The following is a 144,179-nucleotide window of genomic DNA, read 5'->3' on the forward strand; positions in this document are numbered from 1 at the left end:
TACAGTATAATGAGCCCTATATATTGCTGCCTACTATGTAATGACCCCATATATTGCTCTGTACAGTATAATGACCCCCATATATTGCTACATACATAAAAAAAAATCAGATACTGACCTATAAGTTTTCCCCATTGTTGTGGTCGCCTTAGCGTCTCCTCACTGTCTGCACTGGTCAGCAGAGGACACGCTGTAGGGATAACATTGCACCCTGCGCACTAAGCTGTCATAGGCTACGTTCACATTAGCGTCATGCGACGCAGCGTCGCCGACGCAACGCACGACGCATCGGAAACGCACGCAAAAACGCACCTTTTTTGACGCAAGCGTCGGACGGATGCGTCGTAAAACGCAGCGTTTTTGGTGCGTTTTTGTTGCGTTTTTACAAAAAAATGCAGCGTTTTACGACGCATGCGTTGTCAAACACTGATTAGATCTTTACACACAATTTAGTGTCTAGACACTAGATAACACCGCCAATGAATAGAAGAGGGTGGGTCTAGTGTCTAGACAATCGATAATGCCACCAATGGGTAAATGGGGGTGGGTATTAATGTAATAGTGGTATATATACCCCGGCATAGATTATTTCCAACCATAGAGCATCAAGATGGATCGTTCCATGGAGAGTATCTACCTCAATTTTCAGCTGGAATTAGCCCTTGCTATTGCTTATGCTATTGCCTGTCATGAACAGAGGAAAAGAGACAAACTACGGAGAAGGAGTCGTCGGCGTTTTTGGCTACACCCTATAGTGGAAGTCCGAGAGAGTCGTGGAGCCTACCATTGTCTGTTTGGCGAATTAAATGAGAACCAGGACAAATACTTTGAATACACCAGGATGTCCAAAGACAGCTTCCGATATCTGCTGCGTCTGGTGGAAGGAACCATTTCCAGGCAGGACACGCAGCTCCGTAAATCGATTTCCCCTGAGGAACGTCTGCTGGTGACTCTACGGTACGTAATGGAATGTGAAGGATTTATATGTTCTTGCCATTTTTTAAAGTAACGTGTTTTTGTTTTGTGGGGTGGGGGGATTGTTATTAAAAATGAAAAATTCTTTCATAACAATTTTATTAATTATATTTATTTATTTTTCTTCTTGTCAGTTTCCTGGCTACCGGAGAGACATTGAGATCACTGCATTTCCAGTTTCGGATTGGAGTCTCAACACTGTCGGGTATTATTGCCGACACTTGCCGCGCATTGTGGGACAACCTCCGGGAGGAATTTTTACCCATCCCTACAAGAGAAATATGGCTTGCCAACGCCCAAAAATTTGAACAAGTGTGTTCTTTCCCTAACTGTATTGGAGCCGTGGATGGGAAGCACATTAGGATTACCAAGCCTTCAAGAAGTGGATCTCTTTTTTTTAATTATAAAAAATACTTTTCCACCGTGCTGATGGCAATTGCAGGTGCGGACTGCAGGTTTCTCGCTGTGGACATTGGAGCGTTTGGTCGTGCAAATGATTCACGGACATTTGAGGAGTCTGATATGGGCCGAAGATTGTACAATAACAATTTTAATTTCCCCCATCCACGACCTCTTCCCAACACCGACGGCCCGGCCCTGCCATTTGTTGTTGTTGGTGATGAGGCTTTTCAAATGAGTGGCAACCTACTTAAACCTTACTCAAGTCGTGGGTTGGACCGCAGCAAAACTATATTTAATTATAGACTGTCCAGGGCCAGAAGAACTGTGGAGTGCGCCTTTGGCATCCTGGTCTCCAAATGGCGTATCTTAGGATCCGCCATAAATTTGAAAATTGAGACAGTGGATGAGGTGGTGAAGGCGTGTGTGGTTCTCCACAATTTTATTATTGATAAAGAGAGAGTCAACGTGGAACTCGATGAACCCATACAAAATCCATTGCCTGATTATCAAGCTCATCCTCTGCGGACAACTGTGGAGATTGCTCATATGAGGGACCAATTTGCTGCATACTTTGTTTCTGATGTTGGCCGTGTTTCATGGCAAGATCAAATGGTTTAATTCTTCGTGTTATTATGATGTCATGTAAACACTGTGTAGTCCATGTCATTTAACCATACTATGTATGGTTATTGTTAAAATGTCCCCTGATTGTATAATGCGTTGTGTTTTGAAATAAAGTTCTTGTGCCTTTCCGTTTTCACCAAACAAATCTCCCATACGTTTTTCTATAGTAATAGAATTGTAAAATCCAATTTTATTGAAAGTAATGTGTGTCACACAAAATTTGTGTGTTCCATAGTTTTGACGTATAATTACATAATCGGCTCCCACCTTGTCAACCGTTTTTAATCCTGCAGACTATTTGCATATGGAACCAGGCTAGACAGGGAGGGAGACGATCATGTTTGCAAAACTCTACAGAGTTAACACTATTGTACTCAGGATGATAGAATTTGTCCAGAGTCAAATAGTGGCGACACTGTGAACATTGCTTCCACCTCACCTGACCAATATTCTTAAGGTACCGTAATAAAACTATTAACCAACGATACCGACCAGTGATACGACTGGACCGAGATCGTTGTTTAGTTGTCGCGTGGTTGCTGGAGAGCTGTCACACAGACAGCTCTCCAGCGACCAAAAAAGAGCAAGTCCCGTGTAATCTGGGTAATGTTATGAAGCGCTTTGCCACACTCACGATGTTTACCATTGTAAATGTAATTTTAAAAAATACAAAAAACCCTTACACTCCGGTGTGTGAAACGTCCATCGCCGTCAACTTCCCGTACTGTGGCAGCCCTAAAGCACAGCACAGCGTTTATTATTAAGTCAACGGTGTGCTCAGCTTTACGGGCGGGAATCACAGTGTCAGTGCGGAAAGATGACGGCGAGGGACGTGGTAGACACCTTTTTATATTTGTGGGGTATTGTTCACTTTTTATTTGACTGTTTAAAACAGTGCGCTAGTAACCCAATATTCCCTTGTTTAAAACAAAGACATCGCTGGATCGGTCGAAACTCGCCGATCCAACAATGACAGCGTGTGATCAGTTACCCCAAAAAAAATTCAAAATCATTGGCTGACACCAAAAAACTCACAGCAGGGGCTCAATCGTTTTACGATTTCAGAAAAGATAACGTTGGTTACACACAAAAACCAACTTTATCTATACTGAAATTGTGGTGTGATGGTACATTGTAAACTTGACATATTGAGCAATGCTGTTTGTGTTTGTAACATCTGAGTACAATGAGCGACAGCCCTATAAAACAATGAAAAAAACAAATTGATAAATATTGTCAGACATTGCACATCAGGTGTTACAAAGACAAGATTTGTGTATACGGCGCAAGGTGTGATTTGGTGCAAACTTTATTTGAGACAATAAAAACTAATTTTTTTTTTTTAAAAATAACATTTATTTAGGGTACAAAAAAAAAAAAATTGGGAAATGTTATTAGGGGGTACCAACATCCGCAATTAAAGGGGATTGATATCCCACACTTTTTGGGGGTGTTGAGGAGACCGAGGAGGAGGACGAGGGGGAGGAAGCAGCATACTCTATCACACTAGACGGGATGCCGACATCAATCCAGGTAGTGGATGGTGGGGAGATTAGCAAAGCAGGAGGTGAGGGAGGAGGAGGGACGACCAGTGTCCTTGGCTGGCTACTCCGGCTCCAGGTAGACCCAGGCTGTGATGGTGTACTCCTTGTAGACCCAGGCTGGGTACTGGGTGTACTCCGTGTAGACCCAGCCTGGGTACTTGGTGTGCTCCGGGTCGACCCGGGGTGTTTTCTGGTGGTACTTTTGGGAGCAGCCATAGCCAAGGTCGTAGTACTTGTCGTCGTCGTCTTCTTCTTCTTTTTCCTCCTCTCTCCCTCTGGGTGTGGGTCGGCATCCCGTCTGTGTCCCCTTGAAGGCCTGTCAGGCTCTGAACTTTGGGGCTCTGTTCTGTGGTGGCGGTGGCGGTGGCGGTGGCCCTCGGCACGCGGAGCTCTGTGGTGGTGCTCTGCAGCAGGAGTCGGAGTCATGGCAGCCAGCGATGGTACTGCGGGCATATTTGTCGCTGACTGCATGACCCGAGCCTGCTGCAGAGCACTGACATATACATTGTTGCAGCCCTGCATGACCGAAATCTGGAGTTCCGGCGTAAGATGTTCAACCATGCCGTTGTGAATGGCAGTAAAAAAATGTTTGGCCGGCCTCGAGAGATCCGTTTCGATGTTTTCAAGACGCCGTTCGATATTGCACATTTTATCGCACAGCGCCTTGAAACCATTCTGAAATACGGTGCTCAGATGTAAAAATTCGGGCATGGGCGCCCTGTCCGAGGCCCGCTGACGCTGTCGGGAAGACCCAAAGGAAGGAGCGACAGAGGCCTCGGCCAGGGGAACATCTGATGGACCGGCTGCCGGTTCGCCAGATTGTGGTGGTGCAGACCTGCTCTCGCTGAGGGATGGCTGCGACTGTTCAGATGGCGCTTCACAAAGGACCGCTCCAGAGGGTCGGACAGTCTCGCGGGAGCTGCTGTGTGTTCTGTGAAAACATAAGGAAACCATTAGTATACTAAATATCACATTTCACATGCGTCATTAATTAACTTTACCGCCAGGTATCCATTGCCGCCATTAATATTAACCTATTTTTAATATTGACACTGCATATGCACCATCAATATTAAAAAAAAAAAGGTATTTATTTAATTCACAATAGTCACCCATGGTTGTGGTTTGCAACGCCAGACAATTATGCTTACGTTGGAACTGCCATGACGTCACGGTCATGTGACCGAGACGTCATCACAGGTCCTGCGAGCTGATCAACCATGGGAATATAACCTGCTTTGCAGTGGAATGTATGCCGTATCTATTATATTTTACTTTTTTGTGTATAAAAAAATCGGGGATACACCTGGATAGCCACTATACTACTACACTATTAAATATTGGCTGGGCATGGCCAATCTACTATCTTTCTGTGTTCTGTATACTTCAGATTTCAGTGAAATTGCTAGTAAGTCAAGCTCAACATTGTAGTAATCCCAGAAGGCTCGGAGCACAGAGCCGCTGTGTCAAGTGTGAGAAGAACAGAAATGAATAAAAAATTCTAGGTCAACGAGGCGTGAAAAGTAAAAAATAAATACTTTATTCACTTCAATCATAAGCAGAGGATGAAACATCTGCACAATACAATAAAAACACTATCTACGCGTTTCAGGTCTGATGTTCCCTGTCACCTGAAACGCGTAGATAGTGTCTATTGTATTGTACTGATGTTTCATCCTCTGCTTATGATTGAAGAGGATAAAAGTATGTATTTTTTATTTTTCACGCCTCGGTGAGCTTTCCTTTTTTTCTTCATTTCTATACTTTGTACTTGCCAAAATAAATAGCTGGGCAATAAGCTACGTGGCTGGAATGTAGTATGTGAATATGCATGTTGTAAAAACTAGGTGTGTGCATAGGTACTATACTTACTCTCTGCTTTCAAGGACCGGTCGCAGGAACTGCAGTATACGGTTATACTTGTACACTGAGGTCCTTGAAGCGGCAGCACCACTACGAGTCTGTCCCTCCTTTCTCAGGCCCCTCCGGAAGCGGTCCTTCATGGAGCGCCATCTGGTCTTCAATTGTTTAACTGTGTATAAAGATAAAAAAGGTTTTAGATAATATATTGAAAACGATTACGCAACCGTGTGCAATCCCAATAGAAGACATCACTGACGGTTGTGTAATCCTGGCATGATAGGTCACAGCAGCATTTTGTAAATACTTACGGAAACTAGTTTTGGCCTTTGGTGAAGCGCTGTCGAAGCCATCCCACAGCGATTGTGCCACCTATTTCCACAGACGCCGCAATATGCCCTGGTCCGCGTGCCGGGGGTCACGGCTGTCCCACAACGGGCCCCGTGCTTCAATGGATGCCACCATCATGTCAATATTGAGTGGTTCATCCAGGGCCCGTTGTGAAACCTAGAAAAAATGGGAAATATTAATGTTTGAAAGATAAAAACAATGGTCCCTACCTCCTCCACCGCCACCTACTACACACAACACCACAACCTCCCACCACCCCCCATAACCGCAAAAACAAAAACAAAAAAAAAAAAAAAAGAAAATGTTTGAAATAAATACTTACTCTCCGTCCTGCAGCCACAGCTTGGCCCCGTGGTCCCTGCTGCTGCTCCCTCTCTTCCTCCTGGTTCTCCTCCTCACTTGAAGAAGCCTGCAAAATAGTTGACCAAAAAGTTGAGTGACCCATCTACAAATGACAGCGAATATAGTAAGCAATAGTAGATCATGTACTCACCGGACTCCTCAGCGGTGGGGTGTGACTCGAGTCGCTGCCGCTGGCCATGACTAATGCAATTCTGAAATAAAGAACAAAATAACATTGATACAATGCTCCTATGCACAATCCAGCAATAAATAAAAATAAAAAAAATAATTTAAACCACAAAGAACATTGCACTCAAACTGAACTAACGCTGAGCAAACAACACTGCCACATTGATTAAATTAAAGAAACAATGGCAGAGACAACCCAATGCCAGAGTACAAAAGCCTAAAGATAAGAAAACTAATCTACAACAGACCCTATGTAGTAATCCCAAAAGAGTGTTTTTTTTTTTTTTTTTTAAAGTACAGTATGCATGGAGCAACCCAAAAAACACAATAGTTTTTTGAAAGTAAAAAATTAACCACCCCCAAAAATTTAGGGCAGAAACATTAATAACACACCATACTTTACAATAAAACCGACAGGGACGGAGACAATAAAAGGGCCATACAACGCCATACATCACAACCATAAACATACAACGATGTCTTTACACAACCACAGTGCTGAACATAATACACAACTTGCAATATAAATTATTACATTTAATAACAGGGCGCAGAATCATTCTATACTACCATAATTTACAATAAAACCGACAGGGACGGAGACAATAAAAGGGCCATACAACGCCATACATCGCAACCAGAAAACATACAACAATGTCTTTACACAACCACAGTGCTGAACATAATACACAACTTGCAATAAAAAATTAATAAATGTAATAAAAGGGCGCAGAATCATTCTATACTACCATACTTTACAATAAAACCGACAGGGCCGGAGACTATTAAACGCCATCATATAACGCAAGAATAAAACATCACAACTGAATACAAAAAACACCACCAAACCAAAAAATGGAAACGAAAAATCTATCCTGTAAAGAACAATAATCAAGGCCGCAGACAATGAAACGCCATCCTATACCACGCCATACATCACAACCAGACTAAAAATACCACAATATCTTTAACCACAGTGCAGAATATAATACACAACTTGCAAAAATAATTTTAAAAAACATGTACAAAATGCACAGAATCATTCTATACTTACATCTCTGGACAGCGGATGAATAGTAGAAGTCGTCTGGGGTTCTGGTGTGATGCCTCTAGATATTCTGGAGATGTGCCTCTGGTGTCTTGCCTCAAGATGCTGCAGCAGAAGTGACAAACAATCCAACATTTTCTTTATATATGGGGGATGTTTTTCTCACTGTTTGCACTGTCTAGACACTTTTTCGTTTCATTTTATCTAACGACGCATGCGTCGCACAACGCACGCACGACGCACACCCGCGACGCAAGTGCGTTGTCAATAGGTTTCAATGGGAAATTGAACGCATTGACGACGCACGAGCGACGCAAGTGCGACGCGTGCGTTTTTTGGACGCTAGAAAAATGCAACAAGGTAGCGTCTCCGACGCCACCCAGGTGCGGTGAAACGACGCATGCGTCGTGCGTTTTACCGAAAACGCACGACAACGCAACGCATGCGTCCCCAATGATAAAGATAGGGGCGCATGACGCATGCGTTGTCGTGCGTCGGCGACGCTGCGTCGCATGACGCTAATGTGAACATAGCCATAGAGAGTCAGAAGACGCTGAATAAACCGGAGCAGTGAGGAACAGGAAGAGGTGAGTTTTTGAGGGGGGGTGGGGCGATGCCAATGCAGACACCAGGCTCCCCCAACTCACAGGCCCCATAGCGTGCCGGTGTCTCTGATGGTGAATGCCCCCCACGCCCGTTCGTCCAGGGTTCCTGCAGTTGCCTGGGTGCGCTGGGTGGTGCCGCCGGACCTGCCTGTATTTTTCTCACTTCACTGCGCCAACTTAGTCTATTTAGTGCTGATGCATCAAACACAAACCGGATTACAAAAATATTCAACCACAGTTTGTAGTGTAAGGCTACTTTCACACTAGGGTCGGCGTCGGCCCATCGCAGTGGGTCGGGCCGACGTACTGACGCATCCTGTGTCAACGCAGCAAAACGGGGGCAGCGGATGCATTATTACAACGCATCCGCTGCCCCATTGTGAGTTGCGGGGAGGAGGGGGCGGAGTTCCGACCGCACATGCGCGGTCGGAAATGGCGGACACAACGCACCAAAAAACGTTACAAGCAACGTTTTTTGGTGCCGACGGTCTGCCACAACACGATGCAACCGTCGCACGACGGTTGCGACGTGTGGCAATGCGTCGCTAATACAAGCCTATGGAGAAAAAACGCATCCTGCAAACAACTTTGCAGGATGCGTTTTTTTCTGCAAAACGACGCATTGCGACGTGCGTCGTACGACGCTAGTGTGAAAGTAGCCTAACAATATAGGTCTAAAGCCGAGGGTGTGAATACTTTCAGCTATGTCTGTATACACAGTGGCCTGCAAAAGTCTTGGCGCCCTTGAAATTGTTCCCGAAAATGGCGGATATCCCCCATAGAATATTTGAGGGTGCCAACAATTAAGTTGAGGGTGTCAACAATTTTGTCCGGCCCGTTTTGAGGGTTTGGGGTGAAATTCTGTACAATTTGCCTTTTTTTTAAGTGTTGTTTTAATACACACCAAGAAAATAAACGTGTGTAACAAAACATGAGTGATTGCAATAATTTTCTGGGAGAAATACTTCATTTTCTGGAATAATTTCAAGGGTGCCAACACTTGTGCATTGCACTCATTGGTCTTTTTGGACAGCCCCATTATAGGGAGCAGCAGACATGTTTGCAAAATATCTAGGTAATAAATTAACCATTTTGCAACAATATATTAAGCGGAATTCCTTTTGGATGTCAAAATGACAATACACCAATCCAGCTCATGACTCGTGGAAATCATTCCAGGATTTGTTTAGTAACTGGGAAGCTTTTGCTAGAGTGTACAATAATAATAATAATAATAATAATAATAATATTCACACATAAGGAATAATATTGAAATGAAAAATTTGACTGCAACAATGTGACAAAGTGTGACTGCACAAGCCATCAATCCTGTGTCCTGGGTTAGGAGAACTCACTGTGGAGCAGTTAATGGTTTCATTGGAAGCAGCACACCTGTTTCCTACACATTCACTGTTACAAGGGGTATATTTTTGGAAAGCAAACTCCAGGCTCCCTATGGGAGAAACTCTTGGAGTGGAACATTTTCCCTCTCCTGGAGAAGGGTGAGGCAGGGCACTCCTCAACTGCAGACCCTCCCTGGAAAAGCTTGTCAGCAATGTGTGGGTTATAGAGTAGAGGGGGTGGGGAAGAACTAAGACCCTCTGATTAAGGGGCAGAGGAGGAGACACAGGACAGGACACAGCAAAAACGTTACATGTTCCTTCAAACTTTAGCCTGCTTGTCAAGAGAGAAGAGGAGGGGTGGAAGCAGAGACCAGAGAGGACTCAGTTACCTCAGCCCAGCAGCTCACATCCAGGAGGACTTCTGGCAGATAGCAGGGCTCAGATCAGACTCATAGGGAAACAATTAGGAGGGTGAAATGTTCAGCTGCAGGACCTGGAGGAGGATCTCTGGCCAGTCACAATGATCAGATAAGGAGCTGATCCAGGAGATCTTTGCTCCAAGGCTGAACACATAACAGGCATCAGCTTACATCAGAAAAAGTGCAAGTTTGCAGAGATCTACTCACTGTGGCCAAGAGCAGTGGGGAATATTAAGTGACCCCATATTGGTGCTGGCCAGTGACCCATCTCACACCTGGGAATGCAGCACTGAGCTAGGACATGGAGCGGATTAAAGGTCAGTGCTTTTTCATGGATGGTTCTCAATGGGGAGAAGGGTAGATCTTCATCCTGGAAATTCAATTCTCCTGTTCCAGTTTTTTAGATTTTAATCTCTTGCCATTGATTCTAGCATTTGGAAATTTGCTTGATTTTGTTGTAAGTCTTGAATGCAGGGAATCCATTTACTACCCCGATATAAACCTTATTGTAGTGTATGGACATATAAATCTAATAGGTCAGGAACCTGGTTTAATGCAGGTGTGTACTTGGAAGTCTCCCTGCAACTACTCCCCAGTGGTATGTTAGCCATTAACAGCTATCAACCACTGAAGACTCTCAAATTGTGATATCTTTCAATCTACTGGCTAACCCGATACAAAGATTTTTTTTTTCTGCACCAAGTACTCAGAACTATAGTATGACTATTATTACCTATGTAACCCCGTAAATTCTGAACGTCTAAAAAATTATTAGCATTAATATTGTGCAGTTTGTAGTATATATTGACTCGCTCAGTCAACCATGCAAAAGCCACTTTTTCTTTCCATACAGAAAATCACTTTATTCCAGACAGTACCTGCAAAATTAGGGCCGGTAACAATGTTAGTTGAATTGACATATGGTTGTGCCATGATGGACTCCGTGGACTTAGCAATTTAAACCTGAAACCGTTCTCTGTGATGTTTGCTGTGATTCATAAGCTACAACTTCTTCTTCGGGCCGACGTACCGATGCATCCTGTGTCAACGCAGCACAACCGGGGCAGCGGATGCGTTATTGCAACGCATCCGCTGCCCCATTGTGAGTTGCGGGGAGGAGGGGGCGGAGTTGCGGCCGCGCATGCGCGGTCGGAAATGGCGGACACAACGCACCAAAAAACGTTACAAGCAACTTTTTTTGGTGCCGACGGTCCACCACAACACGACGGTTGCGACGTGTTGCAATGCGTCGCTAATACAAGCCTATGGAGAAAAAACGCATCCTGCAAACAACTTTGCAGGATGCGGTTTTTTTCTGCAAAACGACGCATTGCGATGTGCGTTGTACGACGCTAGTGTGAAAGTAATCTTAATTATTCCATTTGGCAGCTAATTCATTGTACCTCCACCGCCCCCCCCCCCCCCCCCCCCCCCCCCCCGTCCTTCATTCTCCTATTTAGCTGTACTTGGGTGCCCCCAGGCATATACAATAAAAGGGCTATGCTTAGGACAAGTAGCACCATGTAAACATCTGTAGGGGGGCAGAGGATGCATAAGATTGTGTTTCCTACTTTCAAGATTTTAGTATAGAATTGGCACCAACCAATCAGTATATCTATAATTCCAGCTATATATACAATAGTATGTGACCTGGAATGTTTACATCATACTTTTCCTAAAGATACAACTATGTATCAGCATATTATAATGTGCATAGTGCAATGAAAGGGGAGTACATGTATAGCAACGTACCAGATAAATGGCTATTGCACCCTACCTGGTGTTAGTCATCTTCAAAATGTTGACCCATTGCTAGAATATGGGATCACTGTATGATTAGTGCTGAAGTTTCTCTATTCTCAGGATGGTGTGGGGTCCCAGAGATTGGACCCCCATGATCATCTAGTGAGGGCATGTTCTAATGGTATATCATTAAATTATCCAGTGGACTAGTACTTGTGTACTCTTGGGTTCTTCTAGGTTCATGATGGTTTTCTCTTATCTGCAGCTTGCTAGAGGTGGGTGCAGTTCACCTGCACAGCATTTGTCTTGGGCACCACCGTTCAGGGAATGACTATGTACAGTAGCGCAATCAAAGTCAGCATCTGTAGGGTTCCATAGGCTGGACTCCGGCAAACATTTAGTGGGGACATGTCCCCTAATATATAATTTATGAAATGGGAATACCCCTTTAAACAAATTAGCATTTAATACTTTTTATGAGAGCAGTAGTTGGCATATAAAGATCAGGACAAAGTAAAACATAGAACAATACAGTGCAGGGACCAAGGGGATGGTCCATGACACATAGATTATACATCCACCAAACACAACCTTTGTGTCTTAGTGCTTTCTCATTGAGTTCAGGCACCCATTCAGTGGCCCCGTCGGGGGTTATGGCTGAACCACCTGCAAAGCAAGATTCGGGTGTACGTGCAGACGGGGCCATATACTATAATGGTGCTGGCATTTTCTGGTGTGTACGCCTACTGGAGACAGACACACTGATGTAGTCCATGTCCCAGTGTAACTCACCCTGAATGCGTACACACCTGAAAATGATGCACAGCAGAACGCAAGTTTGCTCTGCCAACATTAGGCCACATGCACACATTGAGTATTTGGTCAGTTTTTTACCTCAGTATGTGTAAGTCAAAACCAGGAGTGGGTGATAAATACAGAAGTGATGTGTTTCTATTATACAGGGTGGGCCATTTATATGGATACACCTATATAAAATAGGAATGGTTGGTGATATCAACTTCCTGTTTGTGGCACATTAGTATATGGGAGGGGGAAAACTTCTCAAGATGGGTTGTGACCATGATGGCCATTTTGAAGTTGGCCATTTTGGATCCAACTTTATTTTTTCCAATGGAAAGAGGGTCATGTGACACATTAAAGTTATTGAGAATTTCACAAGAAAAACAATGGTGTGTTTGGTTTTAACGTAACTTTATTCTTTCATGAGTTATTTACAAGTTTGACCACTTATAAAATGTGTTCGAAGTGCTGCCCATTGTGTTGGATTGTCAATGCAACCCTCTTCTCCCCCTCTTGACACACTGATAGCAACACCGCAGAAGAAATGCTAGCACAGGCTTCCAGGATCCATTGTTTCAGATGCTGCACCCCTCGTATCTTCACAGTATAGACCGTTGCCTTCAGATGACCCCAAAGATAAGTTGAAGGGGGTCAGATCGGGAGATCTTGGTCGCCATTCAACTGGCCCACAACGACCAATCCACTTTCCAGGAAACTGTTCATGTAGCAATGCTCAGACCTGACGCCCAAGATGGTGCACCATATTTACCATACTGTGGTAAAAAAACTCTCCATATATTTAACTTGTGCACGTGGCCTTATGGTATATTGACCCATTGGCAAATGCATTTGAATCCTGGTTTGCAGGGGGTTCAGATATTCAGATGACGGGGCCACCAAACTGGTGCTTGAACGCAATGGGAAAACACTCTAAAGGTACCGTCACACTAAGCGACGCTGCAGCGATACCGACAGCGATGTCTATCTCTGAAGTGTCGCTGTTTGGTCGCTGGAGAGCTGTCACACAAACAGCTCTCCAGCGACCAACGGTCCTGAAGTCCCCGGGTAACCAGGGTAAACATCGGGTTACTAAGCACAGGGCCGCGCTTAGTAACCCGATGTTTACCCTGGTTACCGTTGTAAATGTAAAAAAAACAAACACTACATACTTACATTCCCGGTGTCTGGTCAGGTCCCTCGCCTTCAGCTTCCAGCACTGACTGAGCGTCGGCCGTAAAGTACAGCGGTGACGTCACCGCTGTGCTTTGCTTTACGGCTGGCTGGCGCTCACCAGTCAGTGCGGGAAGCTGAAGGCGAGGGACCTGACCAGACACCGGGAATGTAAGTATGTAGTGTTTGTTTTTTTTACATTTACAATGGTAACCAGGGTAAACATCGGGTTACTAAGCGCGGCCCTGCGCTTAGTAACCCGATGTTTACCCTGGTTACCAGTGACGACATCGCTGAATCGGCATCACACACGCCGATCCAGCGATGTCAGCGGGAAATTCAGCGACAAAATAAAGTGCTGGACTTTCCCCAGCGACCAACGATCTCCCAGCAGGGGCCTGATCGTTGGTCGCTGTCACACAGAACGATTTAGTTAACGAGATCGTTCAGTGTGACGGTACTTTTAGGTCCTCTAGTAGTACTTAGCATAACATTGTTTATCAGTTTTACCTACAAGTGAATTTTTGTTTTGTGCTAGAACAAAAAAATGACTTATGTTATCTACCGTAAGTGACTCCACGACCAATGGTCTATTACTTGCAGATATGCCGTGCACCAGGGAGTGGTGTTCTCCTGACCCCGTGCGGCACAAAAAAGTAAAAAGCAAGATATTCTAAAACTATAAAAGTGGTAATGTTTCCAAAATAAAAATAAAAAGCTTATAATTTGTACCTGATCATCCAGTATAGTATATGCATCTCATTCAGTGCTCTGATGTGAAATAAACCAAATTACTTAACTGCTAAGCGGATTAAGAATACTATAGAGGTAAGCTGGTGGTGTCACAGCCATTGTGTCACAGCCAGGGAAATAATCGGCTTGTCACATCCTTTGAACCCATAACAGCAGGGGCAATTACTGGTATAATTAATGACACATGCCTACATTGATGTTAATGGTCTGAACTGACAGGTTTCCCATTAGACATTGCAGGAATAATAACATTGCAATAGCCTTACTATACTAAGGCTAAACGAAAAGCCGGGCTGCACCTTACAGTAATGGCAATGCCATGATCACAGAGAGGTCACATGTAGTCTTATAGTTTTGCCAAGATCATGACCACATTTTTAGGGAAGCTGTTCTATGAGCTTAAAATTAGCGTTTTTACATGTGGTTGGAAATCAGTCGAGTTTGTTACGGACCAGAACATCCCTTTTGAAGTTTTCTGCAGTCATCTCTCCCTGGTAAATGTATTGCAGATGCCTAATAACAGCTTATAAGGGTTATAGATTTGGAGAACTTTCTGTATGCCATATAAACTGGATTCCCTATTAAAACCATTCTATCAAGTGAGCGCCACTGCAAGGAGTCACTCTCATTTTGAGGGGACACTGTAAATCTCCAATCTCTTATCCTTGCAATTTATATGGTTGAGACCAACAACTCTAGAACCTGCTCAAAGGCAATGTGTTCTCACCATGAGAAACCACTGGCATCGGCTGATCCGTTGAAACGCCTAGATGTTATCAGAGGAAACTGTAGTTGGGTATATATCTCCTGCAGAAGACACTTGGATGGCACCAAATGAATGGACATGCCATTGCAGCAGCTTTCTCCCCTGGTCACTAGAATTGGGGTCCCCAGTCAAATATAATGTCCTCATGGTATTTGGATAGGGATTATCTTAATGGATTGATCCCTTTAAATCGTCAAATTGAAGTAGGATATTTTGTAAAATAAATAAATGAAATTAAATCTCATTACATATACAAAATTTGTCTTTTAGTCCAGGTTCCATAGATTAAAAAGCAACTACACTTACCATAATTTTTGTTTTCATAAATCAACAGTACAAGCGAAGACAGGAAAGCTTTTATTATATTTTGTAGCATACGTCATTGAGTTGGAAGTTATAAAGGGCTTCAACCTACTTGGATAGATCACTCAAGATGCAGTAATGGAAGGAAGTCAAAAGGAGAATAGCTAAGGACAAATCAACAATGAAGTCACTGGACAAGGTCTTCAAATCGAGGAACATTTCACTGCCGACAGGCGCGGCTCATATATAATTTTGTCTTTTTTGGTAACCTGTGGATGGATGCGAAACCTGGACAATAAAGAAACCAGACAGAAGAAGAATCGACGCGTTCAAAATTTGGTGCTGGAAAAAGATGTTATCAATACTATATATGGCAATAAGAACAAACAAATCAATTTTGGAACAAATCAAGCCAGAGATGTCACTTGAAGTAAGGATCACCAAGCTACGACTCGCCTACTTTGGACACATCATACGAAGCCAGCAATCGCTGGGGAAGAACATCATGGTCGGAAGAATAGAAGGAACAAGGCGATGAGGAAGACCAGCAGGCCGATAGCTTGACACTATCAAGATAATGGCGTATAGGACTATGGTGGAGGTCGGTGGGCTTGCACAAGATTGATCTTCCTACAGAGTGTTCATCCATCAATTCGACATAGCTCAAGATGAAGCCTAATGCTGTTAAAAATAAAATATTATATCTTATTAGAGAAATGCTTCTTTCCCCAACCTTTCAATCACTTTTTGTCTTATATATTTATCATTCAGTTTCAAAAACTGCTCAAATGTCTACAAATCTGTCTGCAGATCAAATTACACCTGCTGTGTGTAAGTGCAGGGGAGCTACTAAAATGCATTTAATGGTCAGAAATAGTGTTATTCCCCATGTACACACACATGACAGCTTATTATGATTAATTTGGAAGTGCAGTTAAACTTTATACCATTCTTGCAATTAAATAGACTCATTTTATTAAACGAAAAAAAAATGCTTTAGCTTAGATGCCATTATATACCATAGCTGCTCATGTTCACGTATAAAACTGACAATTCCATGTGTTTCTGAGCTGTAATACAAACACTTGTCTCCTCCGTTGTCCAGTTGTGACATGTAAGAACAGAGCAGGTTATTAATACTATCACCAGCTGTGGGTGGCCTTTATCCACAGCTATGTGGTGGTTAGCTAGAAAGACAGCAGCACATAGCTTCAATTCAGGCATTAGTGTCTTGTACTGGTATTTCCTTAAAATAAACAGTCGTGATCTTAATTCTCTTTTCCTGCTGTGATGGGACTTTATGAGCTTAATTATGTTAAACCAAAGTCCCAAGCAATAAATGGAAGCTTCAGGACAGAGCTGTCTGGTTATTAGTGGATGAGAAGATGAATGTTATAACATTGGTCAATTTGAAATGTTAAGACTTCATAGACGAGGATAGATGTAGTGTTTCTTTAAATGCCTTTTAGGACTTATCTGATGCTGTTGATGGGATGCTGATCTCAGTTTTTAGTGATACAAAGGATCATTGTTGGAATCCACACAGTTAACAGAGCTCTGAACATAACAAATATGGAGCTTTGTTACAGCTTGTTGGGTTCTAGCAGTAACTAACCACACTGAGACCGCTGAAAATGCGAGACCGTTTGGTGGCAACTAAGAATCTAAAGAGTTTTTCGATTTTTTTTAGCACTGTGTATACGAAGTATATGCTCATGTTTAAATTAGAACTTTATGAAAAGCATTGTCTTCCTACGGAATGTCTCTCCAAAGAACAAGTAGTATGGGGTATACTTGGACATTGTCGCTTAGTCATTTGTGGGGGTAACTTTGTACTTTTTAAGTCAACTATTTGCGGTAAAAAAAAATCCACTTGATGACCTCTCTGTCCAAATGGATGAAAAAGTTGCCAATACACATTAGATAAGTCAAGTAAATGAAACCACCAACAATCTAAGGCTATGTTCACATAGTTCTGTAGTGGTGGTCAGTTGGAAAGTATCTAGCAGTAACCCCTTGGCAAAAAAGTTGTGCGCACACAGCTTTAGTCAGCTTTCAAATAACCAATTGTAAGCGAAAAACAGATTAGTTACAAATGAAAGAAAAACTGATTACTAACGGATCAGGTTTCCAAAGGCTTCAATGTTAGAAAAAAAAGAAAAAGATTGCTGCTGGATCCGTTCTAACTGATCATTACTGGACATGTGAACATAGCCTAATGTGTATAGGGGCCTCCTGACTCTCCACCAATAGCAATTGTCAGGGGAATAAAGGATTGGGTTGTGTTGGATTTCAGCATTGCTGATCTTTAGTCCCTACATGAGATGAGCCACTACCAGAGGTGTCTGGACATGCCTTATTGTGTGTTGGGGCCTCTTGATGCTCAGCTAAGCCGAGTTCTTGTGTATGGAGGACTCAGTCAGCTGTCAAATTGTCTAGTGTGAGGGCCTTAAGCCTTATCACCACCTCCATGTCCCTGCTTGGTAAATAGTAATCAATCTCAAGCCAGGAAAATGATATAAGCGTCAATCTGTTCATACATTTTTATTTTTTGCTGCTACCCAGCAACTTGTGTGTAAGCCGACTTGAAATTCCCTAGTGACAGTATCATAGTTAGCACTAGAAGGTGACGAGACAGATGCAGTCTGGTTATTATCTGCCATCAGCTTCTATCAATGAGTTCTTCTCATACACAATTTATGGAACGTTCACTGAGCTGGAATATTCCCACCCTCTGCATCTCCACCTCCACCCTGGTTTTTGATTCTACAGGATAGGAGCATTTCCTTGTTTTCCGGCCTTGTCTCCCCCTCCACAAACAAGGCCTGGCTTCGTCACAGGATGCCACTAGCACAGGAAACTTCTGAGTTGAAAACTCTGACCTTGGAGCTGCACCTGATCTATCCCGCCTTGTACAGCAAGGGAAGGGCAGGGCTGACTACCCACAGGAACAGCAGCTTAAGTGGGTACAGTGCGAACGTACTAAGGATATACCAAGAAAATGGCAAGATGAGTGAGGGCAACATCTAAACAACAATTCTTGTAATCAAAATGACATGTATACTTCTCGGGGAAAAAAAATGTATAAAACGGAATGAATCCGATATAGCAAATCTGGGAAAAAGTTCATTCAAATCACTTTCTTTTCTCAAGATATTTCTTTTATGAATAGATCGATAGATTTGCAATGATACATAATCTTTTATTTTCAGAAAAGCTGACAGTGACATACAATCCAAAGTTATTATGGAAGATTATAACTTTTAAATGCCATATGGGCAGCTTATACACTGCTCAAACAAATAAAGGGAACATTAAAATACCACATTCTAGATATCTCTGAATGAAATAGTTCAATTGCAAATCTTCATTACATAGTATAATGCGGTGAGAACAATAAAACATAAAAATGATCAATATAAATCAAAATGAATATCCCATGGACGACTGAATTTGGAATGATGCTCAAAATCAAAGTGGAAAAGTCAAATTACAGGCTAATCCAACTTCAGTGAAAATGCCTCAAGACAAAGAAATGATGCTTAGTAGCATGTGTGGGCTCCACGTGCCTGTATGACCTCCCTACAAAGTCTGGGCATGCTGCTTATGAGGCGGCGGATGTACTCCTGAGGGATCTGCTCCCTAACCGGGATTAAAGCATCAGTGAACTCCTGAACAGTCTGCGGTGCAACGTGGCGATGGTGGATGGAACAAAACATGATGTCCCAATGTGCCCGATTTGGATTCAGGTCTGGGGAATGGGCAGGCCAGTCTATAGCATCAATGCCTTTATGCAGGAACTGCTGACTCACTTTAGCCACATGAGGCCTAGCATTGTCATGCATCAGAAGTAATCCAGGGCTCACTGCATATGCATGTGCTCTGAAAATGGGTCTGAGGATCTCATCCTGGTACCTAATGGCAGTCAATGTACCTCTGGCTAGCACATGGAGTGCTGTGCAGTCCTCCAAATAAATGCTTCCCTACACCATTACTGACCCACTGCCAAAAAGTCATACTGGAGGATTTTGCAAACAGCAGAACATTCTCTACAGTGTTTTCAGACTCTGTCACCTGCTCAATGTGAACCTGCTTTCATGAAGCGCACAGGGCACCAATATTGAATCTGCCAATATTGGTGATCTCTGGCAGATGCCAGTCGCCCTGCACGGTGTAGTGCTGTAAGCACAACACCCACTTGTGGATGTCAGACCCTCATAGCACCCTCATGGAGTCTTTCTGACATTTCGTGCAGGCACATGGATGTTAGTGGCCTGCTGTAGGTCATTTTGCAGGTCTCTGGCACTGCTCCTTCTTGCACAAAGGAGGTAGTGGTCCTGCTGCTGGGTTGTTACCTTTTTTATGGCCCCCTCCACATCTCCGGTTGTACTGGCCTGTCTCCTGGTATCTGCTCCATGCTTTAGACACTGTGCTGACAGATACATCTACCCTCCTTTCCACCGCTTGCATTGATGTGCCATTGTGGAAGAGCTGCACCACCTGAGCAACTCCTGTGAGTTGTAGACACCGCCTTATGCTACTGTACAGTACCTTTAGGGATGAGAGCAATGATAAAATGCAAAAGTGACCAAAACAGCCAAAACTGAGAACAGAGAAATGGACTGTGGTCACCCCCTGCAGAACTACTCCTTTATAGGGGTTTTCTTGCTAATTCCCTATAATTTCTAGCTGTTGTCTGTTCCATTTGCACAACAGCAGGAGAAATTGATTCACAATCGGTGTTGCTTCATAACTAGCAAGTTGCTTTCACAGAAGTGTGAATGACTTGGAGTTACATTGTTTCCTTTTATATTATTTTTTTTAGCACTGTATTTTGTATTCTCAAAATTTTAAAGGGATTGTCCAGGACTTAGATCTGTCCTTAGAGTCCACACCAGGCATCCCCCAACAATCAGAAGTTTGCAGATCCCATGGTGGTCGGAAGTATGAAGTGTATAAAGCTTGGACACCACAGTTCTGTACAGTTTTCCACTGACCACTTCAGGACCTGCAAACAGCTGATTAGTGATGGTGCCAAGTGTCAGACCCCCCCCCCCCACACACATCTAGTATTGATGACCTAACCTCGGCTGGACTGACCATCAGGCACTTCTGGCAAATGCCAGAAGGGCTGGTGCCAGTAGTGGGCCACTCGATCTGGGCACGCTGTGGCACTGTCAGCAGCGCCAGCACCGACTCCTCCCCACCACCAGCGCCGCCGCATTCAACTATACCGGCGTCTATGACGCCGGTATAGTTGAATGCAATGATGGAGGAGAGAGCGTCTGCTGACGCTCCCTCTCCCATCATTCCCCTCTCTGCTTCTGACACTGCGGGTGCACGATAACGTCATATCATCGCGTACCTGCTGTGCCGGGCAGACTGCGGCAGGCTGTATTACATTCTATGGGGGGGACTGTATTACATTCTATGAGAGAGGATTGCATCATACTCTTTTATGGGGCTACATTATATTCTATGGGGAGGTAGAATACATTTAATATAGAGTATAATACAGCCTATGTATTACATTTATTGCATTCTATGAGGGGTGATTGCATCATACTCTGAGGTGGCTACATTATATTCTATGGGGAGCTGGATTATACTATATGATAAGGGCTGCGTTGTATTCTATGGAGGGGCTACATTAGATTCTATGGGGGGCTGTATTATGCTCTGTGAGGGGGCTACCATATATTATATATGCAGGGGCTGCATTATACTATGAGGGGGCTGCATTATACTCTGGGATGGCATCATTCTATATGTGGGCTGCATTATACTGTATCGAGGACTATGGGGAATACATTATACTATATGAAGAACTATGGGGTGCATTATACTTTGAGAAGTGAATTGCACCACATGGATGACTATGGCAGTGCATTATACTATATGGAGCACTATGAGGAGTGCATTATACTATATGGAGGACTGAGGAGTGTATTATACTATACGGGGGACTGAGGTGCACATTATATGGAGGACTATGGGGTGTATTATACTAAACAAGCAAAATGCTGCCTATTCATCTAGTGATTGGATTGTTTGTGGGAACAGAAATCCTTGTTCTCAGCAGCACATCACCAGTGTAAACTGTAGATGTGCTGCTGATAAGATGATACTGTATGGGGACAGATTGATCTAATTGTGATTGTTCTGTTCCCTTCATTCTTTCTCAGTTGGTGTAAAGAGGCTGGGAAACAAGCGAACGACTTCAGTATTGTCGATCACTCGTTTAGCGGCCTGAGATCAGTGCATGTAAATACAACAGAAATGCTTGGCAGGGAGACAAGGTAAGGATGATGACAGTTGTAGTTAGCTCCTGGTGCCTGGGAATAGCGCTAACTCTACTGCTTTTCCCAGCCGCCAGAGCATTTAATTCTGGTATGTGTAATGATTTTTAGGGTTGATGTCAGCTGCGTAATGTCAATTGCTATCAATCCCTGGTGTAAGTAATGGAGAGGTGTCTATCAGACACCCCCACTACGAGCCCAGACCTGGCGAGACCCAGTGACTCTGAAGAGTGGTGATGGTAGAAACAGTACCGCTCTTCAGTCGCCGAGCTCAGCGCAAGACCCGAAATATCTGAAGAGTGGTGATGACGTTACTGATGTCACCGCTCTTCAGAGTCACCGGGTCCCTTGCTGCGCAGCGGAACCAAAAGTGGCTGTAGGCAACGTTTATGGAGCATCAGAATGAGGTTCCATAGCTTTTGGTCGTCTCAATCCCTTCATTTTCTACGAGATCCAGTTATGTAGGTAAAGCAGCGGCTTTTCTTGGTACTGCAACTAAAAGCAATAAATAGGACTGAGTTGTAATGCTGGATACAGCTGTGATTATATGTTACATAGTCGTGTTACACTCCCCTCACTTCTTGTAACCTACAAGTGTACAAAGATATTATACAGTCACCATGTGACAAGTGAGCCTGTGTAACTTCAAATGCCAGGGCTGAATGTTGGTCCCAGTCCGGCCCTGCCTAATCTATACATAGCTGATCAATATCTAATTACCCTTTACATTTTTAATAAAAACTGCATTACTTTTCTTCCACTTATCTTAAGGTACAGCGGTTATGATGATACAGCGCTGTATCCACAACTCTGCAGCTTCCTATCAAACACAGTAAAGAAGCCTATCCAGCCACATACCAAACCGTTTAGTTAAACCTATAAAATTAAACTATTAAAGCTAAATTTCTTAGAATACAAATTACTGAGACCAAGAACAAGCAAGAAATGTGAGGTTTCAGCTATGTAGCCAGCAGAATTGTGAATGCAGCTCTGGGCTACAATGCGGGTCAAGTATGGACTAGGACCAGATTTTGAACTTTTCTGTATTCAAAGGTGAATCTATACTATAAAATTGTGAATGTATACCCTATTTAAAATTGTCGTTCTACTGATTGTTAAAATATTGGTGGCCACAGTAGAAAGTCTAGATATCCCAGATTAATTCTGTTTTAAGCTTTAAGCTCTGCTCTTGACAAAGTGTACTCTAAGGTATAACTTATTGCTTGCCAGCCATGTAATTGCTATATGAATAACCCCCACATTCAGGCTGATGGGTGCTTCCTTCTCTTTGCTCCTACTGGGAGCCCTTCCAGTGGTTCACAATGGCACATTTATTGATCTACTACCATCTCCCAGATGTATCGCATGTCCAAAGCTTTGGCTGACATTTAGCAGGTGTGAACACTGTCTCTTTCTGAAAACTGTTAAAACTCTGAATATAGTTTCTTCAGCTCTTTAAGTTCTGGGTTCCACTGTTACTTTTAGTTCTTCTGACCTAACAGTAACAGTAACTCTACTACATCATAAAGTGTTTGTATCTAATAAAAAAAGGAGGGAATATAATTGAGCTCCAAGTGTAGAGAATAAAGTTTTACCTTTATTGAAAAAAAAAAAGTTAGAACCCAGAATCAATGTCTCTAAATAGGAGAAAGGTAAAGTTTTGTTATTTTACCATAATAGTCTGTATAGTTAATTAAGCGGGTGTTGTCTATTTTTTTTTTTTTTTTTTTAATTATGTATACCTTCCCGTGTTCCACTCTATTGTTTTGTGAGTATATTTGTATGTTTTTATTTTTTTTCACCCTGTCTGTCTACCTCTGTCAGTCTAGTTAGTGTAATTCTATACACTTCAGCCTCACACCTCCTCTGCAAGGGGAGAGAACAGATAAGGTTTAAGATGGGAGCATAGCAAGGTACATGACCCTGGCAACTCCACCTTCTGGAGGACAGGGATAGACTAGGGCGCTCCCTAGCTCAAGGGATCAGGTAGGTGCCCACAGTCCCTAGTCACTATTTGAAACCCTATTGATTTTTATGTACTATTGCTTTAACTTATTTACTTATAGCAAGGTATATGTTCATTTTGTTTCTGTCTTAGTCTAGTCTAATGGTCAATGTGAATGCTCCTATTTTGCATGCCTACCAACTTTTATTTTCAGTTAATTTTTTTTTCGATTTGGAGTTTTTCAGATTGCACATTGAGTTAACTGATAATTTGTCAGTCAGCCCTCTATCACATTATTATACCGATTGTCTTTACCTAAACAGCTCCAGTATCCTAAGCGGTTTTCCTATCCAGAACTCCAAATTCTCTGATTTTTTTATGTAGTCATGCAGTCCACTACTCCAGTGTTGCCACTCTGTTGAGTCCCCTGGTCTTGTGGTAGTGACCTCCTGATAACCACCAAATGACCACTGAAGCTAATTAGTGGCCTCAGCAATAGCATGCTCACTACCCTACCATCACCACAGAGGCCAGAGATTGGCTGCAGTGGTCATATGAGCGTGGATGGACCATAATCAAGTAACAAAGACTAGCAGAAACACCAGATAAATCCCAATAACTATGGGTGATTCAGGTGATATAGGGCACTTTGACAAGACCTTGGACGTCCAACCCAACACAGAATATAAGAAGAAACGTAGCATACATTAGCCTCCACTATATGGAGCACTAATACTTAACAAGATATTTTTCAGGAGTAGTACTAGTAAACATGACGTGACCCTTCCTTCTTCTGTAGATCCTATGCTATCTCAGAAGGTACCATTGTAATTTCACATAAAGGCTTGCAAAATGACACTATGGTACCAACGATGTGCACCTACCATAAGTACATGATCTCCCAGAAGTAGCCATAAAACTTCAGAGACCCCAATGATGCTTTTCAGGATTTACTTTTGGGCAACTTATGCAATACGAAGTATTCAACATTGCCGTTAAATAATACTGTAAGTTAGTTTGATGCTGAAGAACATCTTGTTTGCCCTTGACCTAATCACCTAATACTCTGCCATCCAGCACTATATATAAGCTTTCCTCATCTTTGTGACATTTTTTTCCTGGAGATATCTTTATTTCCAGATTAATTTCCAATAGTCCTGGGCTTGTTGAATTACCGGATACAGTCGGCAAAGAGCAAGGCTTTGAGATGGGCAGAATGGCATGTGCATTGCCTGCAGCTGTTTCTCTGTAACTTATATGGGGCCGATAATGTATTTTCTATCTCATACAAAACCCACTTGTGGATATTTCTGTAATACAGGATATCTTAGAACTTTCTAGCTATATCTGTACATTAAGCAACTGGATAGTGTTTCGACTATTTACCTAAAATTACTTGTATTGGAGAAAGCCTGAAGAATAAGACTAATGAATTTTTTCTCATCATGGACTGATTATTAAATCAATTCACTGGTAAAGCCTATCCAGTGAAGACTATTTCTAATCATTGAGGAATTAGATTACAGTTGCTGCTTATAACAGTCTACGGAGGGGAAGGAGAATGGAGGAGCTAGAGGCAGACATTCTGCTGCAAGTAGACTCTGCCTGAGGCTTCCATATTGCTGATACATCTCATTAAAGGTGTTGTCTACCACTACTGACAACTCCTTCTCAAATGTCATATTATCAGTTATAAAATAGCAGCAGCCTACACTCGCCTACGGTGCCAACAATGACAGCACAGGCTCTTCTGGGGCTTACATAATGCCACGTGAACCCTGCATGCTCACTTTCTTCGGACTTCAGATGCAACTTGCATTTGAAGGAAATTGGAGAACACCAACACCTGACTCCTTCCGGATGTCAGTTTGGTCCAAGGGAGAGCCAATGCCATCATTGCTGGAACAGCAAGGCTGTTGTTGTTTTATAAGGAGATATAGCAATTTAGGAAGGGTTCTCCAAGTATTGGACAACTCTTTTTAATTGCATATTTTGCATCCAAGAAGATATGACAAGTGGCACTTAACAGATGTGATTAAAAATCCTTTACTCCTTACTTCATGGAACAAATACAAGCAAAGCAGAGGGTAGGGAGTGTGTGGGAGAGAGGAAGAGGATGGCAGCTGTTTTGCGCTGGACCCATAGAAGCGCAGGTGTAGGGCGAAACGGTCATCGTCCTCTTCCTCTTCTCCCACACATTCCTTGCCCTCCGCTTTGTTGTATTGTTCCACGGACTAAGGAATTAAGATTTAAAGGGAACCTGTCACCTGAATTTGGCGGGACTGGTTTTGGGTCATATGGGCGGAGTTTTCGGGTGTTTGATTCACCCTTTCCTTACCCGTTGGCTGCATGCTGGCTGCAATATTGGATTGATGTTCATTCTCTGTCCTCCATAGTACACGCCTGCGCAAGGCAAGATTGCTTTGCGCAGGCGTGTACTATGGAGGACAGAGAATGAACTTCAATCCTATATTGCAGCCAGCATGCAGCCAGCGGGTAAGGAAAGGGTGAATCAAACACCCGAAAACTCCGCCCATATGACCCAAAACCAGTCCCGCCAAATTCAGGTGACAGAGTCCCTTTAACCACTCGCCTGGTGAGTGCCACTTGTCATATCATCTTGGATGCAAAATTTGGTACCACCAATGTGATACACAGCAAACTACTCTAAAAGAGAAAAACTTAGACTCCAAGTTGAGGAAAAGTATCTCCTCTGAAAACTTGAGAGAAAAAGATCTGTCAACATTCTGCCTCTTGGAGTCAGTTAGCACACATTGGGAAGTTTATTTGCCAAAGTAAACTGACCCTTAGGGTACCGTCACACAGTGCAATTTTCATCGCTACGACGGCACGATTCGTGACGTTCGAGCGATATAGTTACGATATCGCAGTGTCTGACACGCTCCTGCGATCAGGGACCCCGCTGAGAATCGTACGTCGTAGCAGATCGTTTGAAACTTTCTTTCGTCGTCTAGTGTCCCGCTGTGGCGGCATGATTGAATGGTGTAACATATATCGTATACGATGTGCGCATAGTAACCAACGGCTTCTACATCGCACATACGTCATGAAATTATCGCTCCAGCGTCGTACATTGCAAAGTGTGACAGCAGTCTACGACGCTGGAGCGATATTGTTACGATGCTGGAGCGTCACGAATCGTGCCGTCGTAGCGATGAAAATTGCACTGTGTGACGGTACCCTTAGTTCAATTTCATGGATATCTAATTTTGATCTGTCCCTGCTGGTCCACTGTTACAGCAATTTTCTCTGCTCATCTGCTAACCCCTATGTTGACCTGAGTGCTTATATAGGTTTATATAGGTAGATAGAATAACTAATGGTGACTCTGCAGCCTTATTCTAGAACCGTGAGAAGGTGACCATGATATGGCTGCATCGCTGCTCTCTACTACAAAGACAGTAATAAAGGACTAGGTTTTCAAACGCATTCACTTGAAAAGCAAAGAATGCAAAATGGGCTTCAATTACAGTAGACCTAGTTACTTTCCCAATGTTTTAAAGTCAGGCAAATGTACAATTGTGCCTTGCCCTTGCTCCACAACGGCCAAACCAGATGTTTAGCCTTGTGCTAAGAAACTGGATCAGTATAAGATATGTGCTCATCTGTGGGTGGCCACCGGACAGTAGTCTATTTCCAGTAATGGTCAACAGATTTACATGTTTTATCTGTATTTATCCCTGGTCGGTAACATACCTCTAGGCTCATCTGTCATTTATATAGTACATTGCAACAATCTAGAAAATAATCCTACATTGTCTTGTGCCTCATAATTGTAGGAGTGTATTTCAAAAACATACTCCGAAAGGGTTTTCCAGCGTATACCTGCATTGCATGTTTCCAACACTTGCTGTTAAGGCTGATGTTGGAAGCATCCATTGGCTTCAGTGTTAAAATTTTTAAAGATATTTTTTGTTGTCTTTTTTATGATGTATACAATGGCATAGTCAACTATACTATTCCGCACCAATGCATACTGGTCATAATGCTAATTTGGCCTTTTGGCTGGTTTGGGCCGATTGATTTATTTAATTCATATTCCATCAGTTTTCAGTCGTTCACTTCTTACATGTCCTAGCGCTTGTGTTGGCCCTTGACGCTGTGAAGAGTCCGCTTCTGTTTTCCTGGTTACACTGACAGCCCTATCCCTGTTTCTCCCTCGGCCTGTCCCCTGGGTTGAATTCACATTGACCGGCAATACAATGACCTCAGAGCTTTTCCTTCCTCTGAAATAACATTTCCTCCTCCTTACAGGTGAAGACTCTGAGCCGGGCTTTCTGTCATATGCATGCACTGAAGGCCATTGATGCCCTTGGTTATGTTTATCTGTTCCTATGTTTGTCTGCCTGTTTGTTCTTTTCTTGATCATTTGTCAAAATGCAAAAAGAAAAACATATGCTAAACAAATACCATTTGCTTCTATTTTGCGTAGGGTCTATATAAAACTTTTTTCCACTTTAAGTATATTTTGTATCCAGGAAGCAACATATCAATAAACAAAGGTGTATATATGTGTATGTATATATATAATGTGGCCCGATTCTAACGCATCGGGTGTTCTAGAATATGCGTGTCTACGTAGTATATTGCACAGCGACGTAGTATACAGACTTAAGATAGAAAATAAACATACTCACCCTCCGTTGAACTCCTGGCCCTGTGTGTGGTGCACGCGGCAGCTTCCGGTCCCAGGGTTGGTATGGGCGCAGGACCTGTGGTGACGTCGCGGTCACATGACCGTGACGTCATGGCAGGTCCTTGTCGCATACCATCCTTGCCACCGGAACCTGCCGCTTGCATGAAGAGGTCACCGGAGCGTCACGAGGCGCTGGAATGTGAGTATATGATGATTTTTTTTTTTTTTCAATTCTTTTTAACATTAGATCTTTATACTATTGAGGCTGCATAGGCAGCATCAATAGTAAAAAAGTTGGTCACACAGGGTTAATAACAGCGTTAATGGAGTGCGCTACACCACGGCATAACGCGGTCCATTAGCGCTGCCATTAACCCTGTGTGAGCGCTGACTGGAGGGGAGTACGGAGCGGGCACTGACTGCGGGGAGGAAGAAGCGGCCATGTTGCCGCCAGACTGCGCCCGTCGCTGATTGGTAGTGGCAATGGGCGTTCTGCCACGACCAATCAGCGACTTGGATTCCATGACAGACAGAGGCCACGACCAATGAATATCCGTGACAGACAGAAGGACAGACAGAAAGACGGAAGTGACCCTTAGACAATTATATAGTAGATGCTTAGCACTTGTTGGCCCTTTTGCCTTCACTCTGCGGTCCAGCTCACCCCAAACCATCTCGATTGGGTTCAGGTCTGGAGACTGTGGAGGCCAGGTCATCTTGCATAGCACCCCATCACTCTCCTTCTTGGTCAAATAGCCCTTACACAGCCTGGAGATGTGTTTGGGGTCATTGTCCTGTTGAAAAATAAATTATGGTCCAACTAAACGCAAACCGGATGGAATAGAATGTCGCTGCAAGATTCTGTGGTAGCCACGCTGGTTCAGTATGACTTCAATTTTGAATAAATCTCCAACAGTGTCACCAGCAAAGCACCCCCACACCATCACACCTCCTCCTCCTCCATGCTTCACAGTGGGAACCAGGCATGTAGAGTCCATCCGTTCACCTTTTCTGTGTCGCACAAAGACACTGTGGTTGGAACCCAAAATCTCAAATTTGGACTCATCAGACCAAAGCACAGATTTCCACTGGTCTAATGTCCATTCCTTGTGTTCTTTAGCCCAAACAAGTCTCTTCTGCTTGTTGCCTGTCCTTAGCAGCGGTTTCCTAGCAGCTATTTTACCATGAAAGCCTGCTGCACAAAGTCTCCTCTTAACAGTTGTTGTAGAGATGTGTCTACTGCTAGAACTCTGTGTGGCATTGACCTGGTCTCTAATCTGAGCTGCTCTTAACCTGCGATTTCTGAGGCTGGTGACTCGGATAACCTTATCCTCAGAATCAGAGGTGACTCTTCGTCTTCCTTTCCTGGGGCGGTCCTCATGTGAGCCAGTTTCTTTGTAGCGCTTGATGGTTTTTGCCACTGCACTTGGGGACACTTTCAAAGATTTCCCAATTTTTCGGACTGACTGACCATCATTTCTTAAAGTAATGATGGCCACTCATTTGTCTTTACTTAGCTGCTTTTTTCTTGCCATAATGCAAATTCTAACAATCTATTCAGTAGGACTATCAGCTGTGTATCCACCAGACTTCTGCACAGCACAACTGATAGTTCCAACCCCATTTATAAGGCAAGAAATCCCACTTATTAAACCTGACAGAGCACACCGGTGAAGTGAAAACCATTCCCGGTGACTACCTCTTGAAGCTCATCAAGAGAATGCCAAGTGTGTGCAGAGCAGTCATCAAGGCAAAAGGTGGCTACTTTGAAGAACCTAGAATATAAGACATATTTGCAGTTGTTTCACACTCTTTTGTTAAGTATATAATTCTACATGTGTTAATTCATAGTTTTGTTGCCTTCAGTGTGAATGTACAATTTTCATAGTCATGAAAATACAGAAAAATCTTTAAATGAGGTGTGTCCAAACTTTTGGTCTGTACTGTATATGCAAGAACTTGCAATATTGGCTATAGCAAATGATTATATTTAATTTTTCATATTATTTGGCACTAGAATTTTAAAAATGCGGTACTTATTTTAAAGCTATCTAAATAAAATGCCTAAGAAGCATAGTCTAATGTATTATTATGTTGTTTTTTGTACCTTTCCTCCAATGATTAAAGGGAACCTGTCACATCAAATTGGCAGGATATATAAATGAGTTTTTACCGGTCCAATGGGCGGCGTTTCATCTTCCTTTCTCTACCCCGTCCGTCCCTGTTGTCCGCAATATGTTAGTGAATTAGAGTACGTGTGCGCAATGCAATCTTCGGTCACACACGCGCAGTATGCTTTACCCAATTGCGGGCAAAGCCGAAAAGCATGACTGCGCATGCGCCTGAGCACTATGTCCCGGAAGTATTTAGCTGTGTTGTGGGACATAGTGCGCGGGTGCATGCGCAGTAATGCTTTTCGGCTTTGCCCGCAGTTGGGCAAAGCATACTGCTGTTGTGAATTCTGTGGCTGAGTTCACTTCTGTGGTCACAAGTGGTATTGCAGTCTCTGGGCTTCCTCCCTCAGGTGTTTTGGTGAGCTCGTTGGCTGCCTTGCTATTTAGCTCCACCTGAGTCTGTCTTCCTTGCTCCTTGTCAATGTTCCAGTGTTGGATCTGAGCTACTGCATCTTTCCTTGGGCCTGCTGCTCTGCTAGATAAGTGCTTCTAGTTTGTTTTCTGTTTTTTCTGTCCAGCTTGCTATTAACTTTTGCTGGAAGCTCTGAGAAGCAAAGGAGTGCACCGCCGTGCTGTTAGTTCGGCACGGTGGGTCTTTTTGCCCCTTTGCGTGGTTTTCGTTTTAGGGTTTTTTGTAGACTGCATAGTTCTCTTTGCTATCCTCGCTCTGTCTAGAATATCGGGCCTCACTTTGCTGAATCTATTTCATTCCTACGTTTGTCTTTTCATCTTGCTAACAGTCATTATATGTGGGGGGCTGCCTATTCCTTTGGGGTATTTCTCTGAGGTAAGTCAGGCTTGTATTTCTATCTTCAGGCTAGTCAGCTCCTCAGGCAGTGCCGAGTTGCATAGGTAGTGATAGGCGCAATCCACTGCTGCTTATAGTTGTGTGAGGATAGATCAGGTACTGCAGTCTACAGAGATTCCACGTCTCAGAGCTCGTCCTATTGTTTTTGGTTATTGCCAGATCTCTGTATGTGCGCTGATTACTGCACGCTGTGTTGCCTGATTGCCAGCCATAACAGTACAAGGAGCCACACCAATGATTCCCAATAGAGGGAAAAAAGAAATCCTGACATCATTTTTTTTTTTCTTAGCTCTGTCTTCAGTCTTTTTTTTCCCCTAGACATTAGAGTGCTTCAGGACACAGCTGTGGACATGGATATTCAGGCTCTGTGCTCCTCAATGGATAATCTCGTTGTAAATGTACAAAAGATTCAAGATACTATTGATCAGAAATCGATGCTAGAACCAAGAATTCCGATTCCTGACTTGTTTTTTGGTGACAGAACTAAGTTCCTGAGCTTCAGAAATAATTGTAAGCTATTTTTGGCCTTGAAACCTCATTCTTCTGGTAATCCTATTCAACAGGTTTTGATTTTTATTTCTTTTTTGCGCGGCGACCCACAGGACTGGGCGTTTTCTCTTGCACCAGGAGATTCTGCATTGAGTAATGTTGATGCATTTTTCCAGGCGCTGGGATTGCTTTACGATGAGCCTAATTCAGTGGATCAGGCTGAGAAAAATCTGCTGGCTTTATGCCAGGGTCAGGATGATGTAGAAGTATATTGTCAGAAATTTAGGAAGTGGTCAGTACTCACTCTGTGGAATGAATCTGCACTAGCGGCTTTGTTCAGAAAGGGTCTCTCTGAGGCTCTTAAGGATGTAATGGTGGGATTTCCTATGCCTGCTGGTTTGAATGAGTCTATGTCCTTGGCCATTCAGATCGGTCGTCGCTTGCGCGAGCGTAAATCTGTGCACCATCTGGCGGTATTGTCTGAGAGTAAACCTGAGCCTATGCAGTGCGACAGGACTATGACTAAAGTAGAACGGCAAGAACACAGACGTCTGAACAGACTGTGTTTCTATTGTGGTGATTCTACTCATGCTATTTCTAATTGTCCTAAACGCACTAGGCGGTTCGATAGCTCTGCCGTTATTGGTACTGTACAGTCCAAATTCCTTTTGTCCATTACCTTAATGTGCTCTTTGTCATCGTATTCTGTCATGGCGTTTGTGGATTCAGGCGCTGCCCTGAATCTGATGGATTTGGATTATGCTAAACGTTGTGGATTTTTCTTGGAGCCTTTGCGGTGTCCTATTCCGTTGAGAGGAATTGATGCTACACCTTTGGCCAAGAATAAGCCTCAGTACTGGGCCCAGCTGACCATGTGCATGGCTCCTGCACATCAGGAAGTTATTCGCTTTCTGGTACTGCATAATTTGCATGATGTGGTCGTGTTGGGGTTGCCATGGCTACAAACCCATAATCCAGTGTTGGATTGGAACTCTATGTCGGTAACCAGCTGGGGTTGTCAGGGAGTACATGGTGATGTTCCATTTTTGTCTATTTCGTCATCCATTCCTTCTGACATCCCAGAGTTCTTGTCGGACTTTCAGGATGTATTTGAAGAGTCCAAGTCTGATGCCCTACCTCCGCATAGGAATTGTGATTGTGCTATCGATTTGATTCCTGGTAGTAAATTCCCTAAGGGTTGTTTATTTAATTTGTCCGTACCTGAACACACCGCTATGCGCAGTTATGTGAAGGAGTCCCTGGAGAAGGGACATATTCGCCCATCGTCGTCACCATTGGGAGCAGGGTTCTTTTTTGTAGCCAAGAAGGATGGTTCGCTAAGACCGTGTATTGATTACCGCCTTCTTAATAAGATCACTGTTAAGTTTCAGTATCCCTTGCCATTGATTTCTGACTTGTTTGCTCGGATTAAGGGGGCTAGTTGGTTTACTAAGATTGATCTTCGTGGTGCGTATGATCTGGTGAGAATCAGGCAGGGAGATGAATGGAAAACGGCATTTAATACGCCCGAGGGTCATTTTGAGTATCTGGTGATGCCGTTCGGACTTGCCAATGCTCCATCTGTTTTTCAGTCTTTTATGCATGACATTTTCCGTGAGTATCTGGATAAATTCTTGATTGTTTACTTGGATGACATTTTGATCTTCTCGGATGATTGGGAGTCTCATGTGAAGCAAGTCAGAATGGTTTTCCAGGTACTGCGTGCTAATTCCTTGTTCGTGAAGGGATCAAAGTGTCTCTTCGGTGTGCAGAAAGTTTCATTTTTGGGGTTCATCTTTTCCCCTTCTACTATCGAGATGGATCCGGTTAAGGTTCAGGCCATCCAGGATTGGACTCAGCCGACATCTCTAAAAAGTCTGCAGAAATTCCTGGGCTTTGCTAATTTTTATCGTCGCATTGACCGATTTGACCAAGAAGGGTGCTGATTTGGTTAATTGGTCTTCTGCTGCCGTGGAAGCTTTTCAGGAGTTGAAGCGTCGTTTTTGCTGTGCCTCTGTGTTGTCAACCTGATGTTTCTCTTCCGTTCCAGGTCGAGGTTGATGCTTCTGAGATTGGTGCAGGGGCGGTTTTGTCACAGAGAGGTTCTGGTTGCTCAGTGTTCAAACCATGTGCTTTCTTTTCCAGGAAATTTTCTGCTGCTGAGCGTAATTATGATGTGGGCAACCGAGAGTTGCTGGCCATGAAGTGGGCATTCGAGGAGTGGCGTCATTGGCTTGAGGGTGCTAAGCATTGCGTGGTGGTTTTGACTGATCATAAGAACCTTACTTATCTTGAGTCTGCCAAGCGCTTGAATCCTAGACAGGCCCGTTGGTCGTTATTTTTTGCTCGTTTTGATTTTGTGATTTCATACCTTCCGGGCTCTAAAAATGTGAAGGCGGATGCTCTGTCTAGGAGTTTTGTGCCCGACTCTCCGGGGTTATCTGAGCCGGCGAGTATCCTCAAGGAAGGAGTCATTGTGTCTGCCATCTCCCCTGATTTGCGGAGAGTGTTGCAGAAATTTCAGGCTAATAAACCTGATCATTGTCCGGCCGAGAAACTGTTCGTCCCTGATAGGTGGACTAGTAAAGTTATCTCTGAACTTCATTGTTCGGTGCTGGCCGGTCATCCAGGAATCTTTGGTACCAGGGAGTTGGTTGCTAGATCCTTCTGGTGGCCGTCTCTGTCACGGGATGTGCGTGCTTTTGTGCAGTCCTGTGGAATTTGTGCTAGGGCTAAGCCCTGCTGTTCACGTGCCAGTGGGTTGCTTTTGCCCTTGCCGGTCCCGAAGAGGCCTTGGACACATATTTCGATGGATTTCATTTCTGACCTGCCCGTTTCTCAAAAAATGTCGGTCATTTGGGTGGTCTGTGATCGCTTTTCTAAAATGGTCCATCTGGTGCCCTTGGTTAAATTGCCTTCCTCCTCTGATTTGGTGCCTTTGTTCTTCCAGCATGTGGTTCGTTTACATGGCATTCCTGAGAATATTGTTTCTGACAGAGGTTCCCAGTTTGTCTCGAGGTTCTGGCGAGCCTTTTGTGGTAGGATGGGCATTGACCATCTTTCTCCTCGGCCTTCCATCCTCAGACTATTGGCCAGACCGAACGAACCAATCAGACCTTGGAAACATATCTGAGATGTTTTGTTTCCGCTGACCAGGATGATTGGGTGTCATTTTTGCCGTTGGCTGAGTTCGCCCTTAATAATCGGGCCAGCTCGGCTACCTTGGTCTCTCCATTTTTCTGCAATTCTGGGTTCCATCCTCGTTTCTCTTCAGGACAGGTTGAGTCTTCGGACTGTCCTGGTGTGGATTCTGTGGTGGACAGGTTGCAGCAGATCTGGACTCAGGTAGTGGACAATTTGACCTTGTCCCAGGAGAAGGCTCAGCTTTTCGCTAATCGCAGACGCCGTGTGGGACCCCGACTTCGTGTTGGGGATCTGGTTTGGTTATCTTCTCGTCATATTCCTACGAAGGTTTTCTCTCCTAAATTTAAACCTCGTTTTATTGGTCCGTATAGGATTTCTGAGATTCTCAATCCGGTGTCTTTTCGTCTGACCCTCCCAGACTCCTTTTCCATACATAATGTATTCCATAGGTCGTTGTTGAGGAGATACGTGGCACCTATGGTTCCATCTGTGGAGCCTCCTGCCCCTGTTTTGGTGGAGGGGGAATTGGAGTATATTGTGGAGAAGATTTTGGATTCTCGTGTCTCTAGACAGAAACTCCAGTATCTGGTCAAATGGAAGGGTTATGCTCAGGAAGATAATTCCTGGGTTTTTGCTTCTGATGTCCATGCCCCAGATCTTGTTCGTGCCTTTCATGTGGCTCATCCTGGTCGGCCTGGGGGTTCTGGTGAGGGTTCGGTGACCCCTCCTCAAGGGGGGGGTACTGTTGTGAATTCTGTGGCTGAGTTCACTTCTGTGGTCACAAGTGGTATTGCAGTCTCTGGGCTTCCTCCCTCAGGTGTTTTGGTGAGCTCGTTGGCTGCCTTGCTATTTAGCTCCACCTGAGTCTGTCTTCCTTGCTCCTTGTCAATGTTCCAGTGTTGGATCTGAGCTACTGCATCTTTCCTTGGGCCTGCTGCTCTGCTAGATAAGTGCTTCTAGTTTGTTTTCTGTTTTTTCTGTCCAGCTTGCTATTAACTTTTGCTTGAAGCTCTGAGAAGCAAAGGGGTGCACCGCCGTGCTGTTAGTTCGGCACGGTGGGTCTTTTTGCCCCTTTGCGTGGTTTTCGTTTTAGGGTTTTTTGTAGACTGCATAGTTCTCTTTGCTATCCTCGCTCTGTCTAGAATATCGGGCCTCACTTTGCTGAATCTATTTCATTCCTACGTTTGTCTTTTCATCTTGCTAACAGTCATTATATGTGGGGGGCTGCCTATTCCTTTGGGGTATTTCTCTGAGGTAAGTCAGGCTTGTATTTCTATCTTCAGGCTAGTCAGCTCCTCAGGCAGTGCCGAGTTGCATAGGTAGTGATAGGCGCAATCCACTGCTGCTTATAGTTGTGTGAGGATAGATCAGGTACTGCAGTCTACAGAGATTCCACGTCTCAGAGCTCGTCCTATTGTTTTTGGTTATTGCCAGATCTCTGTATGTGCGCTGATTACTGCACGCTGTGTTGCCTGATTGCCAGCCATAACATACTGCACATGCGTGACCGAAGATTGCATTGCGCATGCTGTTGTGAATTCCGCTCTTGGGCTCCCTCCGGTGGTTGTAAGTGGCGCTTTTGTGACTTCTGCTCTTGGGCTCCCTCTTGTGGTTTCAAGTGGTATGGCTGCTCCTTGGAGTTAGCTTTCAGCAGCTGCCTCCACTGATCGTCTCTTCTGCTCGGCTATTTAGGCCTGGCTCTTTCCTTCAGCCAGTGCCACTTGTAAATGGTTCCTGGTTGGATTCACATCTCTTTGGATTTCCCTGTTATCCTGACCAGTTCAGCAAAGCTAAAGGTACCTTCACACTAAACGATATCGCTAGCGATCCGTGACGTTGCAGCGTCCTGGCTAGCGATATCGTTCAGTTTGACACGCAGCAGCGATCAGAATCCTGCTGTGATGTCGTTGGTCGGAGCTAGAAGGCCAGAACTTTATTTGGTCGCTGGCTCTCCCGCTGACATCGCTGAATCGGCGTGTGTGACACCGATTCAGCGATGTCTTCACTGGTAACCAGGGTAAACATCGGGTTACTAAGCGCAGGGCCGTGCTTAGTAACCCGATGTTTACCCTGGTTACCATCCTAAAAGTAAAAAAAACAAACGCTTCATACTTACCTTCCGCTGTCTGTCCCCGGCGCTGTGCTTTCCTGCACTCACTGTGAGCACAGCGTCCGGAAAGCAGAGCGGTGACGTCACCGCTCTGCTTTCCGGCCGCTGTGCTCACAGCCAGTACAGAGAAGCAGAGCGCCGGGGACAGACAGCGGAAGGTAAGTATGAAGCGTTTGTTTTTTTAACTTTTAGGATGGTAACCAGGGTAAACATCGGGTTACTAAGCGCGGCCCTGCGCTTAGTAACCCGATGTTTACCCTGGTTACCGGCATCGTTGGTCGCTGGAGAGCTGTCTGTGTGACAGCTCTCCAGTGACCAAACAGCGACGCTGCAGCGATCCGGATCATTGTCTGGATCGCTGCAGCGTCGTTTAGTGTGAAGGTACCTTAAGTTTTTGCTTGCTCTTTTCTGTCCATAGATTGTGGACTTATCCGTTCTGTGCTTTCTGTGTTTGCCCAGCTTATCAGTATGAATTAATTCTGTCTTGCTGGAAGCTCTGGGAAGCAGATTTACCCTCCACACCTTTAGTCAGGTGTGGAGATTTTTTGTAAACTCTGCGTGGATTTTTTGTAGTGTTTTATACTGACCGCACAGTATTCCATCCTGTCCTATCTATTTAGCTAGACTGGCCTCCTTTGCTCATCCTGGTTTCATTCTGTGTATGTCTTTTCCCTCTCCACTCAGTCATTATTTGTGGGGGGCTAATCTATCCTTTGGGGATTTTATCTGAGGCAAGATAGCTTTCCTGCTTCTATCTTTAGGGGTAGTTAGCTCTTAGTCTGTGACGAGGTGCCTCGGGAGAGTTAAGGTACCGTCACACTAGACGATATCGCTAGCGATCCGTGACGTTGCAGCGTCCTCGCTAGCGATATCGTCCAGTGTGACAGGCAGCAGCGATCAGGCCCCTGCTGTGCTGTCGCTGGTCGGGGAAGAAAGTCCAGAACTTTATTTGGTCGCTGGACTCCCCGCAGACATCGCTGAATCGGCGTGTGTGACACCGATTCAGCGATGTCTTCACTGGTAACCAGGGTAAACATCGGGTAACTAAGCGCAGGGCTGCGCTTAGTAACTCGATGTTTACCCTGGTTACCATCCTAAAAGTAAAAAAAAACAAACAGTACATACTTACCTACCGCTGTCTGTCCTCCAGCGCTGTGCTCTGCTCTCCTCCTGCACTGGCTGTGAGCGTCGGTCAGCCGGAAAGCAGAGCGGTGACGTCACCGCTCTGCTTTCCGGCCGCTGTGCTCACAGCCAGTACAGGAGGAGTGCAGAGCACAGCGCTGGAGAACAGACAGCTGTAGGTAAGTATGTACTGTTTGTTTTTTTTTACTTTTAGGATGGTAACCAGGGTAAACATCGGGTTACTAAGCGCGGCCCTGCGCTTAGTTACCCGATGTTTACCCTGGTTACCGGCATCGTTGGTCGCTGGAGAGCTATCTGTGTGACAGCTCTCCAGCGACCAAACAGCGACGCTGCAGCGATCCGGATCGTTGTCGGTATCGCTGCAGCGTCGCTAAGTGTGACGGTACCTTTAGGAGCATCCCACGGCTACTTCTAGTGTTGTGTTGAGCTTAGGGACTGCGGTCAGTACAGTTACCACTTCCTTTAGAGCTCGTTCCATGTTGCTCCTAGACCACCGTATCATAATAGCATGCGCCAACTATGGCACACATGTACTCTAATTCACTAACATATTGCGGACAACAGGGATGGACAGGGTGGAGAAATGAAGATGAAATGAAGATGAAACTCCGCCAATCGGATCCGTAAACTCATTTAAATATCCCGCCAATTTGAGTTGACAGCCAAAAATACCAATGTTAACCATTTATAAAGGGTTTTTTTTTGGTTTTTTTGTTTTTTTTTTAGGAACTAAGGAAGAATGGCTGTGCACTGCCAGTGTTATGTGCCCTTAAAAAGTATCATACAACTTTTGTTTTGTTGTTTTCAACTGTTTTGTCATCTCTCGAAAGAGGAAACTGTACTATTTCGCAAAAAGCAGATATGTAAAATGTACTTGATTGTTGGCAAGTGTAGAGTCAGGAGATAAACTAAAGTCTGGGACAGAATAAAAGAAACATCTGATCCTTAAAAAGTTTTAAAGTTCGGCACATGCAGCCTCAGATGAACAACATATGAAAAATGAAACCTTGTCATTATTTATTTTCCAAAAAAAGCCTAAAGCACAAAAGCTATGTGAGGAGAAAAAATAAGTACACCATTACAGCTTCCTTAGGCTAGGGTCACATTGCGTTAGCGCAACCCGCTAGCGCTAAACGGGTTGCACTAACGCAATGTTTTTAATGGGGCCGCGTCCTGGGGTCGCGGTAACGTCCCCGCTCTCGCAGATCCCCGATCTGCGAGAGCGGGGAACGGACCGCGGGCGCGCCTCGGACGCTGCGAGCAGCGTCCGCGGCGCGCCAGGAAACACCGGCGCGTCGCTAGCGCGTGCCGAACATGGCACGCGCTAGTGCTGCGCGTTCCCATTGCCGTGAATGGGCGCGCTAACGGACGCGTTGCACGGTGTTAATTTCGCCGTGCAACGCTGTCCGTTAAGCGCGTTCCCATAACGCAATGGGAACCCAGCCTTAGAAATTAAGAGGGTATGTAGCAGATAATGTGCTGCTATTGAAATGCCATTGGATTAATTAATCATTTTCAAGTTCTGGAGCATTCAAGGAGCATGCCAAGGAGGAAAGATATCGGCAATGAGTTGAAGAAGCTGCCCATCAATTTGGGAAGTTATGGTAAATGCTTCAGTTCAAGACCTTACAATTAGAATAAGAGTGAACCAGTATGGTTTGTTTGGAAGGGTTGCCAGGAGAAACTTTTCCTTGTAAAAAAGAACATGGTGGCAAGACAAAACTTTTCTGCTTCATTATTTTTACTTTTTAGTTAGAGGTAACTATAGTTACTGAAGTACAATTTTTGTATTTGACAAATACATCAAGTACAAAGACTCCATATTTAGAGTGCTGCTGACCCTTAATTTTCAAGAATTTTGCAATTCGTCCTTTCATGTGGCTATCAACTTCTGGACGAAATCCTGACGGACAGCCCATTCTTGTCTACTTGGTGCTTGGAGATTATTACAATTTCTTTGTATCTTTGTTCACCATCTTTTTGCGGATTGACCACAGGTTCTCAATGTGATTGAGATCTGGAGAGTTTCCTGGGCTCAATTTCAATGTACGGTATTCTTCATCATGCCACTTGGCTATCAGTTTTGTCTTGTGACATGATGCTCCATCATGCTGAAAGTGTTGTTCATCACCAAATTGCTCTAGGATCGTTGGTAGAAGCTGCTCTTGGAGGATGTTTAGATACCATTCTTAATTAATGGCAGTGTTCTTAGACAAAATTGTGAGTGAACATTTGGTTGAAAAAGCAACTCCACACACGAATGGTCTCAAGATGCTTTATTAATGGCATGACACAGGACTCGTGTAGCACTCATCTTTTCTTCTCCAGACAATAATCCATCCAAATGTCACAAGCAGTCTGGGCTTCATCAGAGAAAATAACTTTTGCAGTAAGTACAAGGATTGGCCAAAAATGACGTATTTTCTCTGCTGAAGCCTCCTCCAAGAACAACTTCTCTTAATGATCCAGGAGTAATTTGATGAACAATGCTTGTTCCAGCATGAAGTACCATGACACAAGGAATAAGTGATAACTAGGTGGCTCGGTGAACAAAAATTGACATTTTGGGTTCATGGCCAAGAAACTTCCAGGTTCTCAATCCCAGTGAGAACCTGTGGTCAATCCTCAAAAAGTGGACAAACAAATAACCCAGTCATTATGATAAACTCCAAGCACAGTTTAGGCAAAAACAAGCTGCCATCAGTCTGGATTTGGCCCACAAGCTGATGTCCAGCATGGCAACTTGCAGAAATCTTGAAAAATAAGCGTCAGCACTGTAAACATTGAGTCTTGGCATCCGCTTGATGTATTTGCCAATACAAGTGTGAGATATATAGACTGTATATAGCCATTCTTGAAATCCCCAGATAGTTTCTTATTCAGTAAATCTGGGGACCCTTGACTTTCTCCTGTCTGTGACCTCATCCTTTCGTTTGTTAGTTTCATTCCTTTTGATGTTTTTGCATTTAGCAGCTTGTCTCCATTCCAGTGTCTGTGCCCATCTGAGAGGAAATCTGACAATCCCAGTGTTTCTAGATAAAAATAAACGTTGCTTTGCTCTTTGCCTGCTCTTGAGATCTTCTTCAAACCAACATATTTCACATTGCAGGGTTCATCAGTGTTGTGCCTGGAACATGGCTGAATAATTTACATATCATACAGACCTAAAGATAAAGTATTGGATTTTCTGCACCAATCCAATACTTTTCTTTCTTGGCACTGGATAGTCACATGCTGTCATACTTCATCTATATATTGAATTAAAGATATTATTTATTATACTCAGTGACACTTGATCAACAATCACGAGATGAGCTGTGAATAGAGGTGAAATTGAATTTTTCAAAAATCCATATTCCCTAGAATGTGACTTTTTTTTTTTTGTAAGCCACTCTTGAATAAATATCAAGATGGTGTCCATGTGATCTCCTGGCCACCTCCACTGCATGCTCTCCCCCATATCGTTCTTGCCGCATCTTCTTAACCCCATGGCGTCCTGAAAGCCTGGGCCTCTTCACACTAGACTTTGTCACGACAAGGACCTGGACTTCTCCACGCTAGCACGTGGTAATTTCGCGCCAATGTTGTGAAGTCACTACATGTGGCAACCTTATGAGCATGAACTCTAGGCTGGGACTTATGGCCATTATGTCATGTCTCTCCAACAAATGCCACAAAAAAAAGAAGAGAACTTTAAGCACGTCAACTAGTTGTGTAGTATAAATGGAAGATATTTAGACAGGATTTTCAATGTGTGGCAGTCGCATGTGGACGTTGCCGTAACTGCATGCTATAGTGGTACAATTTTGAAGATAAACGTGTTTGCCTACAGAATTATGAGGACATTGGCCAGCACCTAACCTAGCCATAGGAGAACTCTGTATGTATGTCCTTCCTTACTACTATGAATATCTGATATTATCCTAAAAATGGTCTGACTGCTCCATCTCCATGACTGCAAGATGAACTGTGTTCCTGGAATGGATTTTTTTTTTCCTTCTAAGTGCCAAGATTTTTTTGGGAACTTGAGTGGGAAGCATGTCTGTAAAGTCAGTGTGAAGGAAGGTGAACCAGGTCCCAGGATAAGAATCTTCTGCTGCTTTGTAAGGGAGGATTCCTATGTTTTGTGTTCATGTTTCTACACCACAAACATAGAATAAATCTCCACATTAGTGAAACCTAAAAGTTTGACCTCTACAGCCTAGTACAATTCTCCTTTATGCCTGAAGGAGAGATATCACTTATCAGCGCCTGAGGGAAACAAGTGAGGACTGAGCACTCCATTAATCCCCCTACTCGCCCTCAATTAACTCCCTCCCCCACAGTATGAGCTAAGCAAAATTGCTCGCCCCCTTTACTTCCTTGCACAATTAGTTGATTAATTGTGAAGAATCCATGTGGAGATTATGCTGGACAGCTGATCTGGCCAATAGTGTGGTTATACCTCTAATGTGGTGCTTTGGTACCAGTGAGGACCAGTCAGATATCCGTGCGGCATTAATATGTGGAATTTAGGCTGGGATATGCAAAGTTTTACATTTTACCACTACTCATGCAGATGAGTCACTTTGGGCTGTGTAACACCTTGTGTGCTGTCAGGTACTGCGGCTTATAAAATACAGAATAATGATAATCTATTTTTATATAGCGCTTGATTGTCAAACATTCAGCACGAATATGGCAAATTCAGATTCGGTGACCGATTCCAAACAAATTTGCTCAACTCTACTTATAACCACTATAACTTTCATGTTCTTATTTGACCTACATTATATATAAATTTTCCTCAAGAAGTAAAATCCTATTCGTAGTTAATGTTTTACTTGGAAAAGAGTGTGTCGATAGCAAACATCAAAAAGAGGCCCCTGTTTGGTAACGGGTTTTGCAAATTGCGAAATGTTTGGTGTTGGCTCCCTTCTCCAGCACATATCTGTAATCCATATGCCAATTCCACAACCCATGTTTGGCAGGAATACTGTTCCTTTGGAGCGTAATGGCTTACATAGGCTATTGCTATCCAATAACAAAAAGGTTAGCAGCGGCTGAAGCTGGGCCGCTTTTTAAAATCCGGTATAAGCTACAAGTCTTGACTGCAGCCTTGTGAACCTTCACATTGCATGCACTACGCACTATGAGGATTCTTTAGTGCCAGGAGCGGGCAGTCGTGTGATGGCAAGTATATGATATTCCTACTTCTGGCCACAATCCGACTAGACTTTCTGGCCTCCTCAATACACTTGCATTCAGCATGGCTGGGCCCATCTAGCCGGAGTGTGACCGGGAGTATGTATATCATATTCTTGCTATCACATAACCTCCCACTCCTGGAGAATCCTCATGGCATGCAATTCGCATGATGTGAGGATTCACAAGTCTGCAGTAATATAAACCGGACAACCCCTTTAAGGGTCTCGCAGCACCTGCATGGTTAACCTTTAACCTCACCCTGCTCAGTCTTAACAGACCTACTGTATACTCATTATTGAAATTATATGTTACATTATATATCTTTGACCTTCTAGTCAGGGCATCCAAACATGTTGGCCACCTCTGGTTCAGCCTGTGTAAGGCAACTTGGGCTGAAGTGAACACTCCAAAACCAGGAGTGGAACAATCAGAGGAAAAGTATAATAGAAACACGTCACCACTTCTGTATTTATCACCCACTCCTGGTTTTTGCTTACACATACTGAGGTAAAATACTGACCAAATACTGCTAGTGTGACGACAGCCTTAGGCTGGTACTGTAAACTGCCACATTTTATGCACCAAAAAAGGCTGCACAAAAACCGCATACCCGAAGGTTCCTGTAGGCCCGATTCACTAGAAACATAGGTTGTTGGTTTTTTTTTTTTTGTTTTGGCTTCAAGCTGGCTGGTACTGTTGTTTACATGTAAGAAAGTGTAGCAGACTTTGCCTAGTTATACAAAAAGCCACTGCAAAAAAATCTCAGTACACTTCTTCTTTTTTTTTTTTTTTAAATCTCCCTACTGTCGCAGGCATGTACAGTCGACAGTGGTGACAAACAGTATGTGCTGAGCCTAAAGGTACCTTCACACATAACGATATCGTTGCTTTTGGTGACGTTGCAACGATATCGTTAAGGAAATCGCTATGTGTGACAGCGACCAATGATCAGGCCCCTGCTGGGCCATCGTTGGTCGCTGAACAAAAGTCCAGAACTTTATTTCGTCGCTGGATCTCCCGTGGACATCACTGGATCGGCGTGTGTGACACCGATTCAGCGATGTCTTCACTGGTAACAAGGGTAAACATCGGGTAACTAAGCGCAGGGCCGCGCTTAGTAACCCGATGTTTACCTTGGTTACCATCCTAAAAGTAAAAAAAACAAACAGCACATACTTACCTACCGATGTCTGCCCGGCCCCGGCGCTATGCTCTGCACTCCTCCTGTACTGGCTGTGAGCGTCGGGCAGCCGGAAAGCAGAGCGGTGACGTCACCGCTCTGCTTTCCGGCCGCTGTGCTCACAGCCAGTACAGGAGGAGTGCAGAGAAGCTGAGCGCCGGGGACAGACAGCGGTAGCTAAGTATGTACTGTTTGTTTTTTTTACTTTTAGGATGGTAACCAGGGTAAACATCGGGTTACTAAGCGCGGCCCTGCGCTTAGTTACCCGATGTTTACCCTGGTTACCGGCATCGTTGGTCGCTGGAGAGCTGTCTGTGTGACAGCTCTCCAGCGACCAAACAGCGACGCTGCAGCGATCCGGATCGTTGTCGGTATCGCTGCAGCGTCGCTTAATGTGAAGGGGCCTTTAGACTATTCTTCTACCACTTTAAAACTCTAAGGCCTCTTTTCCACTTGTGAGAAACACATCCGTGTCTCGCATGTGAAAACCAAGCTGTGGTGCCGGCACTCCAGAGCGGAGTGTGCGGCCGCATAGCAACACATGGAGCCGCATGCTCCGCTCCCAAGTGCCAGCGCCAGAGCTTGGTTTTCACAAGCGAGACACGGACGTGTTTCTCACAAGTGGAAAAGAGGTCTTACATCCCTATTTTTACATTAAAAGGGTTGTCTGACCTTAAGCTACAAGACTGCAGTCATTCTATGTGACTGCAGACTTGGAAATCCTCACATTGTGCGCACTGCACTCTGTGAGGATTCTCTGGTGCCAAGAGTCAGGCGCGTGACCGCAAGTATGTGACATGCATGTGCAAACTAGAGAAGTGATCACGCTGCTGAAATTGCCCTGACCCGGCTGTCCATTTCAGTTGGCGAGTACAATTGATAACTGGGAATCAGTGGGCTGCACCTTCTCTGAGCCGGCTGTCCGCTTGACAGCCGGTTCAAAGGATGGCAGAACAGCCGACTCCCAGTCCGGGGGTGGCAAAATGCGCCCGGGAGACACCTCTGACTGCTGCATCAGGTGGCCTGATGGTGCCCCCATAGAGGTGATGGGGTCACAATGGGCTCGTGCAGAGGCTGTTCTGCTAATTTTAGTAGTGCCTAAAGAGACACACATACTCTGGTATGAGCTCAGATGTCTACAATGTCTGTCTGTGATGGTGAAGGATGCACATCCTCTTCAGGAAGACTGGACCTTTTGTTCTGAACTAGTCCCTTTCAACTGTGACATGGTAAAACTATGCACTGCCACTTAGGAGTCAAACTTAAGTGCTTCTACTTGACCACAACCTCCTAGACGTTAGTCTTGGTCTAAACTTTACCAGGCAAAAAAAACATGCTTAACATCAGTACTGCTAATAATTTCTTGTTTATCTTTGTCAAATTTAATTCCGTGCTTTATAATGAGTTTAAGGCCGTGTTCACATGCTCTGTATTTGAGTATTTTTACCTCTGTATTTTTAAGTCAAAATAGGGTGAAAATACAGAAGTGGTGACGTGTTTCTATTAGACTTTTCCTCTAATTGTTCCACTCCTGGTTTTGGCTTGCATATACTGAGGTAAAATACTGACCAAATACTGCTAGTGTGTGCATGTGGCCTTAGTCTTGCAGTTGTATGGTGACCTCTCTTGATGTCTGTGGTTACTTGTTAATTTACTGTGATCAAAATATGTTTTGAAGCACTACTCCACTTTTTTCTTAATTTACCCCTGGAGTGGGGTCCCTAATCTAAGCTCCCTGCTCCTCTTAATAAACTCATCAGCCGCCATCTTCTGTTTCAGTGCCCCTCTGGCCGTCTTCTGCTGGTTGTGACCTGCCAGATCTTTCCAGTGCTTGCAGGATGAGCTGGAAGACACTTCTCAATGTCTGAGAGCCGGTGGTAGGCTCATGGATGGCCACTGAGCTTGCTTTACCAGAGATGGCTTCCTGCTGACTGGATCAGTCGATTGTCACACCAGCTTCTTTTTCAAGTGGTTATCTTCCTGAGGCTAGGGTCACATCACTGTATCTTTGTGTTTTTTTTGTTAGTTTTTTTTCTTGTCCGAGGGAATCGGGCTAATTATGCTAATCATACTCTGATAGTAGTAGTTTGTAGATCTAGTTATATCAGAGTCTGATCATAGAGATGGGGATGGAATGGGTGCAGCTAGTGAAAGCCCAAACATGACAGAAGTTTGAAATTAGTAGGTAGGGAAAGAGTTAATTGTAGTTATTGCAGGTAGGCATTAAGAGTGGGGGGAATAATGGGGTGGGTGGGTAAAAGGACAAGTCGCACAAGGGGCTGTAGGCTTCATTTGGTGAAAGTTTATAGGGGGAGGAGTAGTGTAGGGTACAGGTACGGACTGGGGATGAAATTCAGTCCTGGCATTTGATATCACACAGGCCCATGTTGTCCCCGTCCCCAATAACTAGATGGGATATATTACTAATATTACCCTGGATGGAGGAATTACTACAAGACCAATATTTCTAATTATACCCACGGCATGCTGAGGTAAGTGATGGAGTGACCGGCTGTGCGCTCTCACAACTGTTGACAGTATTGGTGTCTTGAGAACATTGATTCTGTTAACAAAGTAGCACACAAGGCAGCCCATGACCAGAACGGCCCTTCTGGCATTTGCCAGAAATGCCAAATGGCCAGTCCGGCCTTGGTAGGGTACCTTTTATAAAGAAGAGGAGGACCCCGGACCAACTGCTTCTTCAAGGATTCAGGACCAGTGAACCCTTGCTTTATCAGCAGGAAACTATCAATACATGACTAGTAAACCGGTTGCCATTGCCGTGTAGTCCTCGATAATCATGAACTGTGTAACTCCACCCACACCAGCAATTGGCAGCTTTCTGCCTATGCACAGTTAACACAGAAAGCTGTGGTGTGGAGGGGGTTATTCAGAGACCTGGCAAATAAAATCTGTTTTATATGCTGATGATTTAGCAAAACTGGAGTAACAGACACATACAGTGGGGCAAAAAAGTATTTAGTCAGTCAGCAATAGTGCAAGTTCCACCACTTAAAAAGATGAGAGGCGTCTGTAATTTACATCATAGGTAGACCTCAACTAAGGGAGACAAACTGAGAAAAAAAAATCCAGAAAATCACATTGTCTGTTTTTTTAACATTTTATTTGCATATTATGGTGGAAAATAAGTATTTGGTCAGAAACAAAATTTCATCTCAATACTTTGTAATATATCCTTTGTTGGCAATGACAGAGGTCAAACGTTTTCTGTAAGTCTTCACAAGGTTGCCACACACTGTTGTTGGTATGTTGGCCCATTCCTCCATGCAGATCTCCTCTAGAGCAGTGATGTTTTTGGCTTTTCACTTGGCAACACGGACTTTCAACTCCCTCCAAAGGTTTTCTATAGAGTTGAGATCTGGAGACTGGCTAGGCCACTCCAGGACCTTGAAATGCTTCTTACGAAGCCACTCCTTCGTTGCCCTGGCGGTGTGCTTTGGATCATTGTCATGTTGAAAGACCCAGCCACGTTTCATCTTCAATGCCCCTGCTGATGGAAGGAGGTTTGCACTCAAAATCTCACGATACATGGCCCCATTCATTCTTTCATGTACCCGGATCAGTCATCCTGGCCCCTTTGCAGAGAAACAGCCCCAAAGCATGATGTTTCCACCACCATGCTTTACAGTAGGTATGGTGTTTGATGGATGCAACTCAGTATTCTTTTTCCTCCAAACACGACAAGTTGTGTTTCTACCAAACAGTTCCAGTTTGGTTTCATCAGACCATAGGACATTCTCCCAAAACTCCTCTGGATCATCCAAATGCTCTCTAGCAAACTTCAGACGGGCCCGGACATGTACTGGCTTAAGCAGTGGGACACGTCTGGCACTGCAGGATCTGAGTCCATGGTGGCGTAGTGTGTTACTTATGGTAGGCCTTGTTACATTGGTCCCAGCTCTCTGCAGTTCATTCACTAGGTCCCCCCGCATGGTTCTGGGATTTTTGCTCACCGTTCTTGTGATCATTCTGACCCCACGGGGTGGGATTTTGCGTGGAGCCCCAGATCGAGGGAGATTATCAGTGGTCTTGTATGTCTTCCATTTTCTAATTATTGCTCCCACTGTTGATTTCTTCACTCCAAGCTGGTTGGCTATTGCAGATTCAGTCTTCCCAGGCTGGTGCAGGGCTACAATTTTGTTTCTGGTGTCCTTTGACAGCTCTTTGGTCTTCACCATAGTGGAGTTTGGAGTCAGACTGTTTGAGGGTGTGCACAGGTGTCTTTTTATACTGATAACAAGTTTAAACAGGTGCCATTACTACAGGTAATGAGTGGAGGAAAGAGGAGACTCTTAAAGAAGAAGTTACAGGTCTGTGAGAGCCAGAAATCTTGATTGTTTGTTTCTGACCAAATACTTATTTTCCACCATAAAATGCAAATAAAATGTTAAAAAAACAGACAATGTGATTTTCAGGATTTTTTTTTCTCAGTTTGTCTCCCATAGTTGAGGTCTACCTATGATGTAAATTACAGAGGCCTCTCATCTTTTTAAGTGGTGGAACTTGCACTATTGCTGACTGACTAAATACTTTTTTGCCCCACTGTAACTGGAATGAGGGTCTCTGTTCTACATTAAGCATGGGGTACAAAAACCTAGTGACATTCTCTTTAAACTTGTCTCTAGAGTTCACTGCATTATTTCTTTATGTATTTATTATGCTTGCTTACATTCCACATACATTCACTTGTATACTATTTGGCAATGTTTCAAAGAATGTTTTTAATTCCAAATGTCCTCCCTTATAAAACAATGAGACAATTCCATCATTCTAAGACATCAATCAGTTAAAATGGAGAAATAAACTGGATATTTTGTAGAAAAGTTAACCAAAAAGCCTTTCCACGGTGTCATGTTAGCATCTACTAGCGCTTGATCGCTGCTAAGTCGGTGACATCTGGGCACTATTAGGGCGTGCGCGTAGCTGCCATTTATTTGAGCTGTGCCTATTCATCACCAGTTTCTGTAAATTCAACAATTAAAGTATGCAGGAAGGACTCCGGACTCTATCGTGGCCCATATTTCAGGAAAGGGGACACCCTGTGTCTAAAAATAAGATGATATAAATATAAGCCGGATTTCCTATTTGACAGAGGAAAACTATTGTGAAAACAAGATTGTTTGTGACCGCGAAGCATTCAGCTAGAAAGGAATATTACATGACTATGGTTTTTTAGTAGCCGTTACATTATCCATATTCAGAGTTGATGCTTGGTTGTGGCTGGGTAATAGGAGAAAATGTCTACATACTTTCTATGAACCCATCCCCCACTTGCTCCACTCTCTGAAGAGAGGATCTAAGGGCTTGCTCACATGACCGTAGAGGGAGAATTGGGTCGATTACTCTGATCATAGCGTCAGCGCAGTCTGATCAGATTCTCTTGCATACTGTAAAGAAGATGGAGAACAAAATTTCTCCATCTTCTCCATTGTATGAATCCACGGAAAACTCAATGAAGTGAGTGCAGTCCGATGTTTTCCACGCACCATATACTTGAATTAGGTGAGTGGCTTCTGATTTCAGAGTGAAATCGCAGCATGATGACATTTTTTTCCACTAAGTTTAGCAGTGAAAATAGTCAGGCATCAGCACTGCCCCAATGAATAACATTGGCCGAGTGCGATCAGATAAAACATTGGATAGCGCTCATCCGATGTATACACCTGTGTGAAAACCATAAAACGAAGTATGCAGTGCTTAGCATTTTATCAATCTGTTAGGTGGAGGTCCGAGTGCAGAGACCCCATCAATGGTCTGAGAAGTCAGTATAAACTGTCAAATATTTTTTTAACCTAAATTATTGGTATTCTTTTAAATGGCTTTCTCAGAGAAAAAAAAAATGCTATGGAATAACAAGACGATTCGCTGCTTACCGGAGTTTTCCTGCAAAACTGACTGAACTTTCTTACGCTTCCTATTGCTGGCAGCAGATGGTAAAACTAGTAATGACATTATTAGTTTGGTCATTAAAGGGGTATTCTGGTTGGAAAAAAAATCACCTGTCTTCTGGATATGTGATAACTATTAAATCAGTGAGGATCTGACTTCTGTGATGCCCACTATGGCCACATTCACACGTTCAGTATTTCAGTCAGAGGAAAAGTACTCGTATAATAGAAACACATCACCACTTCTGTATTTATCACCCACTCCTGGTTTTGGCTTACACATACTGAACATGTGACTGTGGCCTAGTTGCCAAAATGGAGCCCTTTCAAGGCAGGTGCAGACAACTGTAGATTCTTGCATCTGAGGGAATGGAGTGATTATGCTAATCAGACTCTGAGTCTGATCAATTTCTCATCTGAGAGAATCAGGTGAAAGTCTCCATCTTCTCCATTGTTAGTCCATGGAAATCAGGCTGCACTCTGATGTCATCAGAGTTCAATCCGCTGGCTTCCATTGACTTGCATGGCTAAGTGTGATCCGACTAGCAGATCATACTTGGGCACGGAGCAATTTTTTTTTTTTTTTAACAGACTGAGGTGGTCCAAGCAAAAAATCATTGGTAGGAGTGAGGTCTGATGTTTAGTTGACTGTCACACGGACAGTCATCTGCTCATCATGCATGTACTCAACTACCACTCCGTTTATTTTATACGGGACTGTCGGAGCACAGTACTTGGGTTTTCTCCAGCAGTCCGATAGAATGTTACAGCAGTCGCATGTGAATTTCCACTTTGTTTTAACTCTGATCTAGGTGCTGCACTTTGGCCATCGGTGGAGGAACCAGAGGTTGGAAGTTGTCACCGTCCCATGGATACCTATTCCGTTTGGCAGGAGTTATCGGTTCCCATGGTCTTCAGTTCTCCTGGACAGACTTGGGACTGTGCTGCTGGATCTTGGGAGGCCTGTGATCTTGTAGAAAATTGGTCCATATAACTAGTTGGGTAGAAACACCACTCCGACTTCGGAGGTTGAATTTCAACAAAATGTCCAGAATTCGGGTTTTTTTGCAGTGGGAAAGCTATTTGGTATCACGAGAAGCCTTTAGTGTGACGGTTACTCTTTGAACCAGATTGATGTAATGTATAGTATATAGTTATGTTAGCCGGTGGTGTAAATCCTCCGTACTCATGATGGCAGGTTCTGCTCTGAAGCACCAGAACATAACCCTGTGAGCTGTTATCTTCTGCTATCTCTGCCTATTAATCTGCTTCTCTGCAAACAAAGGACTTCAAAGGCCGCCTGTTTCCCTGCAGGGTAACTTGATCTGGCAGTAAAGTTAAGGCCCCTTCACATTAAGCGACGCTGCAGCGATACCGACAACGATCCGGATCGCTGCAGCGTCGCTGTTTGGTCGCTGGAGAGCTGTCACACAGACCGCTCTCCAGCGACCAACGATGCCGGTAACCAGGGTAAACATCGGGTAACTAAGCGCAGGGCCGCGCTTAGTAACCCGATGTTTACCCTGGATACCATCCTAAAAGTAAAAAAAACAAACAGTACATACTTACCTAACGCTGTCTGTCCTCCAGCGCTGTGCTCTGCACTCCTCCTGTACTGTCTGTGTGAGCACAGCGGCTGGAAAGCAGAGCGGTGACGTCACCGCTCTGCTTTCCGGCTGACCGACGCTCACAGACAGTACAGGAGGAGAGCAGAGCACAGCGCTGGAGGACAGACAGCGGTAGGTAAGTATGTAGTGTTTGTTTTTTTACTTTAACGATGGTAACCAGGGTAAACATCGGGTTACTAAGCGCGGCCCTGCGCTTAGTTACCCGATGTTTACCCTGGTTACCAGCGAAGACATCGCTGGATCGGTGTCACACACGCCGATCCAGCGATGTCTCCAGGGAGATCCAGCGACGAAATAAAGTTCTGGACTTTCTTCAGCGACCAACGATCTCCCAGCAGGGGCATGATCGTTGGTCGCTGTCACACAGAACGATTTTATTAACGATATCGTTGCTACGTCACAAAAAGCAACGATATCGTTAACAATATCGTTATGTGTGAAGGTACCTTTAGTGAACTCCACTCCAGCAGGAAATATTCAATCCCTCCAGTGACTGCTGAGGCACCATGCTGCTGGCGGGGCCCCACGTGGCTGGTGGGCTCCAAGTCCTCCATCTTTCTAACATTGTCATATTGTACTTTATAGTTGCAGCATGGGTGATGATTGGAAAATCAAAGCGATGTCTTTTACATATGGTGGTGGTGGTTCACACCCTTCCCTTTGAATGTGAAATGTAAGCTTCGTTAATGTATGTTTTCTTGGCGGCCGGCAGTGAGGGGGTCCTATGATTAGTTTGGGATTTTTGTGTTTTATCTGTGACTCTGGTGGCAGAAACTCTTACGTTTGCAGGTGTTTAGTTCTATGTATCGGGCTGGCAATACAACATGGTGTGGAAAGACACTGGGGAATACCAATATATGGAATTCCTCCTGACTACGTTTCTATACTGTGCTGATTTATTTTTATTTCTTTATTTTACTCACTTTTATAGCACCATCATATTCCACAGCACTTTACAGGCATTATCATTGCTGTCCCCAATGGGGCTCACAATCTAAAGCAGTAGTAGTTTAATTAATTCCATGGTGCTGTACATGAGAAGGGGTTACATACAAATTTCAGAGAACAAACTAACCATGACAGACTGATACAGAGGGGAGAGGACCCTGCCCTTGCGGGCTTACATTTTGCAGCAGGGGTGGGGAATCTTTTTTTTCTGCCTAGGGCCATTTGGATATTTATACCATCCTTCGAGGGCCGTATAAACTCCGGCCACAAAGTACATCCTGACTCTGGCACTGGTTTCAGGACGTAATCTTTCATTGCATGCCCTTCAGTGTCCAGTAGTGAACACTGCGTGTGTGCTAACAGAGCAAGAAGAAATTAATGAGCTGGTGGCAATCAAAATACAGTTCCCTGCCCAAGAATGTGGTCCCTGAGAATCTGCTCTGGGGCCTGATAAAAGGTCGAGGGCCATAAATGGCCCTGGGGCCTGAGGTTTCCCACCCCTATTCTATGGGATGGTGGGAAAGGAGACAGTAGGTTGAGGGGTTGCAGCAGGCTGTAGGCTCTCTTGAAGAAATGGGTTTTCAGGTTCTGTCTGAAGGATCGTTGGATGTGTTTGGGCAAAGAATTTCAGAGGATGGGGGATATTCTGGAGAAGTCTTGGAGGCGGTTGGGTGAGGAGTGAATAAGTGTGGAGGAGAGAAGGAGGTCTTGGGAGGACCGGAGATTATGTGAGGGAAGGTATCGGGAGATTAGTTCAGAGATATATGGAGGAGACAGGTTGTGGATGGCTTTGTAGGTCAGTATTAGTAATTTGAACTGGATACGCTGAGGAAATGGGAGCCAGTGAAGAGATTTGCAGAGGGGGGGGGAAGCAGAGGAGTAGCGAGGAGAGAGATGAATTAGTCGGGCAGCAGAGTTAAGGATGGACTGGAGAGGTGCAAGGGTGTTAGCAGGGAGGCCACAGAAAAGGATGTTGCAGTAGTCGAGGCGGGAGATGAGGGCGTGTCTATGCACATCTTGGGTCAACTAGAGATGGTGAACAGACAAGGTTTGTTTTTTGTTTTTTTTTGTCTTTTTACAGATTGAGGCCAGTTCCACTTTTCAAAATAATAATTTGTATATCGCCAACAAATGTAGCAGCATGTGTTTTTAAAACGCGCTTAAAATTTTTTTTTTTTTTAAAAAGGGGGTTGGGTATTAATCGGATTGTCCGGGGTAGTGTATTCCAGAAAACTTGTGCAGCAGAAGTTTATATATAATATTATATATTATATTATAGTTTATATATAGTATAATATAATAATTTTTTTAAATGGCACTAATCACATGGGTTATGGTACAGTTTTATATAGCTTTGGTCGCTACGGATATGGTGATAACAAATGTGCACTTTTTTGCTTTTTTGTCGACTTTAGTTTCTACATAAAACAACTTTTTTAGTGGCAATTTTTTTTTACTTTTTTGTCCCCCAATTGGTATCATACAGTAATATTGTCTTTTAGCACCCTATAGTAATTCTGGCCAATATCTTGCAATAATGGTCCCACAGCCCGATCCCCATATTGAAGTAATGGTCCCCTTTGTGCTGCTCTTCATACATGCGTTAAAAAGAAACAAAAAAAGCACAACAAAAACCCCTTCTCACCTGTCCTCCGCTCCCTCAGTGAACAGCGTCCTGTTCTACTCCATAGCCGGGGCGGCGCATGCCAGTGACATCTCAGAAAAAAGAGAAGTCTTTGTTCCAGCTCCTTAGATAAAACCTTCAAAATTTATTTCATTAATTAAAAATAACAAAAGGTGTGCTCCAAGACCGCACCATGTGCACACACACCAGGCGATGCGTTTCGATCGCAAGAGCCATCTTTATCAAAGCTTTGACGGAGTTCTCGTGCACCTGGAAGGTGGTGAGCTGGCTTTATTTTTCTTGACTTCAGTGACATCTCACACTGCCTGCGCCAGCACTCCGTCAGCTTCCAGCGTGTGATTGGCCATTGGTAGTTATTGGTTATTGGTATTGTATACCTCCTCTCCACAATACATTTCAACTTCCTGTGTTGAAGGACGCATATTGAAAAGAAGTGCTGGCATCGGCGGACCCCTGGACTGGGCAACATCATTACGGGATCTCTCATGATCCTGAGGGCCGCATGAAGCAACCTGAGGGGCCGTGTGTTTGAGACCCCTGCTGTAGTGGATGGCTAACCAGTGCAATCACTGGCACAAGCGGCTGGACAGAAATATAACTTATCTGAAAAATGACTCTATATTGGGGTCTTTATAAAGGGCTTGCAGGAGCAAATCTTCCTAGTGCAATAGTGTGTCTGATAAGCAGAGCTGTAATACCACACAATGGCCATGGACGACAGTGGCACTGTTTCCGTACAAAGTGTTTTTTGTTTAATCTTGTACAGTTGTTTGAAGTTGTGAATGTTTTTTGTTTTCTTCCTTCAAGCATCTGCCTGAACTGCACGTGCAACATGCCATAGGGGTCATATTAAAAGAAGTTGGAACTGTTCTCTACCCTCTGAGGACATGTAAAATTCAGTTTCCTTTTCCAGAGAAAGTATTTAGAATATGAAAACTTGTCATTTGCAGACACATTGCTAGATGTGACTTTTCCACATTCTTGAGTATAAAGGGGCTATCCCAGCATATAATATTGGTGGTTGCAATCCTGGCTCCCCCATCAACGTTAAAGGGGAACGGTCTTTAAAGGGGAAAATGTTCAAAGTCTGTCGTGACGCCACCTGTGGTGTTTGGTCAGTAGTGGGACCGATGCTGCGTTGAAGGGGTCTCCTGGGGGATGTTGTGGCAGCATGGGTGTTACACTTCCCACAGGTGAAGCCGGGTCCCCAGGGGTCCTATGGTGTGTAGCCAAGATGGTGGTATATGCTGATGAATAAATGGAGGAGACAAGTTATAAGTCTTTACCTGTTTTACTGTAGTTGGCTGGCCACAGTCCAGGGCACCAGGCACGGGTGATGGTGGTCCGGCCAGCTCGGAGGCAACGGAGTCCCCTTCTCCGGGTGCGGTCTGTGAGCCTTTCCTCTAGCATCGTTAAAGGTGAAGTCCCTGCTGCCTGAAGCTTCCTACAGGGTCCTCCAGTTTCTCCCTGTCCTGGGTCAGGTACCTGCACAACGGGCAGCTTGAGCCGTTTTACAGGGACTCTAACATGCCCTGGGCTCCTTAGTTGCTGTGTCTCAGGCCTGGGGTGGGCTAATTACATACAGTTCCTAGCCCTCCAGTTCTGCTCTGTATCCTAGAGTCTCACAAAAGCCTTGGGCTCCTGGTACCTGGTCCTGCGCTTCAGCTTTGAGGGTGCCCGGTCACAGTTCCCCTCTGAGCCTTGTTCCTCTCCTTTGCTCCTTTCTTATCCAAGGTACTCCATATCCAACCCTCCAGGTTGTTTCTCCTTTCCCAGAGGCAGCAGCTCCCTCGTGGCTGCCATGCCTCACGTCTACTTCAGACGTCCTTCCCCTTCAGTGTCTCTCTCTAACTATCTGAACTCCTCCTCCAGACCAGGACATATATCTGGAGCGCCCCCAGACACAGGGCCACGCGTTCTCGGTTCCGGGCCCCTCTGGTTCGGTTCTGAAGCTGTCACGGTGGCTATACCCAGTCTGTGACCCTAAGGGGCGTCCAATAAAGGTGGTACAGTCTATCAGGGATTCGTGATGCCACCTGTGGTGTTCGGTCAGGGTGACCGACGCTGCTGTGGGGTCTGCTGGGGTGATGGAATGGCAGCTGGATGGTATACCTTCCCACAGGTGAAGTGTGTCCCCAGGGCTTCCCAGTAAGGTGGATGGTGATGGTGCGAGGTGCAGTCAATAACGAGGACACAAGGTTGCAGTCTCTTTACCTCTTTACTGAAGACTTCAGGATCCGCAATCCAGAGCACGCTTAACAGGGCTATCTGAGACCGGCCGGTCCGATGGGTACTTCCAGAATTCCCTTTGCAGGTGGAAATCGTTGCCTACCAATAGCGCCTGTGTTGTAGTGCTACCCTGCTGAGCATTCGGAATAGTCCTCACAACTTCTGTTCTCGTTCGTTCTTTCTAATGTGTTCCAGATGTTTCTAGTTCAACGTCCCCCAGGTATGTTATGGCTAGGACGCACCCGTATGACATGAAGGCCTGGAGGTCTTCCGGGACCCTAGAGACGCCGCTCTCCCACTGTTGCCCCCTATGTCTTCGTAGGTGTTTAGGTGAGACAGCGAACCTATAATTAACTGTCCTGTGGAGTTTGAAGTAAGGCGTAGAGTCAGTTACTCCCTCAGTGTTCCGGCTACGTGCCTCAGTAGGATGTTGCCTCGGTCTCACGGCACGACTCCTACTGGCTCTCCTTTGTGCTTGATCTCGTTTCTCACTGTCTCACAATATGCTTCGCTTCGTGTCTCTTTCTTAGGATACCACCGTGGGGTGTGCAGGCGCAGTTCCGTAACGTTCTGTTCTGGTCGCTAGGTGCCTGCCAGGTTCCCACGCCTGACAGGGACCCCCCTGTGTCTTCTCCTGCAACACCCCCTGCCACGGGATGTTGCCTGAATCCAACCTAGTCAGCTTCTGACTAACTTTCTATCCAACCCCTAGTTTTACCAGTGTGAGGAGGGGCCCAATAAAGCCTTTTGCTCCCCCTAGTGGCCGGAGTGTGAAGTGTAATGTGTGCTGGTGATACCTGGTCAGTGGAATTCCTTCAGTGCCATCAGACGTACCATCACTCCCCTTAGTGGCAAAGTGTCATACTGCAACGACCAGATCTCTGGGGTGCTGCATATCCATATTTGAGGGAAACTCCCCTGAATCCGGGTCCTGAGCTCCCCCCTCCTGGCCTGGATTCAGAATGTGTTGCATGTGTGTGCCTTACGTGGTGAAGAGAACTCCATTGCCTCTGATTATGACATTACCTTCACTGAAGGAAAAGCAACATCACTGTAGCAACCATTTACCTGGGGTGCTACACACACATCATCGCTGTCCCCAATGGGGCTCACAATTCAAATTCCCTATAAGTATGTCTTTGGAATGTGGGAGGAAACCGGAGAACCCAGAGGAAACCCAAACAAACAGGGGGAGAACATACAAACTCCTTGGAGATGTTGTCCTTGGTGGGATTTGAACCCAGGACTCCAGTGTTGGTGCTATATTGTCTCCAATACACAGCACAGTAGACAAGGATGGATTCCTATTGTATTTTCTACAATACAGGCAAAAGCAGCAGCATGGAGGAAATTATACAAAGTAATGAGCTGTGGAGATGTGAATCCAGGTTGAGGGGTGAGGTAAACGACTTGAAGAGCACAGCACAAGTTTTCGGTCTTCCTCTACCGGTTTCCTCACTTTTCCCCTCTCTAGGTGTAACCTGAAACCTCACTATACTGGCAGAAAGACAGTCTTTGTATTTGAATGGTAAGTTTAGGAGGAAGGGGGAATGGGAAGAAGTGGCACATATGTAAGTGGGTAAGCAGTAGAAGATGTGGTTCCTCAACGTTGTGTAGCACTCGTGACGAAATGTTTTTCAAACAGACTAAGACGGAACTGAAAGATGGAAGGAGTATTTTTGGAGGATGGATCTAAAGAGAACACTGGGTCAGGTGGTATCTGCGGCACAGTTATCCAATATAAAAGGCTGGCGTGACAAAGCGAGAAGGCAGTTAGTGCAAACCAAGGGGACATGACTGGAGGGATGCAGAGGCTGAGTTACTGGGGTGTGCTTGGGGACCAAGATGGGTGAAACATCGTGAGGAAAGCAAAGAGGTCCACTCTACGCTGGCCAAGTCTTGGGATCCATACTCCGATCAGCACCCGAAACCCAGCCTTCATCAGTGGAGTCCAACGTCTCTGTTCAAGCACCAAAGTCGGAATATGGATCATTATCTGGAGGCGCAACTTCCAACACTGACGTGTGGTACAGGGTTCGGGCTGGGACTGTTTTGGCAAAAGGGACAGGGCCTGAAGTGAGAAGGGCCCATAGAACATTATGTGACTTTGTGCTGAGGCCTTGCGGCCCATTAGGAAATACCAGTGACCTCTGTTACCACTGCAATTGGTAAATTGTTTATTGCCATTATTGCTAATATTGTATGACCTAATATCTTATATCGAAATAACTGACAGTTGCACATTTAACCCCTTCTCCCCGTGTTAAGAAAATAGTTTAATTGGTTACCTCCGCCTCATAGTTGCCTGCCTAGTAACCTATTCACACATACATGAGGAATGAGGCAGATTTCTCTTGAGGTTTATTACAAAGTTGCTTATCTTACTTACTCTTAATTTATGCAAAGTTTGATGAAAGTACAGTTCCCATTTAGGGACCATAAAAGTAACTGGGTCACCTGATGTCTAACTTTTCGGGGTGTAAAAACGATGGAATTTCTCACCATGTGTTTGGCAGACTATATCGGCTGGCAGCCCTGACCAGCTGTGTTTCTCTTGCAACCACTTTTCCTGTTTTAATAGGAGGAAACCTTTTCATTGATAAATCTGGATATCTGTCAGGCCAAGTCTGGAGTAAATTTTGGTGACTCCCCTCAGTGAAAAGTGCTGAATGCGGCTCTAGTCAGTGTTTCACTTGGCTGGAGAGAGCTGGAAGGAAACAGAAGGGCTGCATAGATAGATATACATTAGCTGCTGATATGTTTACAGCAGGAGGTGGCAGGAAGGGCAGTGGTTGGAAGGTGGGGGTGACATGTCCAATTTACATCCAGCACAGTAGCAAATGTGGAGAGTGACCCAACTCAGGTCATCCATGGTTATTTCGTATTCTGCTAAATTATCAAATGGAATATTAAAAGCAATCAAGCACGTCTGGCCTACATCACCAGGCGTGGACGTGCGTCTGCCCATTGTTTTACAGGGAGATAAGACCTATAACTAGAATATACTTTTTAGTATGTTCTCCTTGTTTGTATGAGTTTCCTCTAGGTACACCAGTTTTGTTCCACATACTAAGATGACTTGCTTTTTATAACATGGATCTTGGTGCGTCTCGGCTATAGATTGCGTGATCCCAACTAGAGACGGAGTTGCGTGTATAACTGCTATAGCTCCAGACCCCCTCCACGCCAAGGGTGCTTTCACAGTGAGCTTGCGCTCCCGGTCCGTAGGGTCTTGCATCTGAACCTCCCGCAAAACTGGATTGGACGTATCAGCTGACAGTTCCATGGACTACAATGATGTCGTAGAGCAAGGGGGACACTCGGACATGGCAGAGAGCATGTTCTCTTTCCTGGCATCATTCTAGTCTGTCCCCATCGGCGCATACATCCCAATTCAATTTTGCGAGGGATTTGGACGTAAACCTCGACTGGGCCAATGAATGGGTGCCTGAATGCAATGTGAAAGCACCTTGGTGCATATGATTGCTCGAATCGCCGAACATTCCTTTTTTTTTCCCCTTTTACATTGGGATCGATGAAAAATTGATATTAGACTTCCTTGCCAACAGCTTTTTTACTATATAATACAATATTTTATGTATATTTATTTTCCTAGATTATAGAAGACTATGAAATTCCAACAATCAGATCAGTCTCTTCCCTCAATATTTGTTAGGGAGGGAAAAGTCAGTAGGCTCCCATAATTATTAGATTGGTGGGGTTTGTCTCACCATCACCAGGTTAGTCAGACTTTCAACTAATTTGTATGGTATGAGGCCTATAACTGTAGAAACTTGATTCATTCTATTTTTATGACCTAGTTGCACAAGAATATTTTCTGATCATAGCTATATCTACAATTTTGTAATTGGTGTTGGTTCAAGTAGCATGAAACCACAATGATCACACAAATGATGAGACTATGCTGCTCCACCAAGCCTTGTATCTGGAGGGTATTCCAGCTAACAGATCTACACTACTGAGCACCTAAGGATCACCCTCCAAACCAGAAAGTACAGCATACCTTTATCCAAAAAGAAATGGTAAATCTTCTGACCCCTCATGTCTGGTTTAGCAGGATAATTCTCATTTTGTGCTCATATTTTCTGCTAATAAATGTAAAATCCACATTGTAACCTTAAAACAAAAACATGCTGTGACTACAAATGGAGGAAACTGCACTCTGGAGAATGGCTGCGTAAGGAAGTAGCCATGGGACACACAGCGGGAATGAATGACTGCACATTCTCTATATTCAAAGAAAGAATGAAGGAATTATAGAAAGATTGGCTAATACACAATCATGAGAATTTTGGAAGGAAGTGGAGATAGGAGGAATAAACGAGGGAGTGGTAAGGGAAGGAAAAAGCCAAATTCCTACTGCTATCTGCAGGTGCCTACCCCACTTATTGCCGATTTGCTTATTGACTCTGGGACCCTCTTGGACCTTTCTTGTTTCCCAGTATTGTTTGTGTGATCCTGTGGATTGATTGCACATGAGGAGGGTCATTTGTTGATAACCAACCTTCATCACTCTAATGTCTGGAATGTGATCTTGACAGACTGATATTGACCACTTATTGGCGGGAGGCCATTGTTTCCAATAAATATATTTATTTATAATTTTTGATGTTGACACTACTTGTTACAATTAAGCATTTAGTTGTGTGTTGCAACTCTAAGGATTGTTCTGCTTTACGATCTGAATTTGTGGATGGGAAATCTGGAGAGTATAATAGTAACAGAAAAGTGTGAGATTTTACCAAATGTCATTCACGCACAGTGGAAAAAATTGCAGTGGAAATTGACATACGATGTGGCGTTAACTCAATATACACTGGTATACATACTATATGGAAAAGCTCCATGACAGTGAGTGCTACAGTCGTAATCGTTTTTGCAATATTGCTGTTCTGAAAAGAGGAAATCTAAAAATCATTTTAAAAGATTGCATGCCCCATGTGATCAGATGTCAAACACGCCATGAATAAAACACATGGCCCTTTTGTTATGCTTGCTTACATGGCACCAACCTATTCCGCAGCGCTTTACAATGCACCACTGTTCCCATTGGGGTTCAACATCTAGTTTCCCTATCAGTACATCTTTGGAGAACCCAGAGGAAACCCACGCAAACATGGGGAGAACATACAATCTCCTTGCAGATGTTGTCCTTGGGATTTGTGGATGGGAAGCCAGCAAAGAAGTACAGTAACATCAAAGTATAAAAGGTTTTACTACTTTAGTGATCCTCATCATTCATTGGTGTGATCTGTCATCACTAACAGACTTCTAGCTGGTGGCTACCTCTTCTAATTTGCATCTAAACACCTTAAAAATAAGTGGGCATCTTCAGATGCTCCTTTTAGGGAATGTCCCGTGAAAAAACATTGTTCACCTCCAGATAAGGGATTAATCTGCAGGTTACTAGCGTTCTGAACCTGCCAGACTGCCGCACTTTGAAAATTAACTTTTTCCCCTCTGGCAGTGGTTGCGGTTTCAGTCACAGGGGTAGCACCATTGTGGGTTCAGTCACCGCTCTGTGATTAGAGAGCAGTCCCTGAAACAGCTTCTCTGGCACTGACTGAGAGCAGCTCCGCATTAGGGCTGCTGTCAGTCAGGACTGTTGGTGCATTTACAGTAGCTCCTCTATACATAGTGACTGAACCAGTGCTGTTGTCACCCCCGTGACTGAAACCCAGGGAGCATTAACATCCTCCTGTCTTAAAGTGCCTTTACACTACTAAATTATCATGAACGTGTACCTAGGAATGCTTGCTTCCCAATCATGCAGTGTAATCAGGCTGCCAACCACCCAAAGAACTAGCAAATGGTTTGTTGTGTGAAATGTCCTTTTGGTTTGCCCAAAAGATCATTGTTCTCTGTAGCAAGAGACAGGACTTGCACTGCCGAGAACAATGGCGATCAAACTGCCTACTACTGATTGTTCACTGCGCATCAGGAACAGGACCACATTGGCAGGTGGAAATGCACCTTCAAGAGGGTAAAACAAGTGCCCCTACAGTCAGGTGCAATTTTGCCATATATATGGGCTCCACATATTCTTTATAGTCCTAACCTAGACAGTCTAATGACAGTTCCTAGTGATAGTTGTGTGCGGAGTATTGGCAAACCTGTGACGGGTTAAGAAGGAACAACTCTCTTGACAGGACACAGATTTATGGTTGCCATCTTTCCCAGCAGTGTCCACCACAGGTATTTGCAGCTGATAACATATAGTAGAAATCGAATCTTGACATATGTAGAAATGTGCAGACAGTTACCGCTTTGTACCTGGATTGTGTGTGAGCCGTCACCGCCTGTCTTGGTATTACTCATATTAATGCCTTCAGCCTTGATGTTCTGCCATTGTACACAGCCCAGATAACGCATTTCTCCTCACATGCCTTTGTATTAGTCTCATTGTTCACATTCCACCTGCCTCTTCCACTCCTCACATACTGGAGGCTGAGATCTCACAAGTGCTCTTCATGTTCTCTCCATACTGTGAATGTCAGCTATTTCTAGGAAATCACAAGTGATTTTCACATCACAAGCATTTACTGTAAAGTATTTGACATTTGGGAAAAATGCAGACTTTACCTTAAGTTCACTCATGCAAAGTACCGATTCTGGAGTACACTCTTGGCGTTTGGAGTAGTGTTCCTCTGTTAATGCATGACTAACTTAGAGGAGCTATCACTTGCCATAACATATTTTTTACCTGATGTAAATGCTAGTGTTCTCTTGAATATGGCGTTATTTTTTTGTTACTGAAACATGACCCCCCCTCTTCCTTGTATTTAAATTTTGTAATTTTCGCCAACTCTGTGTGACCCGAAAGAAGACTCCCAAGAAGAGTTGATGCCCCCTTCGCTGCCGAGACTAGATTTCTGTAGGAAAAGGCTATATCTTAGAAACTGAGAAAAATGCCAGTGACAGGCCTTCTTTAAAGGGGTTATCCGGCCTTAGGGTACAAGTCTGCAGTCAGTCTGTGACTGCAGACTTTTGAATCCTCACATTGCGTGCTGTGCGGGTTTTCTGGTGCCGGGAGTTGGTGGTCAATGTGACTGCAAGTATGCGATTGGCATTGAGCGAGGCCATGCACGTCTAGTCGGCACATGACTGACTGCATGTATACAAATGTCAGACTTGCAGAGACTACTCACAACATTCAATGTGTTTGATGTAAGGATTCAAAATCTGCAGTCACGAAGACTTGTACCCTAAGGCTGAACAACCCTCTAACTACTAGTTATTTCTATTGCCCTTATTAAAGGGGTGTGTGCCTACTTAATCAGGTACTTTCCTACCAGTGTTAACATTGATTTTATTCACACAACACATAGATGCAACATAGATATGTTTGCTGTCCATTTTTTTTTTTTTTTTTTTTTTTTTACTGCTGATCCATTGGGTGAGTTTGTTCTGTAAATTTGACCAAAGTATGGCATGTCTCTATTTGGACTTGTGAAAAGTACCAAAGACTAGCACATGTGCGATAAAAATGAACATGTGAATAGATCCCTAGCCTGGGTATGTATTAATTTAAGCCTGGTCACAAGGTGCATGGCAATATATTTATACATTTCAGGTGGAGTGACTCTTATGCACTTGATTTAGGTTATATTGCATTTAGGAGTGCTTTGTTCCTGTACGTACCCCTCACCTAAATCTGTATGGGGCAACAAGGCGAGGTGTTGAGACATGAAATCTCCGTATCACATTGCGACATCTACTGCTTGACCGTTGTACTGCAACCCACAACCAGCTCCAGCCATAAAGTTGAGGTTGTAAAGAATCCAACGCAGACTGATTTTCAGTTGCTTGTTGCACGGGACTTTGGTACCATAGACTTCAGGTCACATGTGGGTGAAGGCCCAAATACTGTACATATAGGACAGTTATCTATTGTATATGGGAGCCCTTATTGTAAGGGAAGATATCGATCCACCATGTCCGCTTCTGGACTGCCCATCTTTTTGTTCTCCCATAGATCAGCAGTCATCAGACATGTCTGGCATTGGAGCTCTTGCAAAGAACACCTGGCCAAATTAATACTTCTGTGTATGTGAGAGACTGTCGAGATGACCACTGGCCGAGCAATTGCCCACGTCACTGTTTGGCCGACAGCTATGTCATAAGTTAGTCACTGTGATAGGATTTTTTTTTCTTAACAGCCAAATCACAACTATAAAATGGTCACACAACGTGGCACTGACAAGTTGCACAAATGTGTTTGATGGCACAACCTGTCGAATTGCCGTCACACCACACTGCACCATTTAGCCCTATTGAAATCAATAGAAATCAGATAGCTGGAAATATATAGCCCCTTTATCGAAATCAGAAAAAGGAACATGTTCCCAGCACCATGAAAAATATTAGGCAAACGTTTAGAATCCACAATTTGCCAGTTTTCCGGTCACTGGGTTATTGCACTTGTACCTCCAGTTGTACGTCTGACACTCGAAACTATGGGATTAATTTATCTTATGCTTTCCTAATATAGTAATCTGAATGTGTATTTTTATCTATCCTAGTTCTAGACCAGCTGTTGCCAGAACTGAATGTGTTACTGAAGCTTTTGGACCACGAATTCCTGAGCGCCACCACTAGGGAGAAGCAAAGTGCAGTATGTAATATCCTGCGCCAACTGCAGCCATCTCCGGGTAGGAATCCAATCCCTCATTGAGGATGTGACTAATGCAGGGAATCGGTGATTACTAAATACCCTGGTATCTCTTCATTGTCTCCTTTTACTAACTGGGCTTGACAACTGATATCTCATTTTTACAACTTGCTCCATGAGCATCCTTCATTATAAAAAAAAAAAAAATTTCTTCTATATGTATATTGGTTTTCGATTGTGTTTTTCTTCCTTTATTTTTCTTTAACTTGCTTTGTTATTTGGATAAGATAAAAACATTTTTATTAAAGCTAGAAAGCATTTGGTTATAGCTGTTTGACTTCAATGGGAGACATAAGCATAGAGTACTCCTAAACGGGCACAATACTTTGAGGGCTATTCCAAGCAAATAACACCTATCCACTGGATAACTGGTGAGAACTGTAAGTACCACTGTTGGGAACCCCACTACACATTGGTATCTTGTGTCCACCATTTCACCCTGGTACTCGCCTGTATTCAAGAGCACAGCCAGGAGCAGTTGAATGAAGCAGAAGGTCACTCTTGTGCCCAGCCGTTGCTTTCAAGGTTGTAGGATTGACAGATAGTCAAGTGATGCAGTCGTCTATCTTACAATCTTTAGACTTTGATTATAGAGGAATTGCTCATGAGCGATCTGTTGCTCCATTCAACTGATCTACTAGTTATAACCTATCCAGTGGTAGCTGAATGGATGATAACTTTGAGACCCCCAATGCCTCTTTAGGCCTTTAATCGGAACAGTGCAACTTATATCTGTACTGGTGAGGTTCCCTTTAAGGCCAATACTGTGATATATTCTAGTTTAGCAGAGTTATTATTATTATGCCTTAACCTCATCTACTGGTCCCAGAGCTGCCAGGACCTGAACCTCGTCCCCTGGTCCTGGACTGGCCAGGCCTGTTCCCAAAAGATCCCTGGTCCCAGTGCATGAACACTATTTCCTGGTCCATCGGTGGCCCAGATACAGCATCCTAGACTAGCGTGTCAGAACTAAGCCCTAAATAGTCAGCGTACGGGATCCCTGGGGCCAGCAACTGCAGTACTGGGTTCTGACCAGGAGTGGAATCTGGCTACCTGACACCTAAGTGTGACCTCACCAATAAAGGCTCCAGTGAACACCAATATATATAATTTTGAACTTGCTGCCTCAGGGGGTATAATACAGCAGGGTTACCATAGACCTATATTCCCCAAAGTGCGTTTTGCATATATTGATCTCGCTTCCTCAGGGGCTATTATACTCCCTAAGGAAGTAAGATCAATTTACATGAAACATACATCGTGGATATATATCTATGGTAACCCTGCTCGTTTGCTATTATATAAATTATTATAAAAAATATATATTTATTATTATTATATATATAAAATTCTTCTGGAGTAGCTGATGGTCGCCATTTAAATTATGTGCCTTTTACTGGATTAAATGGCCAAATGTATAAGTTAAATATGCACCTGGTGGATTTCTGTGGTTTAACTGTATTAATGCAGTATCTATAATATAACGCTGGGAGCGTCACTCTGTCCGAAGCCTTTATAGACTGCGCAGGCGCAAGCGCCGGCGCAGTCTGGGCCTCACAGTGACGCTCCCGGGAGATCGCGGTATACGTTCACACTGAACGCACACTGCGATCTCCACCGGAGAGTCAGGGACCGCCAGGAGAGTGAGTATCGGCCATATTCACCTGTCCTGCGTTCCACCGCTGCGCGCCGCCATCTTCCCGGTCTTCGGCCTGTGACCTTCAGTTCAGAGGGCGCGATGACGCGCTTAATGCGCGCCGGCGCCGCCCTCTGACTGAACAGTCACAGCCAGGAGACCGGGAAGATGGCGGCGCGCAGCACTGGAACGGGACAGACAGGTGAGTATAGTAAGTGCTGGGGGGCCTGAGCTGGCGGCGATACCGGCACCTGACCCCCACAGCGCGCCGGTGTCCCCGCCTGCTCAGGCCCCCCAGCACTCGGCGCCGAGCGGGTCAGAGGTAGTATGGGGACGCAGGATGGAGCAGCACATAACGATGGGGACGCAGGATGGAGCAGCACATAAGGATGGGGACGCAGGATGGAGCAGCGCATGACAGGATGGGGACGCAGGATGGAGCAGCGCATGACAGGATGGGGACGCAGGATGGGAGCAGCGCATGACAGGATGGGGACGCAGGATGGGAGCAGCGCATGACAGGATGGGGACGCAGGATGGGAGCAGTGCATGACAGGATGGGGACGCAGGATGGAGCAGCACATAACGATGGGGACGCAGGATGGAGCAGCACATAACGATGAGGACGCAGGATGGAGCAGCACATAAGGATGGGGACGCAGGATGGAGCAGCGCATGACAGGATGGGGACGCAGGATGGAGCAGCGCATGACAGGATGGGGACGCAGGATGGAGCAGCGCATGACAGGATGGGGACGCAGGATGGGAGCAGCGCATCACAGGATGGGAGCAGCGCATCACAGGATGGGGACGCAGGATGGGAGCAGCGCATGACAGGATGGGGACGCAGGATGGAGCAGCGCATGACAGGATGGGGACGCAGGATGGAGCAGCACATAAGGATGGGGACGCAGGATGGAGCAGCACATGAGGATGGGGACGCAGGATGGAGCAGCACATGAGGATGGGGACGCAGGATGGAGCAGCACATAAGGATGGGGACGCATGATGGAGCAGCACATGAGGATGGGGACGCAGGATGGGAGCAGCACATAACAGGATGGGGACGCAGGATGGGAGCAGCACATAACAGGATGGGGACGCAGGATGGAGCAGCGCATGACAGGATGGGGACGCAGGATGGAGCAGCGCATGACAGGATGGGGATGCAGGATGGGAGCAGCGCATCACAGGATGGGGACGCAGGATGGGAGCAGCGCATGACAGGATGGGGACGCAGGATGGAGCAGCGCATGACAGGATGGGGACGCAGGATGGGAGCAGCGCATCACAGGATGGGGACGCAGGATGGAGCAGCACATGACAGGATGGGGACGCAGGATGGAGCAGCGCATGACAGGATGGGGACGCAGGATGGAGCAGCACATGACAGGATGGGGACACAGGATGGAGCAGCACATACCAGGATGGAGACCATATGCCAATATAAATGCTCGCCACCCGGACGTAGAACGGGTTCAATAGCTAGTATATGTATACTCATACATTTTTCTACCAAGTGAAAGTCCATAGTGTTTTTGGAAACCCATTACTTATAGGATAGTCCTCCGCTGGTGGAAGGAAGTGTGACTATTCCATTTCCAGTCCTAATTCGTATATTGTATGTGATCTCTCTAGGAGAGGACTTTCAGTACATGAACACTGCAGCGTACCACAATGGCACCAGCTTCGTGGAGTCCCTCTTTGAGGAATTTGGTAAGTTATTGCTTTATAGACTAGGTCAAGATTGTGGTGAAGATTTTCACTATGTAGAGCAAGTATAGAGAGGGGACAAAGGCTTAGGACTAGAGCACATTTTTTTTTTTTCTTTAAATTATGTACAACCCCTTTAGGTTACTTGTATCTGATCAGTGGAGGGGTCTGACATCAGGCGCTTCTACCGATCAGCTGATAGTCATCACATTCTGAAAATGACAAGGCCCGGCACATTGTGTAGTGGCTGATTTGGTTCTGAGAGAGCTTGGAGTCCTATCCACAGGTATTGCACAGTGTACGGAAGGGTCACTTCCAGGGCTCCCCTCTTTTAATCTTTCTGACCGGTGTAGGTGTCCAATGTTGGACCTCACCGATCTGACATTGATGACCTAGTTTAAGGACAGGTTTTCAATAGCAAACCACTTTAACATCCCCACTGTGTCATAGCATCATGATCACTATGACAAACCGAAATGTTAGCTAAGATGGCCATTGTGATATCCCATTACTGCTCGTCAGCACTGGTGGAAACAATGTACCCGTAAACAGAGCCATTTAGTAGCTTTACTATCGGACCACCCTAATACCCCCATCCGCACGGTTACTGTGTGAGTCATTCTTGTAAAACTTCTCACTACTTTGTCCTCCACTAAATGTAACACTTGTTTGGGAAACTATGTGCGTAGTTCCTCAGTCTCCCATGTTAACTACATTACTACATTACTGGAAATGATCCGCTTTGAATGCTGGGCTCTATAAAGGAAATGTGGATGTTGCTGAGATAAGTGGTTAACGACCTGTGTTCTTTTTTTCTTTTTTCTAGACTGTGACCTGCAGGAATTACGGGATATGCAGGATGACTACAGAGAAACCGAAGGCCAGTGCTCCCCACCTCCTCCTCCGCCTTGTATCCCTCCACCACCATTGCCCACTACTCCACCACCAGAAGATTATTATGAAGAAGCGGCGCCATTGGGACCAGGAAAGTCCACAGAATATATTACCTCTCGCAGTAAGTCATTTCCATCTTTTCGTACCTGCCATAGTCTAGTGCTACTGATATGTTCTGTGTACCCTATGCCACTGATGGGTGCGTTCATTGGCACCTGGATGCCAACAGTTTTATGCAGTCTGGTCTATGGCCTTTTTGATCCAAGAGAATACAGCAAGGTAAATATAATCATTTGTGATGTTTTGGAAAACGGTTGTTGTCCAAGTAGAGCTTCCCTTCAAAGAGGTTGTCCGGCACGCTGTAAGGATTCTTGGGTGAAATGTCGGCAATGGTCCATCATGCGATTTGTATACTTCTGGCCACATTCTGACTAAACGGTGTCCGGCCCTGATCAATACACTTTCATTGAGCAAGGCTGCACCCATCAAGTTGTCACATGACCGCATGTATGCAAATCACATACTTGTGGCCACATGACCACCGCTCTCGACGCCAGCATCGGAGAATCCTCACCATGTGTAGTGCGTGCAGTGTGAAGATTCACATGTCATAGTGGCTGCAGACTTGTAGCCTAAGGCCGGTTAACCCCTTTAAGCGCAATACAAAGTTATATTTACCATTATATAGTGTTACATTGTGACCTTAAACAGTACGATATTATTATGTTATGTTCCTAGTGATTGTCTCTCTGTTTTGTAGATAGCTCCAGTCCTCCAAATTCCATAGAAGACGGATATTACGAAGAAGCAGATAATAATTATCCCCTGACGCAGATCAATGGAGAACAGAAACACTCCTGTAAGTGGCATTAAAAACTTCTAGACATAAAGTGGAAAGCGGTAACATTACATTGTAGTGCAGGGTTATTTCACTCTGTCCCCGTCAGCCAGAACATTGGGCCTCACCAGTGGTTAGAGGTTGTCCAGAACCTGACAATTGAATAATGACCTATTAGAGAAGAATGAAAGAAGTGTGGGTCCAACACCTGACACCCCATCTCTCAGCCGATATCTGATTCTGAAGTTGCCAGATACAAGCAATGTGTGAGGCAAAACCTTTAATGCGAACCTGTCAACAGGTAAACTACAGGCATTGTCAGGTTCCGACTCTGATTACACAAGAACCACAAGACAGATTTCTTCTCCCCATTTTAATCAGTATAACAGCACCAACCTGACAATGCCTGTAGTTTACTTCGCAAAATCCTGCTGACTGGTTCACTTTAACTTACCGGAGCTGATTCATCAAGTACTTTTCAACTGAACACTGGCATACAAAAGTTGCTAATTACAAATTGTTGGGACTTTTGGTGTTTTTCTGCCAGTTGTTACAACCTTTTAAGAATTGGTGCAGCTTGGTGGGATTGTGTGGCCTAGTGCAGTCTGACCGATTCACTATAATTTAAGCTAAAAGTTGCACTGATTATAGCAGAAATGTACTCATGCATGGGCTGCTGAGAAATGCACCACTTAATACTCCAGAGAACCCTGGATGAAAACAAAAGTCTTGATAATACCTCCCATGGTCCTTTTATAGTGCTCATATGGAAACAATGAAGCCAATTCATCAATGCTGACATTTTGTATGCTAGTCTTGATCCAGGATGCGTTGAAGTTGCGCAAAATTAATTTAGAGGAGCACACCTCTTGAACTTGGCACATCTTTCTGCTGCCCATGTCCCATTGTCATAAGTGTTCTCCAGTCATGTGTCCCTTTTGTGGTGTAAATTATAATGAGCTTGTAGGGCTGTGCTTGCCCATGCCCCTGTCGTTAAGCGTTGTCCACATTGATGGAGCCAGAATTTGCTGAATTTTTGTGCAAGTTAGTGTTGCACAAAAAAATATGGTGGCATCTGCGAAAGTTTTACTTACCCCAGTATTCTGTCTAAACTGGTGAATTAGGGCCATAGCATGTGTTTACTTATGATTTTTTTACAATTTTTAAAAAAGTCAACAAGGATATACCATACTAAAGTACATAACAAATCAAGAATGTGGCATTATAGACTCATGTTAATTAATTTCTAAAGAGAGAATTTGGTCCGAGCTGATGCAAGGCTGGGTGGTAAAATTGTTCTCCTCATACCCTCTAGTGGTGAAAATTGGTGTAGGTACAGCAAAAACAAGCCTGCCTTTTGTCCACGCAATTTCATACATAACTTGAATAACTACAGCGATATAATATTTTGTCACCCGATATCAATTTACTCCTCACTGAATTTTAGATTTTTGGCAATTTTTCACAACTACAAAGGTCCTTTTCCTATATTGAGCCATAAACCCAACGACTGATACCCTCTGAATTTAATGATATTCAAAAAAAGAATATTCAGTCCTGAGTCAGTTGTAATTGCTTATAAATCTAATAAAAATTGGATACTGTCTCGCTAAACAGTCAGTGGATGGACCTGGAAGGAAACAGATGTGCAATGATAACTCAGTAAGAATTGCATGTGTAAAGTAATGGAAACAGGAACACATGGGCTACTTGCACAGTGAACAAGTCTGTATGATCATGTTCACACACCACCAAGAAACCTGAAGACACAAAAGAGAATCGTAAAACCAAAAACACTCAGTTTGAAAAAATGTTGCAGTAATCCGCAAGTGCTAGTAAAAGATGTAAAAAACAGGGTATTTGGTTGATACGTTTTTTGCAAAAAATGTATACTAAGCTGCTCTACCAATCTTCACGGTATACCCATATCAGAGCAGTCCTAACTAATGTATGCAATCCCTATCTGATGTATTTAAAAACCTGATCATCTGTATATAACCTGTGTGAACAGGGTTCAGAGAGGAAAAATCCATGTGTGCATACAGGGTAGAACAGCTTTTGTGCAGATAGCCCAAGAGGAGTGGTGGAACTCCCCAGTCTTGTAGACACAAGAGAACAATTATGGAAACAGGAACACATGGGCTACTTGCACAGTGAACAAGTCTGTATGATCATGTTCACACACCACAGGTTATATACAGATGATCAGGTTTTTAAATACATCAGATAGGGATTGCATACATTAGTTAGGACTGCTCTGATAAGGGTATACCGTGAAGATTGGTAGAGCAGCTTAGTATACATTTTTTGCAAAAAACGTATCAACCAAATACCCTGTTTTTTACATCTTTTACTAGCACTTGCGGATTACTGCAACATTTTTTCAAACTGAGTGTTTTTGGTTTTACTATTCTCTTTTGTGTCTTCATGTGTAAAGTAATGTTCAGAAAATCCTTTCAAAAATCATGGTAATTCAATTTACACACAGTTATTGATGATCAATGCCTCGCCATAAATGGCAGAAATAACGATTTGTGGTGTTTCTGCTAACACCGCAAAGTTAGTGTTTGAGCTATAGATCTTACCTATAGACTATGAATAATTCACTAATCTCTTCCTGTTAAAGTGTCAGTTTATTATGCTACAAATAGTTACTGTGTAAGTTTGAAATACCATGATTTCTGAAGGGATTGTCTGAGCATTACTTTATACATATAATTCTTATTGATATATTTATCATTGCACGTCCTCCCTTTTTTTTTCGTGTCTATCTACTAGCTGTTAGCAGTATCCAATTTTTATCTGATCACCTTTCTCCATGGTTTGCCCCACAGGACCCATTTTTCTTTCAGCAGTACCTATCCCCTTGGGCGCTAGTGTCTTAATTTGCTTATAAATCTACTTAAAAAATAAAACTAAATGGATGTGCTCATTATCATGTGTGCACTCCTTATGGTGTATGGCACTGCTCTGATTATCATGTGTGCACTCCTTATGGTGTATGGCACTGCTCTGATTATCATGTGAGCACTCCTTATGGTGTATGGCACTGCTCTGATTATCATGTGAGCACTCCTTATGGTGTATGGCACTGCTCTGATTATCATGTGAGCACTCCTTATGGTGTATGGCACTGCTCTGATTATCATGTGAGCACTCCTTATGGTATGTGGCACTGCTCTGATTATCATGTGTGCACTCCTTATGGTGTATGGCACTGCTCTGATTATCATGTGTGCACTCCTTATGGTGTATGGCACTGCTCTGATTATCATGTGTGCACTCCTTATGGTGTATGGCACTGCTCTGATTATCATGTGTGCACTCCTTATGGTGTATGGCACTGCTCTGATTATCATGTGAGCACTCCTTATGGTGTATGGCACTGCTCTGATTATCATGTGAGCACTCCTTATGGTGTATGGCACTGCTCTGATTATCATGTGAGCACTCCTTATGGTGTATGGCACTGCTCTGATTATCATGTGAGCACTCCTTACGGTGTATGGCACATACTGGTAGACTATACTTTTCCTGCCTGGTGTACAGAGCAAAGCAACGTATCAGGTATATCAGTGTTTCCCACTTTCGAAACTAATCTTGGATTCTAAACTGACCGTAGGTATAATATGTACAGTTAGGGCCAGAAATATTTGGACAGTGACACAAGTTTTGTTATTTTAGCTGTTTACAAAAACATGTTCAGAAATAGCATTATATATATAATATGGGCTGAAAGTGCACACTCCCAGCTGCAATATGATAGTTTCCACATCCAAATCGGAGAAAGGGTTTAGGAATCATAGCTCTGTAATGCATAGCGTCCTCTTTTTCAAGGGACCAAAAGTAATTGGACAATGGACTCTAAGGGCTGCAATTAACTCTGAAGGCGTCTCCCTCATTAACCTGTAATCAATGAAGTAGTTAAAAGGTCAGGGGTGGATTCCAGGTGTGTGGTTTTGCATTTGGAAGCTGTTGCTGTGAGCAGACAACATGCGGTCAAAGGAACTCTCAATTGAGGTGAAGCAGAACATCCTGAGGCTGAAAAAAAAGAAAAAATCCATCAGAGAGATAGCAGACATGCTTGGAGTAGCAAAATCAACAGTTGGGTACATTCTGAGAAAAAAGGAATTGACTGGTGAGCTTGGGAACTCAAAAAGGCCTGGGCGTCCACGGATGACAACAGTGGTGGATGATCGCTGCATACTTAATTTGGTGAAGAAGAACCCGTTCACAACATCAACTGAAGTCCAGAACACTCTCAGTGAAGTAGGTGTATCTGTCTCTAAGTCAACAGTAAAGAGAAGACTCCATGACAGTAAATACAAAGGGTTCACATCTAGATGCAAACCATTCATCAATACCAAAAATAGACAGGCCAGAGTTAAATTTGCAGAAAAACACCTCAAGAAGCCAGCTCAGTTCTGGAAAAGTATTCTATGGACAGATGAGACAAAGATCAACCTGTACCAGAATGATGGGAAGAAAAAAGTTTGGAGAAGAAAGGGAACGGCACATGATCCAAGGCACACCACATCCTCTGTAAAACATGGTGGAGGCAACGTGATGGCATGGGCATGCATGGCTTTCAATGGCACTGGATCACTTGTGTTTATTGATGACATAAGAGCAGACAAGAGTAGCCGGATGAATTCTGAAGTGTACCGGGATATACTTTCAGCCCAGATTCAGCCAAATGCTGCAAAGTTGATTGGACGGCGCTTCATAGTACAGATGGACAATGACCCCAAGCATACATCCAAAGCTACCCAGGAGTTCATGAGTGCCAAAAAGTGGAACATTCTGCAATGGCCAAGTCAATCTCCAGATCTAAACCCAATTGAGCATGCATTTCACTTGCTCAAATCCAGACTTAAGACGGAAAGACCCACAAACAAGCAAGACCTGAAGGCTGCGGCTGTAAAGGCCTGGCAAAGCATTAAGAAGGAGGAAACCCAGCGTTTGGTGATGTCCATGGGTTCCAGACTTAAGGCAGTGATTGCCTCCAAAGGATTTACAACAAAATATTGAAAATAAAAATATTTTGTTTGGGTTATGTTTATTTGTCCAATTACTTTTGACCTCCTAAAATGTGGAGTGTTTGTAAATGTAAGTGTTAGAAATGTGTACAATTCCTACATTTTCTATCAGATATTTTTGTTCAACCCTTCAAATTAAGCGTTACAATCTGCACTTGAATTCTGTTGTAGAGGTTTCATTTCAAATCCAATGTGGTGGCATGCAGAGCCCAACTCGCGAAAATTGTGTCACTGTCCAAATATTTCTGGCCCTAACTGTATGTATGTATATATGTGTATATATATGTATTTGGATTGTGTTCCCTCCCAACCTTTCCATGGCGTTCTTCCCACACTTATCAATAGGTTCTTTGATGTTAGAGACCCATTGGGATTGCTGTGAATGATGTCAACCTCTGTATGTAGAATATGCAGGAGAAAATCCAGCAGTCACTATATCAAAACAAAAATAGAACATTTCATTTATTTGGTTTAATATTAAAAATGGGGGGAAAAAATTAAAGTCATGGCAGTAAGCGTCCAGATGTCTTGTCTACGCGTTTCAAGCTCTTAATCATAACTAAAAGCTTTCTGCTCAAAACGCGTAGACCAGAAGTCTGGATGCCTACTGCCATGCTTTGTTTTTAACAGGTTTTAATGTTAATCTAAACAAATATGAAGGCATTTTTCGTTCTATGGTGACCTGATGATTCAGTTTTTCTGCGCACCAATTTTGATGGTGATTTTGGTAATTTAATGCTGTGCAATAAAATCCGCACGAAGAATTGACACGCCTGCAGAGCTTGTCAATTTATGTGCGCAAAGTTCCTGCAACGTGTAGTTGAGATTTTCAGTCTCAATAATATTGTTGGTAAAGTATTATGCTGTGTTTCTTCGCATGGAAACATCCGCAATGTACGCGGTACGTACAGGTAAACCCATATGAACCCTGCTCCTGTAATATGTGAAGGTGATCACCAGCGAATCAAGAGTTCTGCTTCTTTGTACATAGATAATGAATCGGATGGCCTTAGCAGTTCCTATGAGTCTTATGATGAGGAAGATGAAGAGGGGAAAGCTCAGCGACAAATGCACCAATGGCCTTCACAGGAGGCCTCCTTAGATCTGGTCCGAGACAGCAGAATCTGCGCTTTCCTCCTGCGGAAGAAACGATTTGGCCAGTGGGCCAAGCAGCTAACGCTCATCAGAGACAACAAGCTGTTGGTAAGAGAAACCGAGCGTCCACGTCAACGTTACAAAGTCAGGAACAAATTAGATAAATAGGCTGATGTTGTAAGAGTAGGAAGGAAGAAGGATATTCTCCATTCCATCCCTCAATATCACAAGATTGTGGCAGCCAGAAAGGATTTCCTGTATCCACATTTCACTGGCCACTTTAATGGAAATCAACTAGAAGAGTCAGATTGGGAACTAGTTGTTTTGGGGAGGTCACTGAACAGCCCTGGGAATCGACATCTCCTGTAATCTGTGGAGTCAGGGATTCTGTCTGACACCTGATACATCAGTTCTTCAAAAAGCTATGACTTCTTAGCATACGCCTCGACGATGACTTAAGTCAGTAACGTAGGCATTTACCATAGCACGAACTGAAAATCGGAAGGTGCGGCCATATCACTGGGGCCCGGGGGATAAGGGGTCCCTTTACAACCTTCAAAGCAGGTGGAATTGTGCGTTTTGATGAGTTATTGCCCAGAGGCCTTCTTCTGTCTGTGTCCACCACTGAGCTGACCACTACTGACCTGCTTAGAAACCCCAGAACTCAACCTGTAGTCACACATGACAAATTAGGTGCAAACATTTTTATGGCCGAAAATCAACTCAATACAACTGTATGGATTTCCACAAACCCTATTTAGATGAATGGGAAAGTCGTAGACATTTCAGGTGTGAATTTAGCCTTAGGGTGGTTTCATATTCTATTTTTTTTTTTTTTTTTTGCAACTTTTTTTTTTCCAAACTTTAAGATCTGCAACAATCAAACATTTATGGCATAATAACCATATTGTTCCTGTCATTTCAACAAGATTTGTATAAATAAATACAGGCACATCTAAGAAACTTTGAAATATATCTAATCAGAGAACTGTTTTATTCTCCACTTATGAGCTATTCCTTCCTCTGCCACTTGAATTCACCATCCACATAGTGAGGCGTCAGGTTACATCTCCTATTATACTCTATAAAGCAGTGTTTCTCCACTCCAGTCCTCAAGACCCACCAACAGGCCATGTTTTCAGGTTTTCCATAGGTGATGGAGTTAATGCTGGAGCAGATGATGAAATTATCACCTGTGCAATACTAAGAGATCCTTAAAACTTGACCTGTTGGTGGGTCTTGAGGACCGGAGTTGAAAAGCACTGCTATAGAGAGAGGCAGGAGTAGTGAGGAGTGCTAATCACAATGAGAGACCAGGAAGCCTGAGGCAGGTTAAGCTGCAGCTTCTAGCCAATGTATTTGACTTTAATGCTGGATTCACAGCCACACAGCTCAGTACTGCTGTTTCATGTTCTGTACTACTGTACAGCTTCTGTCTGTGTGCTCCAGAGAACAGGAATCCATCTATCTGTGTACGGTCCTAGCAGCTGGTCTCTACCCACTAGCTCAGATGGATAAAATTCCTGAGTTCATTGTATGAAACAATAAGACGATTTATTTACCCAACTTATACAAACCTGAAACATGTATGTAGCTAAATCAATTTTTGGCTAATATTTAGCTCTAATTTCTCAGATCATTAATGGAAGCAGTACGATCCCAATAATTGTATAGTACCCAGAATTGACAATATTTTGGTTTATTTCTGACTGTACATGCACGTCCTTATATTTCAGTTCTGGTAATAAGTGTTTCTACCTACAGTCCTGGTGATAAGTGTTTCTACCTACAGTGTTACAAGAGCTCCAAAGACCAGCATCCTCACTTAGAGATGCCCTTGCCCCTGTGTGGTGTCACTTATGTTCCCAAGGACGGGAGACGGAAGAAGCACGAGCTGCGATTCTGTCTGCCTAATTCTGAGCTGCTTGTGTTGGCGGTCCAAAGTCGGGAACAGGCTGAAGAATGGATGAGGGTAATGGCGCTGATACATAGCTGTCACACTGTATACACAGTATAGAAGGATGCATTAACAATATACAGCACTAGTCTCTTACAGGGCTCACAATGTCATTGCCCAACTTCAAGATAGAATCCGATAAGTGGCTCTTTCAGAATGAGTTGACGAAGGGTTTGTAGGAGATTCCTACCCGCTCGCTACTTTAACGGTGGACATACGCAGGCAAATATGTCGCCCGAATGCTCGTCTGGCCGACAGCTATCCTTCCTGACCTCCCCAAACACACGTGTCCTTGGTCGTTTTCTTTTATGAGAACATAGGATCAGGAATATTGAAGATCGACATGCCCGATCCTTTCTGTCCCTATACCTGCACAATTAATTCACACTAGATGGTTGGAGGGTTCAACCAGGGTTTGTATAATGTATATGGCCACCTTTAGTCCATCATAAACATTCTGTGGATAAAGCGGGAAGCAGTGATTTAGACGGATAGCACTCGTACCCATGTTGTTCTATGGGGCTGTGCACATGTCTGATCATTTTTTTTTCCTCTGATCGAGTGGTTCGAGACAAAAAAAAATCAGTGATATGTCTGATTATTGTCATCGGAGTGTTGGATCGAAATCTGCATTTCAAGTCTGAGTCTGTAGAAAACATCAGACTGCACTCGGATGACATGAATTTTTCCTTCTCTCTCCATCTGTGAGAAAAGCGGATCCCAACTCTGATCAGTCTCATTAGAATAATTGGACTGATTTTCTCGAATGGAGAATAAATGGATGTGACCCTACCCATAGTGTATAGGAATAATATGTATGTATGTGTATAATAATGATACAATGGAACTATAGAAGAACCTTTATTAACTTTCTTCTTGCATTACCACATGTCTATGGCACGCGATACTCAGCACTCTATAACGGACACCTGTACTGCTCTCTTCTATAGGTGATCAGAGAGGTCAGCAGCCCACACACACTGCAGCCTCTGACCTCCCCAGCACTGAGGCACAAGCTAGACCTGGATAAGGTAAATCCTCACTTCTGTTATGTTTCAGTCTATACCTGCCGGAGGACCGGTTTTGTCCGCAGGGCTCTGAACTTGACAACCTCATAGATGTTGGGCAATTGACTGCAGCACATGTGACCCCTGCCACCAATCACTCAGCACAGCAGGGATACCGAGACCGCTGAATACTGATGAACTGCAGAGGTCCTGTGCACTGTACTCATCAAAGACTAGGAACAGTTTTGGAGAGCCGGAGCAGGGTTGGGAATTCAGCAGATTTTAATAATTATATTTATAGCAAGACCTTTTTGGGTTACAAAATAAAAATGTATTAATTGAAAATCCCAACTTCGCAGCATGCATGGACTCTAGATAAAAAGCAAAGTTCCTAAAAAGCCATATTACAAGCCTGCAGGCCCTCCATGTGCTGCTGCTACCTCTTAGGCACTATTATTTGTCACAGATTCAGTACTTTTAAAGGAGAATATCACCTTTTAAAGGGGTTTTCCAAGATTACAAAAACATGGCTGCTTTAGAGAAAAAAACAGAGGCACCTTCCTGACCATTGGTTGTGTGTAGTATTGCAGCTCAGCTTTATCCACTTTAATGAAGCTCCACTGCAATCTCAAACCCAACCCAAGGTCAGGTGGAACGCCCGCCAGGGCTAAGGGGTACTCTGTACCGGCTCCAGTACTTAAAGGGATGTGTCACAGTGGCAATGAACCGTTCCATGGCCGTGGGCGCCCATGTAAAAGGGGAACGTCTTAAAAGGGGTCTTGAGAATAAAGTTTGTGTTTGTGACGCCACCTGTGTTATTCGGTCAGAGGGGACAGACGCTGCTTAAAGGGGTCCGCTGCGGTGATGGTATGGCAGCTAGATGGTATAACCTCCCACAGGTGAAGCTGGGTCCCCAGGGTTCCCGGTGTGTAGATAAAGATGGTGGGTGGTGTAGTAATAAACGGAGGACACAGGTGTGCAGTCTTTTTACCTGGTTTACTGAAGACTTCAGGCAGCCACAGTCGAGGGTACCAGATCACAGGATAAGCAGGGTCCAGCCGGCTTGGAAGCGAATCCAGAGTCCCGTTTACCAGGTGAAGTTAGAAGCCTTCCTACTAGCGCTGTGGTGTAGTCCCTTGCTGCCTATGGCTTCTATCAAGGTCCTCACAGTTCTTCTCTGTCCTCCTTAAAGGTGGGACACTAACCCATATGACAGGTGGCTCGAGCCTTTTTACAGGGTCTCTATCACGACCTGGGCTGTATGCACCACTGTGTCTCCAGTTGTTAGGGCGGACAGGTGACGTGTAGTCCAGCTGTCCTGCCGGTTTCTGTTGTGAGTCTGAGTCTCTCACAACCTCGGTCTTCCAGCTACCGGTGTCTGCGCTCTGCAGGGAGGTAGCTCAGTCGCAGCTCTTCTCCACAGTTCTCACACTTCTGTGCTTCACTTCTCCTCCAACACGCTCTCTACAATCTGTTTGTCTTTCTTTCTCTAGGAGATGCAGCACCCCTTGGCTGCACTGCCCCTTTGCTTCCTTCTCCTCTGTCTATCTGACAGGAACTCTCTCTGACTGGCTGACTTTCCCTCCACACCAGAATATATATAGGGAAGCCACCCACAAGCTGGATCAGAGCTCCCCCTTCTGGCCTGGAGTGTGAACATGTTGCATGCTTGTGTGTACCTGATAAAGAAGATCCTTAAGGTACTGTCACACTAGACGATATCGCTAGCGATCCGTGACGTTGCAGCGTCCTCGCTAGCGATATCGTCCAGTGTGACAGGCAGCAGCGATCAGGCCCCTGCTGGGAGATCGCTGGTCGGGGAAGAAAGTCCAGAACTTTATTTCGTCGCTGGACTCCCCGTAGACATCGCTGAATCGGCGTGTGTGACACCGATTCAGCGATGTCTTTGCTGGTAACCAGGGTAAACATCGGGTAACTAAGCGCAGGGCCGCGCTTAGTAACCCGATGTTTACCCTGGTTACCATCCTAAAAAGTAAAAAAACAAACGCTACATACTTACCTACAGCCGTCTGTCCTCCAGCGCTGTGCTCTGCTCTCCTCCTGCTCTGGCTGTGAGCGTCGGTCAGCCGGAAAGCAGAGCGGTGATGTCACCGCTCTGCTTTCTGGCTGCCCGGCGCTCACAGCCAGACCAGAGAAGCAGAGCGCCGAGGACAGACAGCGATAGGTAAGTATGTAGCGTTTGTTTTTTTACTTTTTAGGATGGTAACCAGGGTAAACATCGGGTTACTAAGCGCGGCCCTGCGCTTAGTTACCCGATGTTTACCCTGGTTACCGGGGACCTCGGGATCGTTGGTCGCTGGAGAGCTGTCTGTGTGACAGCTCTCCAGCGACCAAACAGCGACGCTGCAGCGATCCGGATCGTTGTCGGTATCGCTGCAGCGTCGCTATGTGTGACGGTACCTTTACTCACTTCCAAGCGTGACATCACTCTCCCCGTGAGGAAAGCATTGCCACTAACCACCAGGGCCCTGGGGTGTTACACAGGGATGGTGTATTACTGACAGAGCTGACAAGGTTTTCTAATCCTGGACAAGCCCTTTAATGAATAATGCAATAGACTATGTAAGGCCAGAAGCCTAGCAGGGGCCCAGCGAATACTATACTGTTCCCCACAGCACAGCTCTGTAAGAAAGCCACATACATAGGCTTATGTCATCATGTCACTGAGGATCCATCATACATTTATAGTAAATGATCAGCAGTGACAAGAATTAGACTGTGCAGGTTTTCAGTCCCGAGATGCAAACAAGCATCCATAGCCAGCAAGTAGCGATGTTACATGTTATTACACAATGATTACCAGCAGGGAAGTACATTCATATAGTGAGTGATTTTATAGATTAGTGTCTCCTTATTAACTGTCTGCAGAGACTATCCCATGACAAAACCTCTGATTCGGACAGCGCTGCCAATGGAGAGAACGGCTCCCCAAGTGGAAAGGAGAACCGGGACAATGGTGAGTTCTCCTAGGGATACAGAGCCTATAACCTGGAGCCTGCAAAAGCTATAGATATAGATCCCTTTTTCCCCCCTCCCTTTCCCCCCTCCCCTCGGTAAATGTTTTGAGACGATTGATAATGCCAAATATCTCCTATGGGAACCAATATATTACCAAGTGTTTATGCTACTCTAGCGAAGTGTCGGAAGACTGGTCTGGCCGAACTGAAGGGTTCTATGAGCCGAGCTGCAGGGAAGAAAATTACTAGGATAATTAGTTTTTCTAAAAAGAAGCAGTCAGCTGAAGAGCAGCACACCTCCTCTACTGATGAAGATGTGCCCTGCTGTGGTAAGTGGCAACAGGCCAATGCTGGCTTCTACACACTCTAGATCAGGGGTCTCAAACTCGGCTGGGTATATGGGCCGCACATAAAAAAAAAAAAAAAATTTGGGGGGCCGCATTCTTTGTAGGACAAAGTGGCATTTTTAGTGATACCATTTTCTACACTCTTTGGACATTTTTGCCAAATTTAGTTTTGTAAATGGCATTCATTGTATATGTTATGGTAGTTTCATCAGCTCTTTTTGTACTTTGACGGGTAGCAAACATTTCACTAACACCAGCATACACAAGCAATTGTACACATTAACTGAAATTGCATTACTTTGTCCAGTGTTGCGATTATATTGTTTCGTTTTCCATGGTCTTTCAGTGTATATATGTCATCACATCATCTTCCTCTGTGCTATCTGTTCTAGGCTTCCTGAACGTGCTTGTAAATCAGTGTTGGAAAGAACGCTGGTGCCGGTTAAGGGGACAGACTCTCTACTTCCACAAAGACCGCAATGATCTCCGGACTCATGTGAATTCGATTTGTCTTCGTGGTTGTGAAGTGTCACCAGGATTTGGGCCTCAGCATCCATTTGGTTTCCGGATACTACGGCAAAATCAAGAAATCTCTGTGTTGGAGGTATAGTCCTATTTTGTACTCTATTTTATTGTCAATATAATATTGTCAAGAAGTCCTACTTCTGTACTGATTAGAGCACTTCCCCTTCATATTAAATGGTGTAAATTTCTTTTGGCAGTGCAGCGGTAAATCTGCTCAGTTGAGCTGCTGGAGCTTTAGTCTCTCAGCTGTTCAATGTTAGCCACTCCTGTTGTGAATTCTGCTCTTGGGCTCCCTCCGGTGGTTATGATTGGTAGTGCTGCTGTCTTTGGATCGCAGCATTTATCAGGTGTGTCCACTTATTGCAATTTGGACTGGGCTATGTAGTCTGGCTTGATCCTTTAGTCAGTGCCAGTTGTCCATTGTTTTTGGAGGATTCACATCCCTACCTGGTCTCTCCTGTTTTGCTGTTCTTTTCAACAAAGATAAGTTCTGGCTTTGTTTTTGCTGTCCACATGCTGTGGGCCTTATAGTTCAGTGCATTTTCATGTTTTGTCTTGTCCAGCTTGGTCTGTAGGGATTTTTTGCAGCCAAGCTGTATCTCTGGAGATGCAGATATACCCTCCATGTCTTTAGTCAGATGTGGAGATTTGTATTTTCTGTGGTGGATATTTTCTAGTGTTTTAATACTGACCGCATAGTACTCTGTCCTATTCTTTCTTTTTAGCTAGAAAGGCCTCCTTTGCTAAATCCTGATTTCAGTCTGCGTATGTCATTTCCCTCTCCTCTCACAGTCAATATTTGTGGGGGGCTGTCTATCCTTTGGGGATTTTCTCTGAGGCAAGATAGTCTTCCCGTTTCTATCTTTAGGGGAAGTTAGTTCTTAGGCTGTGTCGAGGTGTCTAGGGAGTGTTAGGTACATCCCACGGCTACTTCTAGTTGCGGTGCTAGGTTCAGGGTTTGCGGTCAGTAAAGGTACCACCTTCTTCAGAGTACGTCTCATGCTGCTCCTAGGCCACCAGATCAGAACACACTCCCATCTCATATATATAATCTGGGCCCTGGCTAGCACTCATTGTCAGAGATAGCTTTTGCTGCATGGCTGGAGATTGTTGGTTTGATTTATGTGTGACTGTTGCTAGGTTTTGAGTGTGTTAAATCCCTTTCTTCTCCTACTTTGGTTTAACCCCATCCTCCACTTCCCTGTGTATACCTCTGTTGTTTGTATGTATATTTGTATGGTATTTTCCTTTTTCGCTGCTCATATTAGCTTGATAGTTTGGTTGGTGTATTAGGGTACACTACTACTTGCTGCTTTCCTGAGTGGGGGAAGGGTACAGACTGAGGGCGGATTCAGGAGCTAAGGAAACGACGTCTTCACCTTCAGAAGTGATCTGGGGAACAGGGCGAGTTAGGGTGCCCCTAGCGTTGAGGACTGGGAAGGAGCCCCTAGTCCTGGGACACCCGACAACAGATTTGTGACACAATATTTATAGTTAACATAAAGACATAAAATAATACATAATGTCTTTGTCATGTCATATTTATAAACTCCTAACAGAAGCTATTTGTATATACAGTGTTTTAACTCTCTAAACCGATTTTCCACCGTTTCCCAGATATGTAAATTTGTGAGAATTGGAACAATTGCATACTGTGCCCCACCATGAAATAATTCAGTATTTGTTAGAATTAAGTTATCATTAAGCTATACATAATACAATGGTCTTGTGTCTTATTATTCATGCTCTTACAGTCCAGCAGCTCTGAAGAAATGGGTCGATGGTTGGGTCTTCTACTTGCTCAAACAGGCTCCAAAACGAAGCCCGAGGCCTTGCACTATGACTATGTAGATGTGGAAACCATTGCCAATATAGTGACTGCAGTTCGCCATTCTTTCATGTGAGTTTACTAGGAGATAAATGCAAATAAAAAAGTAACTAAAGGTGTGCGTACACGATCTGACCGGCGGCATGATACGGCCATCGATCTGTAAATCTTTACCTATCGGTGATCACGTAATATCCTGTTTGCATAGGCAGACCAATGTAAACAATGGGCATTAAGGTACCGTCACACTCAGCAACTTTGCAAAGAGAACGACAACAACGACGTTGCAGCGTCCTGGATAGCGATCTCGTTGTGTTTGACACGCAGCAGCGATCTGGATCCTGCTGTGCCATCGCTGGTCGGAGCTAGAAGTCCAGAACTATATTTCGTCGCGAGGTCGGCGTGTATCGTCATGTTTGACATCAAAAGCAACGACGCCAGCAACGAGCATAGGGCCCCTAGATGTGTGTCGGATCGGTACACTCCGGCTGTTTGACATGGAGCTAACAACCAGGGAGAACGAGAAGTGAGTCGCCGTTACGTCACTGGATCGCTCCTGCATCGTTCTGGAGTTGCTGTGTTTGACGTCTCTACAGCGACCTAAACAGTGACGCTCCAGCGATCTAGTTTAGGTCGGCTCGTTGTCTATATCGCTGCAGCGTCACTGAGTGTGACGGTACCTTTAAGCGATCTGTAATAGACGCGTAAACTATCATAGTTCTCTGTAGTGCCAATCTTGTTTATACAAGACCATTCGTCCCCAAGAACAATGTTTTTGGGGATTTTTGGACCGCACAAAAGACCATTTCAAGCATTTTGCTTGATCATGGGATTTGCAGCCTATTCACAATGCAAGATAATCGTGAAATGGGCGATTTTAAGAACGCTCGTTCACAATTATCTTTCAATATACATGTAGTTTTAGATATTTGCTGTTCTAACAGCATATTTTAATCCTCATTTACAGGTGGGCAAAAACTTCACACAGTGGAAGTACTGACGCTCAAGTCTACGATGATGTGGCCTATGAAAAGGTATGGACTGAACTGTTAAGTTGTCATAGAGTGAATATGGTGTTTCATAAAAATGAGTACACCACTCACGTTTTGGTAAATATTTTATCTTTTCATGGGACAACACTGAGCATATGACACTTTGATATATTGTAAAGTAGTCAGTGTTAACCCCTTAACCCCCTGGGCCATGTTCCGTTTTCGTTTTTTTGTTTCCAGAGCCATAACTTTTTTTATTTTTCGGTCAATATGGCCATGTGAGGGCTTGTTTTTTTGCTAGACAATTGTACTTTTGAATGACACCATTGGTTCTAACATACTGTGCACTGAAAATGGGGAAACAAAATTCCAATTGCAGTTAAATTGCAAAGAAAAGTGCAAATCCACAGTTGTGTTTTTTGGGTTTTTTTTGTGTAATTTTTCATGATCTGGGGCTTGGTTAGAGCTTAATTTTTGCACGCTGAGTTGACTTTTTTTTATTGATCCCATTTTGGTGTAGATTCAATGCTTTGATCGCTCGTTATTGCAATGTAGTGGTGACCAAAAAAAAGTAATTCTGCCGTTTTGAACTTTTTTTTTTTCTCATTAAGCCATTTAGTGATCAGGTTAATTCATTTTTTTTCTTTTTTTATACATTGGGCAATTTTGAACGTGGCGATGCCAAATGTGTATGTTTTTTTTTGTTTATGTTTTTTTTTAATGGGGTGAAAATGGGGTGGTCTGAACTTCTTTTTTTTTTTTTTTTTAAATATGTATTTTACTCATTAGTCATTGGAGACTAGAAGTTGCAGTACTCTGATCGCCTCTGCTTCACACAGGCGATGATCAGATCGCCTGTGTGTAGCAGAAACGCTCACTTGCTATGAGCGCTGACCACGGGGCGGCACTCATAGCAGTCTTGCAATGAACACCACACAGGTCTGCTGCAGACCTCTGGTTATCATGCCGACCCATCGGTGACCTGCGATCATGTGGCTGCGTCACTGATGGGTGGAGCCATTGAAGTGCTTCCTGTAAGCGTAAGTTAAATGCCGCTGTCCGAAATTGATAGCGGTACTTAACTAGTTAACAGCCGCGGGTGGATTGCGATTCCACATGCGGTTGTTGCAGGCACATGTGAGCTGTATAGATCGTCTGTCATGTGCATGGAAAGGTGTGGGCTCTGGCACTGAGGGAAATCCGTGTGCATATTACTGCACGTGTCGGAAGGGGGTGGTGATCTTGGAGGTATGTTTGGGGTCGTTATCGTGTTGGAATACTGCCTCCGAAGGGAGGGGATCATGCTCTGCTACAGTATGTCACATTACATGTTGGCATTCATGGTTCCCTCAATGAACTGTAGCTGCCCACAGCCACCAGCACTTATAGAGTCCCAAACCATGACACTCCTACCACCATGCTTAACTGTTGGCAAGACACACTTGTCTTTGTACTCCTCACTTGGTTGCCGCCACACACGCTTGACACGATCTGAACCAAATAAGTTTTATCTTGGTCTCATCAGACCACAGCACATAGTTCCAGTTCTCCATGTCTTTAGTCTGCTTGTCTTCCGCAGAGTGTTTGTGGGCTTTTTTGTGCATCATCTTTAGAAGAGGCTTCCTTCTGGTATGACAGCCATGCCGACCATTCTGATGCAGTTGAGGGGCGTACGGTCTGAGCACTGACAGGCTGACCCACCCCACCCCACCCCTTTAACTTTTGCAGCAATGCTGGCAGCTCTCATACGTCTGTTTTGAAAATGCAACCCCTGGAGGACATGACGCTGAGCATATACAGTCAACATCTTTGGTTGACCATGGCAAGGCCTGTTCTGAGTGGAACCTGTCTTGTTAAACTGCTGTATGGTCTTAGCCACCATGCTGCAGCTCAATTTCAGGGTGTTGGCAATCTTCTTGTAGCTACTCACAGATATCCACCCTATATTAAAAATATAACCTTTATTACATCTATAATAAATATCACACCAAACACCACAAGAAAGAAAAATAACCAGGGGTGTGCCTACCCCTACACTGGCCTAACTGAACCTGCCTATTTGCGGAGGTTGGCACCCTAAAAACCTGCGCTTGTGGCGCCCCCGCTCCTCGAAGGCTCTCCCTGCTCACCCTATAGGGCCCTATAGTGGCAGGGGGTGAGGAAGGTAATGAATAGGCTGGTGAGAAAGAAGAAGAATGTATATGTAGTATAAATGTCTAGAATGATCTTCTTTTATTATGATAACTTGACTGATGTCCTGAAAAGACTGCTGTGGTTTATGATTGTCCTCAGTTATTATGACTCATATAACTAGATGAAAACAGCTAAACTGGTATTCTAATAATACTGCTATACTAGAGGCCCATAGATAAAATATTATCAGTCCTTATCTATAATAAACTGTCTCTACAGAGGCATCTATATGCTAACAGATGTGATCGGACATATGATAGAATAGTTTTGATTCACTACACCCTTGCAAATCTACTATATAAAGAGGTGTATTCAGACTGTACTGAGAGAAAATACTCTCTATGTCCTATAGCATGCTAAACAGGAGCAAGGAGATCTAGACCCTATCAATCTAGATATATGCAGGTAGATGTGAAATTGTTATATATATGTATAGGCCAGGAAAAACACAATATATACAAAAAAGAAAAAAACAACACCTAACACCTCTAAAACAATCTTAGATAATATCGGTCAAATGGCAACCCAAGATATCATGTAGCCATTACGCCCCTTTTGTTTAAGTCAACACACGATTTCCAAGGCATATTGCCCGTATGTAATGTGTACCCAGTTATAATGAATTACTCGACGCATTTCTCCTCTTAGCCGAGGTTCATCAGGAGGAAGATATAAACGAGGTACTTATCTACAACACTGCAGATGTCGGTCTAAGGTGAGTCAATTCGATGCAGTGGTCGGGACAATCCCCTGTCTCGGTATGATGCCATAGAGCTGAACCGCCCGTAATTACCTCTTATATAGATACACTAACCTTAGTATAGTGTGCGTTGCCATCTGCACAACCACACTTCCGGATTCAAACAGCGCCTGGTAATGACGTCAAAAGTTGGCGTGCGTGCCAGACCGGCAAGTCTGAAGGATATGCGGTCCACCCCTCGCTATGCTTTGTCATCACCGCCCAGATGAAACGTAGGTAACCGCCCCCTCATATTCAACATACGAACAAGGGGCGTGAACCTAACAAAGGCTGCATATCGGGCCACAGTAGCAGAGAATGCATGCAGCACCACCCCCTCATGTATAATAAGCAAACGAGGGGCGTGAACCTAGCGGAGGCTGTATGCCAGGCCACAATAGTAAGAAATGTACCGCATTATTTGCTATGCTGACTGTGCTGTATCACCCAAATAATGCGTGGGCAACCGCCCCTAATAAGCATAGACGGGGCTAATACACGGACGGTATAAATGGAACCATACTAATAGAAGAGTATACAATCTACAAAATAATATATGGTCCACTCAGAGCTGCAATACACCGCCCTTAAGAGGCGCAGAACCACGCCCCCCATAGCCCCAAAGGGGTGGAGGATGCATTTATAAGAGCAACAAATTATTTATTTAAATATTTTTATATGTGGCTTAGATGTAGATATTGATAAACAAGACACACATTCGCTGTATAGACGAAAAGAAAAGAGAACATGCCGGCCATATATATATATATCTCTCATGCATCAGCCGATTTATAGAGAATAAGTGACGCTGATGCCGTTGGGATTGTGTGTATCCATAGTAGCATTATATATATATATGTGGTCATTGCTCATTCTGTAGATACATCAAAGTTGGCAAAAATTTCTGCAATACTATCACTAGGAAGTCTATGAAAATAGACATTTTGCCAACTGCAAAACCTGTGGTGTAGTATACTTATTTCAATGCACATGTCCAATGAGCTATGTGGGGAAGACAAAGAGAGAACTAAGGAGGCGGATTGGTGACCACATAGGGGACATTCGCCACGCGAGAGACACACCAATCTCCAGACATGTTAGAGAGACACATGGGGGCGATTTGGACTGTATATCGTTCTCTGTTATTGAGGTGATAGTACCATCAGTACGCCGTGGCGATTGGAACAAAAGAATTCTCCAAAAAGAATTAAAATGGATTTATAGATTGGATACTACTTCCCCCATGGGGCTCAATGAGCAGACACAGTTTGGCTGCTTTCTGTAATACGGTTTTGTTTGGGTACGCACCCGGCGATATCTCTTCATGTGTCTATGATGGGTCCCTTTTATTTATAGCCTTAGCCCTATATCGGTCGGAAAGACTAAAAATTAATATACATCTACTCTTATTATAGAGCATACCTATCCAATTCTTCTTCCTTTTAAGATCTAAATGGGAAGATATCTAATCTAGCCATGTGTGAAACCCCCGTTATTCCCACTGTGAAATAAAAAAAATAAATAAATAAATAGAAGTCTGATGGATATTTATCATCCAAATACAGCATATATAAATGCTACTATGGATACACACAATCCCAACGGCATCAGCGTCACTTATTCTCTATAAATCGGCTGATGCATGAGAGATATATATATATGGCCGGCATGTTCTCTTTTCTTTTCGTCTATATAGCGAATGTGTGTCTTGTTTATCAATATCTACATCTAAGCCACATATAAAAATATTTAAATAAATAATTTGTTGCTCTTATAAATGCATCCTCCACTCCTTTGGGGCTATGGGGGGCGTGGTTCTGCGCCTCTTAAGGGCGGTGTATTGCAGCTCTGAGTGGACCATATATTATTTTGTAGATTGTATACTCCTCTATTAGTATGGTTCCATTTATACCGTCCGTGTATTAGCCCCGTCTATGCTTATTAGGGGCGGTTGCCCACGCATTATTTGGGTGATACAGCACAGTCAGCATAGCAAATAATGCGGTACATTTCTTACTATTGTGGCCTGGCATACAGCCTCCGCTAGGTTCACGCCCCTCGTTTGCTTATTATACATGAGGGGGTGGTGCTGCATGCATTCTCTGCTACTGTGGCCCGATATGCAGCCTTTGTTAGGTTCACGCCCCTTGTTCGTATGTTGAATATGAGGGGGCGGTTACCTACGTTTCATCTGGGCGGTGATGACAAAGCATAGCGAGGGGTGGACCGCATATCCTTCAGACTTGCCGGTCTGGCACGCACGCCAACTTTTGACGTCATTACCAGGCGCTGTTTGAATCCGGAAGTGTGGTGGTGCAGATGGCAACGCACACTATACTAAGGTTAGTGTATCTATATAAGAGGTAATTACGGGTGGTTCAGCTCTATGGCATCATACCGAGACAGGGGATTGTCCCGACCACTGCATCGAATTGACTCACCTTAGACCGACATCTGCAGTGTTGTAGATAAGTACCTCGTTTATATCTTCCTCCTGATGAACCTCGGCTAAGAGGAGAAACGCGTCGAGTAATTCATTATAACTGGGTACACATTACATACGGGCAATATGCCTTGGAAATCGTGTGTTGACTTAAACAAAAGGGGCGTAATGGCTACATGATATCTTGGGTTGCCATTTGACCGATATTATCTAAGATTGTTTTAGAGGTGTTAGGTGTTGTTTTTTTCTTTTTTGTATATATTGTGTTTTTCCTGGCCTATACATACATATAACAATTTCACATCTACCTGCATATATCTAGATTGATAGGGTCTAGATCTCCTTGCTCCTGTTTAGCATGCTATAGGACATAGAGAGTATTTTCTCTCAGTACAGTCTGAATACACCTCTTTATATTGGGACTAGCTGAAGAGCCCGGCGTTGCCTGGGCATAGTAAATATCTGTGGTTAGTTATAGCACGTCACTTCTCTTATTTTCCCATCACTCCTCTCATTTTCCCCCTCACATCTCTCATTTTCTCCCTCACACCTCTCATTTTCTCCCTCACACCTCTCATTTTCTCCCTCATTCCTCATTCCCGCCTAACACTTGTCATTTCGACCTCACATCTGTCATTTTCTGATCACTACACTTTTCCCTCACTCCTCTCATTTTGCACTCGCACCTTTTCATTTTCACCTCACACCTCTCATTTTCACCTCAGTATATACATGTTTGTCATCTCTTATATATAGTATACACCTGTATGTCATCTCCTGTATATAGTATATACCTGTATGTCATCTCCCCTGTATATAGTATATACCTGCTGTGTGTCATCTCCCCTGTATATACCTGTATGTCATCTCCTCCTATATATAGTAAATACCTGTATGTCATCTCCTCCTATATATAGTATATCCTCTCCTATAGTATATCCTAGTATGTCCTCTCTTCCTATATATAGTATATACCTGTATGTCATCTCCTTCTATATATAGTATATACCTGTATGTCATCTCCTCCTGTATATAGTATATACTTGTGTCATCTCCCCTGTATATAGTATATATCTGTGTGTCATCTCCTCCTGTATATAGTATATACCTGTATGTCATCTTCTATATATAGCATATACCTGTATGTCATCTCCTCCTGTATATAGTATATACCTGTAGGTAATCTGCTCCTGTATATAGTATATACGTGTGTCATCTCCTCCTGTATATAGTATATACCTGTATGTCATATCCTCCTCTATATAGTATATACCTGTGTCATCTCTCCTGTATATAGTATATATCTGTGTGATCTCCTGTATTAGACCTCGTTAACACGTTATTTGCTCAGTATTTTTACCTCAGTATTTGTAAGATAAATTGGCAGCCTGATAAATCCCCAGCCAACAGGAAGCCCTCCCCCTGGCAGTATATATTAGCTCACACATACACATAATAGACAGGTCATGTGACTGACAGCTGCCGTATTTCCTATATGGTACATTTGTTGCTCTTGTAGTTTGTCTGCTTATTAATCAGATTTTTATTTTTGAAGGCTAATACCAGACTTGTGTGTGTTTTAGGGCGAGTTTCGTTTGTCAAGTTGTGTGTGTTGAGTTTTGTGTGGCAACATGCGTGTAGCAACTTTTTGTGTGTCGAGTTGCATGTGACAGGTTAGTGTAGCAAGTTGTGTGCAGCAAGTTTTGCGCATGGCGAGTTTTGCACGTGGTGAGTTTTATGTCTGGTGCCTTTTGAGTATGTGCAAGTTTTGTGTGAGGCAACTTTTGCATGTGTTGCAAATTTTGTGCATGTGGCAATTTTTCTGCGTGTGCAAGTTTTGCGTGTGGCGAGTTTTCCATGAGGTGAGTTTTGCACTTGTGGCGAGTTTTGCGTGAGCCTAGTTTTTGCATGTGGCGAGTTCTGCGCGTGGTGAGTTTTGAGCAGCGACTTTTGTGTTTCGACTTTTATGTGGCGAGGTTGGTGTATGTGTGGTGAAATGTGTGCTGAGGGTGGTATATGTGTTCAAGCACGTGGTAGTGTGTGGCGCATTTTGTGTGTGTGTTCATATCCCCATGTGTGGTGAGTATCCCATGTCGGGGCCCCACCTTAGCAACTGATCGGTATATACTCTTTGGCGCCATCGCTCTCATTCTTTAAGTCCCCCTTGTTCACATCTGGCAGCTGTCAATTTGCCTCCAACACTTTTCCTTTCACTTTTTTCCCCATTATGTAGATAGGGGCAAAATTGTTTGGTGAATTGGAAAGCGCGGGGTTAAAATTTCACCTCACAACATAGCCTATGACGCTCTCGGGGTCCAGACGTGACTGTGCAAAATTTTGTGGCTGTAGCTGCGACGGTGCAGATGCCAATCCCGGACATACACATACACACACACACATACACACATACAGACACACACACATACACACATTCCGCTTTATATAGTAGATTTGCAAGGGTGTAGTGAATCAAAACTATTCTATCATATGTCCGATCACATCTGTTAGCATATAGATGCCTCTGTAGAGACAGTTTATTATAGATAAGGACTGATAATATTTTATCTATGGGCCTCTAGTATAGCAGTATTATTAGAATACCAGTTTAGCTGTTTTCATCTAGTTATGAGTCATAATAACTGAGGACAATCATAAACCACAGCAGTCTTTTCAGGACATCAGTCAAGTTATCAAAATAAAAGATCATTCTAGACATTTATACTACATATACATTCTTCTTCTTTCTCACCAGCCTATTCATTACCTTCCTCACCCCCTGCCACTATAGGGCCCTATAGGGTGAGCAGGGAGAGCCGTCGAGGAGCGGGGGCGCCACTGCGCAGGTTTTTAGGGTGCCAACCTCCGCAAATAGGCAGGTTCAGTTAGGCCAGTGTAGGGGTAGGCACACCCCTGGTTATTTTTCTTTCTTGTGGTGTTTGGTGTGATATTTATTATAGATGTAATAAAGGTTATATTTTTAATATAGGGTGGATATCTGTGAGTAGCTTATATATTATCCCTCTAACAGATTACGTAGGAGTTGTTTACATTGACAATCTTCTTGTAGCCTAGGCCATCTTTATGTAGAGCAACAATTCATTTTTAAGTTATTTGCCATGATGTGCCATGTTGAACTTCCAGTGACCAGTAGGAAAGCACGTGAGGGCGATAACACCAAATTTAACACACCTGCTCCTCATTCACATCTTAGATCTTGTAACATTGGGTCACATGACCCCGGGGAGGGAAATGGCTAATTGGGCCATTTTCACTTAGGGGTGTACTCACTTTGTTGCCACTTTGAGGACTGTGTTGTTGTTTAGGGAGCGCATCAAATTTACACCGTTACACAAGCTGTACACGGTCTACTTTACATTGTATCAAAATATCATATCTTCAGTGTTGTCCCATGAAAAGTTAGAATAAAATATTTACAAAAATGAGGGGTGTACTCAATATTGTGATATACCAGAATACTATAATACTTAATTGCATTCTCTATAGTGACCAGTAGTAGGAGCCAAAATTGGTTTTTTTTCATGCACAAATATTTTTAGATTGAAGACCCAAAACGCTCACAAGGAGGAACACAAGTGAAGCGTCATGCCTCGTCTTGTAGTGAAAAATCCCGCAGATTAGACCCTGAAGTGAAAGTCAAGCGTCATGCCTCAAGTAAGTGCTACACATTAAGAGCTACAATATCAATATTTAAAGCCTTAAGGCCCCTACACACATTAGATTAATACACCAAACCAGTCGATATCTGAAAATTGGTAAGTTTAGTGTAGCACCTCACCACAAATAAATTGATATGTAGCTAGTGGTTGCAAGCATGCCAAAAAGATGATCCCATCCTCCATAAGATCCACAGGTGAAGACTATGACGACAGCATCCATGACAGCAAAAAGTTATCTTCATCTTTATTAATAAATCAAATACATGGAGATGGCAACATTTCAACCTCACAAAATGGATAGGTTTTTTATCAAGCTGTATAAAACACATCCACATTTATATCCGCACTCCCCAAATAAAAGCACTATATGATCAGCCAATTGAAATGGCAGAGACAAAAACAGATTTAAAACATATAAAATATACTTAGACAGAATGCACATATGCATCACCCGCTATGGCCATGGGGTACTCGGAACCGGGTAGCACGGCTCTTAAAGGGGTGGTCACGGCAGTGGTGACCCAGTCCGTGGCCCTGGGTGCAGGTAAAGGGATGGAGAATAGAAAATGGATGATGGAAATGGGAATAAAGTTTGTATAGGGAAAGGGGGGATTGTACGTGACGCCACCTGGTGTTCGGCTATAAATGGCCGATGCTGCTTAAGGAGACAGCTGGGGCCGATGGTGATGCAGCTGGGATGGTTCTGCTCCCCACAGGTGGAGAGGATGCGGGATTAACTAGAGGACACAAGGGTTGCAGTTTCTTTACCTTTTGATCCCAGGTTGAAGGTGCAGTCCGGGGCACAAGTCACAGCTGGTGATGGAGATCCGGGCAGCCTGGAAGCAATTCAGTGTCCCTAGCTAGGTGGGGTTGGAGACCTTCCTACTGCGCTGTTCTCTGGGTGCTTGGTGCTTAGTTCTCCTTAAGTCCCTCTGTCTGTCCACTAAGTGAAACACTACCCGCATGGCAGGCAGCTTGAGACTGTTCCAGGTGTCACTCCCTCGTGGTGACTCCAGGCTTTCGTATGCTGCTGTGCCTTCGGGTGTCAGCTGGTGCCAGGAGACCTGCAATCTCCTGTTCTCGAGATTTGGTTGCGGGGCCTGAAGTTCCCTCACAAACATGGACTCCGGTGTTCAGTCTTCGGCGCTTAGTCCTGGGGTGAGCTCAGTTGCAGCTCCTATCCCCCAGATTCTCCTCACGTCTTGCCTCTTCCTACTTCACTGTCTGCTCTCTGACTGAAACTAACTAACCCTGCCTCCAGGCCAGAATTTATAGGGAAATTCCCCTAAAACAGGTGTTAGAGCTCCCCCTTCTGGTCTGTAGTCAGGAAAGGTATTGTATTACCTGCTAAGGGGATCCCTCTTGCTTCCAGGCATGGCATCACCCCCCGCCCGAGGAAGGCAATGCCACTGTGGCAACCGGACTCCACGGGTGCCACACATCATTGCTCACGTCATTTAAATGCACAACTATATGAGCAACACTACAAAACAATACAAATAATGGATTAACAGATGGTTCACCGAACACCATTAACCCCTTCACGACCAATGACTTGTATATACGTTATCGGTCATCTCCATGCCTTTGATGTGGGTTCTGGCGTTGAGCCTGCATCTTTACCAGCACATGACAGCTCATTTGATCAGCTGTCATGTGCATCTAACAGCCACGGTTGGAATTTCAATCCACTCGCGGATGTTAGCACGAATTAAATGTCGTATTAACTTAACAGGAAGTTTGTCAAAAGACACTCCCATTGGCGCACCTGTCAAGTGATCGCGGGGCGTCGATTGATGACGGCCGCCAGGGGTCAGCAGAAGACCTCCGTACCGGTCATTGTGAACCTCCTATGAACACCGGAAACTATTGAAGCAAGTAAAAAGTTTAAAAAAACAAAACTCAAATATGGCATATCGATGGCACTTATCTGATTTTGCACTGGCGACCAAGGTTCTTCAAGAAATAAGTTGCTGGCCAATGGATCAGTCAGCAGCTTTCCTATAGACAACACAGGAGTGATCTGCCGGCTGACTGCTCCTATGTATGGGCATGTCAGCTGAGAAGGCTGTCATTTGAATGATCAGCCGAAGCATTGTGTATAGCCAGCCTTAGTATGCTAGCGACTACAAATACATATGCATTTCAGTACATATATTTTGACATTTTTCCAGATAGTGATTTGAATTCACATTGACATCCACTGAACCTCATAGAAATGAAAACTTTTCATCATTTTGTCAGGGGCAGCCTCGGGCTTTTCACTTGGAAGGCCTTCACATGCTAGTTTTTCAGTCGAGTGCTAGCTGTTTTTTTTTTTTTGGTTTTTTTTCTTGTACTTCAAAAAACTGGAGTCTGAATGAGGCCTAACTTATAGCAATCATATAGCTAATGTACCAGTTAGCATTTTGCTGACACTTTTACATGCATTTTGTTTTTCTACCCAAAACTAGGAAACGGATCCACAAGACAACGTGCTGAGATTTAATTTGTATGTAAATTGTACTGCTCCCATTGGCCACAAATCGTGTTTTTGGCTCAATAAAGACAAAACTTCAATATAGAAGTGAGATTTGAAAAACCATTCTTCTGGAAGGTCTTGTTCAATTGTAGTAATTTGGATAGGAATAGGCAGAAAAATGAACAAGTACACAAAGAAAATAATTTTGCCATTTTCCCATGTGTCTATTGTGCCTCTAAGGTAAATACAGTCCTATAAAAGTCTTATTTGTTTCAGGTGCCAACCAGTACAAATATGGTAAAACCAGAGCAGAGGAAGATGCTCGTAAGTTTGTGAAGGAGAAAGAACGTCTGGAAAAGGAGAAAGAAGTGATCAGAAACAAGCTAGTAGCACTAAGGAAAGAAAGAAGAGAGCTGAAGGAGATGTTGAAGAATAGCACAGGTGAGATAAGTAATGTGGCAAAAAGCTTCAGGAGTGTTCACACATGGCAGATTCTGCTGCAGAATTGTCAGGATGGAGAAAATGGAGAACTTCATGTCAAAATAGCCTTATTCCGATATGATTGATTCACACGAAGAAATTTCTGCTATGGCTAATCTACCTGTAAGGCCTCCAATACACATTAGCTTAAAGGGGTTATCCAGGACTGTATGTTTTGGGTTTTTTTTCTTTTTTTTTTTTCTTTAACGAACGGGCAATTAGTTAAAGGACAACTTCCTGATTGTTCTATCTGATGCCCGCTCAGAGTGGTCACTGATTCTGCAGGCGATTCAGCTACTCCACGTCAACAGAGCGGCTCTTCTTCTTCCAGGCTGCCCTGTCAACAGGGCATGACTGCCAAAGTCATGGTTGACAGCCAGCTCCCCACAGTTAGGCAGCAGAGAGACCCGGCTGTCAACCAGCATGACATTAGCAGTCACACCCCATCAACAAAGCAAAGCGGAAGAGAAACCGCTGTTCTGTAGACTTGACATCAGCAGAAACCTTTGAATCGCTGGCAGAAGAGGTCTGTGACATATTTGTGCCAGCAGCGATCTACCTGCCTGTTCTTGGGCCAGTAGTAAAAAAAATAAAAAATTATGTAGTCCTGGAATATGAATTTCAATATCCATCAAATAAGTAAAGGGGTAGTACCCGAATATCCCGATGGGCTGCTACCAATGGAAATTGGCAGTGGGTTAGATCTCATTAATAAAAACAAACGTTAGACCAATCCGTACATTCTTGTTCATGGAGGAGTCAAGAAAGACAACTTTTGGCTACATGATCATTCGCCTGATGGCTATCTAAAGTGTATGATGGGCACCTTTATATGTATTACGATTATATTTATTAGAGAAGCTCCAAAACGAATTAAAAAAACCTTGATAATTGTGAAATATCGCTTTAGAAATTTAAAGAAAACTGGTAATGTGTTAGAAGTCAAATTACCACGCAATATATTTTGGCCCTGTAATCGTATTACGCCAATATCATTAGCCTAAGGGTACCGTCACACAGTGGCATTTTGATCGCTACGACGGCACGATTTGTGACGTTCCAGCGATATATCCGTGACGTTCCAGCGATCTCGTTGTGTCTGACACGCTCCTGCGATCAGGGACCCCGCTGAGAATCGTACGTCGTAGCAGATCGTTTGAAACTTTCTTTCGTCGTCTAGTGTCCCGCTGTGGCGGCATGATCGCATGGTGTAACAAAGGTGTGCACGATATTGTATACGATGTGCGCATAGTAACCAACGGCTTCTACATCGCACATATGTCATGAAATTATCGCTCCAGCGTCGTACATTGCAAAGTGTGACAGCAGTCTACGACGCTGGAGCGATATTGTTACGATGCTGGAGCGTCACGGATCGTGCCGTCGTAGCGATCAAAATGCCACTGTGTGACGGTACCCTAAGGCCGGTGTCCCACTTGCAACTGCAATGCGAGAAACTCGCGAGTCTCTCGTATCAATACCCGGCACTGCCACCAGCGGTTCGGACTGGAGTGTTCAGCTGCATAGAAATACAGTCCCAAGTGCCGGCGTCTGTGCCAGGTATTGAGGTGCGAGACTCGTGCGAGTTTCTCGCATTGCAGTTGCAAGTGGAACACCGGCCTAAGACTGTTTATCTGCTCAGGATCTAGTCAGGATATTGGCACTGGTACCACACCTAATTTATGACAGCCTTCACATTCATATTCTTGGGGGAAAAAATCTGTGCAGAATAATAAATGCGCTGATTACTGACATTCTGCATTAGCTAAGCAAAATTACAATGGAGTGTTTGGACATATGGGACAATCCATGGTAGAAATTCTACGTTCCGCTGCAGGTTTCCCTGCAAATTCCACAGCTGGTTTGCATATGGCAAACCAATGACATGTCTTCATGCCCTACCTTTAGCCCTTTTCCTACATGGCCATTGTTTTTAAAGATTTTTTTTTTTTACATTTTTTCTTCATTTATTATACTTGGCAGAACTTAAACCTGCTATTATCTGATCGCTTGTGCTATACATTGATGCCACTGTACTGCTGTATATAGGAAAAATAAGTCTCCTTTGAAGCCCAGCCTCAGGTTGAGTTTCAACATAGCTCTTTGATAGCAGGCACGAAGTCTTCAACAGAACATGGCTCCAATAGCAACACATCAGCTGACCATACAGTAGCTGAAGGGCGTGTGAGGAGCACAAGGCCTTAGTCATGGGCGAGGGGCTTCGGTGTTCCATCACCTTGGCACCCCACAAATAATGTCCCATCTTCCTTGTGCATTGTGTAAATTGTATTCCACTCACGGTTTGGCTGGAAGCCTTCACTGACTCTGGATCCAGGATCAGCCACACATTGAACAGGAGACTGTGGAACCTTTTCAAAACTGCTTCTGGATCATTGGAGGAATTTTGTTGTTGGATGATGTTTAGGTACCATTCTTTATTCGTGGCAGTGAATTGAACTTCCTATGACCTGTATGCCCATGTAGACTACTTAGGAAGATTGATCCTACTGCCAGATTCCCTTTAAATATTTTTGCCATAACTGTACATGTGGCCTCCTCATTAATGTCTGAGAAATCATGGACATTTGCATTTCTGGTTCAGCAGTAAGAAAACAACAATGCTAGGCCATTCAGATCCTAGGTCCACTTGTGGGTACAGAAGCCTTGAATCACCATGTCACTTTTCAATACATACATATTTCACACTTACTTTCTCATTTGTGTTCAGGAAAGCAACAGCAAGATCTAGAGGCAAGGTTAGCCTCTTTGGAAGAGCAGTGCAAGGACAATGAGAAGAGCCGTGTAGATTTGGAGCTACAACTTACAGAAGTGAAGGAGAATCTGAAGAAGTCACTTGCTGGAGGTCCATCGCTTGGATTAGCGGTGACAGGAAAAGCAGAGAACCCCGTACGTATTTCAGATATTAATTTTCATATATGATCTTATTAATCGTAGATGCGTACAATATCAAACACTATACAGGCACAGTATTAGGACACAATTATGATTATGTATTCCATATCATTGTCACAAGTGTATAAAATCCAGCCCCTAAACATGCACTTTTGCAGCTTGCCTTTGCAAACATTTCTTTAAGAATCAGTCATTCTAAGCCGCTCATTAAATTTGAGTGTCAGCCAGTTCATGAAGTTTCTTTCCTCTTATATATTCCACGAACAACTGTGAGTTGTATTTTTTTAAACATCGAGAGTTTCAACTTCCCAATTTTAACAATATAAAAGTCTTTCCGATGTAATTTTGGCTGCTAAGCAAACATTTGCTGAGGTATGTCAGAAACTTGTTCCATTTTATGAAGTGAAACCCAGACTGGATGGATGTTTAATCAAAGAAAAGCTAACCAGTATAATTGAGATACCCATGGCAAATTCACCAAAAATCTGGTCGCCATGGATCACATACAGTTGTGTGAAATTGCCCCTTCCTAATTTCCTATTTTGCATGTTTGTCACACTTAAATGTTTCAGATCACAAAACAAATTTAAATATAAGACAAATATAACACCAGTAAACACAAAATGCTGCTTTTTAATGAAGGTCTTATTAAGGGAAAAAGAAATCCAAACCTTCAAGGCCCTGTGTGAAAGTGATTGCTCGATCCTCTTAAAACATAAATTACCGTAACTGTGGCTTATCACATTTTTGGGAAACGGAGTTAAAATTCCCTAGCCACATGCAGGACTGATTATTGCCACACCTGTTCTCAATGAAGAAATCACTTAAATAGGAACTGCCTGACAAAGTGAAGTAGACCAAAAGTCCTCAAAAGCTAGATATCATCATGCCGCTATCCAAAGAAATTCTGGAACAAATGAGAAACAAAATAATTGAGATCTCTGTCTGGAAAAAGGTTGTAAAGCCATTTCTCAAGCTTTGGGACTCCAGTGAACCACAGTGAGAGCCATGATCTACAAATCGCGAAAACCTGGAACAGTGGCAAACCTTCCCAGAAGTGGTCGGCCAACCAAAAGTAACCCAAGAGCGCAGCGATGACTCATCCAAGAGGTCACAAAAGACTCTACAACAAAACATTCAAAGACCCGCAGGCCTCACTTGCCTCAGTTAAGGTCTTTGTTCATGACTTCGCAATAAAAAAGAGACTGGGCAAAAATGGCCTGCATGGCAGAGTTCCAAGACGAAAACTACTGCTGAGCAATAAGCAAATTAAAGGCTCGACTCAGCTTTGCCAGAAAACATCTTGATAAACCCCAAGACTTTTGGGAAAAATAATCTGCGCACGTACAAGACAAAACTTGATCTTTTTTTTTTTTTTTTTAAGGTGTATGTCTCATTACAAATGACATAGAAGTAACACAGCATTTCAGAAAAGGACTTTCATAACCATAAAATGTTATGGTCTAGGGTTGTTTTGCTCCTTCAGGACCTTGAAAACTTGCTGTGGTAAATGGAACCATCAATTCTGCGGTCTGCCAAAAAATCCTGAAGGAGAATGTCCAGCCATCTGTTCGTGACCTCAAGCTGAAACGCTCTTGGGTTATGCAGCAGAACAATGATCCAAAACATTAGCAAGTCCAGCTCTGAATGGTTTAAAAAAAAGAAACACCAAAATTTAAGACTTTGGAGTGACCTTTAATACGATTGAGATGCTGAGGCATGACCTGAAACAATTTTACAAACATGAATGGCCCAAAATTCCTCGAGCATTGTAAAAGACTCATTGCCAGTTATTGCAAACGCTTGATTGCAGTTGTTGCTGCGAAGGATAACCCAACCAGTTATTCGGTTTACGGGGCAATCACTTTTTCACAGAATCCTGTAGATTTGGATTTTTTTCCCCTTAATAATAAAGACCTTCATTTAAAAATGGCATTTTTATGTTTACTGGTGTTATCGTTGCACCCCTTTCTGATTTCCTATTCTTTTAAATAAGACAAACCATTTCACACAACTGTATGCTCATCCACAACTTCCATCTGAGGCCTTGGTTTTATAAGGTTATACCACAGGCCGCCTTCACAATTCTTATTTTCAAAATGCCCTTTTTTTTTCTATTTTTATTTCTGGCATACTCTTACCAGTTACTGGTCATGACCTTCCTTGCTCTATATTGGTAAAGTAGCCTATGATGACATTTTGCCATTTTCATTGTACATGGACATAAAACCTTGTACTTTTTGCTACACAGATTTTGCATTGTAACTGTATGGCTTTCTTTTGATGTTCAAGACCAATACAAATTTTAAGTGGAAGCATTTAGGAAATACAGCAAGCCAGTCACGAGATACAGGGTGGAGTCACTGACTGCTGTTGCGCATGGTGCATAGACGTCACTAATGCTCTGCTGACTACATAACTGCAGAGATTCAGAAGATGCATGCGCAGTGCACCGCTCTGAAGCTGGCATGTGTACACCCGGCTTCAGAGGACCAATGAAGTAATTGAAAGAGGCTGCATTTTTTGTATGCGTGAGGTATGTATAGCGCTAGCGATGACGTCTGCGCTTGTAAACCATGTTAAGTGGGCTGACTAATCTGGGGACACTAACACCCCATCGACTAGTCAAACGACTCATTTGCATATCATAAATGTGCAGCGCCCCAGAGATCTGGCCGTTGCAGTATGACACTATGCCACTGAGGGGAGTGATGGTACGTCTGATGGCACTGAAGGAATTCTACTGACCAGGTATCACCAGCACACATTACCCTTCACACTCCGGCCACTAGGGGGAGAAAAAGGCTTTATTTATTGGGCCACTCCTCACACTGGTAAAACTAGGGGTTGGATAGGAAGTTAGTCAGAAGCTGACTGAGTTGGATTCAGGCAACATCTCGTGGCAGGGGGTGTTGCAGGGAGAAGATTCAGGGGGGTGCCTGTCAGGCGTGGGAACCTGGCAGGTACCTAGCGAACAGAACGTTACGGAACCGCGCCTGCACTACCTTGCGGCGGTATACTAAGAAAGAGAGACGAAACGAAGGATATTGTGGAACAGTGAGAAACGAGATCAAGCACAAAGGAGAGCCAGTAGGAGTCGTGCCCCGAGAACGGCAACATCCTACTGAGGCGCGTAGCCGGTGGCCGGAACACCGAGGAAGTAACTGACTCTATGCCTTACTTCAAACTCCGCAGGACAGTTAATTATAGGTTGGCTGTCTACCTTAAATTTCCTACGAAGACATGAGGGGCGTCTCTAGGGTCCCGGAAGAGCTCCGAGCCTTCCCGTCATACGGGTGCGTCCTAGCCATAACATACCTGGGGGACGAGAAACTAGTAACATCTGGAACGAAATAGAAAGAAAGAGAGAACTAGAAAGAACGAACGAACTAGAACAGAAGTTGTGAAGACTATACCGAATGCTCAGCAGGGTAGGACTACAACACACAGGCGCTATTGGTAGGCAACGATTTCCACCTGTAAAGGGAACTCTGGATGTGCCATCGGACCGGCCGGTCTCAGACAGCCCTGTTAACTGTGCTCTGGATTGCGGATCTTGAAGTCTTCAGTAAAAGGGTAAAGAGACTGCAACCTTGTGTCCTCGTTATTGTCCGCACCTCACACCATCGCCATCTACATCACTGGGAAGCCCTGGGGACATATTTCACCTGTGGGAAGGTATACCATCTAGCTGCCATTCCATCACCCCAGCGGGCCCCAAGCAGCGTCGGTCATCCTGACCGAACACCACAGGTGGCGTCACGAAACCTTGACAGACTCCTATCACCTTTTATTGGACGCCCCTTAGCAGGGTCACGGACCGGGTCCAGCCACCGTGACAACCCCAGAACTGAGACAGAAAGGACCGGTACCAAGTAACCTGTGGCCCTGTGTCTGGGGGCGCTCCAAATGGACTTTAGAAATACTTTTTTTCTAAAGATCTGTTTATGTATAATGTAATACAGTGACTGTTAGGCAGACACAACTGCTGGTGGTTCTGGGGTCACGGGGGACCCGACAAGTACCCTTTAAACATGAAAGCACATTTTGGACAATTGTATGTTTCTAACTTTGTGGGAAAAGTTTGGGTTTCTTTTCTATTCTAGCATGATTATGGACTTTGCTTTGAGTAGGGTTGGGTTAGGTTGACTTTAATGTGGAACATGAATGTCCCACACAGAGCCCTGACCTCATCTCCGATCACACATCTTTGAGAAGAACTAGAATAGAGATTGTGAGACAAGCCCTCTTATCCAACATCTATGACTGACCTCACAAAGGCTCATCTGGATGAATGAGCAAAAATTTCCACAGACCCATAATCTGATACTCTAATGCAAAAACTCTGCTCAGAAGAGTGGATGATGATTTTTTTTTTAATGCATCCATTGGGTAGGAGACCTGTTACTTGCTTAAAGTGGTTGTCCCAAAGTGACAACTTAAAATCTGTCTACCTTGTAGGTGATAAATAACACAGCTGGGAACCCCTCTAATCACTACAAGAATCCTATGTTTGCCTGTTATTTCAGGTTATGTTTCAGAGTTATCTGCCCTGAGTCTGTATGTGACAAATACCACTATTCCTGGCAACTATGACTTGAACTATGCATTTTTCAACAGTTTTACTCTCTGCAGGCTCAATATGATTTTCTGTTTCATAGTGTGCCAAGGTAAGCAGGCTTATTCGCCATGCAGTGATCCTCTGGGACATTTAATATGTAAATTGCCTCTTCAGAGAGGTGCAGGACCTGAAATCTGTAGCGCCACCTGTTGGAAACTGTAATCCTACAAGTCACTATTGACCCTTTACCGAGTCTTGCAATGTGACTTAGGATAAAAGCCAAATCAGAATCTCAATTTGCAAACATGGTGTTTCGGGCTATTGGCCCTCGTCAGTGCAAAGTACGAGAATTGATTTTGCTAGGTGAGAGGCTCTGGACTGAGGTCTAAAGGGTATTGTTTCTCCTTGTTACTCTCTCCACAAGTGCCAATAGCCACTGCTCTTCAGACGTTCTTGGTCAAACTGCGCACTGGACTACGCCAGATTCGGTGGACTTGGGTGGGAACTCTGGGGCAGCTGCAGGCTGGTATTTTTAGACTGGAAAGGGCCCAATAACCATGGACCTTCCCAATCTGATAATGGCTGACTGCTTTACCTTTGCTGGTTACAAAAAGTGAGGGCAGACCCCACATAATTTTTAAAATTTATTTAATCATAAAAAGCTGTCCAATAAACTCAACAGGGTTCAGTTTTTATAATATATTTGGGTGTTGTGCAACTATATTTCTATAGGTCTGTCTATATTATCTCTACAGCATTCATTGCTGTCCAACAACATGGAGTATTTGGATGTAGAAATTTCTGCCATGTGTGGATATATTCTTACTGTAAAGAAAACTTATACTTACCTTAAGGTTTTATGAAAATTTAATTCAGTTATTCCTTCCGCAGACATCAAAAACTCAACAAGAAAATGAGCGACCTGTGCCGGTCAACAGTGCCGCAGAGTTGAGACACAGAGCCCCATCCATAGTGACTACCAATAAAGGGAAGGTGCTCCAAAAGGCCAAGGTATGTTCCACCTACAATGAGTCGAGAGGGGCAGTCACTGAGAGATCTTTAGTGTCCTTCGGCAGCCCCTGGATATATTCTGTGCATAAAGAAAATGATACTATCGTTGTTCATTCATCAGTAATCCTAATGTGCTACTGTTGTATTTCAGGAGTGGGAAATGAAGAAATCCTAAAGCGCCAACATCTATGTGGAAACCCGTTCTGAGGAACATGAAGTGTTTGTGTATTCGTCTCTGCAGTTTTTCTGTGAGAAGGTACATAAAGGCAAAGGCTGAACACTGGACTAATATGATGACAAGCGGATCTGGCTTTATCACATACATTCTGAAAGATGTACAATATCAGACAAAAGATTTCATTTCAAGAAATACATGGATCATCAGCTCCTCATAAGAGTCCAGTAGTGAAAGTTGTGGCTTGGAAGTATAAGCCCCTAGTGATCAAAGCAAGTGAATGAATTTGGATTTTTAAGCAGAACGAGAGATGGTAACTGAAAGTCTATATTATAAACTGTATTAAATATTGTTGGGTCTATGCTGTTCATACAGGACATAGCCTCTCTACTGTGAATGTCTAACCGTTTTCTCAGCACCTACACTAAATATAAGACTGGTCACAAAAGGATAAGAGTTGTATACTGGGTAGTTTCTTATAGATTTTCTACATAAAGTACTAAAAAGAATATAATTGCAAGACCAGCCCCGCTAGAGGTAAAGAAGGCTGTCGGCCATTCTACATGGCATTTACTTACTGAGCCAATCCTCATTTGCATCCTGAACACTGGCAGTGGTATTAGTCTGACTTGGTGAGATCACTCATCAACATATTCATTTCCTCACACCCACCCCAACTAAAGAACACTCTAAAACACTAGGTGCTATGTATAAAACATGAACATTTCTGTTTTCCGCTTTTGATTGTGCACATTAAATGCCCTTGAAAATGTATTGGAAGAGATTTGTAAAAACGAATGTAAAAATGTTGTGTTCATTTTCCAGGATGCCTTAATAAAATGGCAGTTGTATAACAAGAGGTCAACAATTGACACCGTTGTGTAGTGTCTCACTAGGATATGCCATAAATGGACCCAGATGCAATAAATATCTGATTGTTCGACCGGCGGCTATCTCTCCCGAATCCTCCATGCCTAGCGCTGCCGAACTGCCCTGGTGGCGGATTATGTCCCAGAGAACAAAAGGATTAGCAGTCCGAAATTGGACACGCCAGATCCATATTTCCCCAGACAATACTTGTAGGGGGAAAGTTGAGTCCTCCATATATAATTTACTGTTGGTCAATATCAGTGGGTTCCGATTACTTATATTTAATATTTATCTAATGTGTATGGTGACTTTTACAGCCTATGGATGAGGATCAACCCCTCGGAATAGAAAACTATAGGATCTAGTTCTGCTTCCGCATTGTAACACTCCCGACTGTCCGTCATACAGTGAACTGCAACATGGCACCACAATGAGTTCCCTTTACAAGGTGTGGCTAGAAGTGTCGCGGTGTAGGTAAAACATGCAAGGGGACACAGTGTTTAACAAGTACTGTGGCCCTTTAATTTAGTTGGGATCACAACAGACTCCAAGTTCTAAGTCAGTGATGGCATATCCTACAGATTTAGGCATGTAGTGTCGGTGTGCTGCTGGAATTTTTTTTCTTTTTGGAGAACATAGAGACCCGTTGAGTGCCATATTGAAGGTCAAAATTGGATCAGCAGAAGACCTGCTCTGAGTTTCCCTGATCTCATTGTCAGATTCATTATTTTAACGAATGTCTGAATAGATCTTTTTAACTCAATTGGTTTGTGTGCTAGCCGATTAAATGACCTGGCAGCACTCCCGACACTTCACATGGATCTGTGAATGGAGCCTAGACAACACTTTCTGTGGTAATAAACCTCTTGAATTTGTACTTTGATTTTAGAAAGATCATGGCATGGTATATACATTGTTTTGCAAGTTGATTCTCACTCAATTGATTTTGATTCATGTTAAAATCTGAAAAGACAGCTATTGATTTGTGATTTCAGCCTAGGAAAGTGCTATGATTTCTCTTCCTAAGGTATAGTGAGAAGGAAATCCCCTTTGTCTGCATATTGTGCCACTGTTGTACAAAGAGCTTTATGCACTTTATAAGTCTACCAAGTGTTTTTCAATAAAAGGGACAATGTACAGAATTACTCTGGGCTTTTTATTTTCTAACTTTATTTTTATACACCAGTTAATAATAACCATTACATGCTCTGCTATGAATACACAAGTCGTATATTGGATTGCTGATTTTTAGAGAATAAGCAATATATTTATGTGATTAATATATATTTGGGATAAGAATTTCTTACGGTAGTTGTTTTGCCAAATTCATTGGCTTTAGTTAGGCAACAGGTGCCCAAGGAGTATGGCCACCTCAAGGGTACAAACACAAGGGCTGCTATATGGCCACTTTAGAGAGGAATACCACGTGGCCTTCCAAGCTGTTGTAGTTTAATAGCTCTTCAAAAATTGAATGCATTTGTTAATGGCCACAATCAACTTCAATGCATTAGAAAACCACAGTGGAGTCCAGAGAAAGCCTCTGTTAAATGGCTCTGGCAGCAGCTTATTTCCTGAAGAACTAAAGGGTTGTGCATTAAATTTAAACTGCCTGACACTTATCACCCTCAAGATTATCAGTGCACTGTTGACCAATCCCGCCTTACGGGAGATCTACACAAGATTTTTGTTTTCTCAGTCCCCCATGACCGCACCACAGAGAGAGGGGATCTGCCATTCAGGGACAGGAAACCTATAGGATAAAAGGGCGGTACCTCTCCCCTGCATCAGTTTGGTTTCCTGTTCCTGACTGGGAACCTAGTAGGATAATCTCTGCAATTCTCCCTGTGGTGCTGTCATGGGGGACTGAGAAAAGCATAGTTACTTACCAATAACTGTATTTCTCAGAGCCCATGACAGCACCCGCTTATTTCCCCCCTCATCACGTGTGCAGTGAGCACTTTTTATATTATACGAAGTGTATTTTTTTAATATAGACACGGTGTACACCTGTTAAACAATATGTTAAAAGTGTATATTTATTCAGTCGCCATGACAGCACCACGAGAGATAGGATCCACCCTTCAGGGACAGGAAACCTGCAGACATAAAAGGGTGGCACCTCTCTCCCGCATCAGTTGGTTTCCTGTCCCTGGCAAGGGAACCTCTTCAGACAGGCCTTATGAAGGTCGAAGAAATGAAGATAACCCAGTCCTAGCAGGCCGATTCAGGTAGCGGGGTCCCCTACCTCAGTCTGTCCAGCACGCCGGAAGCATCACACGGCAGGGGAACTGCTGGTGTCGGTGTCAGCAGAGAGGGGCAGCTTTTATTTAAATGCTTGCCTCTTAAGTGGGTCATCACCGTCCGGTACCAGGTGAATATATGGGGTGTTCTGCTGTGGCCCCGCCCGGGGGTCCTCCTAGGGTCTGTCTGCAGCCTGACTATGTGCACGTTGGTCTGGGCGGTGCTGGCTTCCCTGACCACGCGTCGGCTCGCTCACCGCGGTCGTGACCGGAAGGGGTGTCCGGATGACACGGCTGGCTGCATGGCCTGATGATGCGGCAGGGCAAGTGCAGTGGGACCGTGCCGGCCGGTGACCTCACTATAGCGTCCGCACCTGATCCAGGTACCCGGCAATTATGCGGGGGGGGGGGGGGGAGGAGGCCTGTTTACAGTCGGTCTGGGGTGCAGCCCTGGGGGAGGCACTCCAACAGTTAAACAAGGTACCGGGCAGATCACCTGGCGGTACCTTGGGGGTACTTAGTGAGGAGTCTGACGACTGCTGAGTGCTTCTGACTCATTGTGGTGATAGTCGCCGGTGAAGGGAGCACCACTGCCTGACAAGCAGCAGCAGATTCAGCCCATTGAGGAGCCTCGAGTTATATCCCAGCGGCGATCTAGTGGCAGTAGTCGCGCTGGTGGAGACAAGAATATCCAAAAATCGATGCAGAGCAAGTCCTCAAGCCATAAAATATCACCGGCTAGGAAGGACCCCCCACTGATTATGGTACCAATCACTGCACGTTTGGGTAAGTGATCTACGTGAAAGTTCACTTAGTGATTCCTGTTCCTTCTTATATTCCCTCTCCTTGTTAGGGGAGAAAATGTTCCGCCAAAACCAAACATAGGGAGTGCGCCGAATGTGGGGAACCACTTCCAGAAGGCCATGACAGAAAGCTATGTAAACCCTGCATAAAACGCTTAATTGAGGAAGAAGCCCCTGACCTTACTTCCACTCTAAGGGATATGGTTAGACAGGAGGTTAAAGGTTCTATTAAATCCATGTCCCAGAAAACGGATGTCAGGAGAAGCAAACATATTAGGTCCCCAGTTTCGGATTTGGGTTCGGACTCGGGTGAACTGAGCTCTGATTCCTTTCCGTCATCCTCTTCATCCATAGAGACCGACTCCGGTCACTCCTGTTTGCCGCTAGACAGAGTTAACCATCTTGTTAAAAAGGTAAACAACACAATGGGGATCGAGGAGACCCAGTCGGAAGGCTCCATGCAGGACATTGTTTAAAGGCCTAGATCGAAAATCCCGAAGGTCTTTTCCGGTGGTGGATAAGATAAATACGTTGATTAAAAGGGAGTGGAAAAAAACGGAAGGGAAAGGATTGCTTCCACTGGCATTTAAGAGGAGATACCCATCGAGGAGGAAGCTTCGTCCTCATGGGACAAGGCTCCGAAACTGGACGCAGCAGTGGGCAAGGCGTGTAAAAGGACCTCTCTTCCGTTTAAAGATCTAGGAAATCTAAAAGATCCTCTAGAAAGAAAGGCTGACATTTTCCTGAAAGGGGCTTGGGAAACATCAGCAGGATCCTGAAGACCAGCAATTGCAGCCACTTGCACAGCATGGTCACTGATGGTGTGGCTTATATGAAATGAAACCTGGCACTCAACTTGTACGTGAAATCGGTTTTATTTACCAGCAACAAAAAAACGTTTCGGTCGTTAATCTGACCTTCGTCACTTACGTATAGTGTTGTTTATAGTGAATGTACGCTCCTGTGAGCGAAGGGCTATGTTTTCCCTGTTATGAGAAGAGACCGGGTATGTGACCGGTAACCGCTGGCTTGTGATAGTGTCCACCGTGTCTCGTCACATCACAAGCCAGCGGTTACCGGTCACATACCCGGTCTCTTCTCATAACAGGGAAAACATAGCCCTTCGCTCACAGGAGAGTACATTCACTATAAACAACACTATCTATACGTAACTGACGAAGGTCAGATTAACGACCGAAACATTTTTTGTTGCTGGTAAATAAAACCGCTTTCACGTACAAGTTGAGTGCCAGGTTTCATTTCATATTACTAAGGTGTTGGAACCTACCTGGGCACCACACTCCACAAGCTGTGCACACGTTTATCTATTTAATGATGGTGTGGCTTGACCGCTTAGAGGATCAACTCAAAAATAAGGCTCCCAGGAATGAGATCCTATCCTCCCTACCTATAATTCAGGAGGCAGCAGCTTTTCTGTCAGACGCATCGGCAGATTCTGTTAAATTAGCCGCCAGATCTTCAGCCATTTCTAATGCAGCCCGTAGAGCTCTATGGATTAAATGTTGGCCAGGAGAATTGCAAGCCAGATCAAAACTGTGTAGCATTCCATGTGAAGGGGCACATTTATTTGGACAAGTTCTTGAGGGCGGGTGATAATAAGAAACGGTTCCCTTACCTAGGAAGACCCTCTTATAGACGGGATTACAATAAAGGATGGTTTAGCCACAGAAGGTCGAATAGAGAGAGACCCAGATATGATAATGAAAGGTAGAGGATATATGTTTAATACCTCTCGGGACTATAAAAAACCTTAATGACTGCCGGACCAGGTAGGGGGTAGGCTTTCAGCCTTCTATCCTGCCTGGTTACAAATTTCCAACAGTCCATGAATACTTAGCGTTATTGAAACTGTCCTAAAGTTTGAGTTCCAACGGATACCTCATGATAAATTTACTTTAACACCCATTTGTTGATCTTCTGCAGAACAATTGGCACTAGAGTCGGAAGTTCAGGAAAAAAGGGGTTCTGATTAAAGTGCCCGCGGTACAAAGAGGTAAACGGTTCTACTCCCCTCTCTTTCTGGTCAAAAAACCTGACGGATCTTTTCGTACCATCATTAATTTGAAAGGCCTGAATAAATTTTTGCTGGTCCCATCTTTTAAAATGGAATCTGTAAAGACAGCAATAAAACTTCTTTAACAATTGCTTCATGGTTGTCCTAGATCTGAAAGACGCCTATTATCACGTCCCGATACTCGTAGATCACCAACAGTTCCTTAGGGTGGCGGTTTCACTAAACGGCTCAGTACAGCACTTACAATATCGTGCACTACCCTTCGGAGTCGTGGTTGCACCCCAGATTTTTACTAAAGTCATGGTAGAAGTTATGGCACACCTTCACGAACAGGACATATTAATAGTTCCCTACCTAGATGACTTATTGATTGTGGGACATTCAGAGTCACATTACAAAATCAATTGGAGAAGGTGACATCCGTGTTACACAAATTGGGGTGGATTATAAATTTAAAAAAATCTCGTTTACAGCCGTTAAAAGTTCAGGAGTTTCTGGGTCTTACCATAGACAACAGTCGGCAGGAGTGTTGTCTGCCGGGTTCAAAAGTGGATGGTATCCAGCGACTAGCGACCAGAATGATTAATAATCCATCAGTCTCTGTAAGAGGGGCGATGTCACTATTGGGTTCACTCACATCGTATATTCCAGCGGTTCTCTGGGCTCAATATCATACCAGAACACTACAGAGGGACGTTTTACAGAAATCCCATCGCCTAAAAGCTCATCTTGAAAGTAAATTTTTGTTGCCTGTTGAATCCATTCAATTATTATTTATTTACATAGCACCATTAATTCCGCGGTGCTGTACATGAGAAAGGGGTTACATACAGAGTTATAGATATCGTTTACAGTAAACAAATTTACAGTGACCGACTGGTACAGAGGGGAGAGGACCCTGTCCTTGCGGACTTACATTCTATGGGATAGTGGAGAAGAGGCAGAAGGTAGGGGTGAGGCAGCGGCTCTGGTGATGGAAAGGCGGCAGAATGGTTATTGCAGGCTGTAGGCTTTCTTGAAGAGATGGGTTTTCAGGTTCCGTCTGAAGGAGCCGAGGGTGCTCGATAGTCGGACGTGTTGAGGCATGGAATTCCAGAGGATGGGGGATATTCGGGAGAAATCTTGGAGGCGGTTGTGTGAGGAACGAATAAGTGTGGAGGAGAGTAGGTCTTGGGAGGATCGGAGATTACGTGAGGGAAGATATTGGGAGATTAGTTCAGAGATATAGGGAGGGGACTGGTTGTGGATGGCTTTGTCGATCAGTGTTAGTAGTTTGAACTGGATTTGTTGGGGAATTGGGAGCCAGTGGAGGGATTCGCAGTGGGGGGAGGCAGGGGAGTAGCGAGGAGAGAGGTGGATTAGCCGGGCAGCAGAGTTGAGGACAGACTGGAATGGTGCAAGAGAGTTAGCGGGGAGGCCACAGAGGAGGGTGTTGCAGTAGTCGAGGCGGGAGATGAAGTTTTGGTAGATTGTGGGCTGAGGAAGGAACGGATTCTGGCAATATTTTTGAGTTGGAGGCGACAGGAGGTGGCAAGAGTTTGGACGTGCGGTTTGAAGGACTGGGCAGTCGAGAGTTAACCCGAGGCAGCGGATTTCAGGTGCGTGAGCGAGCGTGATGCCGTTTACCATAATAGATAGGTCAGGTGGGGGGGATACGTGAGATGGGGGAAAGATGAGGAGTTCGGTTTTGTGTACATTGAGTTTTAGGAAGCGAGAGGTGAAGGAGGATATGGCTGACACACTTCAGGATTCTGGACAGCAGCGAGGTGACATCTGGGCCAGAGAGGTAGATCTGAGTGTCGTCTGCATACAGGTGGTACTGGAAGCCGTGGGACTTTGAGTTGTCCTAGGCCAAGATTATAGATGGAAAAAAGTAGGGGCCCTAGGACAGAGCCTTGAGGGTCTCCAACAGAGAGAGGGCGGGATGAGGAGGTGGTGTGGGAGTGGGAAACGCTAAATGTGCAGTCGGAAAGGTGTGAGGCAATCCAGGACAGGGCAAGGTCTTTGATGCCAAGGGAAGAAAGAATCTGTAGCAGTAGGCAGTGATCGACTGTGTCGAAAGCAGAGGACCGGTCAAGACGGAGGAGGATGGAGAACTGTCTGTTAGCTTTGGCTGTAAGTCATTAGTAATTTTTGTCAGGGCAGTTTCAGTGGAGTGGTGGGGCGGAAGCCAGATTGGAGGTTGTCAAGGAGAAAGTTAGATGAGAGGTGGGAGGAAATTTGAGCATGGACATGCTGCTCAAGGAGTTTTGAAGCAAACTGGAGCAGTGATATGGGGCGGTAGCTGGGCATAGCAGTTGTGTCAAGGTTAGTTTTTTGAGGATGGGTGTGATGGTGGCATGTTTGAAGGTCGAGGGGAAGGTACCAGAAGATAGTGATAGGTTGAAGAGATGGGTTAGGGCTGGAATGAGCATGTTAGTGAGGTTGGGGAGCAGGTGGGAGGGGATGGGGTCAAGTGCACAGGTGGTGAGGTGCGATTTGGAAAGGAGGCGAGTAAGCTCTCCTTCAGTGATGTTGGAGAGGGAGGTTATTAGGGAAGGGCAGAGGTCTGGTATATGGAGTGGTTGGGGTGATGGAACAGTAAACGTTTGCCTTGTTTGGTCGATCTTGTTTTTATAAGTAGGTGGCAAAGTCCTCGGAGGAGATGAGGGGAGTTGGAGGTGGCAGTGGTGGGCGGAGGAGGGAGGTAAATGTGCTGAATAGTTGTTTTGGGTTGTAGGATATTGAAGATACAAGGTTAGTGAAATAGGTCTGTTTAGCGGAGGTGAGGGCTAATTTGAAGTCAAATGCAGTTTGTTTGAAAGCAGTCAAGTTGCCTGGCAGGCGTGTTTTCTTCCAACGCCGCTCCGCAACCCTGGATGCTTGTCGAAGTTTTTTTGTGAGATTGTTATGCCAAGGTTGCCTATTGGTTCGTCGCACTGTGCCATGCATGAGAGGGGCGACTGAGTCTATGGTGATGTGAGGGTGGAGTTATAGAAAGCGGTGGCGCTGTCCGTGTCGTGGAGTGAAGATATGGAGGACAGGGTTAGGAGAGAGTCTGTGAATGTCTAGATGTGCGAGGATATGGTAATGGCTGGACATGGGGGGCAGGTGAGGAGGACAAGGATGAGAAGGTGAGTAGATGGTGGTCAGATGGGGGAAGGGAGAGGTTGTGAGATGAGATAAGGAACAGAGGCGGGTGAAGATGAGGTCTAGTGTATGTCCGTCTGTGTGGGTGGCTGTGGAGGACCACTGAGTGAGTCCAAAGGATGAAGTAAGGGCCAGTAGCTTGGAGGCTGCTGGCTGGTGTCAGTAGGGATATTAAAGTCACCCATGATGATGGTGGGGATGTCAGCAGAGAGAAAGTGAAGGAGACAGGTGGAGAATTGGTCGATGAAGGCAGTGGCTGAGCCCGGTGGTCGGTATATGACAGCCATTTGGAGATTGGAGGGAGCGTAGATACGGACAGAGTGAACCTCGAAAGAAGGGAGGATAAGGGAAGGTGGGGGTTGGATAGGGTTGAAGGAACAGTTTTTATAAAGAAGGATACCCAATTCAATCACTACATTGGTGGACACACGTACCAAATTTACGTAGGGGGGTTCCCTGGACAAATCATATAACTCTGATAATAACTACAGATGCTAGCCCCAGGGGATGGGGGGGCACATTTGGAAAGTTGTTGGGTCCAAGGTCTGTGGTCTCAGTCCGAACAGAGTTTGTCATCCAATCTAAAGGAGTTATTATAAGTAGTTTTCTTATACCCCTTCACGGTCGGCACGTCAGACTTTTCTCCGACAACCAGGTAACCGTAGCCTACATTAATCAAGGAGGTACTCTGTCCAGTTCATTAATGGAAGTCGTGGATCGTATTTTTCAGATGGATGAAAATCGTCTATTATCACTCACGGTCTTCACATAAAAGGGAAGTACAATATCATGGCCGGCTATCTAAGCCGCAACCAACTCAGACAGGGAGATTGGACACTAAACTCATCCATTTTCAATCAGATCATACATTTGTGGGGATGTCCACCTCTTCCGACAAGCCTACAATCAGCAGTAACCACCGATCAACCAAACTGCTGCATGACCCTCGCCTACTGTATTCTCACCCATCCCTTGTAGATTGTGAGCCTTCGCTGGCAGGGTCCTCACTCCTCCTGTACCAGTTATGACTTGTATTGTTTAAGATTATTGTACTTGTTTTTATTATGTATACTCCTCCTTACATGTAAAGCGCCATGGAATAAATGGCGCTATAACAATAAATAATAATAATAATGTCCAGACATAGATCTCTTTGCTAATCGAGAAAACGGAAAGCTACATCAATTCTGCTCCTTAAACCCCAGAGACAGTCCGTATGCGGTAGACGCTCTTCTAATTCCATGGCACTTCAATCTCGCCTATGCGTTTTCCCCTCTGAACTTAATCCCAATAGTTCTAAGGAAAATACGGGAAGACAGGGCCAGAATCATCCTGATAGCCCCATTCTGGCCCAGAAGATCATGGTTTCCTTGGCTGAGGAAGATGTCCATTTCCTAGCCATGGATTCTTCCAGAAATACCAAATCTCCTCTCCCAGGGGCCAATCCTCCATCCACGAGTGGCCAATTTACATCTAGCGGCATGGAATTTGAAAGGTCGTTACTAAGGGGGAGGGGGTTTTCGCGGGACCTGGTAAATACATTACTTAAAAGTAGAAAAGACAATACAACAAACATCTACGTCAGGATTTGGAAGAAATTCTTATCAGTTTCAGAAAAACGGATTGGTCAGAAACCCTGTATTAACCAAATTTTAGAATTCCTGCAAAAAGGATTCGATATGGGCCTAGCCACAAGTACGCTTAGGGTTCAAGTTTCGGCTCTAAGGGCACTATTGAATAGAAATTTAGCCAGCAATCGTTGGATAGTCAGGTTCTTCAAGGCGGTTACGAGATCTAGACCAATTATTAAACCAAAAGTAGTTCCATGGGACCTAAATCTTGTTCTCTCAGCTTTAACACAAGCTCCATTTGAGCCTATTGATGAGGCCCCGATTAAAATCCTATTCTTGAAAACAGCTCTCTTGGTTGCACTTACATCCGCGAGAAGGATTAGTGATATACAAGCTTTGTCCAGACAGCCTCCGTACATGCAGTTTAGAGAAGATAGTTATGAGACCCGATCCTCTTTATCTTCCAAAGGTAGCTTCAAAATTTCATAGGTTACAAGAGGTTGTTCTTCCCTCATTTTGTCCTAATCCCACTAATGATAAGGAACATAAATTTCATATTTTGGATGTTAAAAGGTGTCGTCTTAAATATATTTCAGCTACAAACGCTTGGAAAAAAGATAATTCCCTATTTGCATCCTTCCAGGAAGTTAGAAAGGGACTTAAAGTATCTAAAAACACACTAGCTAGACCGCTCTGCTTTCCGGCCGCTGTGCTCACACAGCCGGAGCAGGAGGAGTGCAGAGCACAGCGCTGGAGGACAGACAGCGGTAGGTAAGTATGTAGTGTTTGTTTTTTTTTACTTTTAGCATGGTAACCAGGGTAAACATCGGGTTACTAAGCGCGGCCCTGCGCTTAGTTACCCGATGTTTACCCTGGTTACCGGCATCGTTGGTCGCTGGAGAGCTGTCTGTGTGACAGCTCTCCAGCGACCAAACAGCGACGCTGCAGCGATCCGGATCGTTGTCGGTATCGTTGCAGCGTCGCTAAGTGTGACGGTACCTTAAGGCGGCCACATGGTCTTCTCCATCTACTTTCTTTAGACACTATAGACTAGATCTCTGTAGCTTCTCTGATCACACCTTTGGGAGAAAGGTGCTTGAAGCAGTTATCCGTCCCTAGTCCTTTTTACTTCTCTGAAAGTCTCTCGTGGTGCTGTCATGGCGACTGAATAAATACATAAGCTACTTACCCGTAGCGGTGTTTTTCAGGAGCCCATGACCGCACCCTTATATTTCCTACCCTATTTTCTCCTATGAGTCAACACTTTCTTTTCTTTTTAAATGCTAAGTTTATTCACATGGTGAATTGTACCATATTTTAAAATGATTATGTGCTACTAACCAGGGAGGTCCTCTCATGCTCTGTAAACCAACTGATGCGGGAGAGGGGTGCCTCCCTTTTATGTCTGTAGGTTTCCTGTCCCTGAAGGGCGGATCCCCTTTCTCGTTGTGCGGTCATGGGCTCCTGAGAAACACCGCTACCGGTAAGTAGCTTACGTATTTTTTATTGTCACTAACCTGGAGGACCTCCAATGCTCTGTAAACCAAACTGATGCAGGGAGAGGTACCGCCCTTTTATCCTATAGGTTTCCTGTCCCTGAAGGGCGGATCCCCTCTCGGTCATGGGCTCTGAGAAATGCCATTATCGGTAAGTAACTATGCTTTTTCCATAGATGATTTGATCAACTATGTTTTGAGAAAAAAACTGCTTTAATGCAAAGCTTGAATTTTGAATATGGATAGACTCCATGCACTCACAAAAGAAAATTTTATGGAAGGTTAGTCAGTATTTTTTAATGATGCCCCAGATCCATCTATATACATTGACCTTTATGATTGAGAACATGCATCAATGTAAACAATTTAGATATAATTTATAATATTATTTTATCTATTTTTAAGGAATGTACACTGCTCAAACAAAATAATGGGAACACTAAAACAAAATATAACTTCAAGTAAATCAAACTGTGAAATCAAACTGTCCACTTAGGAAACAACACTGATTGACAATCAATTTCACATGCTGTTGTGCAAATGGAATAGACAACAGATGGAAATTGTTGGCAATTATCAAGACACCCTCAATAAAGGAGTGGTTCTACAGGTGGGGACCACAGACCACATCTCGGTACCAATGCTTTCTGGCTGATGTTTTGGTCACTTTTGAATGTTGGTTGTGCTTTCACATTCGTGGTAGTATGAAACTGACTCTACAACCCACACCAGTGGCTCAGGTAGTGCAGCTTATCCAGGATGGCACATCAATGCGAGCTGTGGCAAGAAGGTTTGCTGTGTCTGTCAGCGTAGTTTCCAAAGGCTGGAGGAGCTACCAGGAGACAGGCCAGTACACCAGGAGACATGGAGGGGGCCATAGGAGGGCAACAACCCAGCAACAGGACCGCTACCTTGGCCTTTGTGCAAGGAGGAACAGGAGGAGCACTGCCAGAGCCCTGCAAAATGACATCCAGCAGGCCACAAATGTGCATGTGTCTGCACAAATGGTTAGAAACCGACTCCATGACGATGGTCTGAGTGCCCGACGTCCGCAGATGGGGGTTGTGCTCACAGCGCAACACCGTGCAGGATGCTTGGCATTTGCCACAGAACACCAAGATTGGCAAATTCACCACTGGCTCCCTGTGCTCTTCACAGATGAAAGCAGGTTCACACTGAGCACATGTGACAGTCTGGAGATTCCATGGAGAGCAATTTGCTACCTCTAACATCCTTCAGCATGACCCGTTTGGCAGTGGGTCAGTAATGGTGTGGGGTGGCATTTCTTTGGCGGGCCGCACAGCCCTCCATGTGCTCGCCAGAAGTAGCTTGACTGCCATTAGGTACCAAGATGAGATCCTCAGACCCCTTGTGAGACCATATGCTGGTGTAATTGGCCCTGGGTTCCTCCTAATGCAAGACAATGCCAGACCTCATGTGGCTGGAATGTGTCAGCAGTTCCTGCAAGATGAAGGACGAAGCCGGTAGCCCGGCGAAACGCGCGTCGAGGTGCGCTCCAGGTTGTGTGTCCCCTCTCTTCTGGGTCTGACCAACATGACTACAGGTATTATCACCGCGTTTACTTCACCATATATGCAGCCTTTGCCACGCACCTAGTACTCTATCAACTTGTATGAGCTATTATATTTAGATTAGGTTTAGGCGTTACATGTGGTGTATGTATTTAGCTGCGCCATTGCACCAGTGACTCGTTATGACAGTATGCTACTAGTGTGCAGCTGGACTAGTTATACCTTAACCTGTAGTCACTCTATTTGGAGAGAGGGGATGTCAGCCTTTGGCTCTGTGAAGACTCCGTTTGTGTGACCGTTTCTCACTTTGTTATTGTAAGTGTTATGTCATGTTGTTTTTATATTTTTGTAATTAATAAATAGATGGTTTTTATAGTTTAAATTACTTATGATCCAGTCTCTTCATTTTTTCTCTATTTATGCCCAAGATGAAGGCATTGAAGCTATGGACTGGCCCGCCCGTTCCCCAGATGTGAATCCAATTGAGCACATCTGGGTCATCATGTCTCGCTCCATCCACCACTGTCACCTTGCACTACAGACTGTCCAGGAGTTGGTGGATGCTTTAGTCCAAGTCTGGGAGGAGATCCTTCAGGAGACCATCCGCCACCTCATCAGGACCATGCCTAGGCATTGTACAATAGAGAGGTCATACAGGCACGTGGAGCCCACACACAATACTGAGCATCTTTTCCTTGTCATGAGGCATTTCCACTGAAGTTGGATCAGCCGGTAATTTGATTTTCCACTTTGATTTTGAGCATCATTCCAAATCCAGACCTCCATGGGATATTCATTTTGATTTTTATTGTTCTAAACACATTCTACTATGCAAAGAATAAAAATTTGCAACTGGAATATTTCATTCAGAGATATCTAGGATGTGGTATTTTAGTGTTCCCTTTATTTTTTTGAGCATTGTATTAAAAATTATTTGGCATAATCTATGATTTTAATCCTCTTTTTTTTTCTGGGATTTTGGATCCAGTGGGCGATCCGATCAGTGACTGACAGCTTTCTTTTAAGAGTGCATACAGATATTTATTTATATAGCACCATTGATTCCGTGCTGTACATGAGAATGGGTTACATACAAGTTACAGATATCACTTACAGTAAACAAACTATCAATGACAGACTGATACAGAGGGGCGAGGACCCTGCCCTTGCGAGCTTACATTCTACAGGATTATGGGGAAGGAGACAGTAGGTTGAGGGTTGCAGGAGCTCCGCTGTTGGTGAGGCAGTAGCTTCGGTAGTGATGAGGAGGCAGTGGGGTCAGTGCAGGCTGTAGGCTTTCCTGAAGAGATGGGTGTTAAGGTTCAGTCTGAAGAATCCGAATGTGGTTGATAGTCGGACGTGTTGGGGCAGAGAATTCCAGAGGATGGGGGATATTCGGGAGAAGTCTTGGAGGCGATTGGATGAGGAGCGAATAAGCGTGGAGGAGAGAAGGAGGTCTTGGGAGGACCGGAGATTACGTGAGGGAAGATATCGGGAGATTAGTTCAGAGATATATGGAGGAGACTGGTTATGGATGGCTTTGTAGGTCAGTATTAGTAATTTGGACTGGATTCGCTGAGGGAATGGGAGCCAGTGAAGAGATTTGCAGAGGGGGGAAGCGGAGGAGTAACGAGGAGAGAGATTAGTCGGGCAGCAGAGTTAAGGATGGACTGGAGAGGTGCAAGGGTGTTAGCAGGGAGGCCGCAGAAAAGGATGTTGCAGTAGTCGAGGCAGGAGATGATGAGGGCACACACAAGCATTTTACTAGATTGACTGTTGAGGAAAGGACGGATTCTGGAGATATTTTTGAGCTGGAGGCGACAGGAGGTGGACAGAGCTTGGATGTGCGGTTTGAAGGACAGGGCAGAGTCTAAGGTTACTCCGAGGCAGCGGACTTCCGGTACGGGGGAAAGCATGATGTCATTGATTGCGATAGATGGGTCAGGTAAGCAAGATCTATGAGATGGAGGAAAGATGAGAAGTTCATATTTGTCCACATTGAGTTTGAGGAAGCGAGAGGAGAAGGAGGATATGACTGATAGACACTCTAGGATTCTGGACAGCAGAGCGGTGACATCTGGGCCAGAGAGGTAGATCTGAGTGTCATCAGCATAGAGGTGGTACTGGAATCCATGGGACTTTGAGTTGTCCCAAGCCAAGTGTATAGATTGAGAAGAGTAAGGGTCCTAGAACAGAGCCTTGGGGGACTCCAACAGAGAAGGTGTGGGAGTGGGAGACACTGAATGCGGTTGGAAAGGTACGAGGGGATTCAGGATAGGGCGAGGTCTTTGATGCCAAAGGAGAGGATCTGTAGTAGGAGGCAGTGGTCAACTGTGTCGAAAGCAGAGGACCGGTCTAGAAGGAGGCGTACAGAGTATTGTCCATTAACGTTGGTGTAGGTAGGTCGTTAATGATTTTGGTCAGGGCTGTCTCGGTTGCGTGATGGGGCGGAAACCAGATTGTAGATTGTGAAAGAGCAAGTTAGATGAGAGGTGGGAGGAAAGTTCAGCATGGACGTGCTGCTCCAGGAGTTTGGAAGCGAATGGGAGCAGTGATATTGGGCGATAGCTGGACATAGCAGTTGGATCGAGGGTTGGCTTTTTAAGGATAAGCGTGATTGTGGCATGTTTGAAAGCAGAAGGGAAGGTGCCAGAAGTTAGTGATGGGTTGAAGATGGTGGTTATTGATGGGGTGAGTGAGGTGGTGAGGTTGGGGAGGAGGTGGGATGGGGTCGAGCGCACAGGTGGTGAGGTGCGATTTAGAGAGGAGACAATTAAGCCCCCCTTCAGTGATGTTGGATAGGGAGGTTATGGGGTTTGGGCATTGGTCTGGTATACAAAGGGATTGTGGTGGTTGAACAATGAAGACTTGTCTGGTCGATCTTATTTTTAAAGTGAGTGGCAAAGTCCTCAGCAGAGATGAGGGAGGTTGGAGGGGGGGGGGCGGGGGCGGAGGAGGGAGTTAAAGGTTTTGAATAACTGTTTGGGGTTGTAGGATAGGGAAGATATGAGGGTTGTGAAGTAGGCCTGTTTAGCAGAGGTGAGAGCAGATTTAAAACGCGTGTTGCTTGGTTGAATACAGTGAAGTCATCTTGCGAGTGTGTTTTCTTCCAACGCCGCTCCGCAACCCTGGACACTTGCCGGAGCTTTTTAGTGGTGTTATTGTGCCATGGTTGTCTATTGATACGTCGCACTCTGCCATGGACGACACGGGCAACCGTGTCAATAGCTGATGCCAGAGTGGCATTGTAGAAAGCAGGGACACTGTCTGTGTCGTGGAGTGAGGATATGGATGCCAGTGGTAGGATGGAGTCATAGAGTGTGTGGGTGTCTAGGTGTGCAAGGTTTCTGTGTGGGGTGCGCATGTTGCTGGACATGGGTGACGGGTGAGGAAGACAGGGATGAGCAGGTGAGCAGATGGTGGTCGTATAGAGGGAGAGGGGAGGTGGTGAAGTTGGATAGAGAGCAGAGACGGGTGAAGACCAGGTCTAGTGTATGTCCGTCTGTGTGGGTGGCTGCGGAGGACCACTGAGTATGTCCAAAGGATGAGGTAAGGGACAGAAGTTTGGAGGCTCTTGACTGAAGGGTATCAATGGGGATGCTGAAGTCACCCATGATGATGGTGGGAATGTCAGCAGAGAGAAAGTGAAGAAGCCAGGTGAAGAATTGGTCAATAAAGGCAGTGGCCGGGCCTAGAGGTTGATATATGATGGCCACTTGGAGGTTGGAGGGAGAGTAGATGCGGACAGAATGGACGTCAAAAGATGGGAGGATAAGGGAGGGAAGAGGTGGGATTGTGTTAAAGGTGCAGTTTGAAGAAAGGAAAAGACCCACTCCTCCACCATGTCTGTTGCCAGGGCGAGGGTTGTGGGTGAAGTGGAGGCCTCCATAACACAGCGCAGCAGGGGAGGCGTTGCCAGAGGGTGTTAGCCATGCTTTTGTACATGGGCGAAAATATTTGCTTCTTCTAGACTTTAGACTCCATTATCTATTACGTAATGATTGCAGTGTGTGGTAAACGAGATCTAGTCCATCTGCTCTAACCCACGCAAACATGCCTAAAGGGTTTTATCGTTTACTGCCCTTTGTAGATCATAGTTGCCATCTAATGTGAATTGTTTGTTGCTAAGCCCTGTGAGATCAGTATCTTGTCGGCTACTTGCGAGATAAGTATAAGGTACTATTGTGTCATACTGTTTCCAGACCAGTCCACTTCCAGATAACAAGCAGAAAAAGGACATTCGTTTTGTAAATCAAACATGTAAAATTGTAACTAAATTTTATATTTTGCAAGTACTTTTAATGCCTGTAGATCAACATGGGTCCACGTCCTTGGACCCTCACTAATCACTCAAAAGAAGTATGCAGATTGGGGGGAAGGAGCTCCCACCTCCTCAAAATGAGCATAGAGTACGGATTGAATATAATGCCTATGCTCGCATATGTATTCAGTGGGTAAGTTTACCCCAATCTAGAATTTATAGAATAATCTAATATTTTTGCCATTAAAGTTGTCTCTGTAAGACCGTTCAACAGCTATAGGAGAACCACAAAGAACACCTTTCCCACTGACAGTCCTGTCAGTCGATCTAATCCCAGCCAGAATGGATGATGGCCCAAGGATTTCCTGTGGCCAAATATTCATAGGCATCAACAGAAAATGCTCAGACATTACCAAACATTATATTTTCTGTGTTTAATTCTAGAAGGCAAATTTACATGAAATATACTGTCCCAAAACAGCAACTATAGTATTACACATGATAGTAATAACAGCTCTCTACTAGAACAAAGAGATAAAAAATAAAATGATAAAAGTAGCGCACGGTAACTGTAAAGAGTCAAGGGGTGGTCCAGGTTTACACCTTCATACAGACCTGGCATTGCAAGGCAGCTCCTGTGACATCTGGCACATGAGTAATATGTAGGTGAAGCCTGCCCACCTTGCTTTATCACTCATGCATTGGATGTTGCTATAGCTGCCTAGACGTTGAGTATTTGGTGAGTTTTTTTTACCTCAGTATGTGTAAGTGAAAACCAGGAGTGGGTGATAAATACAGAAGTGGTGACGTGTTTCTATTATACTTTTCCTCTGATTGTTCCGTTCCTGGTTTTGGCTTACACATACTGAGGTAAAATACTGACCAAACGCGAGCACATGGCCTTATAATGGCAGAAATGCATGACTTTATAGGTAGTGACTTTATTTTTTCTTTATACTGTAAGAATACCTTTCAGAAGGGGATGCTGTTAAAAAGCTATTCTTATTACGTATAACACTCTAGTGTGGTTTAGGAATGGTAGCTTTGATGAGGAAAAAGGAGGGTGGTTAGGAAATCGCCATGTCTGTAGAACAATTCCACTGAATGACTCCCGGAGGGTGCCTGGACTCATCTGGCAGAACACAGCCAAGGAGCAACGAAGAATAGGAGGAGTATATGGGACATCCATCCATTATAAAGCAATCTTTATTGAGTGTGCATTAAAACCAGGATCCGAAAGGGGAATCTGACATGTTTCTGGCACACAGGAGCATCCTTAATCATAAGACACAAGAAAATTAATTGTGGGGAAACATATAGAACCTTGACTGTTAGGTTACTTTTACACATCAGGTATTCGCCATCAGGCTAAATCCGGCAAATTTAAAAAAAACTGATCCGTCGCAAATTGTGAAAAACTGATGCGACAAATCCGTTTTTTTTGCCGGATCCGACTAGCTGATCTTGGGAGGAGAGAGAGAGAACATCATTATGGGAAACGTTTAAAACCTGCTCCGTGTAAAAAAAAAAAAAAAAATCTGAATCCATTGCCTGATTCAATCATTTTACAGATCCACCGCCATAGGCTTCCATTATATCAAACTCCGGACACCGATGGAACAGTTGCTGCACATTTTTTTGCCAGACACAAAAAACGCTACTATGTCTGTTTTCTCCGGCCGCCAGAAAACGGATCAGGCAAAAAACGTTTGAAACATAAGGCAATCCGTCGCTAATACAAGTCTATGAGAAAAAAACGGATCCGGCGGCAAGTTTTGCCGGATCCGTTTTTTTCAAAATTCGCCGGATTTAGCCTGATGGCAAAAACCTGATGTGTGAAAGTAGCCTTACAAAGAACCAATAGAGAAACAGGATACATGTCAAGAAGATAACAGAATGTATCTCAAATATACACATGTAAATCAATGTAATCATACAGAAAAATATGAATTCCAGGATGGAATTAAAAAAAAAAAAACAATAAATGAAAAATAAATCATTGCTAAAGTTCATGCCATGGGGAAATTAAATGCTTAACCCCCTAGTTCATGTTCCGTTTTCTGCTGTCCTTCTTCCCAGAGCCATAACCTTATTATTTTCCGTCAATATGGATGTGATAGGGTTTGTTTTTCATGGGATGATTTGTACTTTTGAACACCATTTTACTATATAGTGTATTTGAAAACGGGAAAAAAATTCCAAGTGCGGTGAAATTGCAAAAAAAGTGCAATTGCACAATTGTTGTTTTTTTTTTTTTTTTTTTTTTTTAACCATGTTCACTAAATGCTGAAACTGACCTGCAATTATGAATCTCCAGGTCATTATGAGTTCACAGCACCAAACGTGTAGGTTCTTTGAATTTTTTCCCCCCACTTAAATAAAAAAGAATGATAAAAAAATGGTGCCATATTTCGAGACCCGTGGCGTCTCCATTTTTCGAGATTGATATAATTGATCAAATCTAGAATAGTCGATATGCCACTAGACCACACAATTATGAGGTCATCCACATATCGGCTGTACCATAGCAAATTAGCAAAAAGGGATTGTTGGTATTGAAAATGGGGATCTCCTTCCACCATGCCATGAAGAAGATAGCCTAAGACTTGGAGAATTTCTAAACCATCGTGCACCTTTTATTTGTATTTATTAAAAAAAAAAATCCAAATTGAAAATAAAAAAAATTGTGACCTGGTAAGTACTGTAACACAGAATCGGAGTGAACTCGTGTATGCTGCATTTTTTTAATTTTGATAGTAAGGAGTGAGGAGCTCTAAATAATATTAATAATAATTATATTTATACTAGATGGTGGCCCGATTCTAACGCATCGGGTATTCTAGAATATGCATGTCCACGTAGTATATTGCACAACCCACGTAGTATATTGCCCAGCCATGTAGTATATTGCCCAGCCACGTAGTATATTGCCCAGCCACGTAGTATATTGCCCAGCCACATAGTATATTGCCTAGTCGCATAGTATATTGCCCAGTCGCATAGTATATTGCCCAGTCACGTACTATATTGCCCAGCCACATAGTTTATTGCCCAGTCACGTAGTATATTGCCCAACCACGTAGTATATTGCCCAGCCACATAGTATATTGCCCAGCCACGTAGTATATTGCCCAGCTCGCGTAGTATATTGCACAGCCCGCGTAGTATATTGCCCAGCGCTCGTAGTATATTGCACAGTCCGCGTAGTATATAGGAATGTGGGCATCATATCCCTGTTAAAAAAAATAAATAAATAAATAAAATAAAATAAAAAATAGTTATATACTCACCTTCCGTTGGCCCCTGGATCCAGGAAGCGTTTACCGATGCTCCTCGCGCGCTCCGGTCTCAAGAGTGCATTGCGGTCTCGCCAGATGATGATGTAGCGGTCTCGCGAGATCGGAATGCATGGACCGGTCACCGGAGCGTCGCGAGGAGCAGGAAAGGCGCCGGAAGGTGAGTATATGATGATTTTTATTTTTTAAATTATTTTTAACATTAGACTGCTAGGTCTTCTGGGTAATTTCGCAAAGCATCGCAGGGAAAGGAAGATGGCGGCAGGCGCGAGCGCCTCAGCGGACAACGGAGGGTGAGTATAGCAGGTTTTTTGTTTTCAAACTTTTTTTAAAATTTTTTTAGTGGTGATAACAGCCAAGCATAAAAAGCATATAAATCTGGTATCGCTCTAATCGCACCGTCCCAAAGAATAAAGTCATTTAATCACTTATACCGCACGTCGTAAAAGGTAAATAAAACCAATTCTTCACCTGCTGTGATTTGTATACTCTGCCTCCCTAAGATCACAGTAAGGCTCGGCTCACACTTATCCTGTGCTCTACGATGAGCGCTTACACAGGGAATCATCATCGGTCAACGGAAATATAGGTGGCATCCACATTACTGGTAATACAAAGGCTCTGTAAAAGCGGTATGACTCCTCACTCCCAAAAAGAAATCCAACAAATTCTGCACTCCCAAATCCCTCTGAGCCGCATTGTGCCTAATCCACATTTAGCGTCCACATGTATGGCATTTCTGCAGTGATGGGAGCATGCTTAATTTCTGGGGTGTGTATCTCCACAAGCACGAGCTAGACACAATGCATGTACACCACAGTGTACTGGGCACTAGAATCTTACAACCTATGGAAACAACACTGGCGGATTTGTAATTTTCACTTGGCAACATCCATTGCTGCTTGTTTCTGGAAAACACTCATGGAGTCAAAATCATCACTACACCTGTAGATAAGTTCCCAGAGGGGTGTAATCTCCCAAACCAGATAATTTTAGGTGGGATTCTGCTCTTCTGGTACTTACCGGCTCTGTATATGCAGTCTGCAAACTATTCTACGATAATTTGTTCTCTGAGAGTCAAATAGCGCTCCGTCCCTCCCAATTCTTGTCGTGTGGCTAAGCAGTAATGTACAGACACATATGGGGTATTGCCATGTTCAGAAGAAATTGTAAGGCAAATTTAGTGTTATTTTTACTAATTTTCCAGTGTGAAAATGTAAAATCTGGGGCTAAAACACATTTTTTTGTGGTAATAATGTAATTAATTTTTTCACTGCTAAATGGTATAAAATTCTGGGACACACCTGGGATATCAATATGATCACTGCAACCCTAGATGAATTCATTGAGAGGTGTCGTAGGGGTAAAATGAGGTCACTTATGGGGGCTTCTGCTGTTCTGGCACCTCAGAGGCTCTGCCAATGTGACATGGCACTCTCAAACCATTGGCAATCTTGCCTTCTGAGCTTTTGCGTTGTGGCTCAAAAGTATTTTTGACCACACATGGGGTATCTGTGTACTCAGGAGAAATTGTAACAAATTGTACAATTCAATTTTCTCCTATTATGCCTTCTGAAAATTGAAAACTTGGGGACAAAGGAACATTTTATTTGAAAAAAAATGTACATTTTCCAAAGACTCAGCTCAATCTTATACACTTCTATGAATCACCTGAGGGTTAAAAATGCTGACTACACCCATAGATAAATTCCTCAAGAAGTATAGTTTCCAAAATGGGGTCACTTTGTGGGTATTTGGCATCCGCAATCTATTCCAACCAAAATTGGGCTCTAAAATTCAATTGGTGCTTCTTCACTTCCGAGCCCTGCCGTGTGTCAAAACAGTAGTTTTCCACCACATATAGGGCACTCAGGAGAAATTGCACAACAAATTGTACAGTCCATTTACTACTGTTACCCTTTTGAAAATATAAAATGTATGCCTAACCCCTTAATGACCATTGGTATTTTTGGTTTTGCATTTTCATTTTTTGCTCCCCTTCTTCCCAGAGCCATAACTTTTTTTATTTTTTGGTCAAAATGGCCATGTGAGGGCTTGTTTTTTGCGGGACTAGTTGTACTTTTGAAATACACCATGTTGTGTAATAGAAAATGGGGAAAAAAAGTGTGGTGAAATTGCAAAAAAAAGTGCAATCCCATAATTGTTTTTTGTTTGGCATTTTTGCTAGGTTCACTAAATGGAAAAAACTGACCTGCCATTATGATTTTCCAGGTCATTACGAGTTCATAGACCCCAAACATGCCTTGCTTCTTTTTTGTTTAAGTGGTGAAAAAAAATTCCAAAGTTTGCAAAATAAAAAAGTTGCCATTTTCCGAGACCATGGCTTTCGAACACGCCCAGGATGGTGGCTAGGAGATCCCGTAATTTGAAGGATGAACTAGTGTACAGCCACTTCAAACGGGCAACCACAAAAACCAGGACGGGCAGTAGAACTCGTAGAACTCATGGATCATACCCTTGTGGTAAGTGTAATGTGTGTAGCTACATGATTGTGGATTATCTCTCCCACATGTACCGGAAAGGATCCAGGTGTCTGGATACTTTAATTGTCGGACTAGAAATCTTGTTGACGCTTTGATCTGCAACTGCCCTAAATTGTATATTGGCTATACTACTCAGAAACTGAGACGTCGGGTACAGCAGCATCTTTCCAGTGTAAATACGGCTCGGAAGGATTCAGATAAAGGTAAGAAGCTTACATTGGTAGCTGCACATTTTTTACCGGATCATGGGGGCTCACCAAGAGGGATGAGGGTCATTGGCCTGGAAGGGTCAAAGCTGATATTAGGGGTGGTGATATTGCACTGGAGTTGCTGAGGATGGAGTCAAGGTGGATTTATAATCTCAACAGCTTGGCTCCGGAGGGGATCAATGAGGAACTGCTATACACTGGCTTCTATAGGCAAACATGATGAATTACTAGCGTGAACGTTGGCTTTTCTGCTTATCCATGTATACAGGTCCTTCTCAAAAAATTAGCATATAGTGTTAAATTTCATTATTTACCATAATGTAATGATTACAATTAAACTTTCATATATTATAGATTCATTATCCACCAACTGAAATTTGTCAGGTCTTTTATTGTTTTAATACTGATGATTTTGGCATACAACTCCTGATAACCCAAAAAACCTGTCTCAATAAATTAGCATATCAAGAAAAGGTTCTCTAAACGACCTATTACCCTAATCTTCTGAATCAACTAATTAACTCTAAACACATGCAAAAGATACCTGAGGCTTTTATAAACTCCCTGCCTGGTTCATTACTCAAAACCCCCATCATGGGTAAGACTAGCGACCTGACAGATGTCAAGAAGGCCATCATTGACACCCTCAAGCAAGAGGGTAAGACCCAGAAAGAAATTTCTCAACAAATAGGCTGTTCCCAGAGTGCTGTATCAAGGCACCTCAATGGTAAGTCTGTTGGAAGGAAACAATGTGGCAGAAAACGCTGTACAACGAGAAGAGGAGACCGGACCCTGAGGAAGATTGTGGAGAAGGACCGATTCCAGACCTTGGGGAACCTGAGGAAGCAGTGGACTGAGTCTGGTGTGGAAACATCCAGAGCCACCGTGCACAGGCGTGTGCAGGAAATGGGCTACAGGTGCCGCATTCCCCAGGTAAAGCCACTTTTGAACCATAAACAGCGGCAGAGGCGCCTGACCTGGGCTACAGAGAAGCAGCACTGGACTGTTGCTAAGTGGTCCCAAGTACTTTTTTCTGATGAAAGCAAATTTTGCATGTCATTCGGAAATCAAGGTGCCAGAGTCTGGAGGAAGACTGGGGAGAAGGAAATGCCAAAATGCCTGAAGTCCAGTGTCAAGTACCCACAGTCAGTGATGGTGTGGGGTGCCATGTCAGCTGCTGGTGTTGGTCCACTGTGTTTCATCAAGGGCAGGGTCAATGCAGCTAGCTATCAGGAGATTTTGGAGCACTTCATGCTTCCATCGGCTGAAATGCTTTATGGAGATGAAGATTTCATTTTTCAGCACGACCTGGCACCTGCTCACAGTGCCAAAACCACTGGTAAATGGTTTACTGACCATGGTATTACTGTGCTCAATTGGCCTGCCAACTCTCCTGACCTGAACCCCATAGAGAATCTGTGGGATATTGTAAAGAGAAAGTTGAGAGATGCAAGACCCAACACTCTGGATGAGCTTAAGGCCGCTATTGAAGCATCCTGGGCCTCCATAACATCTCAGCAGTGTCACAGGCTGATTGCCTCCATGCCACGCCGCATTGAAGCAGTCATTTCTGCCAAAGGATTCCCGACCAAGTATTGAGTGCATAACTGAACATTATTATTTGTTGGTTTTTTTGTTTGTTATTAAAAAACACTTTTATTTGATTGGATGGGTGAAATATGCTAATTTATTGAGACAGGTTTTTTGGGTTATCAGGAGTTGTATGCCAAAATCATCAGTATTAAAACAATAAAAGACCTGACAAATTTCAGTTGGTGGATAATGAATCTATAATATATGAAAGTTTAATTGTAATCATTACATTATGGTAAATAATGAAATTTAACACTATATGCTAATTTTTTGAGAAGGACCTGTATATACATTTTTGTTTTTTCTAGATCTTTTGGATGAACTTTTTCCCTCTGCCATCTCTTAGGGATACTATGGAGACTGTTTGGGAAGTCGAGGGTCTATGTACCTGTGCCCTTCTCTTTGCTAGTTGTGCCTACTACCAGTCCGGACAACCCTGTAGACCCTTTGGATGTTAAATATAAATATATATATATATATATATATATATATATATATATATATATATATATATATATATATATATATATATATTGATTTTTTTTTCTATCTTTTGGGGACACTTGTGTATTTGAGTACAAAAAATACGTACGCTACTCACCTGGTAGCAGTGTTTTTTCAGGAGCCATGACAGCACAACGAGAGAGGGGATCCGCCCTTCAGGGACAGGAAACCTACAGACATAAAAAGGGCGGCACCTCTCTCCCACGTCAGTTGTTTCCAGAGCATGAGAGGACCACCTTGGTTAGTAACACAGATGCAGTATACACATAAATATTTTTTATTATGCAAGTGAACATAAACTTTAACTCAAGATTAACAGGTTGTTGAATTATTCAAAACATAGGGTAGGGAATCTAAGGGTGCTGTCATGGCTCCTGAAAAAACACTGCTACCAGGTGAGTAGCGTACGTATTTATTCAGTCGCCATGACAGCACAACGAGAGACTTTCAGAGACGAAAGATTTTAGGGGGGGATAATAGCCTCTAGCACTCTTCTCCCAAACGTAAGGTCTGAGGAACTACCCAGATCTAATCTGTAATGTCTAAGAAAGGTAGAAGGGGAAGACCATGTGGCCGCCTTACATATGTCTTCGATTGACACTTCTGACCTCTCCGCCCAGGAAGATGCCATGGCTCGCGTGGAGTGTGCCTTTATACCATCTGGAACTTCGTTGCCACCTGCGGTATAAGCGAGAGAGATTGCCTCCCTAATCCATCTGGCTAGAGTGTTTTTAGATACTCTAAGACCTTTTCTTACCCCTTGATAGGCTACAAATAAAGAGTTATCTTTTTTCCAGGAATTTGAAACTGTAATATATCTAAGGAGGCATCTCCTCACATCTAAGCAATGGAATTTACGTTCTTTATCGTTAGTAGGATTGGAGCAAAAGGAGGGAAGGACTACCTCCTGAACCCTGTGAAATTTAGACGCAACTTTAGGCAGATATAGGGGATCGGGTTTCAATATGACCCTATCCTCCCTAACTTGCATGTATGGTGGATGTCTGGAGAGTGCCTGCAGATCACTAACCCTCCTAGCAGATGTGAGAGCAACTAGCAGGGCTGTTTTGATTGACAGGATCTTCTCAGGAATAGTATCAATGGGCTCGAATGGGGCTTGCGTCAGGGCTGAGAGTACCAAATTCAGGTCCCATGGGACTAACCTTTGCTTAATAATTGGTCTAGACCTGGTGACTGCTTTAAAGAATCTAGCAATCCAGTGATTACTGGCTAAATTAAGATTATATAACGCTCCCAGTGCTGACACCTGAACTCTAAGAGTACTTGTGGCCAAGCCCATTTCCAGGCCTTTTTGTAAAAATTCAAGAACCTGGTTAATACATGGTTCTTGGTCAATTTGAGCCCCTGAAAAAGATAAAAATTTTCTCCATACTCTCACATAAATGCCCGTTGTGGATGGTTTTCTACTTTTAAGGAGAGTATTAACCAGATTCTGAGAGAATCCTTTCCCCCTCAGTAAGGACCTCTCAAGTTCCATGCCGCTAGGTGTAAGTTGGCTACTTGAGGATGGAGGATTGGTCCCTGGGAGAGCAGATCTGGTAGCTCTGGAAGAACCCATGGTTGGCAGACAGACATTTTTCTCAGCCAAGGAAACCAAGCTCTCTTGGGCCAAAATGGAGCTACCAAGATTACCCGGGCCTTGTCCTCCCGAATCTTCCTCAGGACTAGGGGAATCAGATTTAGAGGGGGAAAAGCATACGCGAGCCTGAAGTGCCAAGATATCAGCAGAGCGTCCACAGCGTATGGGTTGTCTTTTGGATTTAGGGAGCAGAATAGATGTAATTTTTTGTTCCCTCTGTTGGCAAAAAGGTCTATCTCCGGACAACCCCATAACTGGATGATCTGACTGAAAATGGCTGGATTTAACGACCACTCCCCCTGTCTGAGCATGTTGCGGCTTAGATAGTCGGCTTTGGTGTTGATACTTCCTTTTATATGAAGTGCCGTCAGGGAGAGAAGATGTACTTCGGCCACCTGAAAGATATGATTTGCGACCTCCATCAATGTACTGGATCGCGTGCCACCTTGATGATTAATGTAGGCCACAGTTACCCGATTGTCTGACAAAAGCCTGACGTGTCGACCCTGTAGGGGTACAAGGAATCTATTTAAGGCATGTTTTACTGCCAATAGTTCTTTCATGTTGGAGGAAGAGTCCTGTTCAGACAGAGACCATAGTCCCTGAACCCAATCCTCCCCTAAGTGAGCCCCCCACCCTTTGGGGCTAGCGTCCGTAGTCAGCACCCTAGATATGTGATTTATCCAAGGGACCCCCCTGTGTAAATTCGAAGTGTGAGTCCACCAATCAAGTGAATGTACAGTCTCCGCAGAAAGTGTGAATTTACTGTCGAGGTGAGCATTTAGGCGACAGGAATTGTGTAACACGTCCCACTGTAAAGCCCTCGTGTGGAACTGTGCCCAGAGAACTGCCGGGATGCAGGACGTAAGAGAGCCCAAGATTGACATCGCACACCTGACTGATATTAAGGGATTATTTATTGCCCTGGTGACCAAATGCTTAATCTTAGCAACTTTTGTGTCCGGCAGGCGACATTCCTGCTGACTAGAGTCAATAATATATCCTAGGAATTCTTGTATTTTAAGGGGTTGAAGCCGTGATTTTTTGATATTGATCATCCAGCCCAATTTGTGTAACGCATCCATAACTTTCTGTAGTTGGTCTGAGCAATGCGACTCAGAATGACCCACAATTAGCAAATCATCCAGGTACGGGACTATTAATATATCCTGTTCATGCAAGTGTGCCATAACCTCCACCATGATTTTTGTGAACACCCTGGGTGCAACTGCGACTCCGAACGGAAGTGCCTGATATTGGAAGTGTTCTACTGTGCCAGCTAGTGAGACCGCCACCCTAAGAAATCTCTGATGATCAATGTGAATTGGTACATGATAATAGGCGTCTTTGAGATCTAAGACAACCATAAAACAGTGGTGAAAGAGTAGCTTTATTGCCGTCTTGACCGACTCCATTTTGAAGGAGGGTATGAACAGAAAATTATTCAGGCCTTTTAAATTAATAATGGTGCGATAAGAACCATCAGGTTTTTTGACCAGGAACAGAGGGGAATAAAACCCCCTACCTTCTTCGCCTGCAGGGACTCTGACCAGAACATTCTTCTGTTGGAGTTCCCGGACCTCAGACTCTAGTGCCAACTGCTCTGTAGAGGAGGAACGAACAGGTGTTAACATAAATTTGTCCCGAGGAGTATGGTGGAAGTCTAAGGTTAGGCCTTTCTCCACAATGCCTAGAATCCATGGGTTGTTTGTAATCTGTACCCAGGCTGGGTAGAAGGCCAAAAGCCTACCCCCCACCTGGTCCGCCAGTCATTGTGGTTTCTTAACTTCTCGTGAAGGGTTAAACATAAAACCTCTACCCCTTCTCCTGCTGTTGTCATATCTAGTAGATTCTCTGTTGGAGTCTCTATACGGCCTTCTGCGGTTGGACCATCCTCTATTATAGTCCCGTCTGTAGAAGGGTCTTCCAAGGAAGGGAAAGCGTTTTTTACTATCCCCTGCTTTTTCCAATAGCTCGTCTAGGACCGGTCCGAACAAGTGAGCCCCTTCACAAGGAATGCTACATAATTTTGTTCTAGCCTGTAAGTCCCCTGGCCAGCATTTTATCCATAGTGCTCTCCTGGCTGCATTGGATAATGCCGAGGACCTGGCGGCTAACCTGACCGAATCTGCTGAAGCATCTGAGAGGAAGGCTGCGGCATCCTGGATTGTGGACATAGAGGACAATATCTCCGACCTAGGGACTTTATCTCTGAGTCGATCTTCGAGGTGACCTAACCAAACCATCAAGGATCAAGCGGTACAAGTGGCTGCAATGGCTGGCCTCAGAGACCCCGCTGAAGTTTCCCAAGCCCCTTTAAGGAAAATGTCGGCTTTCCTATCTAATGGGTCTTTCAAATTTCCCAAGTCGTCGAAGGGGAGAGACGACTTTTTGCATGCCTTAGCGACTGCTGCATCCAACTTCGGGACTTTATCCCATGAGGACGAAGCCGTTTCTTCAAAGGGATACCGTCTTTTAAAGGCTGGCGGAAGCGACCCCTTCCTTTCCGGTTTCTTCCATTCTTTTGAGATTAGCGATTTGATCTTGTCAATCACTGGAAAGGCTCTCCGGGATTTCCGCTCAATACCCCTGAACATAACATCCTGAATGGAACATTCCGATTGGGTATCTTCTATCCCCATTGTGTTGTTTACTGCTTTGACCAGATGGTTAACCCTTTCTAGGGACAAACAGGCTCGAGCAGACTCCTGATCCTCAGAGGAGGAAGTGGACGGAAGAGACCCTGAGCTCAGCTCACCCGAATCCGAATCTACCTTAGATAAAGGGGATGACCTTTTAGCTTCTGTCCCCCGGGATCGGGATCTCTCTGCACCTTTAATTTCCTGTCTCACCATCTCTCTTATTGTAGAGGTTAGATCAGGCGCCTCCTCCTCCAGTAAACGTTGAATACACATTTTACATAACTTCCTCAAATGTCCATCTGGAAGTGGCTCTGCACATTCGGCACACTGCCTATGTTTGGCTTTGGACAAACTTTTCCTCCCCTGATAGAGGAAAAAGACAAGGGGAACACAACCATCATTAAGTGGACTTTCACGAAGCTCACTTACCCCGTCCAGTAATGAGTGGTACCGTAGATGGGGGATCCTTCGAAGCCGGCAAATCTTTACGGGCTGAGGATTTTGGAACAGAGATCCGTGCCTCCTTAGCTCCACCAGCGCGGCTACTGCCACTAGACCGACGCTGGGAGCTTCTACGAGGCTTATCTGGCTGCTGCTGCGGCTCCTGCTGCTGCTGCGGGCTGATAGTTCCTTCTGGCGACTCCATTATGGAATGGGTGAGGAACTCTGATCAACTCAGCTTGCCGCATTAAATACCCCCAAGGTACCGCCCCCGGATGGGGGCCAGCAGGGAATCCCAGGTGGTCAATATTCGTCCGCCGCTGTGCTGCGCTACCCTTCCCTAAAGCCCCGACCGTTCCCGCAGCTGGGCGCCGCCATTAGCCGGAGATGACGCTACCGCGCATGCCCAGCCGCGTCATCCGGCCGCGCCGCTCGCCGCGTCATCCGGACCCGCCCCCTTCAGGACGCGGCGGCGGCGCCAAGCCGACACGCGGACCAGGACGCCAGCAGACCCCTCTCCGGACCAATGCCGCGTCCCCGCTCGGACCAGCGTGACTCCCGGGACCCCAAGTAGCCAAGCACCTCTTCATAGGTACCTCTGCGCTGCGGACACCCGAGAAGCTAGCCTTAAGTCAGAGGCTGCTTCCTCCTGCTGACACCTACACCGCGCAGTGCCCCTGCCGTGTGGTGCTTCCTGCCTCCTGGACGGGCCGAGGTAGGGGACCCCCGCTACCTGTACCGGGCCGCCAGGAGTGGGGAATTTTCTTATTTCGACCCTCTTGTCAGGGCCTGTCTGCACGAGGTTCCGCTGTCAGGGACAGGAAACCAAACTGACGTGGGAGAGAGGTGCCGCCCTTTTTATGTCTGTAGGTTTCCTGTCCCTGAAGGGCGGATCCCCTCTCTCGTTGTGCTGTCATGGCGACTGAATAAATCTTTTCTTCATCTGCTACCAGCTATACTCCTTATTGAGGACTGCGGGTTTGGGGCTCTTTTGAATACTTACTCACGTGACTGTCTGCGGCAACTTTTTACGTCGATATAGGATTTATCTTATATGTATCCCAATCAGGGTTTTGATTAAACTATTCAAAGATTGTATAGATTATCAATAAAATGTTAAATGACATGTATGAGTAGTTTAGTATTCTGACCTAGACTTTGATCTGCTGTATCTATACTTGTGTTATTCTTCGGGAGTTTGTGGGTATTCGTTGAGAAGCTTGTCGGTTTTATCACTCTGTATTGATTCTGATAGGGCTTCTTTTTTTTTTTATATTGATAGATCGGGCGATTCTGAATGCGGAAATGCCAAATATGTGTATATTTTTTTTTTTTTAAATTGTTTTATTTTAAATGGGGCGAAAGGGGGGTGATTTTAGCTTTTATATTCTTCATTTTTTTATTTTTTTTTTTTATTTTTTTTTAAACTTTTTGTATGCTTCAATAGCCTCCATGGGAGACTAGAAACTGCACTTGTCTGATCGCCTCTGATACGTAGAGCAGGGCTGCAGCCTGAACTCTATATATCAGAAATGCTCACTTGCTATTAACGCCAACCACTAGGTGGCGCTCATAGCAATTCAGCAACGACAACCACAGGGGGCTTCTCCTATCCCTGGGTTGTCATGCCAACACATCAGCGACCCTCCGGTAAAGGAAAACTACCTATGCCAAGCATGGTATCCATCCACAGACAGCTGTTGATGAGGTCATTCATCTGTACCTTCACAGCCTTTTACTAGGCACTGCTCCTAATAGCCAGTTTCCTACTCCACACTGATGAGGGGCAAAAACCCCGAAACAGCTGTCTGTGGATGGATACCATGCTTGGCATAGGTGGTTTTCCTTTGTTGGATGTTTTCCTTTATTGGATGCTGCCCTTCCCGTGGTTGTTCCTTTGCGGGGAAAGGCCTGGCTATTCATTGCTTGCGTTGAGAAACACGTGATGGTGTCTCCGCAGCTTACTTTACATGCATTTGCATATTTTCCATAAGGGATGGGGGCAGTGTTCTGGATCACTGCGTTGAGAAACACGTAATGGTGTCTCCGTGGTGTTGGATGTTTTGGTCTCCCCGAGGTCATTCATCTGTACCTTCACTGCCGGATCCCGCGCCAAACTGCTGTGCCCATCATTGGACGTTAAGGGGTTATAGCAACATTTTTGTGGGAAAAAATAGATTTTTTTTATATTAATGGTTTAATGTGCTCACCACAGATCTACATAAATTCCTTGAGGGGTGCAGCTTCCAAAATGGGGTTACTTGTGCAAGGGTTTATACTGTTTAGGTACATCAGAGGCTTTGCAAACTCGACATGGCGTCTATTTATTTTAGCAAATTTTGCGCTCCAAAAGTTGAATGGTGCTCCTTCCCTTCTGAGCCCTGTTGTGTGCCCAAACAGTAGTTTTTCACCAAATATGGGGTATACTCAGGAGAAATAACACAACAAATTCTAAGGTCCATTTTATCCTCTCACCTTTTCGAAAATGCAAAATTTGGGGCTAAAGCAATACTTGTGTGGGAAAAAGTAAACTTTGCAGTCCTTAAACAGTTAATAAAATTCTTGAATGTGAGTTTGAGCACTTTGAGGGGTGTAGTTTTAAAAATATTGTCATCAGTGGCGTAACTTGAATCTCATGGGCCCGATGCGAAAGCTCCAACGGTGGCCCCCAAATATTTTAAATCTTAAATACCAATAGTCTTTTTCTATAGGCCAAAGGGACACTTCGGGCCCCTAGGCCCCAGGGCCCGGGTGCGATTGCAACCCCTGCACCTGTTGTACTTACACCCCTGGGTGTTACTTTTGGGTATTCTCTGTCACATAGGCCCCTCAAAGTCACTTCTAATGGGATGTGGTACTTAAAAAAAAAATTAATTTTTTTTAAAATTAGAAATTGCTGATAAAGTTCTAATCCTTCTAGGAAGAAAAATTGTTTAACCCCTTAATGACAGCCAATACGTCTTTTAACTGACCTGAGATATAAGAGAATAGCCTCCCCATACAGGTAACAATCCAGCATCTGTCGGCTGTCCACTATAGCTGACAACTTTCTGCATCAGCCACGATCAGTGTTTGCACCATCCAAATCTGTTTAACCCCTTAGATGCTGCTGTCAATAGTGACTACATCATTACAAATGGTTAACAGAGTGTGGGGGCTTCCTCTCTATCCCAATTGGTGCCCTCAGACCATGATTGTGTGGTCCTGATATTTGCCATGGCAATTCATGACCAAATAGCAGCCTTAAGGTACCTTCACACATAACGATATCGTTAACGATATCGTTGCTTTTTGTGACGTAGCAACAATATCGTTAAGGAAATCGTTCAGTGACAGCGACCAACGATCAGGCCCCTGCTGGGAGATCGTTGGTCGCTGAGGTGATGTGAAGTATACAAGTGATAAATGTTGTTTATTATCTATTTTGTGTGTTATAATTATCTGGTTTAAGGGCATAAATTTGAAAACCGCAATAAATTTTTTTTTACAAATTTCCAATATTTTCGTAAATAAGCGTAAATAATTTTGAACAAAATTTACCACTATTTTGAAGTACAATGTAATGTGTCATAAAAAATCTCAGAATCACTGGGAAATGTTACAAGCTTTCCAGAGGTATAAATTTATAAATTGAAACTGGTTAGAATTGAAATAATTGGCCTGGTCAGGAAAGTGAAAACAAGCTGGTGGGTAAAGGGGTTAAGGACCCAAACTTCAGACTTTCAGGACAAGGCTTTAACTGCAATTATGGGTAATAATTACTTATCTATTTATTATTTACCGTATTTTTCAGACTAAAAGAGACACACCGGACCATAAGACGCACCCCAATTTTTCAGAAGGAAAATAGGGGAAAAAAATGTGTCAAATGGGGGTCCGTCTTATAGTCCGAATTCAGCTTACCAGGGAAGGGATCGGCACAGGTGGAGGAGTGGTCACAGGGGTCGTTCGGTCGTCCAGGCTGGTGCCGTGGCCTCTAGGAAATCCTATCCAAGGCTAGTGCAGTGGTGGTGCTTTGTGTGGTGGCGGTGCTTTGTGTTGCGGCGGTGCTCTGTGAGGTGATTGTGCTCTCTGGGGCCACTGTGCTCTGTGGGACGGCAGCGCTCTGTGCTGGGGCGGCAGAGCTCTGTGCTGAGGCAGCAGCACTCTGGGCTGGGGCGGCAGCAGTGCTCTGTGCTGCGTGGGGGGCTCTGCTGGCATTTCGTCAAAGCCTGGAGGCACCCGCAGTTCCTCTGTTGCTGCAATGCGGTGGCCTGCGGGAAAATGGTTGCTGGGGGCGGCGTATGCTCAGATCCAGATCTCGGCAACGAGATCTCGTCTGCCAAGATCTCGTTGCCGAGATCTGAATCTGAGCATACGCCCTGGCGGTCATTTTCCCGGAGGCCACCGCATCACAGCAATGGAGCTGCGGGGGCCTCCAGGCTTTGACAAAATGCCGGCGGAGCCCCCCACACAGCACAGAGCCCTGCCACCACACAACAGATCCCAACCAGTGCCGCACCAAAGAGCACCGCCACCGCTGCACCACAGCTGCACCAGTGTTATGAAAGGTAATTCAGTACCACAATGGACATAGAGGTCAGCGCACATACAGTGACCTGGCAATAACCCAAAAAACAAGAACGAGCTCTGAGACGTGGGAACTCTGTTGACCGCAATCCCTAATCCTCTCCAACCAACTAAAGGCAGCCGTGGATTGCGCCTAACGCTCCCTATGCAACTCGGCACGGCCTGAGAAACTAGCTAACCTGAAGATAGAAAATAAGCCTACCTTGCCTCAGAGAAATACCCCAAAGGAAAAGGCAGCCCCCACATATGACTGTGAGTTAAGATGAAAAGACAAACGTAGAGATGAAATAGATTTAGCAAAGTGAGGCCCAACTTTCTGAACAGAGCGAGGATAGGAAAGGTAACTTTGCGGTCAACACAAAACCCTACAAAAACCACGCAAAGGGGGCAAAAAGACCCTCCGTACCGAACTAACAGCACGGAGGTACACCCTCTGCGTCCCAGAGCTTCCAGCAAGCAGAAAAAAAACAAATTGACAAGCTGGACAGAAAAAAACAGCAAACAAATAGCAAAGAGGAACTTAGCTATGCAGAGCAGCAGGCCACAGGAACGATCCAGGAGGAAACAGGTCCAATACTAGAACATTGACTGGAGGCCAGGATCAAAGCACTACATAGTAACATAGTAACATAGTTAGTAAGGCCGAAAAAAGACATTTGTCCATCCAGTTCAGCCTATATTCCATCATAATAAATACCCAGATCTACGTCCTTCTACAGAACCTAATAATTGTATGATTCAATATTGTTCTGCTCCAGGAAGACATCCAGGCCTCTCTTGAACCCCTCGACTGAGTTCGCCATCACCACCTCCTCAGGCAAGCAATTCCAGATTCTCACTGCCCTAACAGTAAAGAATCCTCTTCTATGTTGGTGGAAAAACCTTCTCTCCTCCAGACGCAAAGAATGCCCCCTTGTGCCCGTCACCTTCCTTGGTATAAACAGATCCTCAGCGAGATATTTGTATTGTCCCCTTATATACTTATACATGGTTATTAGATCGCCCCTCAGTCGTCTTTTTTCTAGACTAAATAATCCTAATTTCGCTAATCTATCTGGGTATTGTAGTTCTCCCATCCCCTTTATTAATTTTGTTGCCCTCCTTTGTACTCTCTCTAGTTCCATTATATCCTTCCTGAGCACCGGTGCCCAAAACTGGACACAGTACTCTATGTGCGGTCTAACTAGGGATTTGTACAGAGGCAGTATAATGCTCTCCACTAGGTGGAGTTAAATAGAGCAGCACCTAACGACTTCACCACATCACCTGAGGAAGGAAACTCAGAAGCCGCAGTACCACTTTCCTCCACCAACGGAAGCTCACAGAGAGAACCAGCCGAAGTACCACTTTTGACCACAGGAGGGAGCTCTGCCACAGAATTCACAACAGTACTCCCCCTTGAGGAGGGGTCACCGAACCCTCACCAGAGCTCCCAGGACGACCAGGATGAGCCATATGAAAGGCAAGAACAAGATCGGGAGCATGGACATCAGAGGCAAAGACCCAGGAATTATCTTCCTGAGCATAACCCTTCCACTTAACCAGATACTGGAGTTTCCGCCTTGAAACACGAGAATCCAAAATCTTCTCCACAATATACTCCAACTCCCCCTCCACCAAAACCGGGGCAGGAGGTTCAACAGATGGAACCATAGGTGCCACGTATCTCCGCAACAATGACCTATGGAATACGTTATGTATGGAAAAAGAATCTGGAAGGGTCAGACGAAAAGACACAGGATTAAGAACCTCGGAAATCCTATACAGACCAATAAAACGAGGTTTAAACTTAGGAGAGGAAACCTTCATAGGAATATGACGAGAAGATAACCAAACCAAGTCCCCAACCCGAAGTCGGGGACCCACACAGCGTCTGCGATTAGCGAAACGTTGAGCCTTCTCTTGGGACAAAGTCAAATTGTCCACTACATTAGTCCAAATCTGCTGCAACCTGTCC

At 44.2% G+C, this 144,179-nt stretch overlaps 2 protein-coding genes across 2 annotated transcripts; both read left to right on the forward strand.

Annotated features, from left to right (window-relative positions):
- The first annotated feature begins 854 nt into the window (after positions 1-854).
- On the forward strand, positions 855-2,146 carry LOC138674013 (uncharacterized). Its single transcript, XM_069761996.1, has 2 exons — positions 855-957; positions 1,110-2,146. The coding sequence occupies exon 2, from the start codon at positions 1,405-1,407 to the stop codon at positions 1,993-1,995; it is 591 nt and encodes a 196-aa protein (XP_069618097.1). The 5' UTR covers positions 855-957; positions 1,110-1,404; the 3' UTR covers positions 1,996-2,146.
- A 7,308-nt stretch (positions 2,147-9,454) lies between these two features.
- AFAP1L1 (actin filament associated protein 1 like 1) lies at positions 9,455-107,799 on the forward strand. The gene is made up of 18 exons (XM_069764141.1): positions 9,455-10,019; positions 65,277-65,405; positions 68,700-68,777; positions 69,601-69,789; positions 70,429-70,527; positions 76,537-76,748; positions 78,433-78,612; positions 79,548-79,628; positions 82,494-82,581; positions 82,759-82,911; positions 83,322-83,533; positions 85,209-85,354; positions 86,250-86,316; positions 95,207-95,321; positions 98,064-98,228; positions 100,996-101,174; positions 106,633-106,752; positions 106,904-107,799. Exons 1-18 carry the CDS (start codon positions 10,004-10,006, stop codon positions 106,925-106,927), a joined length of 2,253 nt encoding a protein of 750 aa, XP_069620242.1. The 5' UTR covers positions 9,455-10,003; the 3' UTR covers positions 106,928-107,799.
- The last annotated feature ends 36,380 nt before the right edge of the window (positions 107,800-144,179 follow it).

The sequence above is a fragment of the Ranitomeya imitator genome, chromosome 4 (assembly GCF_032444005.1).
Source record: "Ranitomeya imitator isolate aRanImi1 chromosome 4, aRanImi1.pri, whole genome shotgun sequence".
Lineage (NCBI taxonomy): Eukaryota > Metazoa > Chordata > Amphibia > Anura > Dendrobatidae > Ranitomeya > Ranitomeya imitator.

Bases quoted from the DNA above. Each gene is read 5' to 3' on its own strand.
- LOC138674013 (XM_069761996.1), top strand. From the start codon at position 1,405: ATGGCAATTGCAGGTGCGGACTGCAGGTTTCTCGCTGTGGACATTGGA.
- AFAP1L1 (XM_069764141.1), top strand. The intron at 65,406-68,699 runs GTAGGAATCCAA...TGATCTCTCTAG, and splicing joins CCAACTGCAGCCATCTCCGG to GAGAGGACTTTCAGTACATG. The intron at 82,912-83,321 runs GTAAGTGGCAAC...TATCTGTTCTAG, and splicing joins TGAAGATGTGCCCTGCTGTG to GCTTCCTGAACGTGCTTGTA.